The following is a 144,179-nucleotide window of genomic DNA, read 5'->3' on the forward strand; positions in this document are numbered from 1 at the left end:
CTGTTGTTGCTGCTGGAAGTCGATCATCATCCCAGAGGGGAAGTCGGAAGACCACTTGTACTACTTCCAGTAACAATTGACTGTCCAACAGTCCTTTGCGAGGAAGATGAAATGTCACAGCAGTCATCATGTTGCAAAGCGGATAACTCAGGCCTTGACAACTATGTTGGTGTTAAACGTGCATCCGGTATCCGCCGTTAGTTCACAGGGACTTAGAGAATTGCTTGAGGTAGTGTGTCCCCGGTACCAAATCCCATCTAGGTTCCACTTCCCTCGGCAGGCGATACCGAGAATGTACAGTATCGTGTTAATATCCCGCACCGGACATACAGTAATATTATATTGAAATGTTGGCACATCAGATATAGAATCAGCTAATTGCTATATATATATATATACACTTGGATTTTTAATTTAAGAAGCTGGAAGTGCTCCTGCAATCAAAAACCAAACCATGTTGCAAAGTATTTGTTGAAAAGAAACAACAAAAGAAATAGATTGCTTTTTGGAGCACTCTTTTAAACAAAAAATTATTAATGTATATGAATATGATATGATTATGGTAATTTAAAACGTAACCTTTAATATTCTTCCCTACAATAAATGGGCTAAATTAAGTGGCAAGACCTATATGTGTATGCCACTCAATAAGTGCACATATTCTATTGTACCCCCTATGAATTATAGATATCAATACATTTAAATAGAACAATAAATTGTAAGTGGTGAAAATATTAGTAAACTTAAAGTGATGCCAAAAAATATATATATAAATATTAATCAATTTTAGTATTAATGAATCGTAGCCAGTGATGAATAATTAGTACAGTAATTAATGAAGCATTTTGAATCAGCGCTTCAGTATGTGCCTTAAGTCATCATATTTGACTCGATCTAAGCTTACTACTAAATACATTTGTAACAAAGCCTTCATCAAAAAAATGTGTCAATATTTTGACTGGTATCCACATGAAAAGATTCTCTTGTGTTAATTCTCAGCAGGCTCTAATCACATGTATCAATTTTGTTTTATCTTACTGCCCTGTGTCCACATATGACAATACTTATGAAAACACACTATTCCAATCAGTCAATTATCACTGATAGATACAGATGTGTCCACATACATCTTTGCTATATCCCACCATGTATGGCACAGTTTTGCATACCATAGACTCAGACATTAAGCCATGCCTTGTGATTATTCTTAATTTGATTCTTTAATATGTTACTTTATACATATTCTATTATGGCAAACAAAAATATGAGAAACAGATTAGCCGTGTTTTGCATGTTGTGCCAGATTTAGCAAAATAGCAAAGATGTAAGTGAACACATCTGTACTTTCCTGTAAGTTTTTTTATTGGCTGATATTTAAGAGTCTCTACTTGTGCCCACAATATGTGCCAAAATTCACATTCTCTGTCGTATTTAGTAATTTGCCTTCCGCAAGAGATTAAATAAAAATAAATAACTAGACACTTTGGCTGCAGACTGATTGCTTCTTGATATTTTTAGTAAGCGCTATATCTGCAAAACATTATACAGAGGACACAACAAACTGCCTTAAGCGATGACTTGCAGAAACATTATACCTCTTAACACCTTGGCAGCGGTATAATTATTGATTAGAACATATCAACAACTTATTAGCTAAATACGCTGTATATCCACACAGTACAGCTCAAAAGCGCACACATTAGCTGCAATATGATAATTCTGCAAAACATGTAAGTAGGTTGTCATTTATCTTGCAACCCATCCAAACTCATGAATTTGATATCATTAGATTACATTTCTTAATATCCTCAAATAATGGATATAAACATTTTTTGAAATCCATGATTAGTCCATACTTGCCTACCTGACCCTCTCCATGAGGGAGAAAATGCTCTGTTCCTGGACTTTCCTGGTAATGTATGATTGCCATCACCTGTGCTGAGCTAGTTAATTGATAAGAAAGGTGTTTCACCACAGGTGATGGCAATCATACATTACCAGGAAAGTCCAGGAGCAGAGCATTTTCTCCCTCATGGAGAGGGTCAGGTAGGCAAGTATGGATTAGTCACACTCACATTGTTGAATAGGGATAGCTGTATTACCCTGACAGCAGGCCTCCTGCTTTGTGCTCATAGGGACCTTTAATTATGCACAGCAGTGGTTCAATCACAAATAAACATAGTGTTTTCCCAGAGCACTCTTATTGTTCAGCCTCTCACTAAGCCCTTTCTGGCAAATTTGAAGCCTACAGTATAACCACCTTTACTTTTCAATAATCTGTTCAGAAGAGGTGTTTGTAGAACGGTGTTTTATTATTCAGTAAAGGGATCACAGATATGATGCGTTGATTTGATGTACAATACGATATGATGATATGTGATAATGAGGTAAAACTGTTAATGAAACAAGAATATGCAATTATGATATGCATGTGAAAAGCAAAATGGATATACACAAGTACATATAACATGGGCTGTGCAAACATGTGATTACATGTGCAAGTATAAACTACAGTGCAGCTAACATTACTCACTGGCTAAACAGGTTGAGATGAGACATTTAATATACAAACTCACCATCGAATGCTATATGAGAGTTGGACCCATGTAAAGCATGACTGTCTGGGACCATGAGGGAAGTAGAAAGGCTGATCCCAGCTTCTTCATCCCAGAATGCATTGCAAGACTGGCTACAAGAGGCTATGAGGGTCAAATTAATTGATGGGACTGACCACCAGATGGGGCAATAATACAACTTTCTGTAGTAAAAGTAATCAGATCTACACAAAGCAAATGCTGAAGGCATGACACTCCCCGTCTGGTATCACTGGTACCATATTTTAAACTCTAAACAGATAACAATAAGAATAGTTCAGTCACTGGTCTGAGGAACAACTTAGTCTCTCCTCGCTTACAGATCTTGACCTCAACCTTACGAACCTTCCTATCCTTGCTTGGGAACGTCTTGGTGACAAGACTTAAAGGCCATTCGTTGCGTTGTGACTGGCAATCTCTGACGAGCACAATGTCACCTGGTTTTAAGTTGGGTTTGGCAACTTGCCACTTGCTCCTTGACTGCAGGGTAGAAAGGTATTGTCTTTTCCATCTGTCCCAAAAGGTGTTTGCAAGGCTTTGAACTTGTCTCCATTGACGTTTGAACAGGTCTTTGGTATTGAATTCTCCAGGAGGAGCATAGGTAATCCCGGTCTTCTGTGTAAGAAGAGTGGCCGGAGTAAGTAGAAGTGGGTCTTCTGGGTCATTAGACACTGAAGTCAATGGTCTTCCGTTGACAATAGCTGAGACTTCAGCCATGAAGGTTGTTAAACTCTCGTAAGTCTTGCAGTTCCCACTTGCAAGAATATGGAATCAAGGATTCTGCGTATCATGCCGATCATCCTTTCCCAGGCACCTCCCATATGAGAAGAATGAGGCGGGTTGAAGGTCCATGTACAACCTTGCTCACTGAGATATCTCTCTATGCTTTTAGTGTCAATGTTCGAATTAATTTGTAATTCTTTGGCTGCTCCAATGAAGTTGGTACCTCTGTCGGACCGGATGTGTTTTACTGGGCCACGGATAGCAATGAAGCGTCTAAAGGCATTGATGAAGCTTGAAGTGTCCATTGATTCTATAACTTCGATGTGAACAGCTCTGATGCTCATACAAGTGAATACAACCGCCCAGCGCTTGCTGTTCGCATTCGCACCTCTAGTATGTCATGTGATGACAGTCCATGGACCAAATACATCAAGACCAACATTGGAGAAAGGAGGGTCTGTACTAAGTCTGTCTGTTGGAAGATTAGCCATCTTCTGAATTTGGGAAGTACCACGAAGTCTACGGCAAATGATACATTTGAAGATTGTGCTGCTTACACACCTTTTCGCTCCAATAATCCAGAACCAAGGTGATCGTAGAGCTCCTTCGGTAAACAATCGTCCTTGGTGTTTGACTTCGTTGTGATAGTGTTGCACAATTAAAGAAGCTATGTGGTGACTCCCAGGAATGATTAAAGGATTTTTCTCATTTGTCTCCAAGTTTGCTTCTTGAAGACAGCCTCCTACTCTCAATAAATGATTTTCATCAAGAAAAGGGTCTAGCTTTTTTAAGGTGCTGTCTTTGGGAATAGGATTTCCACTGTTAATGCAGTCGATCTCTCCGGAAAAGATTTGGTGCTGCACAACACGGATGATAAGGTTCTTGGATCGTTGTGTTTCTTCTGGTGCGTAAACATTTTGACAGTGGTGCCAACCTTTACATCCATTCACACTTACAGATGCGTTGCGTTTAAATAAATAGACTATGTGAGTTAAGCAGGTAATGGCTCTGACAAGTGATTTCCAAGTTGAAAATCTTTGGAATCTGTGAGGCTGAAGTTGACAATCTGAAGTTACGGTATGGATTGTAGTTATTTGTGGACGAATTTCAACATCTGAGTCTGCGTCTACTAGCTTGAATATGCTACTTTCAGGATTGTTCGAATCTGCCTTGTACAGGAATTCAGGTCCTCTGAGCCATGTAGTGTCTTTGAGGATACTGGCTGGGACAGCTCTTGTAGCGTGATCTGCTGGATTGTGAGCAGTAGATACATAGTGCCACTGTTTTGGATTGGTGGATCTTCTGATTCTTAGCACACGATTGCTGACATAAACATGGAACCGTCTGGTCTCGTTGCATATGTAGCCTAATACTACCTTACTGTCTGTGTAGAAATCTGCTTCAGAGAGTCCAATTGGTAACTCAGATGAAATGAGCTCAGCTAATTCTACAGCTAGTACTGCAGCACAAAGTTCAAGTCTGGGCACTGTGTGTTCTGGACGTGGAGCTAACTTTGCTTTGCCCATGACAAATCCAATATGACATTGTCCCTTGATGTCCATGGTCTTAAGATATGCAACTGCAGCAATTGCTTGGGTTGAGGCATCAGAGAATACACATAGTCTCTGGTTTTGTACTGCTGTAGAAGGCACGGGGGCATATGGACGTGTAATGCGGAGGTTGGTTAAGGTAGATAGAGAATCTTTCCACTCTTGCCACAAGTTTCTTTTCTGGGGAGGCAGTGGGGCATCCCAGTCAATTGACTCACAGGTTAGGTCTCTGAGCAAAGCTTTACCTTGGATAGTGACAGGAGCTGCAAATCCTAAGGGGTCGTACAAGCTGTTTAGAGTAGAGAGAACACCTCTGCGAGTGAAGGGTCTTTCTTCGCTGTTTACTTGGAAGGTAAAGGTGTCAGATTTTAAGTCCCACAAGAGTCCAAGGCTACGTTGAGCTGGTGGGGAATCGGTTCCTAAATCCAAGTCTCTTAAATCGCTGGTATGATCTTGGGAAGGGAAGGCTTCCATCACTACTTTGCTGTTGGAAGCTATTTTGTGAAGCCTCAGGTTTGAACAAGCAAGCATTTCCTGAGCTCTTTTGAGGAGGCTGATTGCTGTCTCGGCTGTTGGCATAGATTTTAGGCAGTCATCCACGTAGAAGTCTTTATCTACAAGTTGTCTAACATCAGAACCATACTCTAGCTCACCCTCTTGAGCTGAACGTCTGAGTCCATAGATGGCAACTGCAGGTGAAGGGCTGTTACCAAAGATGTGTACCTTCATGCGATACTCCGTGATGTCTTTTGAGGGGTCATTGTCTCTGAACCAGAAGAATCTTAGGAAATTCCTGTCTTTTTCTCTCACAAGAAAGCAATGAAACATTTGTTGAATGTCAGCTGTGAAGGCAATAGAGTCTTTTCGGAAACGGATGAGTACTCCTAGGAGTTTGTTGTTAAGGTCTGGTCCTGTCAGGAGTACGTCATTTAAAGAAACACCTTCAAACTGGGCACTGGAATCGAACACCATTCTTATCTGACCTGGTTTCTTCGGGTGATATACTCCGAACATTGGCAGGTACCAGCATTCTTCTGTGTCTTTAAGAATGGGAGCTATCTCGGCGTGACCATTCTCAAATATTTTAGCCATAAAGGAGAAGAAATGATCTTTCATCTCTGGTTTCCTGTGAAAGTTGTGTTTAAGTGAAGAGAAGCGTTTGAGTACTTGTTCTCTGTCATTAGGAAGGCGTTGTCTGGGTGTTCTAAAGGGTAGAGGAGCAACCCAGCTGTTTTCATCATCCTTGACTAGTCCTTTCTCCATTATTTCCAAGAATAGTTTGTCCTCTATGGACATTGCCACCTGGTCATCCTTCTTTGTTCTCTGGAAGACTGCGTGTCCCAGATGATCTTGATAGTTGTCACAGATATGGTTGTCACTAGTTGAGTCTATGAAGGTACAGTGTGGTAATTCCTTTATGAGGAAATGGTTATGACATGGCTGGAATAGAGAAGGGCGTCCATTTTCTAAAGTACAGGTAAGCATGCTGTTGACAGAATCTGGTTTATGCACATCTCCAAGACATACTTCTCCTATTATTACCCATCCCAGATCCAGTCTTTGAGCGTAAGGTGCGTTATGTGGACCATTAATCTGACTTCTGGCTTTGTGGACTTGTAGGATATCCCTCCCAATGAGTAGATTTATTTGGGCATGTGGATCCAGTTCTGGTATCAGATGTGCTATGCGTTTCAAATGTGTATGGTGTTTAGCTACATCTGGTGTAGGAATCTCACTCCTATTGTCTGGAATCTCGTCACACTCTGTGATAGTTGGTAAAGAGAGACATGTCTTCCCATCCAAGGACTCAATTTGATAGCCAGTTGCTCTCCTTCCTGTTGTCTCAAAACTCCCTGCGCAGGATCTTAAGGAGTAAGGAGTGCTGGGTCCTTTAACATTAAAGGTCTCAAAGAAGATTGATCTGGCTAGAGACCTGTTACTTTGGTCATCTAGGATTGCATAAAGTTTAACGGCTTTGTCTGGATGGCCTTTGGGGTAAACTTTGACTAAACATATTTTGGAGCAGGATCTACCGCTAATGGCATCTTTGCAGACTTCGGTACATTGTGAAGTTATTTCTGGTGTGACTGCAACAGTGTCTTTTTGTTCTACACTGTGCTCCCCGCCATGCTCTGTATCGGTGTAACTGTGTTGCAAAGCCCATGGGGGAGGACCAGGGTGTAGAGCGGTATTGTGGTCTGTGCTGTGGCATTCTGTGCAGTTAGCACTAACCTTGCAGTCCTTGGCGAGGTGTGATGTGGAGGAACAGCACTTGTAGCAGATCCTATTCTCCTTTAAGAAGGCTTTGCGGTTCTCCAGGGACTTTTCTCTGAAGGTTCTGCATTTCAGGAGAGGATGCGGTTTGTGATGCAGAGGACATTGCTTGGCTGGATCTTTGTCTGTGGTCTCTTGGCGATTAAAGCTGGTAGACCTGCGGAAAGAATCTGAATAATGCACATTAGTCTTGTGAACTGCAACTGATGTTTTGCGGGGGTTAGGTACCATAGGTGCAGTATTTGTCAAGGTAAAGGCAAAACTAGGATCATTCCTGGTCATAGCTTGCTGGTGTACAAAGTCCACGAAAACTGAGAATGGTGGAAATTGCACTTTGTTCTGCCGCTTATATTTGGAGCCATGGTTGATCCATTGTTCCTGCAGATTATACGGTAGTTTCTGCACTATAGGGTTAACGCCTCTGGCTGTGTCAAGGAAGGCAAGTCCTGGTAAATCTCCCTCACATTTAGCTACTTGAAGTTCTTTTAGTAAGTCACTTAGTTCTCTGAGTCTCTGATAGCCTTTGTTGGGTAACCTGGGGAAATCGTCTATTCTTTTGAACAGAGCACTCTCTATTATCTCTGGTGAGCCATAGCACTCATTAAGTCTATCCCAGATCATCCTAAGTCCATTCTCAGGGTGGTTAATGTTAATCACTCTTATCCTTCTAGCATGTTCTGCAGATTCATTCCCAAGCCATTTAATTAAGAGGTCTATCTCTTCACTATGTGAAAGGTCTATTCCTCTGATAGCATTTTGAAAAGAGGACTGCCAGGCTCTGAAGTTCTCAGGGCGATCATTGAACTTTGAAATACTAATCGTGACTAATTCACGGCGGGTGAGAAATTTAGCAAAGTCTAATGTGTCCTGATTGGCTCTTGGAGATGTCGGTACATTAACACGGTAGGTATATGGTGTGTAGTCATACCTGTTAGTGTTGTCTGGTTCCCGACGGTTGGTATCACACCGCTTCTGTGTGAAGTAGGCTGTGTCTTTCTTGGAGTTTGCAGATTCAGACATCTGAGGTGGGGAAGAGTTGTCCCTCATAGGTTCACAGTGTCTAGGATTCTCTTGCTTGCAAATGTGTGGTCTGTTGTCCACTGGTGGTGGCGCTGTAGAGTGTACTTGATTTGTTTGCATGAGGTCTGAATGCGTACCTTGTAAAGATGGAGGGTTGCTACTCCTTTTTGAGACTTGACGTACGTATTCTGATGTGCGTTGCAGTGAATCCTGAGATCCATTCTCTGTGTCAAGTACATTGGTTCTTCTTATATCAGGGAGTTCTGCAGTCTCCAAGATTTCTGCTTCAGCTATGGCAGCCGCTGCCTCCTTCTCTGCAGTGAGCTTCTCGCCGATTGCTTCTAAGCGTTTGCTCTCGATTTTTAATTGCATCTCCTGCTCGGCAAAGTTAGCCCTTACTTTTGCGGCTTCCGCTTTTGCACGTGCCATGATGGCTGCATTACTGACAGACAAGGATTTGGAGGAACCAGAGACTTGGGACCTTGTTTTGTATGAGGATATCGTTTTCTGTGACATGGTGATCTGGTAGAGATGTTTGATTGTGTAGAGACTGCTGTAATGCTGTCTGCAAGTAACTGTTCAGACTGTGTCGCAGATCTCTGAGGAGTCAGTATCTTTGAACTGTTATGAAGCTGCTTGACTGTGAAGAGACTGTTGTGTTGCCTTATAAGCGTGGCTGCACTGACTTGTACAGGTTTCTGTGTAGTCAAATGGCGGTACTCCTATTGCTGAGCAGCCATAGTTGGTAGACTGTATAGAAACTGTGTGGCTGTCATATGCAGATAGCTGTGGCTGGCAGTGTAACGGCTCTGTAAATCAGTATATGTCCCCACTGCTGACAGGCAATGATTTACTGACGGAGTCAGTGTAAGAGAGTCCATCTGCTTGTAGCATTCAATGTTTTACTGTTCAGCCTCTCACTAAGCCCTTTCTGGCAAATTTGAAGCCTACAGTATAACCACCTTTACTTTTCAATAATCTGTTCAGAAGAGGTGTTTGTAGAACGGTGTTTTATTATTCAGTAAAGGGATCACAGATATGATGCGTTGATTTGATGTACAATACGATATGATGATATGTGATAATGAGGTAAAACTGTTAATGAAACAAGAATATGCAATTATGATATGCATGTGAAAAGCAAAATGGATATACACAAGTACATATAACATGGGCTGTGCAAACATGTGATTACATGTGCAAGTATAAACTACAGTGCAGCTAACATTACTCACTGGCTAAACAGGTTGAGATGAGACATTTAATATACAAACTCACCATCGAATGCTATATGAGAGTTGGACCCATGTAAAGCATGACTGTCTGGGACCATGAGGGAAGTAGAAAGGCTGATCCCAGCTTCTTCATCCCAGAATGCATTGCAAGACTGGCTACAAGAGGCTATGAGGGTCAAATTAATTGATGGGACTGGCCACCAGATGGGGCAATAATACAACTTTCTGTAGTAAAAGTAATCAGATCTACACAAAGCAAATGCTGAAGGCACAGGGCCGGCTCTAGGCATGTTCGAATAGAGCGGCCGCACAGGGCGCCACCCTTAATGGGCGCCGCGCGCTGGCGCCGCCATATTCGATGCTGGAGCCGGCCCTGTGTGTGCAGCATTGGCCCGTGTGCACTGTGCGCTATGCGCGCTGCGCGGCGCCGGTGTCTGACGTCAGACGCCGGCGCCATAGTGCACACAAGTGGCCACCCGGACCCAGGCTCACTCTGACTCGCCGGCCGGCCGCCCGCCCGCCCGCCAGCACTCCCGCCCGCTCGCCAGCACACTCGGACAGGCGGACAGCAGCAGTACTCCTCCCCAGCAGCGCCGCAGGTATTGGGGGGATCCGCACTGTGGGGGCATTTCTGGCTATGGGGGGGGCATTTCTGGCACTGTGGGGGGCATTGCATATCTGGCTCTGTGGGGGCATATCTGGTTCTGTGGCCTGGGGGCATATCTGGCACTGTGGGTGGCATATCTGGCACTGTGGGGGGCATTTCTGGCACTGTGCGGGCATATCTGGCACTGTGGGGGCATATCTGGCTCTGTGGGTGGCATATCTGGCACTGTGGGGGGCATTTCTGGCACTGTGGGGGCATATCTGGCACTGTGGGGGCATATCTGGCACTGTGGGGGCATATCTGGCTCTGTGGGGGCATATCTGGCACTGTGGGTGGCATATCTGGCACTGTGGGTGGCATATCTGGCACTGTGGGTGGCATATCTGGCACTGTGGGTGGCATATCTGGCACTGTGGGTGGCATATCTGGCACTGTGGGGGGCATATCTGGCACTGTGGGGGCATATCTGGCACTGTGGGGGCATATCTGGCACTGTGGGTGGCATATCTGGCACTGTGGGTGGCATATCTGGCACTGTGGGTGGCATATCTGGCACTGTGGGTGGCATATCTGGCACTGTGGGGGGCATATCTGGCACTGTGGGGGCATATCTGGCTCTGTGGGGGGCATATCTGGCACTGTGGGGGGCATATCTGGCACTGTGGGGGCATATCTGGCACTGTGGGGGCATATCTGGCACTGTGGGTGGCATATCTGGCACTGTGGGTGGCATATCTGGCACTGTGGGTGGCATATCTGGCACTGTGGGTGGCATATCTGGCACTGTGGGTGGCATATCTGGCACTGTGGGGGGCATATCTGGCACTGTGGGGGCATATCTGGCACTGTGGGGGCATTTATCTGGCACTGTGGGGGCATTTATCTGGCACTGTGGGGGCATTTATCTGGCACTGTGGGGGCATTTATCTGGCACTGTGGGGGCATTTATCTGGCACTGTGGGGGCATTTATCTGGCACTGTGGGGGCATTTATCAGGCACTGTGGGGGCATTTATGTATCAGGCACTGTGGGGGCATTTATGTATCAGGCACTGTGGGGGCATTTATGTATCTGGCACCGTGGGGGCAATTATGTATCTGGCACCGTGGGGGCATTTATGTATCTGGCACCGTGGGGGCATTTCTTGCACTGTGGGGGCATTTCTTGCACTGTGGGGGCATATCTTGCACTGTGAGGGCATTAATGTATCTGGCACTGTGGGGGCATATCTGCGCTGTGGGGGCATTTATCCATCTGGAACTGTGTGGCCATTTATGTAGCTGGCACTGATGGGGGGCATGTCACGTGTAGCTGCCACTGCTGGGGGGCATGTCATGTGTAGCTGGCACTGCTGGGGGGCATATCATGTAGTGTTCCCGCTAGGCGTCTGTGGCTGGGCAGTGTGTCTCAGTGCTCTACCTGGCGCAATGTGTCTAACGTGCTCTTATAGGAGGTTCTACCTGGTGCAATGTGTATTAGCTGCACTACTGTGTGGTGTAATGTGAATTGCCACTATAATGTGGCTACGCACCTTCCCCACGAAGTAACTCCCCTAAATTTTTGCTGCGCGCCTTCGGCGCGCACTGTCCATGCTTTAGCGTGTGGAAATGGGTACAACAAGCATTACAATATGTACATCATTTTGCCCACCTAACTTAAAAATGTGCCCTCCCTGTGATCAGCAACCTGCCCTAAAAAGTGAACACTATCATGTGTAGCTGGCACTGCTGGGAGTCATGTCACGTGTAGCTGGCACTGCCGGAGGGCATGTCATGTGTAGCTGGCACTGCTGGGGGGCGAGACCACGCCCACTTTTTCAGGAGGCCACACCCACTTTTTCAGGAGCGCGCGCCTTCGGCGCGCGCATGGGGGAGGGGGGGGGGCACTTTTAAATTTTCTCGCTCAGGGTGCTAGTAGGCCTGGAGCCGGCCCTGTGAAGGCATGACACTTATCAACATTCAAACCAACACTACTTCTTATTTTGGGGCACCCCTATTATTAGTGTGATAGCAGACGGCTCACAGTGAACTAAATATATTATGTCACTGTGTAGTAGGCTGCCATTTCACTGGATGATTAATTAATTTATCAGTCTGGACCATATGCAGAGTGCATATATGATAACCTGATGAGTCTGTGTCGTACCAATGTGTCCGTGAAGAATAGTACAGTCCGTATTGTACTGCCCCTCATCTGCTGCCCATCATCATCATCATCATCAATGAGCGGATGAAGGGTGAGAGTAAGGGTGATTGCCGGGCTGATGGAAAGAGAGATTCAGCGTCACTTGATCAGCCTGCGTCTGGTGTTAGATGGATCCTGTTACCAATGGCATTGCAGGATCCAAATGCGCCAGCAGGAGACAGGTGAATGCTAGGAAAGAAGCCCCAATTGGAGCTGCTAATTATCTGGTGTGGATAATACAACACAATAAATAGGACAGCATATAAGAGCCTAAATTTAAACTGCCCAATAAATACATGTAGTGCAGCACAATAACAGCGTGTGTGATAAGTCCAGATTGGAGCTGCTCATATCAGAAACACATGTCCTGTAACCACAGATAATAATGCTTCGTTCACTGCATATGGATGTCACGGACAAGTATATCAGAGATACAACACGTGTTACCAGACTGTAGATGTTTGCTATGAATATTGGGAACGCAAACCGCTCGGCTGTCAATAACGGTACATTCCGTGTATAGTACGCGGCTTCCTCCTGCAGTGAGGTGCCGTGAGTCATCGGCTATGATTCCCAGACTGGACGTACATTTCACCACGTCGGCTTGATCACCAGTCGGCCAGGACATGTGTTTCTGATATGAGCAGCTCCAATCTGGACTTATCACACACGCTGTTTAATTTATTGTGCTGCACTACATGTATTTATTGGGCAGTTTTAATTGAGGCTCTTATTGTTATGATTCCAGCACTCCTGACCAGAGGAGATCTTATAACAATGACCAGAGCGCTGGAATGGAATGCTGGTAACGGGAGCAGGAAAGACTAGTTGCCCCTGGCGCCCTAACTCTATTGTCTCACCCGTGCTATCGGAGATCCCTTGCGAGACTATGGTTTCTTGAGCCCATGGCAGCCACGTTTGAAGGGCGGATTATGTCTGCCCAACTCCGGTGCCCCCCGGTCTTAATGAGAGACAAAGGGAAATCCGAGGCAGGATGATAACAAGAGGACCTCTGACTGACAACAGGCCAGGGGCAACAAGCTAACTAGCAAAGACCTGAAGTATGTGCGGAAAAACCGCCAGGGAATAGGACAACCAAAAATCCACTTGTCCAATACTCCTACCCAGCACCGCCGGATACCAGAGTGGACCTGTGGAAGCGGAACCCTCCGCAAAATGCTCCAAAACACAAATAATTAATGGTAAGCGGCCAAGCCGCAACACATGGCAACGCCGCGACTCACGAACACCACTGGATGTTACACGGTGATCAGTCAGGACTCCAGGAACAAGATGACAACTTCCGAGTACAGGATTACTGAAGACAGGAACGACCGGATACAGCAAGACTGGAAACAGACTCTCAGCAAACAAGGACAGCATGCAGGAAGCTATTACCGGCGTCTGTGAGAAGCCCTGGGAGTGCATATAAACAGGAGTCCTCCAATCAGCTGATGACAGGGCTGATTACATAAATGCCGTGCAGCTGCCTTGCTGCACGGCCAGGAAACAGGTGCACAATCATTTAAACTGGACCCAGCAACGGGGAACGCGGTCCGCCAGTGGCATCCCCGTTTGCTAGGGTCCGTGCGGCTCAGTGCGCCCGGCGTCCAGCGTTGCCAGGGAGCCGGCGGCTGTATGCGTACGGCGTCCCTGGTTGCTAGGCGCCAGGCCGCACCGACGAGCAGACCCCGGCGCCTAACAGTACCCCCCCCCTTGAGGAGGGGTCAAGGAACCCCTAAAGCCAGGCTTCCGAGGAAATTCCCGAAAAAATGCCCTCTTGAGCCTCGGGGCATGAAGATCCTTATCCAGGACCCAAGACCTTTCCTCTGGACCATAGCCTCTCCAGTGAACCAGAAAATAAAGCTTGCCCCGGGACAATTTGGAATCGAGAACCTTCTCCACCAGGAACTCCTGTTGTCCCTGTACATCCACTGGAGATCTTCCCTGAGAGATCTTCCGAGGAAATCTACTGGAAGAAACGTATGGTTTCAACAGGGAGCAATGAAACGGATTTCCAATCCGGAGAGATCTTGGTAAACGTAACCGGAAAGCAACTGGGTTGACTTTTTTAATAATATGAAATGGTCCAATAAATTTGGGTCCCAATCTAGCCGAGGATTGTCGAAGTCTAATGTTACGAGTCGACAACCATACCCTATCTCCCACCTTAAAAGTGCAAGGACGTCGGAGCCTGTCAGAAATTTTTTTCTCTCGAAAGGCTGCTTTTCTGAGAGCAAGGTGCACTTTTTTCCAAATGGCTCTGAGATGGGAGGTTAAGGTTAGCGAGGAAACTGAGGAATGTTGAAAAAAAGAATTAGCTCTGGGGTGAAAACCAAAAACTGAAAAGAATGGAGACACATTAGTGGAGGAATGACAAGAATTATTGTAAGCAAACTCCGCCAATGGAAGAAACTCGGACCAATCATTCTGGAGTTTGGCTGAGTACAAACGCAAATACTGTTTCAATGATTGGTTAACTCGCTCGGTTTGCCCGTTGGATTGGGGGTGGTAACCGGATGTTAATGACAATTTCATCTTTAATGAAGCACAAAAACACTTCCAGAATTGTGCAATGAATTGTGGACCCCGATCAGAAACAATATCAGTGGGCAACCCATGAAGTCTGAAAACATGGCGGAGAAACAAAACTGCCAATCCTTGGGCAGATGGCAGTCGGGAAAGAGCAATGAAATGAGCCATCTTGCTAAAACGGTCCACTACCACCCATATGACTCGGAATCCGGCTGAAAGGGGAAGGTCTACCACAAAATCCATGGAAATATGAGACCATGGCCTGAGGGGAACATTCAAGGGCATAAGTTGCCCGATAGGCAAGGAACGGGGAACCTTATGCTGTGCACAAACCTGACATGAAAAAACAAACTCCTTAACGTCTTTAGAAAGACCAGGCCACCATACTGAGCGGGAGACTAACTCCAAAGTCTTAGAGATCCCCGGATGCCCGGAAACTTTGTTATCATGGAACTCAGTCAAAACAGTAGCTCTCAAAAACTCAGGGACGTAAAGACGACCAGCAGGAGTATTTCCAGGAGCTTGGTGTTGAAGCTGTTTTAACTGGGTAAATAAATCTTGTGTGAGGCCTGCCCAAATGACTGAAGATGGAAGTATGGGAGTAACAGGACTGTTATTGTGAACTGGAAGGAAACTGCGTGACAGGGCATCCGCCTTGGTATTCTTGGAACCTGGCCTGAAAGTGATAATAAATTTGAAACAAGTAAAGAATAAAGCCCAACGAGCCTGCCAGGCATTCAGCCGCTTAGCTGATTCGATGTATTGCAGGTTTTTATGGTCAGTCAATACTGTAATAGTATGTGTTGCTCCCTCCAGCCAATGCCTCCACTCCTCGAAAGCCCATTTTATTGCCAGTAACTCCCGGTTACCAACGTCATAGTTGGATTCAGCGGAGGAGAATTTCCTGGACATAAAGGCACAAGGATGTAGTTCCAGAGACTCCGGATCCTTTTGAGATAGGATAGCCCCCACTCCAACCTCCGAGGCATCAACCTCCACAATGAAGGGCAATTCTGGATTGGGATGTCTGAGGACTGGAGCCGAGACAAAAGCTTGAGAAAAAAGGGGTGAGGGAATGTGATCAAAGGCGCCCAAAATTTAGGAGGAAAGTTTGGAAATAATGTTAGTCATAAAAAATAAAAGAGTTTTGACATGAAATAAATGAAGAAATGGTGGATACAACAATACTTATGGGTTCTTCTAGATGTTCTCAATCAGCTGTCCGTTTGTGATTTAAATCCTCAGACAATCCTCAATTGATATGTGAAAACAAAAAAGTAAGAAAAAAACCAATGTGTAGTACAATTGTTGTAAAGAATGTCTTAATAAGGGTGTCCAGAAAATGAAACCCTGGTGAATGAGGGGCTTGATAGTAGAAAGGATAGATTCTCGCCACCAATATTCTCAGGGTTCAAGACGTACCGAAACTCACATAATATATTGTAGGAATAAACATATAAAGGTATCTTTGTTTGATTTTAGGTACAGCGTACCTCACTCACATGTCCAGTAGGTGTTCTCCACATATAAAGGTATCTTTAGCGGTCTTTAATAATGGTCCAAAGCGGTAAATTTATAAAAGAAAAAGTTTTTTATTTGACATGAGTCAAAAAGAGTAAAAAAATACAGGTAATTTACAATTTGACCTTATCCGTCGGGCAAAAAAAATGGGGGTAACGGGAGATAAGATTGAAAAAATCTCCAAATGCTAGAAGGTAGTCCGGAATCCCCTCTGTAAGCAGAAACCCCCAAAGAGATACCTTTAAGATGGTCAAAAACCTGTTTAAAAGTGTGAATCCACGCTCAGCATGCACCAAAAGCTTGTTTCAGGGCCCGAAAGGACAACTCAGCTTCACGCGACCAGTTGGTAGGATCCGCTCCTTTCTTTGTCAGAGCCACAATGGGAGCAACCAGGTCGGAAAAAGAATGAATAAACCTCCTATAATAATTCGCAAACCCTAAAAAGCGCTGAATTGCTTTTAAATTGGTGGGTTGCGCCCAACTAAGAATGGCCTGGAGCTTCTTAGGTTCTATGAAAAATCCCCGAGGGGAAATAATGTACCTTAAGAAAGATACTTCCGTGACTTGAAACTCACATTTCTCCAGCTTGGCATATAGATGATTCTCACGTAACTTTTGAAGAACCTGACGCACCTGGGTAACATGTTGTTCAATTGAGTCAGAATAAATCAGGATGTCGTCTAAGTAAACGACCACGAATTTCCCTAGGAAGTCACGGAGCACATCGTTAATGAGGTCCTGGAAAACTGCTGGAGCGTTAGACAAGCCGAACGGCATCACCAGGTACTCGTAGTGACCCGACTGAGTACTGAAGGCCGTCTTCCACTCATCTCCAGACTTGATTCGGATAAGATTATACGCTCCTCTTAGGTCAATTTTAGAAAAAATCACAGCCGAACGCAACTGATCAAAGAGGACAGAAATCAGCGGCAGAGGATAAGTATTTTTAACTGAGATTTTATTCAGGGCTCTAAAGTCAATGCAATGTCTAAGCGAGCCATCCTTTTTCTCCACAAAGAAGAAGCCTGCACTTAAAGGGGATTTTGATGGCCTAATAAATCCTTTCCCTAGGCTCTCCTTAACATAATCATTCATGGCCGCAGTTTCTGGCACGGATAAAGCATATAACCTTCCCTTTGGCAATGCGGCACCAGGAATTAGCTCAACAGCACAATCATAAGGCCGATGTGGAGGCAGAATGTCTGCATTGCCCTTGGAGAACACATCAGCAAACTCTTGGTATTCCACGGGAATGAGTTCAGGAATGGCAGCTGCTATTCTGACTGGAAACGTAATACATTCCTTATCACAGAAGGTACCCCATTGTGAAATCTCCCCCATCCGCCAATCAATGGTGGGATTATGAAAGGACAGCCAAGGGTGACCCAGAACCACTGGAACTGCTGGGCAATGGGTAAGGAAGAACTCGATTTTTTCAGAATGAAGAGCTCCTACCGTAAGTAGTACAGGGGGTGTACAGAGGGTAATAACCCCATTGGACAGTGGACTCCCATCTAAGCCATGCATGGTGACACACCTACCCAAAGATAACTGAGGAATGCCTAAGGCCTTAGCCCAAGTTAAATCCATAAAGTTTCCTGCAGCTCCACTGTCAACAAAAGCCGACACCGAAGAACTGAGGCTGCCAAAGGAAACTTTAGCTGGGACTAAAAGGGAGTTATTCGAGGAGATAAGCTGCAGACCTAGGTGAACCCCCTCACAATTCACCTGGTCGAGGCGTTTTCCCGACTTGTTCGGACAATTACGAGCAAAATGTCCCTTACCCCCACAGTACAAACAAAGACCAGAGTTTTGCCTTCTGGCTCTTTCTTCAGGAGACAGCCGGGAGAGACCCATCTGCATGGGCTCCTCTATGTCCTCAGGAATGGAATATACACATGGAGTTGACCTGACAGAAGCTCCTTTTTCAGCCCTCCGCTCTCTGAGACGACGATCAATCTTAATAGAAAGCTCCATGAGTTTATCGAGAGTCTCAGGAGCGGGATACTGAAGGAGACTGTCTTTTATAGACTCTGATAAGCCGAGGCGAAACTGACTGCGCAGGGCTGGATCATTCCAGCCACAGTCGTTCGACCAACGGCGAAACTCTGTACAATAAACCTCTGCAGGATTCCTACCCTGTCTGAGAGCGCGCAACTGACCTTCAGCGGATGCCTCTCTATCAGGGTCATCATACAATAGCCCTAAAGACCCAAAAAAGGCGTCTACTGACAACAAGGCCGGATCCTCTGCTTTCAAACCAAAAGCCCAGGTCTGAGGATCCCCCTGGAGCAAAGAAATAATAATCCCAACCCGCTGAGATTCAGTACCCGAGGAGATCGGTCTTAAATGAAAATAAAGTTTACAGGATTCTTTAAAATTAAAAAACTCTTTCCTATCACCAGAAAAACGGTCAGGCAAATGCATCTTTGGTTCAGGGACTACCCTCGGGGAAGTTCGCAAAAGATCTTCCTGCGGCTTCACCCGAAGGGAAAGATCCTGAACCATCTGAGTAAGTTCTTGAATCTGGCTGACTAAGAGCTGACCAGGATTTGGCCCTAAACCTGTTGAATTCATGAGGCCGATAAACTCTTACAAAACTGAATGAGAAAAAAAATTAAACCCCGTTTAATTTTAAGTTTTGGTGTGGCCGGTAATAATGTTATGATTCCAGCACTCCTGACCCAGAGGAGATCTTATAACAATGACCAGAGCGCTGGAATGGAATGCTGGTAACAGGAGCAGGAAAGACTAGTTGCCTCTGGCGCCCTAACTCTATTGTCTCACCCAGAGTCGGCCCTAACCAATATGATGCCCTAGGCAAGATTTTGGCTGGTGCCCCCTAGCACCACCGCTAGTTCCGCCTCTGACCCTGCACCCCTTTCCCAGCACCATCACCCCCCACCCATAGCAGTCCTTTTTTTTGTTTTCCTACCCCCTGTAATTTAAATAAGAACAGTGTGCACATTTGGCCTTACACATATGCCGCACATTGGGGGTCATTCCGAGTTGTTCGCTCGGTAAATTTCTTCGCATCGCAGCGATTCTCCGCTTAGTGCGCATGCGCAATGTTCGCACTGCGACTGCGCAAAGTAAATTTGCTATGCAGTTAGGAATTTTACTCACGGTTTTTTCTTCGTTCTGGTGATCGTACTGTGATTGACAGGAAGTGGGTGTTTCTGGGCGGAAACTGGCCGTTTTATGGGTGTGTGTGAAAAAACGCTACAGTTTCTGGGAAAAACGCGGGAGTGGCTGGAGAAACGGAGGAGTGTATGGGCGAACGCTGGGTGTGTTTGTGACGTCAAACCAGGAACGACAAGCACTGAACTGATCGCAGATGCCGAGTAAGTCTCGAGTTACTCAGAAACTGCACAGAGATGTCTTATCGCAAAATTGCGAATCTTTCGTTCGCAATTTTAAGAAGCTAAGATTCACTCCCAGTAGGCGGCGGCTTAGCGTGTGCAAGCTGCTAAAAGCAGCTTGCGAGCGAACAACTCGGAATGACCCCCATTATTAGTGCCCTTATACACATTATGACACACATAGTGCCCCTTACACATATGTTACACATTATTAATGCCCTAATACACTTAATGACACATGTAGTTCCCAGCGTGAGTCAACTGGCAGCTCTGCTAACGTCGGGTGCCTATTTTTTATGAAAATGCATCTTATTTGCATTGCTATGTGGCTAGGATACACAAGCAGCTTCTGCTGATTAAAATGATATATGGCATGCCTATATACTGTGTGCGACTGTGGCTGTATCTGCGTACGAAATGCTACACACAGAATATAGGCATGCCGCATATCATTTTAATCAGCAGAAGCTGCTGATGCCCCTAGGCATACCAGATGCCCTAGGCAATTGCCTAGTTTGCCTATACCTAGGGCCGGCTCTGGTCTCACCTGTGCTATCGGAGATCCCTTGCGAGACTATGGTTTCTTGAGCCCATGGCAGCCACGTTTGAAAGGCGGATTATGTCTGCCCAACTCCGGTGCCCCCCGGTCTTAATGAGAGACAAAGGGAAATCCGAGGCAGGATGATAACAAGAGGACCTCTGACTGACAACAGGCCAGGGGCAACAAGCTAACTAGCAAAGACCTGAAGTATGTGCGGAAAAACCGCCAGGGAAAAGGACAACCAAAAATCCACTTGTCCAATACTCCTACCCAGCACCGCCGGATACCAGAGTGGACCTGTGGAAGCGGAACCCTCCGCAAAATGCTCCAAAACACAAATAATAAATGGTAAGCGGCCAAGCCACAACACACGGCAACGCCGCAACTCACGAACACCACTGGATGTTAAACGGTGATCAGTCAGGACTCCAGGAACAAGATGACAACTTACAAGTACAGGATTACTGAAGACAGGAACGACCGGATACAGCAAGACTGGAAACAGACTCTCAGCAAACAAGGACAGCATGCAGGAAGCTATTACCGGCGTCTGTGAGAAGCCCTGGGAGTGCATATAAACAGGAGTCCTCCAATCAGCTGCTGACAGGGCTGATTACATAAATACCGTGCAGCTGCCTTGCTGCACGGCCAGGAAACAGGTGCACAATCATTTAAGCTGGACCCAGCAACGGGGAACGCTGTCCGCCAGTGGCGTCCCCGTTGCTAGGGTCCGTGCGGCTCAGTGCGCCCGGCGTCCAGCGTTGCCAGGGAGCCGGCGGCTGTACGCGTACGGCGTCCCTGGTTGCTAGGCGCCGGGCCGCACCGACGAGCGGACCCCGGCGCCTAACACTTATATGCAGTCCTATTTATTGTGTTGTATTATCCACAACAGATAATTAGTAGCTCCAATTGGGGCTTTATTTAAACACGCTGCCTTATTTACTCTTCTTTCCTAGCATTCACCTGTCTCCTGCTGGCGCATTTGGATCCTGCAATGCCGTTGGTAACAGGATCCATCTAACACCAGACACAGGCTGATCAAGTGACGCTGAATCTTTCTTTCCATCAGCCCGGCAATCACCCTTACTCTCACCCTTCATCCGCTCATTGATGATGATGATGGGCAGCAGATGAGGGGCAGTGCAATACGGACTGTACTATTCTTCACGGACACATTGGTACGACACAGACTCATCAGGTTATCATATATGCACTCTGCATATGGTCCAGACTGCATAAATTAATTAATCATCCAGTGAAATGGCAGCCTACTACACAGTGACGTAATATATTTAGTTCACTGTGAGCCGTCTGCTATCACACTAATAATAGGGGTGCCCCAAAATAAGAAGTAGTGTTGGTTTGAATGTTGATAAGAGTGCTCTGGGAAAACACTATGTTTATTTGTGATTGAACCACTGCTGTGCATAATTAAAGGTGCCTATGTGCACAAGGCAGGAGTCCTGCTGTCAGGGTAATACAGCTAACCCTATTCAACAATGTGAGTGTGACTAATCATGGATTTCAAAAAAAATTTATATCCATTATTTGAGGATATTAAGAAATGTCATCTAATGATATCAAATTCATGAGTTTGAAAGGGTTGCAAGATAAATGACAACCTACTTACATGTTTTGCAGAATTATCATATTGCAGCTAATGTGTGCGCTTTTGAGCTGTACTGTGTGGATATACAGCGTATTTAGCTAATAAGTTGTTATATTCTAATCAATCATTATACCACTGCAAAGGTGTTAAGAGGTATAATGTTTGTGCAAGTCATCGCTTAAGGCAGTTTGTTGTGTCCTCTGTATAATGTTTTGCAGATATAGCGCTTACTAAAAATATCAAGAAGCAATCAGTCTGCAGCCAAAGTGTCTAGTTATTTATTTTTATTTAATCTCTTGCGGAAGGCAAATGACTAAATCCGACAGAGAATGTGAATATTGGCACATATTGTAGGCACAAGTAGAGACTCTTAAATATCAGCCAATATAAAAACTTACAAGAAAGTATCTATCAGTGATAATTGACTGATTGGAATAGTGTGTTTTCATAAGTATTGTCATATGTGGACACAGGGCAGTAAGATGAAACAAAATTGCTACATGTGATTAGAGCCTGCTGAGAATTAACACAAGAGAATCTTTTCATGTGGATAACAGTCAAAATATTGCCACATTTTTTGATGAAGGCTTTGTTACAAATGTATTTAGTAGTAAGCTTAGCTCGAGTCAAATATGATGACTTAAGGCACATACTGAAGTGCTGATTCAAAATGCTTCATTAATTACTGTACTAATTATTCATCACTGGCTACGATTCATTAATACTAAAATTGATTAATATTTATATATATTTTTTTGACATCACTTTAATTAAGTTTACTAATATTTTCACCACTTACAATTTATTGTTCTATTTAAATGTATTGATATCTATAATTCATAGGGGGTGCAATAGAATATGTGCACTTATTGAGTGGCATGCACATATAGGTCTTGCCACTTAAATTACCCCATTTATTGTAGGGAAGAATATTAAAGGTTACGTTTTAAATTACCATAATCATATCATATTCCTATACATTAATAATTTTTTGTTTAAAAGAGTGCTCCAAATAGCAATCTATTTCTTTTGTTGTTTCTATTCAACAAATACTTTGCTACATGATACCGAGAATGTACACAGACGTCAGAAAAAGAGTCACCAGTGTCCTAAAAAATACAGTTGTACCCACTGTCCACTTAACCACGGACATGTGGACAAGTGGAGCAGGGCAGACTAAGGACTATATGACTGTGACAGCCCACTGGGTAGATATATTGCCTCCCGCAGCAACAACAGCAGCAGCGGCACCAGTAGCAGCATCTCGCAAACGCGAACTAGTTCCTAGGCAGGCTACGCTTTGTATCACCGCTTTCCATAAGAGGCACACAGCTGACAACCTCTTACGGAGACTGAGGAACATCATCGCAGATTGGCCTTCCCCAATTGGACTCTCCTGGGGATTTGTGACATCGGACAACGCCACCAATATTGTGCGTGCATTACATGCGGGCAAATTCCAGCACGTCCCATGTTTTGCACATACAATGAATTTGATGGTGCAGAATTGTTAAAAAAACAACAGGGGCGTGCAGGAGATGCTGTCGGTGACCCGAAGAATTGCGGGCCACTTTCGGCATTCAGCCACCGTGTGCCGAAGACTGGAGCACCAGCAAACACTCCTGAACATGCCCTGCCATCAGCTGAAGTAAGAGGTGGTAACGAGGTGGAATTCAACCCTCTATATGCTTCAGAGGATGGAGGAGCAGCAAAAGGCCATTCAAGCCTATACATCTGCCTACGATATAGGCAAAGTAGGGGTAATGCACCTGACTCAAGCGCAGGGGAGAATGATTTTAACGTTGTACAAGGTACTCCAACCAGTGGCGTAAGTTTGATGCAGACGCCTGGAGGCAAGACAAATGTTGGTGCCCCCCTTAGAAAGATAGAGCTAGACACACACACAAACACACACACACACACACACACAAAGTAACATGCAGCCTATGTCTGAAACAGTACCCCCCTCCCCCCCGCCCACACACACACTCCCCTCCCCACACACACACACACACAGTAATGCCCAGCCTGTACTTTGGGGTCTGGGTGTCTGTGATGGGAGCCGTCAGGGTGTCTTCGATGGGCAGGGTCTGAGGAGGGACAGGCGGCAGCAGATCACACAGAGGAGACTTAGGAGCCAGAAACCACCAGCAGTGGCCCCATCCTCCATGCACAGTGGCAGCCATCGGCCAGCAGCAGGTGATTGTAGTACTTGCCGGGGGAAGGGGGCAGATGTGCACAGAAGAGTGAGACAGCTTGCACCACTAAGGAATGTCAGTGGCTCTATCTCTCCATGGCTACAAATGCCTGCTGGGACTCCAGTCCAACATCCCTGAGGAGTGGTGCCCCCTTGGGGGCAGGAGCCCGGCGGCAGCCGACTCCATTGCCTCCCAGAGTTACGCCTCTGACTCCAACCCTTTGAACTTGCCACACGTAAAGTCAGTTCAGACACTACCAGCCTAAGTCAGGTCATTCCCCTCATCAGGCTTTTGCAGAAGCAGCTGGAGAGATTGAAGAAGGAGCTAAAACAGAGCGATTCCGCTAGGCATGTGGGACTTGTGGATGGATCCCTTCATTCGCTTAACCAGGATTCACGGGTGGTCAATTTGTTGAAATCCGAGCACTACATTTTGGCCACCGTGCTCGATCCTAGGTTTAAAGCCTACGTTGTATCTCTCTTTCCGGCAGACACAAGTGTGCAGATGTTCAAAGACCTGCTGGCAGGGGCGGATTGGGAACAAAAAGCGGCCTTGGAAAAATTTGTACTAGCGGCCCCACATGGGCAGCACCAGAGGTGTAAGGTCTAGCCATGGGCCATGGCAGCAGCACCCTCCCCCCAAAAAACTTTCCAGATAGTGGGCATGTCCAGCATCAAGGGGAAAGTTAAAAAGAAATAACATTTAATATTATGAGCACATTATATGATACACCTTCAGAATTTAGGAAACTATATCATTCTTTAGAAATATATATTTTCTTGATTATTACACCAACCGTATCCCAATCACTATTCACTCAATCTTATATGTCAGCCAAGCAGGCAGACAGAGCATACACTAGATCATCTGCAATGACAGGCTAAGTGGAAAAGTAATTTTCATATATGCAAATTGTTTGGCATCTTATTCATTATGTCTATAAAAAGGACCACATGTCCTCAAACAAAACAAGCCCCCATTGGGTGCGTCGGCCCACCGGGAATCTTCCTGTGAACCCTATGACCAATCCACCTCTGCCTGCTGGTGAGACACTTGTCAAGTCAAGCGAAACGTGACCCGCCAACAGCTCCTCCTTCTTTTTCTACCACCACTGGAGCTGCCAGGAAAAGGATAAAATTTCCAAAACCACCCGCTGGCGGTGATGCAGGGCAGTCAGGAGCAAGTGCTGACATCTGGTCCGGTGTGAAGGACCTGCCAACGATTACTGACATGTCGTCTACTGTCACTGCATATGATTCTGTCACCATTGAAAGAATGGTGGAGGATTATATGAGTGACAGCATCCAAGTAGGCATGTCAGACAGTCCATACGTAACCTGGCAGGAAAAAGAGGCAATTTGGAGGCCCTTGCACAAACTGGCTTTATTTTACCTAAGTTGCCCCCCCTCCAGCGTGTACTCCGAAAGAGTGTTTAGTGCAGCCAGTAACCTTGTCAGCGATAGTCGTAGGAGGTTACTTCCAGAAAATGTGGAGAAGATGATGTCATCAAAATGAATTATAATAAATTCCTCAGTGGAGACATTTACCAGCAAATCCCTCCAGATAGTACACAGGGACCTGTGATGGTGGATTCCAGTGGGGATGAATTAATACTCTGTGAGGAGGGGGATGTACACAGTGAAAGGGGTGAGGAATCAGATGATGAGGAGGAGGTGGACATCCTGCTTCTGTAGAGCCAGTTTGTGCAAGAAGAGATTGATTGCTTCTTTTTGGATGGGGGCCCAAACCAACCAATCATTTCAGCCACAGTCGTGTGGCAGACCCTGTCGCTGAAATGATGGGTTTGTTAAAATGTGCGTGTCCTGTTTATACAACATAAAGGTGGGTGGGAGGGCCCAAGGACAATTCCATCTTGCACCTCTTTTTTTATTATTTATCTTTGCATCATGTGCTGTTTGGGGACTATTTTTTTAAGTGCCATCCTGTCTGACACTGCAGTGCCACTCCTAGATGGGCCAGGTGTTTGTGGTGCCCACTTGGGTCGCTTAGCTTAGTCATCCAGCGACCTCGGTGCAAATGTTAGGACTAAAAATAATATTGTGAGGTGTGAGGTGTTCAGAATAGACTGGAAATGAGTGGACATTGAGGTTATTGAGGTTAATAATACTATAGGATCAAAATGACCCCCAAATTCTATGATTTAAGCTGTTTTTTAGGGTTTTTTGAAAAAAAAAACCTCCCGAATCCAAAACGCACCCGAATCCGACAAAAATTCTTAAGGGAGGTTTTGCCAAAACGCGTCCGAATCCAAAACATGAGCACGGAACCGAATCCAAAACACAAAACCCGAAAAGTGCCCGCTGCACATCTCTAATATGTGTGTGTGTGTGTGTGTGTGTGTGTGTGTGTGTGTGTGTGTGTGTGTGTGTGTGTGTGTGTGTGTAAATATTTATGTTCTTCTTTGTCATTCAGTAGCAGTTGTGGAACCATTTCTCTGCCCTATCATGTAATCTTCTCATCCTCAATTTATCCCCTTGAAAAGTTTGAAACAGCCTGGGAAAGTGATTATGGATGGTCGCTTACCAGACAATGTATTGCTAATGCTGGGCATACGGGCAGATAAAATAAATTATATTTTTAAATACAAAGAATGCCCCAACAAAGAGTAAATTTTTCTGTCTTACTGAACCAGATAAAATGTCTGTCACACCGAGGGGCATTTTACTAGCCACTGCCGATATCGGGGACATACACTGTCAGATGGATTTGGAATTTTGAATGAAAACTTTTAGCATACTGCACCAATGCCGCCAAAAGAAACCGGTGCAGGCACAAGCGAAGAATAGGGCATATACACATGGATGGAACGGATTGATTGGCCCACTCTTTCCTTCAAATGAACATTCCTAGGTGGCAGCTGGGCAGTGAACATGCAGATGCACAGTACTGGTGGGAGTGTCATAGGTGATAATATGCCAACAAATCTTTTGCACCCGGCATGGAGTGAGCATATGCCCACATACTATTGGTAATATGTACAAGAAGGGGTGAATGGTGCTCGTGTGTCTGGATACTTTGTGTGGGCTGCAACCTGTGAATGAAGCACCTCCAAAAATACTTCACGTAGACAATAATGGTAATGGGTTTTCACAGGTGCGCCTGATATCTATGGTGTCTGTAAAGGGGTATATAGTGGTTTAATTCCTAAAACAATATATAATTTGATGTCCTTAACAGAATAAATGATATGGTAATGATAACGAAATATGCAATAAACAGTATTGAAATAAAAACCTGTTTTTATTTTGTGAAGAATAATAAATGTTAGGAATAAAAATCTTCCCCCCTCCCCAACCCCCCCCCCCCTTTTTTTCTTTATTTAATTCCTAACATTTATTATTCTTCACAAAATAAAAACAGAGTTTTTTATTTCAATACTGTTTATTGCATATTTCGTTATCATTACCATATCATTTATTCTGTTAAGGACATCAAATTATATATTGTTTTAGGAATTAAACCACTATATACCCCTTTACAGACACCATAGATATCAGGCGCACCTGTGAAAACCCATTACCATACTATTGGTAATGACTGCAGCTGCAGACAGTAAAACAGTGGGTTCTCACATTAGCATGAGCTAGTAGTAAGACTGCTGAGACCACAGTTAGCTTATTGACACTTAAAATGTTGACAAGCAGTGTGGGTACAGCAGTATGTTGAACCCGACAAACCAGCATACTATTGCCGAGTTGTAAGTCATGCTTTTCCATCATGCTTAAAGTTGTAAATCCAGCGACAATGCTTTACAGTGCATGAATACAGAGCCGGCCATAGGTATAGGCAAACTAGGCAATTGCCTAGGGCATTTGATATGCCTAGGGGCATCAGCAGTTTCTGCTGATTAAAATGATATGCAACATGCCTATATTCTGTGTGTACCATTTCATATGCAGATACAGCCACAGTCTCACACAGTATATAGGCATGCTGCATATCATTTTAATCAGCAGAAGCTGCTTGTGTATCCTAGCCACATAGCAATGCAAATAAGATGCATTTTCATTTTTTTAAAAATGTGCCCGACGTTAGCATTGAGGCAAGATTTATGAGGACACATCTGTATCCAAGCAGAGGCAGAGGTCACAGTGTTAGTTGCCATGTGAGTCCTGTGTGCATGTGAGTGGGTTGGTTGTGTAGTAGTGTTCGGAATATGTGTAAGGAGCATTATGTGTGTCATGTAAAAATGCATTAATAATGTGCAACATATGTGTAAGGGGCACTATGTGTGTCATTATGTGTATAACAGCATTAATAATGTGCGGCATATGTGTAAGGGGCACTATACTATGTGTGTCATTATGCGTATAAGGGCATTACTAATGTGCTATATATGTGTAACAGGGTAGTACTGTATGTGTGTCATTATGTGTATAGGGGCACTAATAATGTGCAGCAAATGTGTAGGGGGCACTATGTGTGTCATTATGTGTATAAGGACATTCATAATGTGTGGCATATGTGTAAGGGACATTATGTGTAAAAGGGCATTAATAAAGGTTGTCATAATGTGTAAGGTGCATTATGTTTATAAGGACATTAATAATGTGTCTCATATGTGTAAGGGGCATTACTGTGTGGAATTATGTGTATAAATGCATTACTAATGTGTGGCATTATGTGTATAAGGTGCTCTACTGTGTGGCGTTGCATATAGAAAGGGCACTACTGTGTTGTCTAATGTGAATAAAGAGCAATAAGGTGTGGTGTAATATGAATAAGGAGCAATTCAGTGTGATGTAATGTGAATAAGGGGCTCTACTGTGAAGAGTAACGTTTAAGGTAAAGTGGTACTACTGTGGGATGTAATATGAATTATGGACACTATCGCATGATCAAATGTGAATAAAGTTGCAGTACTGTGTGGCGTAATTGGAATTGGGGTTACTATTGTGTGTCCATGCCCCTTGCCAGCAAAAACTCACCCCTTTTTGGGCTGTGCGCCAAATGTGCGAACTGTTCCTATTTAAAATATAGGGGGTACAAACACCAAAATAAGGACTGCTATGGGTGAGGGGTGATGGTGCTGGGAAAGAGGTGCAAGATCAGAGGCGAAACCAACAGTTGTGCTAGGGGGCACCAGCCAAAATCTTGCCTAGGGCATCATATTGGTTAGGGCCGGCTCTGCATGAATACAATGCCAGCATGTTAGGTTCCACATACTGCTATTCCCCTTCTGCTTATCAACCTAATAATACAGTAAGTTGATGCTTGTGCACAGGTGGTCATGGTCTGTGAAAAATGGTAGAAACTGTTCAAGGGTTAAATAATCATATGTAACTTCTCATGGTTAATGAAGATAAATATTTATTCTATGAAATAGACTTTCTGAAAATTTTTTAATGTTTGCAAATACAGTTTTTATTTATATTGTAGACAATTTGGTACAAGATAATTCACATCTGGTGTCTTCACAAATTAGATTAGTCGGGGAGGTGGTTTTTGTAGACATTATATTTATCCCACCATGCCATACTTTTCACACTTCTTTGTTGGATCCTCATTGGGCATCAGCTCGTACTCACAGGTCTTCTTGTTAAAAACGAAGTTACACGTCTCCGGGTCATAGCTGACAGGTGTGCCATAACTAAATAAAATAAACAATATTTCCATAAGGAACACCACAAAGCAATGACAATTCATAAAGAAATATAAAATGTTACTCCTGTAGGAAGTGTGTGTGTGTGTGTGTGTGTGTGTGTGTGTGTGTGTGTGTGTGTGTATATATATATATATATATATATATATATATAATGTTACGTAATGCGCTATTATTAAACAATAAGGTAAAATAACCATGGAGCCAATTTCTTGTTAAATACAGCTCTCTTTGGGCAACTTCTACAAAAGAAAAGACCCTTTGCCGATATGGGCCTACAAAGGTAAATATAAAGAAATATCTTTGCGAAGCGCTCGTATTTGGTAAATAATCCAAACTTTTTTATGGATATGAACTGAGGATGATTTTGTCAGTACCTAACACATACACCCAAATATTAAAAACACATTTTTTTATTAAAATACAAATTACATATTCAAAAATACGTTTTCAGAATTATATCTGACAGAAAAATGTTGATCACTAGAAAACTCATATTTGTTCAGTTTTTATTAATACAATAAAAAGTATTATAATATCTACTATAATAAAATATTTTGTTTCACCCAACACATTTGATTTTCACATTTGGATTCCAGAGCACACAGACGTGTAGGATTGTTGCTGGTATAAATCAGAAATCTGACAACAGCTAGGAGCTACTGTATTTGATTCTAATTAGAGATGAGCGGGTTCGGTTCGTTGAGATCCGAACCCCCATCTCCCCCCCCCCCCGAACGTCACGTGTTTTACACGGGTCCGAGGCAGTTCTCCGAGATACAAACCCCCCCGAACTTCACCTCTTTTACACGGTTCCGAGGCAGCCTTGGATCTTCCCGCTTTGCTCGGTTAACCCGAACAAGGCCGAACGTCATCATCCAGCTGTCGGATTCTCACGAGATTCGTATTCCATATAAAGAACCTTCGCGTCAACCTAATTTTCACTCGTGCATTGGAGATTAAGCAGAGAGGACATGGCTACATTCTCTGCCTGAAAAGCTCAATATCTGTGCTCAGTGTGCTGCAAATATCTGTGCTCAGTGTGCTGCATTGTGGTGACCACCAGTATATTATAGTAGTACAGTACAGTAGGCCATTGCTGTATCTTGCAGCTCCGTGTCAGACTCAGTTCTAGTATCCTGATAGTCTTGAGGAAGTCCCGAGCTGTGACGGGACGAAACGCGTTGACGTCATCTCCCTGTCTGTATCCACACACTTACGGAAGCATCCACACAAGTGCTGTCTCCAGCGGCTTTACCTGAGACGCTGGCCAGTGCTCCCTCTGTCCGCTCGCCAGAACTGAGAGTGTGCTATCTCTAGAGGTTACACTGCAAGCAGAAATTTGGAGCAATACATATTTACCCGCCCGCCAGGACTGAAATTAACAACTATACATACCGGCGGTAGGCGCTTTGACTGTAAGCTGCAAAGGACGTGTATCTCTCTGGTTGCTTGCATCGTATTACTGGATATTCCCGCAGGTTCGGGTAAGAATACAGCAGCATTCCTCTGCACTGGGACGCCAGTAGCAGGAGGATTTGAGAGACTTGTGATATAATCTGTCAGCATTTGTTACAGTCTTGACACATTTTGATGTAACAGATTGGATGGGTCTGTTTAGTGTCATATGAATTACAATGTTGCTACTAATGTTATAAATACACTGTTGCTGCTAATTCTTTACAGTGCCAGAGGATACTATTTGCTTCCTATTAGAGTGTGTGGAACATACTGATTTTTGATTTTTAAAGTTTTATGTGTATTTGTTTGTCATTAATTGGAGTAAAAGATTATATTTAAATTAAAGCAGACTCTTTGTTTACTGATTGCAGTAATGAGTAAAGGCAGACACTAATTACATTATATAATTTTACACTATAATTGAAGCGCACCATTGTTCTCTTTTTTTCTTTGTTTTAAATTCTTCTGAGGATTTAGCTAATCTTTTAATGTGTGCAGCTGATGTCTAATTGAATAGAATTGGTTAAATTGCGCCGGGAGTTGTGGTGTGAAAAACACCTTTTTTGTTTAGTATCCTGATCAGTGCTCAATATCTGCTGCATTGTTGTGTGACCAGTATATACTATATAGTAGTACAGTGCAGCATTTTGGTGACCACTAGTATATAGTAGTACAGTACAGTAGGCCATTTCTGTATCTTGCAGCTCTGTGTCACTTCAAGTATCCATATCTGTGCTGCATTGTTGTGAGCAGTATATAGTAGTACAGTGCAGCCTTTTTTTGACCACCAGTATATAGTAGTACAGTACAGTAGGCCATTGCTGTATCTTGCAGCTCCGTATCACTTCAAGTATCCATATCTGTGCTGCATTGTTGTGAGCAGTATATAGTTGTACAGTGCATCATTTTGGTGACCACTAGTATATAGTAGTACAGTACAGTAGGCCATTGCTGTATCTTGCAGCTGTGTGTCACTTCAAGTATCCATATCTGTGCTGCATTGCTGTGAGCAGTATATAGTAGTACAGTGCAGCATTTTGGTGACCACCATTATATAGTAGTACAGTACAGTAGGCCATTGCTGTATCTTGCAGCTCTGTGACACTTCAAGTATCCATATCTGTTCTGCATTGTTGTGAGCAGTATATAGTAGTACAGTGCAGCATTTTGGTGACCACCAGTATAGTAGTACAGTACAGTAGGCCATTGCTGTATCTTGCAGCTCCGTGTCACTTCAAGTATCCATATCTGTGCTGCATTGTTGTGAGCAGTATATAGTAGTACAGTGCAGCATTTTGGTGACCACCAGTATATAGTAGCACAGTACAGTAGGCCATTGCTGTATCTTGCAGCTCCGTGTCACTTCAAGTATCCATATCTGTGCTGCATTGTTGTGAGCAGTATATAGTAGTACAGTGCAGCATTTTGGTGACCACCAGTATATAGTAGTACAGTAGGCCATTGCTGTATCTTGCAGCTCTGTGTCACTTCAAGTATACATATCTGTGCTGCATTGTTGTGAGCAGTATATAGTAGTACAGTGCAGCATTTTGGTGACCACCAGTATATAGTAGTACAGTACAGTAGGCCATTGCTGTATCTTGCAGCTCTGTGTCACTTCAAGTATACATATCTGTGCTGCATTGTTGTGAGCAGTATATAGTTGTACAGTGCAGCATTTTGGTGACCACCAGTATATAGTAGTACAGTACAGTAGGCCATTGCTGTATCTTGCTGCTCTTTGTCACTTCTAGTGGTAAATTTACTAAGATGGGAGTTCTATTTAAGATGGGATGTTGCCCATAGCAACCAATCAGTTTCAGGTATTATCTTCTAGATGGTGCTAGATAAATGAGAAGTAGAAGCTGATTGGTTGCTATGGGCAACATCCCATCTGAAATAGAACTCCCATCTTAGTAAATTTACCCCCTAGTATCCATATCAGTGCTTAATATCTGTGCTCAGTGTCAGTGCTGCATTGTGGTGACCAGTATACTACAGTACAATAGTCCAGTGCTGTTCTCGCTACTCAGTGTCAGTTCTCTGTAGTATCATCAGTGCTCAGTATAATCAGTGCTCAGTAAAATCAGTGCTCAGTATAATCAGTGATCAGTATAATCAGTTCTCAGTATAATCAGTGCGCTGTTAGACGTGCGCCCATTTTCCGCCATTAGTGCATTGGGATTTAGACAATTGATGAAGTTATTGTGTCCCCTGTACAAAATCCTATCTAGATTCCACTTCACTAAGCAGGCGATAGCGAGATTTTACCAATTAATATCAGTGATTTATAATTAATTATTAATTACAGTGATCTTGCCAAATGATTCCAGTGATTTTGTCATTTTCTTCCAGTGATTTGGACCAATAATACCATTGATTAGAACGAATAATTCCTGTGATATTGAGGTGTTTGAGTCGCTTAGCTTAGCCGTCCAGCGACCACAGTGCACCTCTTTTTCTCTTTTCTTTGCATCATGTGCTGTTTGGGGCCAATTTTTTTAAGTGCCATCCTGTCTGCCACTGCAGTGCCACTACTAGATGGGCCAGGTGTTTGTGCCGCCCTCTTGGGTCGCTTAGCTTAGTCATCCAGTGACCTCAGTGCAAATTTTAGGACTAAAAATAATATTGTGAGGTGTGAGGTGTACAGAATAGACTGGAAATGAGTGGAAATTATGGTTATTGAGGTTAATATTACTATAGGATCAAAATGACCACCAAATTCTATGATTTAAGCTGTTTTTGAGGGGTTTTTGAAAAAAAAACAACCGAATCCAAAACACACCGGAATCCGACAAAAATTTTTAAGGGAGGTTTTGTCAAAACGCGTCCGAATCCAAAACACGACCACGGGACCGAATCCAAAACCAAAACACGAAACCTGAAAAATTTCCAGTGCACATCTCTAATATATATATATATATATATATATATATACCTTTACCCCCTCGGCGGGACTCTTAGCACTTGAAAGAAAATAGACCACACCACGTCTTTCAGGTCAACGTTTCAAAGTTCACTGAACTTTTTCGTCAGGACAATACAGCACATTACAAACCACTCACCTATAAACCTCTGTCCTCCCACTCCACGGCACGCGCCGCCTACCGTCTCCCGCTCCGTAAAAACTGACGTCATCGCAAGGAGGCCGGCATCGGCAACCTCGTCAGCGGAGGGTGGGACCAGAGCACCACATACTATAACATTATACACATTTTATTACAAGTAACAATGTTATCAAAACACGAGTGCAAAAAATAGTTGAAAAACCAATACCATACAGATAAGACAAATGTACTTTATACTATCCAGTGTTCCCACAAAGCAGGTCACCATTACTTAATACTTAATTATTCCAGAGACACAAAGTCTATTAATGATGAAAGTATTCAAATTCCTATGTCCTTAATCCAACATCTGAAGCAGCATCAACATAATGATATATTGCACTTATTTATAAGAAACAAGATAATCCCGATTGCTCGTTTAATCCCCTCGGAGAAAGGGTATCTAGTGTAAAAATCCACTTCGCTTCTGCCTTACGCAGTAGTAGACCACTATCACCGCCTCTCTCCAGAGGTGGGATATGGTCAATAATACGATGTCTCAGCACCGCAATTGAGTGTTTGGCATTCAAAAAAATGACGGGCCACAGGCTGATCACTATGGCCCGACTTCAATGCTGATCTAATCGCGTGTCTGTGCCCCGCCATGCGTTCCTTCATCATACATTCCGTCTTGCCGACGTAATGAAGTCCGCAGGGACAGCTCAATGCATAAACTACATACTTTGTTGAACAAGACACTTTATGTCTAATTTTTTATTTTTTTCACAAGTGGGGGTAACAGAATGTGTCACCTACCAACATATGACTACATGTAATACATCCTAGACACCGAAAGCATCCAGGTTTCTGAGTTGATAGAAACATTTTCTGTTGCTGTACTGAACTGTCAGCTATAACAGGGGCTTTTATGTTAGTTTTAACCACATAATCTCTTATATTTTTCCCCGGTTTGTAAGCTGGCATCAGTTGTACTTTAGACAGTCCACTCAATGCTTTATCTGTTTGTATAATGGGGCAGAATGTTCTACTTATCCGATTTATTTCATTACTTTGCGTACTGAACCTATTTACCCAAATTGGTTTATCTTGTTTTTTGGTCACAATATTTTTAGACTTTAAAGTGCTAGTGCATGGAATTTTCCTTACCTTTTGATTAAGGTCTTTAAAATCATTTAATTTATATCCTCTCACCAGGAATTTATTAATAACCACATCTAATGCTGCTGCTAGTTTGGATTCATCATTCACTATGCGCCTTATGCGCAACATCTGAGAATACGGCAATCCCCTCCGAAGAGAAATAAGGTGATGGCTGGACGCAACTAACAAGTTGGTACGATCTGTATCCTTCATAAACAGATCAGTGCAGATTTTACCATTCAAAATTTCTATATGTACATCCAAGTAGTTCACACTTAACGAATCAATTAGAAACGTAAATTTGACAGGAGAGGATGATTGGTTATGCAAATTAAGTAATAATTCTAAATCCTCTCTAGTACCTGTCCACAGTAAAAGAAGGTCATCTATATAATGTTGGTACAAAAGTACCTTAGATCTAACATCCTCATTTTTAAAGAACAACTTTTCCTCCACTGTGAACATGTAACTATTGGCAAAAGCCGGAGACACATTAGTCCCCATGGAACAACCCTGCAATTGTACATAGTACTCACTATTAAACAAGAAATAATTTCGTTGCATAAATTGTTGTAGTAAATGCAAAAAGAAATCAACGTTAGGACCCTCATACAGCGCATTGCCCTCAATCAGTGACCTGACCGAAGCCAGACCATCCGAGTGAGGTATACAAGTATGGAGACTACTAACGTCGATGACTGCCAATAAACAATTATCAGGTACACTCTCAATCTCAGATAATTTATTTAACAATGCCGTTGTGTTTTTAAGGTAGGTTGATTTGGCTTGGACACATGGCTGCAAAAAGTGATCACAAAAAATAGAGGCGTTCTGATACATAGAGCCTCTAGCTGATATTATTGGTCTCGCAGGAGGTTGCCGGTTATTTTTATGGATCTTGGGTAGTGAATATAATAATGGCACAACAGGGTGCATTGTTGACAAAGCATCAAATAGAGATTATGAAATAATATTAGAATCTAGTGCTTGTTTCAACACTCCATCCAATTCCATTTTAAATTCCCCCGTCGGATCCGAAGACAATTTACGATAAGTGTCACAGTCCCTGAGTTGCCGATTTAACTCACAAAATACATCTATCAAAACCTTCTGTAGGACGTTAGATTCTCAGGTGCAGGCAGTAACCAAACAGAATAAAGTCTTTAAATCCAATTTGACAACAGATGAATGGGAGGCTCTGCAATGTTTAAGCAAGTATGAAGATGTTGTGTTCCGCTCTGCTGATAAGGGCGGAGCAATTGTAGTGCAAAATACAAGTGACTACATCAATGAGTTAAATCGGCAACTCAGGGACTGTGACACTTCTCGAAAATTGTCTTCGGATCCGACGGGGGAATTTAAAATGGAATTGGATGGAGTGTTGAAACAAGCACTAGATTCTAATATTATTTCACAATCTATATTTGATGCTTTGTCAACAATGCACCCTGTTGTGCCATTATTGTATTCACTACCCAAGATCCATAAAAATAACCGGCAACCTCCTGCGAGACCAATAATATCAGCTAGAGGCTCTATGTATCAGAACGCCTCTATTTTTTGTGATCACTTTTTGCAGCCATGTGTCCAAGCCAAATCAACCTACCTTAAAGACACAACGGCATTGTTAAATAAGTTATCTGAGATTGAGAGTGTACCTGATAATTGTTTATTGGCAGTCATCGACGTTAGTAGTCTCCATACTTGTATACCTCACTCGGATGGTCTGGCTTCGGTCAGGTCACTGATTGAGGGCAATGCGCTGTATGAGGGTCCTAACGTTGATTTCTTTTTGCATTTACTACAACTTATTATGCAACGAAATTATTTCTTGTTTAATAGTGAGTACTATGTACAATTGCAGGGTTGTTCCATGGGGAGTAATGTGTTCCCGGCTTTTGTTAATAGTTACATGTTCACAGTGGAGGAAAAGTTGTTCTTTAAAAATGAGGATGTTAGATCTAAGGTAATTTTGTTCCAACATTATATAGATTTAGAATTATTACTTAATTTGCATAACCAATCATCCTCTCCTGTCAAATTTACGTTTCTAATTGATTTGTTAAGTGTGAACTACTTGGATGTTCATATAGAAATTTTGAATGGTAAAATCTGCACTGATCTGTTTATGAAGGATACAGATCGTACCAACTTGTTAGTTGCATCCAGCCATCACCTTATTTCTCTTCGGAGGGGATTGCCGTATTCTCAGATGTTGCGCATAAGGCGCATAGTGAATGATGAATCCAAACTAGCAGCAGCATTAGATGTGGTTATTAATAAATTCCGGGTGAGAGGATATAAATTAAATGATTTTAAAGACCTTAAGCAAAAGGTAAGGAAAATTCCATGCACTATCACTTTAAAGTCTAAAAATATTGTGACCAAAAAACAAGATAAACTAATTTGGATAAATAGGTTCAATACGCAAAGTAATGAAATAAATCAGATAAGTAGAACATTCTGCCCCATTATACAAACAGATAAAGCGTTGAGTGGACTGTCTAAAGAACAACTGATGCCAGCTTACAAACCGGGGAAAAATATAAGAGATTATGTGGTTAAAACTAACATAAAAGCCCCTGTTATAGCTGACAGTTCAGTACAGTAACAGAAAATGTTTCTATCAACTCAGAAACCTGGATGCTTTCGGTGTCTAGGATGTATTACATGTAGTCATATGTTGGTAGGTGACACATTCTGTCACCCCCACTTGGGAAAAAAATACTAAATTAGACATAGAGTGTCTTGTTCAACAAAGTATGTAGTTTATGTATTGAGCTGTCCCTTCGGACTTCATTACGTCGGCAAGACGGAATGTATGATGAAGGAACGCATGGCGGGGCACAGACATGCGATTAGATCAGCATTGAAGTCGGGCCATAGTGATCAGCCTGTGGCCCGTCATTTTTTGAATTCCAAACACTCAATTGCGGTGCTGAGACACCGTATTATTGACCATATCCCACCTCTGGAGAGAGGCGGTGATAGTGGTCTACTACTGCGTAAGGCAGAAGCAAAGTGGATTTTTACACTAGATACCCTTTCTCCGAGGGGATTAAACGAGCAATCGGGATCATCTTGTTTCTTATAAATAAGTGCAATATATCATTATGTTGATGCTGCTTCAGATGTTGGATTAAGGACATAGCAATTTTAATAGTATATGAATACTTTCATCATTAGTAGACTTTGTGTCTCTTTGGAATAATTAAGTATTAAGTAATGGTGACCTGCTATGTGGAAACACTGGATAGTATAAAGTACATTTGTCTTATCTGTATGGTAATGGTTTTTCAACTATTTTTTGCACTCGTGTTTTGATAACATTGTTACTTGTAATAAAATGTGTATAATGTTATAGTATGTGGTGCTCTGGTCCCACCCTTCGCTGACGAGGTTGCCGATGCCGGCCTCCTTGCGATGACGTCAGTTTTTACGGAGCGGGAGACGGCGGGCGGCGCGTGCCGTGGAGTGGGAGGACAGAGGTTTATAGGTGAGTGGTTTGTAATGTGCTGTATTGTCCTGATGAAAAAGTTCAATGAACTTTGAAACGTTGACCTGAAAGACGTGGTGTGGTCTATTTTCTTTCAAGTGCTAAGAGTGCTGCCGAGGGGGTAAAGGTATTGTTTAACAATTGCATGACTTTTGTTACTTTAGGGCACCGGCCTTTACAGATTTGCCTTTTAATATGGGAAAGGAGTGCTGCTGACTGGAGTACTATATATATATATATATATATATATATATATATATATACAACAAGCCCAGCAGCGGCGGCACTCACGGGTCTACTCACAGTCAGTAAAGTGCATAAAGTGCATTTATTTCATCACTCAGTGTCCGACGTTTCGGGGCCACAACGCCCCTTTTTCGAGGTGATACAACAAAATAAGTGAACACAACATACCTTTTATAAAGAAGAAGAAGACCCGCAAACGGGACGAGCTCCCGGCCCCAGGCGTGGGACACCCCCCCGGCCTGGCCCTACAGTGCTGTGCGATGACGTACTTCCGCCCTGGAGTCGTGGAGACGTCGGCTTCCTGGAGACCAGGGTTGGTAGCGTCGCCTAGGCGACCAGCGCGTCCTGGCAACCAGGTGCATGACGGAACCCTCGCCCAGGGCTGGAATGATACGAAATGTGCAATAATTAAAACATAATGAATGTGTACAATAAAAACATTTGACATTGCTGTGCAAACTAAAACGCTTAAGACTATATCAATCATACATGTATATTGATTAAACTACCAGCAATGCGGCTCTGCTAACATTATATCATAAATAGAAGAACAATTGGAAACTTGTACTAAGTCAAGAACCTGCATACACGACCTAACTGAATGATAGCTAAATATTTTACTGGAATGTATTCCATAAAATTTTGTCATTAAGCCCAGCCGGTTTGATGGTGCCGAGGGTATAGATCCACCTGGCCTCCATCCTTAAGAGGAGGCTCCCCCGATTGCCCCCCCCCCCCCTCACCGATTTGGGAACATGATCGATGATTTGAAATCTTAAATCATTCAGATCATGTTTCTTCTCCGCATAGTGTCTGGCCACAGGTTGGTCAGACACCTTGCCTGATAGCACACTTTTAACAGCTGATCTATGTAGAGCTTGTCTCTCTCCGGCAGTTCGCACTGTTTTGCCTACATACTGCAAATGACAGGGACACGTGATAACGTATATAATGTGAGATGTTGTGCAGGTAAGGACATGTCTAATTTTAAAAGATCTACCTGTCACACTTGAAGTAAAAATCGGCCCTGTCTGTAAACTGTTGCACGTCTTACACCCTAGGCAACGATAGCAGCCCGGTGGTTTGGATAGAAAGTTGTTAACTGTAGAGACTTCAAACCCTGTGATATCAGTGTGTACCATTTAAACTTAAACGACCACTCACCTGTTTTACTAAAGGAAAGAGTATTAAAGATCATGTGGTACACACTGATATCACAGGGTTTGAAGTCTCTCCAGTTACCAACTTTCTATCCAAACCACCGGGCTGCTATCGTTGCCTAGGGTGTAAGACGTGCAACAGTTTACAGACAGGGCCGATTTTTACTTCAAGTGTGATAGGTAGATCTTTTAAAATTAGACATGTCCTTACCTGTACAACATCTCACATTATATACGTTATCACGTGTCCCTGTCATTTGCAGTATGTAGGCAAAACAGTGCGAACTGCCGGAGAGAGACAAGCTCTACATAGATCAGCTGTTAAAAGTGCGCTATCAGGCAAGGTGTCTGACCAACCTGTGGCCAGACACTATGCGGAGAAGAAACATGATCTGAATGATTTAAGATTTCAAATCATCGATCATGTTCCCAAATCGGTGAGGGGGGGGGGCAATCGGGGGAGCCTCCTCTTAAGGATGGAGGCCAGGTGGATCTATACCCTCGGCACCATCAAACCGGCTGGGCTTAATGACAAAATTTTATGGAATACATTCCAGTAAAATATTTAGCTATCATTCAGTTAGGTCGTGCATGCAGGTTCTTGACTTAGTACACATTTCCAATTGTTCTTCTATTTATGATATAATGTTAGCAGAGCCGCATTGCTGGTAGTTTAATCAATATACATGTATGATTGATATAGTCTTAAGCATTTTAGTTTGCACAGCAATGTTAAATGTTTTTATTGTACACATTTACTATGTTTTAATTATTGCACATTTCGTATCATTCCAGCCCTGGGCGAGGGTTCCGTCATGCACCTGGTTGCCAGGACGCGCTGGTCGCCTAGGCGACGCTACCAACCCTGGTCTCCAGGAAGCCGACGTCTCCATGTCTCCAGGGCGGAAGTACATCATCGCACAGCACTGTAGGGCCAGGCCGGGGGGGTGTCCCATGCCTGGGGCCGGGAGCTCGTCCCGTTCGCAGGTCTTCTTCTTCTTTATAAAAGGTATGTTGTGTTCACTTATTTTGTTGTATCACCTCGAAAAAGGGGCGTTGTGGCCCCGAAACGTCGGACACTGAGTGATGAAATAAATGCACTTTATGCACTTTTGAGTAGACCCGTGAGTGCCGCCGCTGCTGGGCTTGTTGTATATAGGATTTTTCCGGATGGCACCAGGCCAGTGAACTGTGATAGGAGAGAGTGCCGATTCATTCCTTCATGTATATATATATATATATATATATATATATATATATATGTATGTATATATATATATATATATATATATATATGTATATTATACTCTTTCTCTGTTCCATTACTTCCGCAGAGGTGAAATGCCATTTTACCTCTGAAAAAGTTGCTGGAGTACCACAATGAAATGTGTTGTGTGTACAGGTGCTTGTCAGTAGACCAACAATATAAAATTCAAAGTAAACGTGTACGTACAGTATATATGCTTATAGGGCAAAAGTGATCACAAATGAAAGTACAGGTTAGGTTGTAGTGTACTTGTATTTTCTATGTAACCTCCTTTAAAAGAGGGAAAAAATAAAATCAGTAGAATCAGAGTGTCCTTCTTGTTCTTCTTCATTTTACATTTCCATAGCAAACAGGGTAAAGGATATTTATATGTGGGTTCATGCAAGTGGAATTGGCAGTGTAGTTGGCTGAGTAATGGGTGGTGTATCCTTGAGCAGGGGTGTGATCTACAGTATAATGATTTCTCAGCTAGGAATATTGGAAGTTATGACAATTGTACTGAAATTTTAATTTTGAGATTGCTTGACAATATTGCATTAGTCCACTCTAATCCATCTGGGGTACACTGTGCCATTACCACTGGTTTAGAAACGAGTATGGGCTATGGAGCTTAGGAAGAAACCACTAAAGCTGACTCCTCCCCTCTCTAATACCGCCCATCTCCAGCAGTGCCTCAGTCTAGTTTTTTGTGCCTTGGCGTGAAGACACTCTTTTATTTGCTCCTAGTTTTCAGTTAGGTTTTATTTCTAATTAGTTTTTGAATTGGTGTTCAGTTCTTATCACAGGCAACAAACACAACAAGGGTGCGGATAGTGAGGTAGATGAGCTGTGAGCTCTGTTTCTCACCCTGTAATGCCTCTGAAGAGTCACTAACCATGCAAGTCCCTGGGTCTCCCTTCTCTGGGACACAGAAACTGAGGAGGCGCTGGGTCAGGTAGGAACAGTCTACTGAGGTAGCCCTGGCCCTGTACACACTTGCTAGCCCTGCCTACAAGCTTCTGCTCAGTGCAGCTCTGCATTTCTGGCTCAGGTCTGCTTGCGCTTCGCTGGGGAGGCTAGCACTGGTTGAGGAGACTTGCTATTTAAAGTGTTGTTTTTTTTTCTTCTACATGGCTGTCAGGACGACCTGACAAAATGTCCAAAAACAAAGCTGGCTCTGCAGAGTATTTTTTTGTGCATAGTATACCAAGAAATTACCAAAAGGCTGCACACAGCCAGGTGCTCTTTGCTCAGCCTGTACTGAGGCTGTGATTTCTCTGCCTGAACCCCAACAGACCAATCTGAGATGCCGCAGTGGGCCACAAATATGGCAGACACTATTGCTGAATTACTCCTATCTCGACCTACCAAAGCTTTAGCAGCTGCTTCTTCCTCTGATGTGGCTGAAGAGCCTCTTTGGGGTTGCAATATGGGTAGGTGTTTGTCTGACATGGCTACGTCTTTGAATAAGATTGTAGCATCCTTGGGTTCTACAGCTATTAAGCGTAGACCACCACCCTCCGAGGTTATATTTTCAACTGAGGACCAGTTTTCGGATTCCGCATCTCAGGAGGAAGTTGATCCAGACTGGGAGGATAGTTCTGAATGGTAAGACTATTTCTCTTCAGATTCTGGTGTCAAACGTTTTATTATTGCAGTTCATCAGACCTTACAATTAGAGGACGCTACAGTATCTGAGTCTGCTTCAGCTTCTCTTTTAAGAGAAAGAAGAAACAAGTATCTATTTTCCTGCCATTTGCTCATTTTGATGAGGAATTAAAGAAGGCCTAACTGAAGCCTGAAGCAAAAGTTCAGGTTCACAGAAAATTGAAAACTGAGATATTTATATCGTTTTAAGGAAGAGGATACAAGGTGACCTTGTTATGGATACAGGGAGTCAACATCATCCCCTATCTGGGCGATTTGTTACTAAATGCTCCATCCGAGGCTCTACTTCTAACACATCTACAACTCACACTAGACACCCTTCAATCGTTCAGTTGGTTGGTGAATTTCCGAAGTCCAGACTCATTCCATCAAAAAGGATGTTGTTTCTGGGTCTTCAATTCGACACATCATCTCAGAGAGTCTTTCTACATTGGGAGAAAGTACAGGATCTTCAGTCCAGAGTGCACAGTCTTCTGCTGCTACCAAGAGTGTTGGTACTCTGTTGCATGCTCAGGAAGATGGTGGCTTCCTTCAAGGCAGTCCCGTTTTCTCAGTTCCATGCCAGAACGCTACAGTCACAGATTCTGTGTTGCTGTTCCCAGAAGAATTTCAGATTGGACAAACAGTTATTCCGCCTGTCTGTTCAGATGCCATAAGCTGGGTTAGGAGAGGTAGGGGGTCGTCTGGATGCTATGGTGGGGCTCTTCCAGTGCTGATGCGGGCTGCTGGTAGCAGACAAGGTGTGAAAGCAGGCTTGCAGGGACCTGTGGAGTCCTCCCCTGGGGTTCTGTTCCAAAGCAGGTTGTGGGGAAATTGGTGGCTCCTTGCATCAATGACCACCATATTGGATTTCAGTCAGATGACTGTGTCAGCCAATCAGTGCTGACTCCAGCAGCCAATGGTATGCTTCCCACAGGTATAAACCTGGAAAGGCAGGTTACTGAGGTTACAAAATCAGATGTAGCAAAGACAATGGTGCTTAATGGATTACAGCTGCCTATGTGTGTTCTGACGGAACCCACCCACCAATAAAATAGACATAAATTGCAAAGAATTGTAAAACACCTTTGGTGCTACCACAAAACAAGTTCTGACTGCAAGTTTTAGAGTTCTTTCAGATTGAACACAATATCACCTGATAAATTCAAATGATCAAAGTCCAAAATGACAATACACAAAAGAAATAGTGTCCTCAATAGGCTGGTGTTAAATTTCAGTTCGACTTACTCTCCGACAGAAACAGTACAATTGCTTGCAGAAATTCCATGAAAAAAATGGACCTTAATAATTTGAACTTATCAGGTGATATTGTGTGACTCATTTGAGATACCCGCCATCGTAGACCGGACTTCACGAGCATTGAGGGGCAGAAGAGGCGCTGCGCTCTCCTCCCTTCTGGCACTGTGGGGGCATTTGTGTATCTGGCACTGTGGAGATATTTGTGTATCTGGCACTGTGGGGCAATGTATTTCTGACACTGGGGCAGTGTGTATCTGACACTAGGGCATTTGTTTATCTGGCACTGTGGAGCAATGTGTATCTGGCACTGTGGGGGCATTTGTGTAACTGGCACTTTGGGGTAATGTGTATCTGGCACTGTAGGGGCATTTGTGTATCTGGCACTGTGGGGACATTTGTGTATCTGGCACTCTGGGGAAATGTGTATCTGGCACTCTGGGGCAATGTGTATCTGGCACTCTGGGGGCATTTGTGTATCTGGCACTGTGGGGGCATTTGTGTATCTGGCACTGTGGGGGCATTTGTGTATCTGGCACAGTGGAGCAACGTGTATCTGGCACTATTGGGGACATATGTGTATCTGGCCCCCCCATATGTGTATCATGCCCCCATTTTCATTGGCCATGCCCCATGTGGCATTTGGCCACACACATTTTTTTGGCACACGCACACAGTACCTATAAGACATTTTTTCTACTTGCACCACTGGGTAACACACTCAAAATCTGGCCCGGGGTACCCCATTTTGCATATGGACATGGAAAATTGTTACCACAGATGCCAATCTGAGAGGCTGGGGCGCAGTGTTTCAGCATCACCATCTTCAGCGACTCTGGTTCCGATCAACAGTATAAGACTTCAGGCCATCTACAATGCTTTGTTTCAGGTTCAGGACCTGCTACAGGGTCAACAGTCTGTGTCCAGTCAGACAACGCAACAGCTGTGGCCTACATCAACAAGAAAGGAGGAACTCACAGTTGGAGAGCAATGTGAGAAGTATCTCACATCCTCAGATTGGCGGAGGCTTGGGTTCCAGCGATATCGGCAGTATTCATTCCCAGGTTGGACAACTGGGAAGCAGACAACCTCAGTTGCCACACAGTCCATCCCAGGGTATGGGAAATCAACCAGGAGGTGTTTCTGGATCTAGTCTCCATGTGGGGAACACCAAACATCAACCTTATGGCATCACCCAGTATGGTTCTCGCTCCAGAGACCCCAGTGCAGTGCTTGTGGATGCGATGACAGTGCCTTGATGGTTCCTTCTGGGCTGCATGTTTTCACCTTGATTCCATGACTTCTTTAATGTATTCGACAAGAGGTGCTTCCAATCATATTTATAGCTCTGGATTGGCCCCATTGACACTGGTATGCTCTGGCCGAGACTCCTTACAGTCTACCTCTTCAGCCAGACCTTCTTCAAGGTCTGTGTCATCACCCAGATTCATCTTGACTAGCTTTGTAGGCATGGGTCTTGAAACTAGCATCTTGCTGTCAAAGGGATTGTCCTCAGCTTTAGTCCGGACTATGCTTCAGGCTCGAAAACTGGTTACATCCAGAATTTATCACCGGGTCTGGCATTCATACATTGCCTTGTGTGAATGTTAAAGTTTCTCCCTGGAGGTTTTTCATCTCCCACGCCCTTTAGCCTTTCTTTATGTATTGTCAAAGGGACTCCTCCTTTCCTCTCTTAAAGGACAGGTTTCTGCTTTATCTGTTCTTTTTCATAAAAAGTTGGCTAACATTCCAGATGTTCACTGTTTCCTTCAGGGGTTTCTGTGCATACAACCTCCTTATGTACCTCCTGATCCTCCTTGGGACTTAATTTTGGTTCTCACAGCCCTTCAGGAGTCTCCTTTTGAGCCTTTGGAGTCTGTTGATTTGCATTTCCTTACCTTAAAAGTAGTTTTTCTCGTAGCAATTGCTTCCATCAGGAGGGTTTCCGAGTTGGCTGCTTTGTCATGTAAACCTCCTCTGATTATTTTCCATTCAGCTATGGTGGGTTTTACGGGCAAAACTTTTTTGCCTAAGGTCATGTCCACTTTCCATGTCAATCAGTACATCGTACTTCCGGCTTCGTCACCAGACTCTTCTCCTTTGGATTCATCGTTGCTGGCAAAATGGATGTTGTACGCGCCTTGAGGATTTATCTGTCCCGTACGGCTTCTCACCATCATACATAGAGTCTTTTGGTGCTTATAGATGCTCTTAACATGGGTTAGTCAACCTCTAAAAACACCATTGCTCGGTGGGTCACATTGGCTATTCGGTAGGCTTATGTGTATTCAAAGTGACCTGTTCTTGTTCTGCTGTGAGCTCATTCAACTCATGCTTTTGGTACTTCTTAGGCAGTTTGCCGTTGTGCCTTGGTGGAACAGCTGTGTAGGGCTGCCACCTGGTCATCTGTGCACTTTCACAAAGTTCTATCAATTTCATACCTTTGGTGTGAAAGAAGAACGTGTGGGACAGGAAATTTTACATGTGGATCTGCTGGACAAATCCCCCCTTCTTATCTGGCTTTGGAAAATCCCAGCAGTACTGATGCAGCATCCCCCAATGGATGATAGAGGAAATAGGATTGTTTACTCTCCCTAAAATCTCTTCCTCTGAATCCATCTGGGAAACACTGCAATCCCTCCCTTATTGTCTGGTTTTGTTGTCATAGGTTTACTACATGTGTGTGTATATATATATTTATTAGTGATGAGCGGGTACAGTTCCTCGGAAACCGAACCCCCCCGAACTTCACCCATTTTACACGGGTCTGAGGCATACTCGGATTCTCCTATATGGCTTGGTTAACCCTAGCGCGCCCGAACGTCATCATCCCGCTGTCGGATTCTCGCGAGATTCGGATTCTATATAAGCAGCCGCACGTTGCCGCCATTTTCACTCGTGCATTGGAAATGTTAGGGAGAGGACGTGGCTGGCGTCCTCTCCGTTTATTAATAATATTTGTGCTACTGCTTATTGCTTAATTGTGGGGACAGGGGAGCAGCTGTATTATATAGGAGGAGTACAGTGCAGAGTTTTGCTGACCAGTGACCACCAGTATACGTTGTCTGCCTGAAAAACACTCCATATCTGTGCTCAGTGTGCTGCATATATCTGTGCTCACACTGCTTAATTGTGGGGACTGGGGAGCAGCTGTATTATATAGGAGGAGTACAGTGCAGAGTTTTGCTGACCAGTGACCACCAGTATACGTTGTCTGCCTGAAAAACACTCCATATCTGTGCTCAGTGTGCTGCATATATCTGTGCTCACACTGCTTAATTGTGGGGACTGGGGAGCAGCTGTATTATTATATAGGAGGAGTACAGTGCAGAGTTTTGCTGACCAGTGACCACCAGTATACGTTGTCTGCCTGAAAAACACTCCATATCTGTGCTCAGTGTACTGCATATATCTGTGCTCACACTGCTTAATTGTGGGGACTGGGGAGCAGCTGTATTATATAGGAGGAGTACAGTGCAGAGTTTTGCTGACCAGTGACCACCAGTATACGTTGTCTGCCTGAAAAACACTCCATATCTGTGCTCAGTGTGCTGCATATATCTGTGCTCACACTGCTTAATTGTGGGGACTGGGGAGCAGCTGTATTATTATATAGGAGGAGTACAGTGCAGAGTTTTGCTGACCAGTGACCACCAGTATACGTTGTCTGCCTGAAAAACACTCCATATCTGTGCTCAGTGTACTGCATATATCTGTGCTCACACTGCTTAATTGTGGGGACTGGGGAGCAGCTGTATTATATAGGAGGAGTACAGTGCAGAGTTTTGCTGACCAGTGACCACCAGTATACGTTGTCTGCCTGAAAAACACTCCATATCTGTGCTCAGTGTGCTGCATATATCTGTGCTCACACTGCTTAATTGTGGGGACTCGGGAGCAGCTGTATTATTATATAGGAGGAGTACAGTGCAGAGTTTTGCTGACCAGTGACCACCAGTATACGTTGTCTGCCTGAAAAACACTCCATATCTGTGCTCAGTGTGCTGCATATATCTGTGCTCACACTGCTTAATTGTGGGGACTGGGGAGCATTTGTATTATATAGGAGGAGTACAGTGCAGAGTTTTGCTGACAGTGACCACCAGTATACGTTGTCTGCCTGAAAAACACTCCATATCTGTGCTCAGTGTGCTGCATATATCTGTGCTCACACTGCTTTATTGTGGGGACTGGGGACCACCAGTATATTATATAGGAGGAGTACAGTGCAGAGTTTTGCTGACAGTGACCACCAGTATATATAGCAGTACGGTACGGAAGGCCACTGCTCTACCTACCTCTGTGTCGTCAAGTATACTATCCATCCATACCTGTGGTGCATTTCAGTTGTGCGCAGTATATATAGTAGTAGGCCATTACTATTGATACTGGCATATAATTCCACACATTAAAAAATGGAGAACAAAAATTTGGAGGTTAAAATAGGGAAAGATCAAGATCCACTTCCACCTCGTGCTGAAGATGCTGCCACTAGTCATGGCCGAGACGATGAAATGCCATCAACGTCGTCTGCCAAGGCCGATTCCCAATGTCATAGTAGAGAGCATGTAAAATCCAAAAAACAAAAGTTCAGTAAAATGACCCAAAAATCAAAATTGAAAGCGTCTGATGAGAAGCGTAAACTTGCCAATATGCCATTTACGGCACGGAGTGGCAAGGAACGGCTGAGGCCCTGGCCTATGTTCATGGCTAGTGGTTCAGATTCACATGAGGATGGAAGCACTCGTCCTCTCGCTAGAAAACTGTAGTGCCACTCCTAGATGGGCCAGGTGTTTGTGTCGGCCACTTGGGTCGCTTAGCTTAGTCACACAGCAACCTTGGTGCACCTCTTTTTTTCTTTGCATCATGTGCTGTTTGGGGACAATTTTTTTGAAGTGCCATCCTGTCTGACACTGCAGTGCCACTCCTAGATGGGCCAGGTGTTTGTGTTGGCCACTTGTGTCGCTTAGCTTAGTCACACAGCGACCTTGGTGCGCCTCTTTTTTTCTTTGCATCATGTGCTGTTTGGGGACAATTTTTTTGAAGTGCCATCCTGTCTGACACTGCAGTGCCACTCCTAGATGGGCCAGGTGTTTGTGTCGGCCACTTGTGTCGCTTAGCTTAGTCACACAGCGACCTTGGTGCGCCTCTTTTTTTCTTTGCATCATGTGCTGTTTGGGGACAATATTTTTGAAGTGCCATCCTGCCTGACACTGCAGTGCCACTCCTAGATGGGCCAGGTGTTTATGTCGGCCACTTGTGTCGCTTAGCTTAGTCACACAGCGACCTTGGTGCGCCTCTTTTTTTCTTTGCATTATGTGCTGTTTGGGGACAATTTTTTTGAAGTGCCATCCTGCTTGACACTGCAGTGCCACTCCTAGATGGGCCAGGTGTTTGTGTCGGCCACTTGTGTCGCTTAGCTTAGCCATCCAGCGACCTCGGTGCAAATTTTAGGACTAAAAATAACATTGTGAGGTGTGAGGTGTTCAGAATAGATTGAAAATGAGTGTAAATTATGGTTATTGAGGTTAATAATACTATGGGATCAAATGACCCCCAAATTCTATGATTTAAGCTGTTTTTGAGTTTTTTTTGTAAAAAAACACCCGAATCCAAAACACACCCGAATCCGACAAAAAATTTTCAGGGAGGTTTTGCCAAAACGCGTCCGAATCCAAAACACGGCCGCGGACCCGAATCCAAAACCAAAACACAAAACCCGAAAAATTTCCGGTGCACATCACTAATATTTATATGTATGGAGATATGTTGGATGTATAGTTATACATTTTGCCTTTGGTTATATGGATTCTATAGTATAGTTCTATTCTTTCTGGATGACTTTGTGTGTTGTCTCTCCGTGCGGCTTGGCTAAATGTAGACTGAGAGACTGCTGCAGGTGGGAGGGTTAGAGGGGGAGGAGTCAGCTTTAGTTTTTTTTGTGCCTAAGCTCCATAACCTAGACTCTAACCCAGAGGTATTGACGCAGCATCCCCGTAATGGACTCCGAGGAAGAGATTTTACGGTGAGTAAAAAACCCTATTTTTGGAACTTTACATACAAAAGGGTAAACCGCTTAAATTGTTAATTACAAGGGCTACCTTGTTCATAACATGCGCTGCATAGAGTCCAAAATATTAATGCAAAAATTCTTAATATATAGATGGAGCAGCGCTCATCTGAGGTGGCTCCATCGCAAACGTGCACTCCCGGCGTGACTAAGTAATCCCTTCGCTTAGTCACTCAGGGAGTGCAGTGCACGGAGACGCTTCCCATTCTGAGTGTCTCTGTCCGGGCACGTGCACCCGCCTGGACGGAGACGCTCTCCATTCAAGTAAATGTGGCACGTCTCTGTCGCAAGCGTGCTCGGCCAGCCGGAGATGCTCTCAGCGTCAGGCGCCCTAGTCAGAGATGGAGCCACGACTAGCTTGGCTCCATCTGCAGTAAATAAGGGGTCTAAGTCAGCATGGATCGCTATTGAGACTGAAATAGTAATTGTCTGAAAACTGCACGTGAAGAGCCGCCCTGAAATGGTGAAAGATGCCCAGCAATGTGATCGCAAGTCTGCATATGCATACACAGAAACCGAGAACAATCAACAGTTTCAGTTGACCCATGACTACTCAGAAAAATGTGGCGCCATGTTTTAACTCACAAGTGATCGTTGCTGACATCAGATACATGCCTCAAAAATGGCCATGACACGCCTGCATTTTTCCAACCACTCCCCACAAACACCATGTTAACACCCACAAACAGTTACTTCCTGTCAATCAATTTGCAATCGCACTTTAATGATGCTATGCAGCGAAGTCTGCTGATAATAGCCTGATTCGCATTTTTGCAATTTAGTGATCCATGCTGAATGAAGCCCTAGGTACTCTATCCTACTTAGCAGCACTCTCGAATCGGGGAACAGGAAGAAGAGGAAATGGAAGATTACTGGGAAGTTGTCAGAAATGCAGTAGCACCTAGCTCGTTCTCCACCCTGATAAAAGAAAACTACTATAAGGTTTATTTTTTTGTTTCACATGCCGCTTCTGTCATTATCTAAGCCATGTTTGTAATTTGGGCATTTGAATATATAACATATTTTTTTTTAAATATGCAAAGTTTCATCTTACGCAGTGCAACAGCTTATTACTCCATTTAACTGGCAGCCACAATCCATACAATCTTCTGTCCTCCATGAGCTGTCAAGTTTATATAATTGTCCTTCATAGAAACACCCTGGAAACAAATAAAATGTATTAACAAAACTACAGAAACCGTTACGTACACAAAATTATGACCATTATAAAACATGTTTGAAAATTGATAGAGGACCCTATTCAGCATCAGTTGCAGTTTTACTAAATTAGCAAAACTGTGACTGCTTGCTATCCCATGCTAGGAGCCACCCAGCACATGAAAAAGCCACCCAGCATGCAACTGGCTTAAAAATCATAAAATCAGCTAAAATCACATAATTTTGGGGGATCGGTATGAGATCCCGCCGCCCGGAATTCCGAACATCAGAATCCTGACATCTGCATCCTGGTGGTGGAATGTTGGTAGGGGGGTGAGCGCAAAGAAGCTGCCACACTCGCCACAGGTTCTATTCTCCCTCTGTGGGTGTCGTGGACACCCATAGAGGGGGAATCACCTACCTGCCAGTATACCGGTGATGGTATAGTGGGCCTGCTGGGATCCCAGCATCAATATTGTGTCAGCCGGGATCCCGACTATTGGTATGCTGACCGCATACCAATTTGGGCCTGTTTTTGTTCCTACAGTATTATTAACCTCAATTACATTTATTTCCAGTCATTTTTGACCACCTCACAGCTCACAATATTGTTTTCATCCATTTTAGGCCAAAGGCTGCAGCAAGCTGGCTGGTTACTAACTGACAGAGCAGTGGCACCAACAGAAGGCAGTTTATAGCACATCTATGAAACATTGCCACACATAAGTGTTGAAATGTAAAGTGGTGCAAGATGGAATTGTCCTTGGACTCTCCCCCCCCTTATGTGGGATATTAAAAAGGACATTCACAGTTTAACAAACCAAACACTTCAGTGACAGGGACTGACACTTTTGTGGCTGAAGTGCTAAGTTTGTTTGGACAGGCACAAAACAATTTTTTGGAAGGACTACCTCTGATCACTAATGAGGAGGTTGATGATGAGGGTATTAATTACATTCTAATCTTGTAAAATAAATTTCATGAACTTGCCGCAAATTACGTAACATCTACTAACTTTGGCCTCACAAATGGAGCAGATGCTTTCACAAACATTGGCATGATGTGGTTTAAAATAATCCCACACAAACAACATCATCGACATGATCCTCAGTGTCAAATAGTAGTAGTACACACATATCCCCCTCATCCAGTTCCACTTCTGCATAAGAATCCTCAATTTCTATTACGCCCTCAATGCCATCTTTACTTGTACTGCTCCCAACATGTGCAGATGGTGCAGGAATGGTAGAAGAAGGTAAAAGAGGCTTCTCTATGAGGACAGTGTGAGAAATGTCAAACTCACACATAGCTAATGTGGTCACCCCTAAACGTTCCTCGGGAATGTGTGACTATTCTGAATGCACAGTTTGTTCTACTGCCTTAGTGGTTTTTATTCTTTTGACACCTCTTCTAGAACCACCACTCATAAATAAAGGCCAAGGTCTGAGCCTTTCTTTGGTGTGGATGTCATGTTGGAAATGTTAGGTTTCTCTACAGCTAACTTTCCTTTTGATGTTTTTTTTCTTTACCATTGTAAAATTATATTGCTTGTTTGATTTTACATGCCCTAACTTAAGCCCTCTATGCCCTTGGTCATTGGCATTAGTAGATGAAGTTGACAGATTTGTATTGTCATGACTGGTGGCAGCAGATGGAGCACTAGTTTGTGGTTCCTGCTCTCCTCTCAATTGATCATCCTCCATATCAACACCATTCTTATGTGAATGCATTGTGGAACGACCTACAGCGTCACAATACGTGTATGAATATTAAGCTGTGGTACGACCTGCAGAGTCACAATACTTGCATGAATATTATGCTGCAGTAGGGCCTACAGTGTCACAATACTTGTATGAAATTAGGGTACGACCTACAGCGTCACAATATGTGTATGAATATTAAGCTGTGGTACGTCCTGCAGTGTTACAATACTTGTATAAATGTTATGCTACAATATGGCCTACAGTGTCACAATACTTGTATGAAATGAGGGTACGACCTACAGCATCACAATATGTGTATGAATTTTAAGCTGTGGTATGACCTGCATAGTCACAATACTTGTACACATTTTACGCTGCAGTATGGCCTACAGTATCACAACACTTGTATAAAATTGGGGTACGGCCTGCAGTGTCACAATATTTGTATGAAACTGGGGTATGTCCTGCAGCATCACAGTACTTGTATGAATATTACACTGCAATATGACCTGCAATGTCACAATACTTGTATGAAATTAGGGTACAGTCTGCAGCGTCACAATACTTGTATGAATCTTACACATCGGTCTGGCCTACAGAGTCACAGTACTTGTATACAAAAAACAATATTATAGTACACTGTGGAACAGCACAAAAAATATCTATATTTTTTAAATTATATTTGTAGCTTTTTTTTTTACATTGGGGCAAAACACCTTTGCGTGGATAGACAGAGCACCACTTGAGGATACAGCATCCCCTTGATGGACAGACAGAGCACCCCTAGATGGCCAGAGCACCATTGACAAACACAGCAGCCCCTTGATGGATGGACAGAGCACCAATAAATGGACAGAGTACCCCTGGAGGACACAGCGGCCCCTTGATGGACAGAGCACCCATGGAGGACACAGAAGCCCCTTGAAGGATGGAAAGAGCACCCCAAGATGGATAGAGTACCCCTGGACAGACACAGCATCCCCTGGATGGACGGACAGAGCATCCTTGGATGGAAAAAGCACCCCTGGAGGACACAGTAGCCCCTTGATAGATGGACAGAGCACCCCTGGAGGACATGGCAGCCCCTTTATGGATGGACAGAGGACCCTTAGATGGACAGAGAAACCCTGAAGACCACACAGCAGCCCCTTGTTGGAGAAACAGAGCACCCCTAGATAGACAGAGCACCCCTGGAGGACACAGCAGCCCCTTGATGGACAGACAGAGCACCCCTAGATGGACAGAGCACCCCTGGACGGACACCACAGCCCCTTCATGGACAACACAGCACAATTGGATGGACATCACAGCACCCCTGGATGGACATGGCACGGACACAGCACCCTGGGCAGACACAGCAAGCTCTACAGCCAGAGTGAAAATGGTGCGAGCACCGGGGACCTTTATAGAATCTAAAACCCGTAAGTATCTGACAGCAGGTTGATGACATTTTGCCTCTTTTTGTGATTTCAGTCAGTAGGAAAAACCCGAGACAGACTCGGATCCCAGCTCGTACCGTAAAGTTTGGGCGGGTCTGGTTCTTGAAGGACCAGATCCGCTCATCTCTAGTTTCAACATACAGTATCCCAAAGTGGTGAAAGGAATTTAACAGAGGACTTTCCTGCACTATTGGTTTTTGTGCTAATTGCTCTAATCCATGGTACAATGGAACTAAACTCTATTATGATACATCTCTTTTTTTCTATAATTCTCATGTTCCTTACAGTTTTCTACCCCTAAAATAATCTTCATGAACATTTAAGTTGGTATTACAAGTTGGACAAAAGTTTGACAGTTGGCTAAATGTATGAAAGTTGGATGTGTGGCCATCTTTATGTATACTATTTATAGGCAGAGATTTATAAAAGTTTTGAGAGAGATAAAGTGAAGAGACATAAAGTACTATCCAATCATCTGTCATTTTACAGGCTGTTTTTGATTAATAGTAGCAGCTGTTTGGTTGGCATTTTTTCTCACTCCACTTTTCCTCTTTCCAATCTTTGATAAATCCCCCCCTCCCATTAGTCACAGCAGAAAAGAGAAAGAAATGAGTTTTTCTTTGGTGCACTAAGGGCCACTTGTTTAAAAGTTAAAACTTATGCTGAGCATACATTATACAGTTATCTGGGTGATCTACCCAATATCAGCGGCTCGCCCCAATAATTGTACTATGCATGCACGAGGCCGATCCCAAAATAATAATCAGTCTGACATGCCGAGTCATCCAACATGTCTGTCTGACGCAATATTTTTTAAGTTGCAGTTTGGCTGCATCAGGCAGTGTGTGCATTGCCATGGCTGACCTACATTTTCCCTGTTCCTTCACAGCAGAGTAACAGGAAAATGTGATCTCCCAAAGACAGGACAATAGATATTCACTGGGATTCACTTACCAGCGATGATCTCGCCTTGCTGAATTTGCACCACACCTGCCATCAGGATCTTGCTCAAAAGTGTTCACTACCCCATAGAGTAGCAAGCACTTTTGAGCTAATCGGGGTGCTAATCGAACACAATTTAATTCCCCCCATTTTGTGGCCAAATATTTAACAGTTTATGGCCATGATATCTGAAGTGTGTCAGATAAAATTTATGTTTGTGTGACAGGCATTTTATCTGACTGTATATTCCCAGCATTATACATTACTGATAAATGAATTAAGAAAAACACAAAAATAATGGTATCTTTACCTTGAAGCTATATCATCACTATTCTACTTCTATGTAGACAAAAGTGATTGAACACCCCCACACTTCCCTGCACAAAGGCAAAATGGTGTGCTTCTGCAGCAGCAGTTTGTTTTAGAAGGTATAAAATGAGTAAAATGGCACTAAATGGCTTGCTGGAAGGAGCTAACCACGTTTGAAAATGAGATCATCATAGGCTGTGCAATGTCATGTTTCCAGAGCAACACAGGACTGGCATACAGAAAATTTGGTAACCTGGATGAAGTGGCCAGCTCAGAGTACAGATCTTAACCCCACTGAGAATCTCTGGGACAAATTTGAGCAACAGTTGCATTCTAGACTGACTCAACCTTCTTCAGTGTCATAGTTGGTCACTGTACTTAAGGCAGAATGACAAAACATACCACCTGCTGTTCTCCAGGAACTTGTGGAAAAGGGTGTCTGCAGTAATCACTGCACGTGGTGGACCTACAGAGTAATGACTTCAACAAAATCTTGTTGATCTACAGTATTTGCTGTCAGTGTCCAATCACTTTTGTCTACATAGTGTACAGTATATATATATATATATATATATATATATATTAAATTTGTGTGTATGTATGTATATATATATATATATATATATATATATATGGGGGGGTTTTTTGTAAGGGGGTCACAGAACGCAGGACACTCAACAAGTAAGTTCCTGGTGAACCAGTGTCTTTTAATGGCAGCAGACACTGTAGTTTAACATAAACACACAAAGACCTAGACAGAAACAGTGAATAAACGTATAGATGAAAACAAATGTCAGCATCCAGAGTGCTAATGTCCAGTCTGCTATAATATCATGAAAGTGTGCATCTTCCTTTGTGTCGACCAAACCCATTCAGATTTTTTCAAACTTCCTAAGTAATTTGTCTGCATTTCTACCAATTTATACTGTTGAATGGTCAAGAACCAATGCATCACCCTGGGGTTGACCTCTTTGTTGAGGTGCATCCACCTTCAGGGTGTGTTATTCATGACCAGGATAAATTCTTTTCCCAGAAGATAATGCTTTTGGGCTTCTACTGCCCAGTTTATCACCAAACATTTAAGCTTGACTATGGCATACTTTACTTTACATGGCAGCAATTTCCTAATTACTGTAAGTAGAGGATCCGGTTCTCCTCACCCACAATGAACTGAGACAAAAAAGCTCCCAAACCAGTCATGGAAGTATCGATTTGCAAAACAAAGGGTTTCTGGAAATCAAGTCCCTGTAGGACTGTACTGGAACACAGAGCCATTTTCATATCTTCCCAGTTGAGCTTTCTTAAGATTTTCAGTTAATGGCAAAGCTCTGGATGCAAAATGTGGTATGAAATGGTGGTAATAACCTAACAACCCAAGGAAAGTCTTCATTTGTTTCTTGGTGGAGTGTCTATATGGAAGTCCTATGGCTGGATTAGCCTTAAACCCATGCTGTTTTAAGCTGTCTAGCACTTTTTGGACTTTGGACAAGTGGGTTTACCAATCTTCAGTATATATGACAATGTCATCCATATAGGATGGCATACCCCTGGTGTGGCCTTAGTAGGTGATCCATAATGCGCTAGAATGTCGCTGGTGCCCCGTGAATGCTGAAAAGTATTACTTCATATTGATATAGGCCATCAGGCATTGAGAAGGAAGTCTTCTCCTTGGTGGCCTTACTCAAGGGAATTTGCCAATACACCTTTGTGAGGCCTATGGTCGTAAGATACCAGCTACTCACAAAATTTTCCACTAGTTCGTCCATCCTGGTTAGCAGGTATGCGTTTAATGGGAAAACTTGGTTCAGACATCTAAAGTCGTTACAGAAACATTTTGCCATTGAAGGATTGGGGACTAAGACACTGGGACTTGACCAATCACTCCTGGATTCTTCAATGACCCCTAGCTGTAGCATCTCATTCACCTCTTGCCGGACTGCCTGCCTCCAAGCCTCAGGAATGCAATACGCTCACTGCTTTACAACAACCCCTTCAGGTGTATTTATGTCATGCTTTACCAAGGTAGTTTGCCCTGGCAGAGGAGAAAATACATCCTGGTTGTTGTGGACCAAGCGCCCTGCTTTTTTCCATTGTACCACTGTCACGGTATCTGCCAGACAAACTAGAAAGGTGTGAGGAATCAAAGTGCAAGAGGTTTTTAGCACGCATTTGGCCTCACCTGCATTGTGTACATCATTCTTGTGGACAGCTTCCTTTTTCTGGACACGGGTGAAGCTTCATTTGGTAGCGTATCCCAATCTGGAATAGGAGCATCTTCGTCCGACATGGGTTGCTTAGGAGTTTCCTCTCCTAAGATGACTGGTTGGTTTGACACCCCCGTTCCACTTCATGAGGTAGAGCCTTAGAGACTGCATGCTTATTCTGCCTCTGAGGTTCCTTCAAGAGCTCAGTGAATCCAGGGAAAGTGCATCCTAAAATAAGCAGGTAAGGGAATTTGGGACCAACTGCAACTACTACCTCATACGTGCACCCCTGAGACTCATGCACACACATGAAAAGTGTACCATGTATCCATGTACATAGAGTACCTTAACTAACCCTTGCACTTTTTCTACTGGCCCGCGTAGTAGAGCCTCTGAAATCAGGGTTAGCTCACCAGAATCTATTATAGCCGGTATTTCTCGACCACCCAGCAAAAGAGACTCCCACATCAATGGGGGGTCTGGAGTCCAGGGGTACCATAGTACAAAAGGCTGAGTACGCAGCAACCATGTTTGCCACACAACACTTCTTTGGCTGTGTTTTCTTTGGACAGGCCTACCTTATGTGACCTTGCTCTCCACAGTGGGTGAAGACTAGGTCACAGGCCAGTGGGGTGCCAACATAACGGGGATACACTTTCCCTGGTCTCTTTTCTGACATTTTTGCTATATTTCCTTATGCACTGGTCAACAACTACTGTCTTCACAACCTGTGCGGCAGTATGGTCCTCCAGCTGTATCCCACTCCACCCCTGTCTGGCAAGTTCTGCAACCTGCTTCCAAATAAGGACACCTGGTAGTAGGGTTCATTCTTGAAAGCACTGCGCTTTCCCAGCTGGAGTGAGTCCTGATCGGGCCAAAATGGTGTTTTTGACCAGATCATACTTCTCCGTATCAGTGAAGGATAAGTCAACTTATGCGTTTTGTGCTTCACCAATGAGATAGGGGGCAAGCTATAGCTACAGGGCATTTTTGGATGCCACCTTTTAATCCAGTTTGAAGATCCCATTTGAGGGAATCTGTGTCCTTTTATCAAGTGATAACACCATAGTATTCGAGACCTACTTGCTAAATGGGTAATCCCAAACATCTGACTTTAAGTCAAATTGTCTAAAATACCCTTGAAGAAGTCGTCTTGATGAAATGAGTAGGGTTCACCAATTTGCATACTTCGTGTCTCTGTATCTATGCCTCCCACCCAGAGCTCATACCTCTGCTAAGAGGGTTTATTCCAGGTCAGATCCAGCAAACAAAGACCGTTGGTACAGTCTACTTTGGATTGGTTTATGGAGACAAATTCTTCTAGGTTTCTAGCTTCAAACTGAATTCACAGTACTGTATACACTAGCGCACTTGGATATTGTTTGTAATATATATATATATAGAGAGAGAGAGATAGATAGATAGATAGATAGATAGATAGATAGATAGATAGATAGATATGTGATTTTTTGCATCTAAACAACGTCTCTGAGTGCCAACTGTTGTGGAGTGACTATGGTGATTGTCAGTGGGGCACCGAAGCAGCTGGATTTATTACCTTGAGTGCCGGCAGACTGTGTGTGTGTGTATATATATATATATATATATATATATATAAAGAGTTATTCTTTTTTTAAGTTTTTTGTTAATGTCAAAGCACATTGGGTTGTAAACAGAAAAAAAAGAGTAAGGGCCTAATTTAGAACTGATCGATTGCTAGCATTTTTTGCAGCGCTGCAATCAGGTCAGAACTGCGCATGCGTATGCACCGCAATGCACAGGCACGTCACACAGGTACAAAAGCGGATCGTTGCTGTGCGATGAGTTTTACGAAGAATCTATTCGCACAGCCAATCGCAAGGTGATTGACAGGAAGAAGGCATTTGTGGGTGTCAACTGACCATTTTCAGGGAGTGGTTGGAAAAACGCAGGCATGTCCAAGCGTTTGCAGGGCGGATGTCTGACGTCAATTCCGGTCCCGGACAGGCTGAAGTGATCACAGCGGCTGAGTAAATCCAAAAGACCTAGGGCCTGATTCAGATTTATACGCAATGCAGATGTTCATGCAACTGAGCGTTTATTGGTAGTCTGTGCAGCGCAGCAATTGCACTACATATGCACCAAGGTACTTTTGTGATGCCGCTCGCAACCAAGAATGAAAATTTAGTGCTATGGATTGTTGAAGGAGGGGGGCCCCAAATTGGTATCTTGCCTAGGGCCCCATGAGGCCTAAATCTGGCTCCACCTCAGTGCTGTGTGCCAGTAATGCTACTTACTACGCCAATTGTGCTGCAGTGTAAAGCAAAATATGACTTTTGAGTTAATCTGAATGTCAAATCATGATTGGCTAATGACTACACATAATATAAAAGTTAAAGTAAACTATTGTATTAGTCTAAACTGTATTGAACTTTGGAATGTAGAGGAAACCAGGTAGAGAAAGATCAGAAAAGATTCCCCAACAATTTGACATCCTGGTCATGAAGTCAAATCGATCAAATACTGATAATAAGAAAAAAAAATCAACAGATGATGGCAAATGTATACTACTATAAAAAGCATATGTGGCTGGCTCTAGCTTCCCAAACAAAAATTTATGGAAATTATAAATTAATTTCTTCCATCTCTATTATTATAATTATTGCAGCACTGACTTCTGAGCCAAGCACCGGGGCATGGTCGTGCTTGCTTGGAAAAAATCCTCGGTTGGAAGACAGGAGGGAAGAGAGGGGGATGCACCAGCTGGGGGGTAATTCTGAGTTGATCGCAGCAGGAACTTTGTTAGCAGTTGGGCAAAACCATGTGCACTGCAGGGGAGGCACATATAACATGTGCAGAGAGAGATAGATTTGGATGGGGTGTGTTCAAAGTGAATCTAAATTGCAGTGTAAAAATAAAGCAGCCGGTATTTACCCTGCACAGAAACAAAATAACCCACCCAAATCTATCTCTCCCTGCACATGTTACATCTGCCTCCCCTGCAGTGCACATGGTTTTGCCCAACTGCTACCAAAGTTTCTGCTGCGATCAACTCAGAATTACCCCCTGGGCCCTGCAAACAAGCCTGGGAACAGGTAATAAGTACCCCCCCCCCCCCCCCCTCAAGCCCGCCACCAACCCAGGACACCTACCCTACCCTACTGCGCAAATGTTATAACATATGTATGAGTTTAACACAGAATAAGCACATGAGTATATTGGACAATTAAGATTATGATGGCAATTATGGCATTTATTTTAATGTGTATTAAATGATTCTATTTATCATTGCATACACTTTTGGGTATAACTTAGCTCATTTATACTCATTTATTTGTACTCAGCGTATCATGACTTACCCAATCTTGCCTGTCTCCCTTTAGGTGAAATTGTCATGCAAGATGCATTGCACACAGTGAAAAAGACTCCAGCACCAAACACAACGGCCACAATATATTTCTGAAATACATATTATAACAAAATAGGACTTTTTTTTAATCTCATTTAAAACAAAAGATCATTTTATTGACTTCACATGTCACACCGGAGTTTTGGAAAATAATGTTTTGTACAACTACTGTATAAGAAATGTGATAACAATAAAAAAAATACTCAGGGCCATAAAAGTGTGCCAATGATTCAAGTTGGTGTTTTAAAATTTGGCATAGAAACATGCTGCTATATAAAGAACATTTTGTGGAGTTCCTGCTTTCACACTTAAAGGTCAATACAATTAGGTGCAATGGTTGCGATGTGCTATTGCTGCAGTGTTTCAATGCCTGCAACGGCAGCCAATCTCGCACAAAATTCCTCGTTGCCCTATGGCAGGGATGGGGAACCTTCGGCCTTCCAGCTGCTGTTGAACTACACATCCCAGCATGCCTTGCAACAGTTTTAGCATGGCCAAATAGCAAAACTGTAGCAAGGCATGCTGGTATGTGTAGTTCAACAACAGCTGGAGGACCGAAGGTTCCCCATCCCTGTCCTATGGGGTGGAGAACACATTTGTGCAGGTTCGGGCTGCCATAAAGTGTGGCCACTGCCACGATGGCTCACACCTGCGAGATCATCGTGGAATATTGGATCAAACCCTTAGAAGGAAATTTATCAAAGCTTGGAGAGAAATAAAGTGGAGAGAGACAAAGTACCAACCATTCAGTTCCTAACTGCCTGTGTTTGAAAAATGACAGTTAGGAGCTGATTGGTTGCTATTTTATCTATCTCCACTTTATCTCTCTTCAAGCTTTGATTCATCTCCCCCTTAGGGGTATATTTTCTCTGTATGTTTAAGCCTGATATTTTAAAAGCATTGTCCTTTAAAACTTTGGACTTAAAACTCAGAGAAGCCATTGCTTTTGCAAGCCGCCCTAGTTGCTGGCAGGCTGAGGAGCTGCTAATATCTTCCTATGATAATCTTGATCATAGTACAGTATATTAATCATACTGTATACAATACAAATAATAAGAGGGAACATTCTAGTGACCATTATACAATAAATGAAACATTTTAATGAACAAAATACAATACATGTAGCATTCGATTGACCAAAATGCAATACAGAGAGCATTATTATAACCTATACAAGGAGAACATCTTAGATCCCTATAAATACTGTAATACCAACAGAATTCTTACAGCATTTGGGTCACTTACAATTTCTATTTATATAGTTAGATGTTAATATTCTTATCAGACATAATGGTATTCATTTACGAAGCATAGCACAGATATTTAATACGTCATACAAAATATGATTAACAAATGTAGCTAGCAAAGTCCCAGGTTGATCCTTCTTGCTAAACATTGCTATAAATTTGATTGCTAACATTGAAATCTCATCAGATTCAGAATCCAGCACCCTATTTCATTTGCCCCTACATGTAGAAACTTATATTTATTTACACAAATACCTTACTGCATATTCCCCAAAATTTGGCAAAATAGTGGTCAACTTAAACTGTAAAATGTAAATAATAAATGGTCATTCCCAATCACTTTCTTTTGTTGAAAGTGTAATTAAAACAGCACATCTGACACCATCCTCATTTTAAAATCAGACCTAGGATCTACCGTATTCACTCTTCCTATTCTTTAAAAAAAAATCAGATGCCAGATATGATCACCCTCATTTGTAGTCAGACCCCAGATTTGACTGACCGCTACTCATTTTTAAAAAAAATTATATAACACAATCTGCCTCATCCCCTACCCTCAATCAGGGCGGTAGAGAGCAGGGCCGGGGCTCAGGTACTTTTCAGGGGGCATGGACAAATTGTGGGAGGAGTTACCACACCCCTTAGATAAAAATAGAAAAAAAAGTATATGCAGTACTGTTTGCTGATATGGGGCCCCATCCAGGGATATGTGATTGATTTCCCCACCCCTGCGCACTGACAGCCTCTAGGACCCCACTGCAGCCCAGCATACAGCAGCGTGTGACGGGCTGGGGAGAGAGGCTGCTGCTACTGACAGGTGAAAAGAGAGGAGGGGGCCCCTACAACAAGCCTGAGTAATTAGTTCCTGCTCCCCCCATCTCATTGTCCCTGCCCTCATTAACAAATCAGATCACCCCAATCATTGTAAGCATCAGCAATACAAGAATAGGCAAAAGCTGCAGGAAGCGTCTTAAGTTAAAAGACGCCTATTGCTGGCTTCAGTGATCTGTTGCTGCATCCAAGGATACAGCATTGGATCAGCTGCTTGACCATCAGATGTCTGAGTGGGATGCATTCGGCATCCCAGCGCTCGGGATGCCAGCATTCGTGTCACCAATGCCAGAATCCCTACACCACTCAGGAGACCGGTGCCAGAACACCAAAAGCCTACATACCGAAGGTGAGTATCTGGAGGAGGGTTAGAGCTACTGCCCGGGGGGGAAGTTATGGTTAGGCACTGGAGGAGGGGGGTTAGGCACTGGGGGAGTTTAGCTGCTCTGGTGTCTGGATATTCAGTGTCAGGATGCCGCTTTTATTCATGTGACTGCCGGATTCCTAACCGTGGGGATATCCTACCCAACACGTCTGAGTAACCCTCAGGATAGCAGTGTAGTCGAAACAGCAGGATATACTTACTTGTAAACAGGGGAACACATACAGTAATCATTGGTGATCCCTTAATACTAACTGTTCAAGAATGGAGCTATTCTCTAGTGTGTGTGTGTTCTCTGAGGCTGCTATAATTAGTATATAACTTCTGTTTAAAGGTAATAATATTTATAGCGAGTGGTACCACTTTTTCATTTATTTTATGCTAATTTAATAATTTTTTGTTATATATTTACATTGTTCACCTGTAATTGTATCTTTCTCTGGATCACACACATTCAGAAATTTACATTGCAACATTTATGAGTGCTGCGTCAATCCTTGCATTTTTTAGTCTTTTAATGTTGGCTGGTATCCCACAAAAATAGCTACAGTACTTAGAGACAAGAACTTCGGACTATATCAATTTACAATACTTTTATATATTAGTTAGTGACAGGAATATTCTGTTTGTTAAATATTTTTGCCCTTTGATTGGGAACCTTGTCTGAACCCTTTATGTACTTTTTCCTGAGCTACTGGTGAAGATCTGTGAGCGTTCCTTGCAGGGCTGTTTCTAGGGCCGGGCGAGCCGTGCAATGGCACGGGGGGACGCAGCCAGTGTCTGCAGCAGTATTCTATTTGGTCTATTCCGCATAGAATACTGATGAAAATATCTCATCCAAAATGGCCACCTCCTTAGAGGAGACAGATGCTAGAGGTCTTACTGAAACAAACGGGAGGCAGCCCGTGGTGTGAAACCCCCTAACAATGAGCAAGAAGTTAAAAGGTACTATTACTATGGGGCAAATTAAGGTGTCGGGCATAACTGTGGGGCATAATAAGTTGTCATGGGCAGTACTGTTGGGGCATAATAAAGTGTCATGGGCATTACTGTGTAAGGCTAATTATGGTGCAGGAGCATTACTGTGTGGGGCATAATATGGTGCATGGGGCATTACTGTGTGCTGCATAATATGATGCACAAGGCATTACTGTGTCGGCAATGATATAGTGCAGGGGGCATTACTGTGTGCTGCGTAATATGGTGCACAGGGCATTACTGTGTGGGACATAAATATTTTGGATTTTTTTCTATCCTATGGTGGCCGAAGTCTGGGGGTTCTGAGTCAAAAACTAGCATGTAAGGTAGTGTTTTCCTGCAAGGCCACCCCTATTCTAGTGAGGCAATACCCATTTTAGTGAGGCCATGTCCCCTCTTTGGTGGAGCACGTGCCTTTGGTGTGCACAAAAATTGACATTTTAGAATGTCTATGGGGGGATGCATTTTTTTACTGTCTGGAAACGACCCTGGTTCCTTGCTGTCTAACTGAGCAATAGTCTGCAGTCATTTATTTAACACAGAAGTACAGTATTATGTAAGGCATTTCATACAGTATGCTCGCAGTAGAATAAACCATGAGCCTGTCGCAGAATGCTCTATTCAGCATTCTGGCAGCGAAATGTTATATTTGAGTTGCTGGACAGAATTTTTAGTGGGTGTTTTGTTTGAGGTGGTGTTCAGGTTGTGGATTTAGGGCTGTGTCCTATTAGCTGCGGTGAGTTATCTCAGCTAATGAAATCCCCCAGGGATATTAGCCCCGTAGCCCAGCACTTACAGTATTTGGGATTTTCATTTGCGTGCCTCGTGAATGTGAAGCAGAATTTCTGGTAACCAACCCCAGAAGACTTGTTATTGGACATTGACACATGGGTCCATGAAGTTATCACGGTTCCCATGCGCTATCACCCAATAAATGCTGTAATTTTATAGCCCAATAATATTATTGGGCTAAAAAGCCCGTTATTATCATGCGGTAAATCACCGCACCTAATAGGATACTGCTCTAAGTCTTATTTTGGTGTTAAATTATAGTTGCTACCTCTTTTTTCTTAGAAAATTCCCTCCCCCCAACCTTATTTTAAGAGTTTGCAGTTTGATAGGCTGGCAGTTCATGCCCATCTAAACATTTTAATTTATAGGGCGCTACAAGGGATCCACAGCACCCAATTATAGAGTACATAAACAAATATGCAAAACTAGAAAACATTGACTTGCAGTACAAGACAATATAGGGCAAGTACAGGGTATTTAAGCATAGCTACATCGGCAGACGGCACTGAAATAAGTATCAGGTTGGAAAAAACCGTGGGATTTGGTGCCGTCGAAGTGAGTATGGAGTAAAAGACAGTTCAAGTAAGAGAAAGAAAAGCACATGAGGGAAAAGGGCCCTGCTTGTGAGAGCTTACATTCTAAAGGGAAAGGGCAGACAAACTTGGGTGACACAGCTGAGGCAGACAATGAGCATGGGATAGAGGGTTAGGATGAGAGTTTGCTGGGTTTGGTAAAGAATTGAGTTTTGAGAGCACATTTGAAGTTTTGTAAAGAGGTGGAGAGTCTGAGGGGGACAGGTAGACAATTCGAGAGAAAGGGAGCTGCAGGTGCAAAATGTTGGAGGTAAGAGTGGGAGGAGGTAATCAGAAGGCAGGAGAGGCGATGTGCATTAGCAGAGTGAAGAGGATGGGTGGGAGTGTGAAGAGAGATAAGATCAGAGATGTTAAATGGGAGAGGAGTGGGTGAGAGCTTTGTAAATGAGTGTGAGAAGCTTGAGTTAGATTCATAAGTGGAAGGGGAGCCAGTGAAGGGCTTGTAAGATAGGGGAGTTGGACGTAGTACGTTTGGTGAGGAAGATGACTAGAGATGAGCGGGTTCGGTTTCTCTGAATCCGAACCCGCCCGAACTTCATGGTTTTTTTCACGGGTCCGAGCAGACTCGGATCCTCCCGCCTTGCTCGGTTAACCCGAGCGCGCCCGAACGTCATCATGACGCTGTCGGATTCTCGCGAGACTCGGATTCTATATAAGGAGCCGCGCGTCGCCGCCATTTTCACACGTGCATTGAGATTGATAGGGAGAGGACGTGGCTGGCGTCCTCTCCATTTAGATTATAAGAGAGAGAGATTTACTGGAGCTTAGGACTAGGAGGAGTACTGTAGAAGTGTAGAGAGTGCAGAGAGTTTACTAGTGAGTGACCACCAGACAGTGCAGTTTATTTAATATATCCGTTCTCTGCCTGAAAAAAGCGATACACACAGTGACTCAGTCACATACCATATCTGTGTGCACTGCTCAGGCTCAGCCCAGTGTGCTGCATCATCTATATATATTATATATCTGTCTGACTGCTCAGCTCACACAGCTTATAATTGTGGGGGAGACTGGGGAGCACTGCAGTGCCAGTTATAGGTTATAGCAGGAGCCAGGAGTACATAATATTATATAGTGAGTGACCACCAGACAGTGCAGTTTATTTAATATATCCGTTCTCTGCCTGAAAAAAGCGATACACACAGTGACTCAGTCACATACCATATCTGTGTGCACTGCTCAGGCTCAGCCCAGTGTGCTGCATCATCTATATATATTATATATCTGTCTGACTGCTCAGCTCACACAGCTTATAATTGTGGGGGAGACTGGGGAGCACTGCAGTGCCAGTTATAGGTTATAGCAGGAGCCAGGAGTACATAATATTATATTAAAATTAAACAGTGCACACTTTTGCTGCAGGAGTGCCACTGCCAGTGTGACTGACCAGTGACCTGACCACACTGACCACCAGTATAGTTAGTAGTATACTTATATTGTGATTGCCTGAAAAAGTTAAACACTCGTCGTGTGACTTCACTTGTGTGTTGTTGTTTTTTTTATTCTATAAAAATAAAACTCATTCTGCTGACAGACAGTGTCCAGCAGGTCCGTCATTATATAATATATAATATATACCTGTCCGGCTGCAGTAGTGATATATATATATTTTTTATATCATTTATCATCCAGTCGCAGCAGACACAGTACGGTAGTTCACGGCTGTGGCTACCTCTGTGTCTGCACTCGGCAGGCAGTCCGTCCATAATTGTATACCACCTAACCGTGGTTTTTTTTTCTTCTTTATACATACATACTACTACGACATCTCTTTATCAACCAGTCTATATTAGCAGCAGACACAGTACAGTACGGTAGTTCACGGCTGTGGCTACCTCTGTGTCTGCACTCGGCAGGCAGTCCGTCCATAATTGTATACCACCTAACCGTGGTTTTTTTTTCTTTCTTCTTTATACATACATAGTTACATAGACATCTCTTTATCAACCAGTCTATATTAGCAGCAGACACAGTACAGTACGGTAGTTCACGGCTGTGGCTACCTCTGTGTCTGCACTCGGCAGGCAGTCCGTCCATAATTGTATACCACCTAACCGTGGTTTTTTTTTCTTTCTTCTTTATACATACATAGTTACATAGACATCTCTTTATCAACCAGTCTATATTAGCAGCAGACACAGTACAGTACGGTAGTTCACGGCTGTGGCTACCTCTGTGTCTGCACTCGGCAGGCAGTCCGTCCATAATTGTATACCACCTAACCGTGGTTTTTTTTTCTTTCTTCTTTATACATACATAGTTACATAGACATCTCTTTATCAACCAGTCTATATTAGCAGCAGACACAGTACAGTACGGTAGTTCACGGCTGTGGCTACCTCTGTGTCTGCACTCGGCAGGCAGTCCGTCCATAATTGTATACCACCTAACCGTGGTTTTTTTTTCTTTCTTCTTTATACATACATAGTTACATAGACATCTCTTTATCAACCAGTCTATATTAGCAGCAGACACAGTACAGTACGGTAGTTCACGGCTGTGGCTACCTCTGTGTCTGCACTCGGCAGGCAGTCCGTCCATAATTGTATACCACCTAACCGTGGTTTTTTTTTCTTTCTTCTTTATACATACATACTACTACGACATCTCTTTATCAACCAGTCTATATTATTAGCAGCAGACACAGTACAGTACGGTAGTTCACGGCTGTGGCTACCTCTGTGTCTGCACTCGGCAGGCAGTCCATCCATAATTGTATACCACCTAACCGTGGTTTTTTTTTCTTTCTTCTTTATACATACATAGTTACATAGACATCTCTTTATCAACCAGTCTATATTAGCAGCAGACACAGTACAGTACGGTAGTTCACGGCTGTGGCTACCTCTGTGTCTGCACTCGGCAGGCAGTCCATAATTGTATACTAGTATCCATCTCCATTGTTTACCTGAGGTGCCTTTTAGTTGTGCCTATTAAAATATGGAGAACAAAAATGTTGAGGTTCCAAAATTAGGGAAAGATCAAGATCCACTTCCACCTCGTGCTGAAGCTGCTGCCACTAGTCATGGCCGAGACGATGAAATGCCAGCAACGTCGTCTGCCAAGGCCGATGCCCAATGTCATAGTACAGAGCATGTCAAATCCAAAACACCAAATATCAGAAAAAAAAGGACTCCAAAACCTAAAATAAAATTGTCGGAGGAGAAGCGTAAACTTGCCAATATGCCATTTACGACACGGAGTGGCAAGGAACGGCTGAGGCCCTGGCCTATGTTCATGGCTAGTGGTTCAGCTTCACATGAGGATGGAAGCACTCAGCCTCTCGCTAGAAAAATGAAAAGACTCAAGCTGGCAAAAGCAGCACAGCAAAGAACTGTGCATTCTTCAAAATCCCAAATCCACAAGGAGAGTCCAATTGTGTCGGTTGCGATGCCTGACCTTCCCAACACTGGACGTGAAGAGCATGCACCTTCCACCATTTGCACGCCCCCTGCAAGTGCTGGAAGGAGCACCCGCAGTCCAGTTCCTGATAGTCAGATTGAAGATGTCAGTGTTGAAGTACACCAGGATGAGGAGGATATGGGTGTTGCTGGCGCTGGGGAGGAAATTGACCAGGAGGATTCTGATGGTGAGGTGGTTTGTTTAAGTCAGGCACCCGGGGAGACACCTGTTGTCCGTGGGAGGAATATGGCCGTTGACATGCCAGGTGAAAATACCAAAAAAATCAGCTCTTCGGTGTGGAGGTATTTCAACAGAAATGCGGACAACAGGTGTCAAGCCGTGTGTTCCCTTTGTCAAGCTGTAATAAGTAGGGGTAAGGACGTTAACCACCTCGGAACATCCTCCCTTATACGTCACCTGCAGCGCATTCATAATAAGTCAGTGACAAGTTCAAAAACTTTGGGTGACAGCGGAAGCAGTCCACTGACCAGTAAATCCCTTCCTCTTGTAACCAAGCTCACGCAAACCACCCCACCAACTCCCTCAGTGTCAATTTCCTCCTTCCCCAGGAATGCCAATAGTCCTGCAGGCCATGTCACTGGCAATTCTGACGATTCCTCTCCTGCCTGGGATTCCTCCGATGCATCCATGCGTGTAACGCCTACTGCTGCTGGCGCTGCTGTTGTTGCTGCTGGGAGTCGATGGTCATCCCAGAGGGGAAGTCGTAAGCCCACTTGTACTACTTCCAGTAAGCAATTGACTGTTCAACAGTCCTTTGCGAGGAAGATGAAATATCACAGCAGTCATCCTGCTGCAAAGCGGATAACTGAGGCCTTGACAACTATGTTGGTGTTAGACGTGCGTCCGGTATCCGCCGTTAGTTCACAGGGAACTAGACAATTTATTGAGGCAGTGTGCCCCCGTTACCAAATACCATCTAGGTTCCACTTCTCTAGGCAGGCGATACCGAGAATGTACACGGACGTCAGAAAAAGACTCACCAGTGTCCTAAAAAATGCAGTTGTACCCAATGTCCACTTAACCACGGACATGTGGACAAGTGGAGCAGGGCAGGGTCAGGACTATATGACTGTGACAGCCCACTGGGTAGATGTATGGACTCCCGCCGCAAGAACAGCAGCGGCGGCACCAGTAGCAGCATCTCGCAAACGCCAACTCTTTCCTAGGCAGGCTACGCTTTGTATCACCGCTTTCCAGAATACGCACACAGCTGAAAACCTCTTACGGCAACTGAGGAAGATCATCGCGGAATGGCTTACCCCAATTGGACTCTCCTGTGGATTTGTGGCATCGGACAACGCCAGCAATATTGTGTGTGCATTAAATATGGGCAAATTCCAGCACGTCCCATGTTTTGCACATACCTTGAATTTGGTGGTGCAGAATTTTTTAAAAAACGACAGGGGCGTGCAAGAGATGCTGTCGGTAGCCAGAAGAATTGCGGGACACTTTCGGCGTACAGGCACCACGTACAGAAGACTGGAGCACCACCAAAAACTACTGAACCTGCCCTGCCATCATCTGAAGCAAGAAGTGGTAACGAGGTGGAATTCAACCCTCTATATGCTTCAGAGGTTGGAGGAGCAGCAAAAGGCCATTCAAGCCTATACAATTGAGCACGATATAGTAGGTGGAATGCACCTGTCTCAAGCGCAGTGGAGAATGATTTCAACGTTGTGCAAGGTTCTGATGCCCTTTGAACTTGCCACACGTGAAGTCAGTTCAGACACTGCCAGCCTGAGTCAGGTCATTCCCCTCATCAGGCTTTTGCAGAAGAAGCTGGAGACATTGAAGGAGGAGCTAACACGGAGCGATTCCGCTAGGCATGTGGGACTTGTGGATGGAGCCCTTAATTCGCTTAACAAGGATTCACGGGTGGTCAATCTGTTGAAATCAGAGCACTACATTTTGGCCACCGTGCTCGATCCTAGATTTAAAGCCTACCTTGGATCTCTCTTTCCGGCAGACACAAGTCTGCTGGGGTTGAAAGACCTGCTGGTGACAAAATTGTCAAGTCAAGCGGAACGCGACCTGTCAACATCTCCTCCTTCACATTCTCCCGCAACTGGGGGTGCGAGGAAAAGGCTCAGAATTCCGAGCCCACCCGCTGGCGGTGATGCAGGGCAGTCTGGAGCGACTGCTGATGCTGACATCTGGTCCGGACTGAAGGACCTGACAACGATTACAGACATGTCGTCTACTGTCACTGCATATGATTCTCTCAACATTGATAGAATGGTGGAGGATTATATGAGTGACCGCATCCAAGTAGGCACGTCACACAGTCCGTACTTATACTGGCAGGAAAAAGAGGCAATTTGGAGGCCCTTGCACAAACTGGCTTTATTCTACCTAAGTTGCCCTCCCACAAGTGTGTACTCCGAAAGAGTGTTTAGTGCCGCCGCTCACCTTGTCAGCAATCGGCGTACGAGGTTACATCCAGAAAATGTGGAGAAGATGATGTTCATTAAAATGAATTATAATCAATTCCTCCGCGGAGACATTGACCAGCAGCAATTGCCTCCACAAAGTACACAGGGAGCTGAGATGGTGGATTCCAGTGGGGACGAATTGATAATCTGTGAGGAGGGGGATGTACACGGTGATATATCGGAGGGTGATGATGAGGTGGACATCTTGCCTCTGTAGAGCCAGTTTGTGCAAGGAGAGATTAATTGCTTCTTTTTTGGGGGGGGTCCAAACCAACCCGTCATATCAGTCACAGTCGTGTGGCAGACCCTGTCACTGAAATGATGGGTTGGTTAAAGTGTGCATGTCCTGTTTTGTTTATACAACATAAGGGTGGGTGGGAGGGCCCAAGGACAATTCCATCTTGCACCTCTTTTTTCTTTTCTTTTTCTTTGCATCATGTGCTGATTGGGGAGGGTTTTTTGGAAGGGACATCCTGCGTGACACTGCAGTGCCACTCCTAAATGGGCCCGGTGTTTGTGTCGGCCACTAGGGTCGCTAATCTTACTCACACAGTCAGCTACCTCATTGCGCCTCTTTTTTTCTTTGCGTCATGTGCTGTTTGGGGAGGGTTTTTTGGAAGGGACATCCTGCGTGACACTGCAGTGCCACTCCTAGATGGGGAGGAGGAATTACCAAGGTAATAGTTCAGCGCTTATGAGGCTGAGGTGCTTTTCGTTTGGAGCTGCTGTTAAATAAGGGGTAGTTGGCCCCTATGAGTAACAAAAAAGAACAATATATACAGCGCTAGAAAAACTGGATAAGGAAATAACAATATGTATTTTATTGTATGAGAAGTGTTGCAACACTTAATTTAAAAACATCATAGATGTACATAAAAAAGAAATTTTATAGATCTATATAAAATTATATATGCATATATATATATCCTATAAATATGGGCAAGCACAGCACAGCAATTCGTCTGGTATATTACCATGCAAGAAGAGGAGCAATCAATTGGTATATGTGTACTCCAAGGAACTCGTGCCACAGTCCTGGGGGCAATTTGCAATGCTGACAGATGAGAGTCCACAAGTTTCTTAGGACCGACCTTTGCTTGGTTTCCGAGCAGCAACTCAGTCCAGTTTGAAGCTTGGTCTCCTGTATTGTTAGTGGATAGCTGTCAAATCCCCGTTTTGGCTTGAGCGGACTTCTAGGCTTGTTCCTGATGCAGAGTAGTGGAGTTAGTGATGCCCTCCTTCTCTTAACCAACGCGTTTCGCTGTACCAACAGCTTTCTCAAGGTATGTGTGCTTGCTGTAAAAGTGCCCTTTTTAAATGCTGTGCTAATTGCCCATTGTTAGCAGCTGAGAGCGATTTCAACATCTAATATTTAAAAAATTATAATGCCATATCCAGTTTGTTATATTAATAGGTGTAGGAGACAGATGTATATGTCAACATAAATCACTTTTATTGTATATTTCTTATCATGCAATAATGAATATAGAAGGATTGTTTCCTGTTTACAAATCTAAAACCATGGTCACAGGGTTACTTCCTGTGTTTGGAACGCAATCGGGCCAATCGTTGGTGATTTTTTGTGGGAGCTTCCTGATCATGTGACCTATCTATTTAGAAATATAGTTAGTCACATGATCGGCCTGTATCTCCATACATATGTATTTCTTCGTCCCGTACGCCCGGTCACGTGCGCCCGGTCACATGCGCCCGGTCACGTGCACCTGGTCATATGTACCCGGTCACGTGATCTTGCGCTATGACGCGCGCGTGTACTCGGAAGTTTGTCATTCCATTAGTTTGATGCCGAGTGTGGTCACGTGACCGGAACTTTCAGAGCGTGTCATTGCCCTTAGTTATATATGTTAGTCTGCATTCTTTTGTGAAAAACTGTTGCATTATGTAGGCGTCTTTCTTATTATAAGTTCTGCATAAAGATGATTATCAAACAATAAATATCAATTTAGATTTTGCGATCTCTACATCAGTATATTATTTACCAAAATATATCACATGACCCCATTTTGTCCAATAGGCACTATGACAATTGGACAGTATGGATCTTAGACCATCTAGATTTCATATATACATATTTTACTCCATATTTTCTCATTTTCGAACGTTTAGTTCAACATGTTGTAATTCTATGTATATACACCCAAGAGGCTTGGTGGGAGTATCTAGCTTGATCTTTTCAATTATTTCACTCCCCACTGCCATCTTGAGGACACATAACATAATTACAATTTCGACCATAATGATAAATATATATGTGTATATATGAATACACACACACGCACATATATACATATCCAGCCATCAATTTGCAATACCAGATTCCTATCATCGTATAGATGCCCTACTCTAGTTTATACTATAATATCACATTCAATTCTAATGCTTCATTGAGGCCACTTGGATACAAACAATTTAATTGGAATGTCCAAAAGATCTCTTGTCGACATAATCTGGTGAATCTATCACCTCCTCGATTGGTTGGTGTTATATGTTCTAGTCCTACAAGTCTTAGAGAGCTAGGATCCTTTTTGTGATGATATAGGAAGTGTCTTGATACACTATGTTTTGTAAGTCCATTCATAATATTTCTACGATGTTCCATAAATCTGGATTTCAAAGCCCTAGTAGTTCTACCCACATATTTTAAATTGCACCCACATTCCAATAAATATACGACCCATGTTGTATTGCAATTTATGAAACTAGAAATATTTATATATTTTTCCTTTGATATTGTGTTAACCATTTTGGTTTTATTATGTACATGTGAACAGGTGGTACACCTATTGGCCCCACATTTATAGAATCCATTAGGTTTTGTAGTTAACCATCCTTTTTCTAATTTTTCTATGTTGGCAGATGGACTTTTTAGTAGGCTAGGAGCCAATATCGTTTTTAGGGACTTATTTTTTCTGAAAATGAATTCTGGTCGTGAGGGCAGGATATTCCCCAAAATGGGATCATTTTGGAGCATATGATAATTTTGTTTTATTATCTTTTTGACATTGTTTGATTTACTATTGAATTTAGATATAAAGGCTATTTCTCTTTTGCTCGGCTGAGTTTTTTCTTTTGGACAGAGAAGAGTGTTTCTCTCTATCTTCTCTACTTCAGAGATGGCTTTATCTAAAATATATTGTGGATAGTCTCGATCTGTAAACGACTCTATTAATTTTGTAGCTTGAGTTTTAAATGATTGTGTTGAAGAACAATTCCTTTTGACTCTTAGTAATTGTCCTTTTGGAATATTCTTTTTCCAGGATGGGTGGTGGGCACTCCTATAATTTAGATATGAATTATGGCAAACATCTTTTAGATAATTAGAGGTATATATATGATTATCGATTATTTCTAGAGTGATATCCAAGAAATTAATATTTGAAGTGCTGAAATTAGAAGTGAAGGTTAAATTAAATGTGTTGGTGTTGAGAGACTTAACAAAATCTGTGAATGTGTCAAAATCCCCATCCCAAATGAAAAATAAATCGTCGATGTACCGCCCATAGAGGACGAGATGCCCACCGCGATGGGGACGAGATTCGCGCCGAGTTACGCCAACCTATATATGGGTCAACTTGAAGAGGACCTTGTCTGGGGAGGCGGGCTCGGCGGGCATCTCGTCCTCTATGGGCGGTACATCGACGATTTATTTTTCATTTGGGATGGGGATTTTGACACATTCACAGATTTTGTTAAGTCTCTCAACACCAACACATTTAATTTAACCTTCACTTCTAATTTCAGCACTTCAAAAATTAATTTCTTGGATATCACTCTAGAAATAATCGATAATCATATATATACCTCTAATTATCTAAAAGATGTTTGCCATAATTCATATCTAAATTATAGGAGTGCCCACCACCCATCCTGGAAAAAGAATATTCCAAAAGGACAATTACTAAGAGTCAAAAGGAATTGTTCTTCAACACAATCATTTAAAACTCAAGCTACAAAATGAATAGAGTCGTTTACAGATCGAGACTATCCACAATATATTTTAGATAAAGCCATCTCTGAAGTAGAGAAGATAGAGAGAAACACTCTTCTCTGTCCAAAAGAAAAAACTCAGCCGAGCAAAAGAGAAATAGCCTTTATATCTAAATTCAATAGTAAATCAAACAATGTCAAAAAGATAATAAAACAAAATTATCATATGCTCCAAAATGATCCCATTTTGGGGAATATCCTGCCCTCACGACCAGAATTCATTTTCAGAAAAAATAAGTCCCTAAAAACGATATTGGCTCCTAGCCTACTAAAAAGTCCATCTGCCAACATAGAAAAATTAGAAAAAGGATGGTTAACTACAAAACCTAATGGATTCTATAAATGTGGGGCCAATAGGTGTACCACCTGTTCACATGTACATAATAAAACCAAAATGGTTAACACAATATCAAAGGAAAAATATATAAATATTTCTAGTTTCATAAATTGCAATACAACATGGGTCGTATATTTATTGGAATGTGGGTGCAATTTAAAATATGTGGGTAGAACTACTAGGGCTTTGAAATCCAGATTTATGGAACATCGTAGAAATATTATGAATGGACTTACAAAACATAGTGTATCAAGACACTTCCTATATCATCACAAAAAGGATCCTAGCTCTCTAAGACTTGTAGGACTAGAACATATAACACCAACCAATCGAGGAGGTGATAGATTCACCAGATTATGTCGACAAGAGATCTTTTGGACATTCCAATTAAATTGTTTGTATCCAAGTGGCCTCAATGAAGCATTAGAATTGAATGTGATATTATAGTATAAACTAGAGTAGGGCATCTATACGATGATAGGAATCTGGTATTGCAAATTGATGGCTGGATATGTATATATGTGCGTGTGTGTGTATTCATATATACACATATATATTTATCATTATGGTCGAAATTGTAATTATGTTATGTGTCCTCAAGATGGCAGTGGGGAGTGAAATAATTGAAAAGATCAAGCTAGATACTCCCACCAAGCCTCTTGGGTGTATATACATAGAATTACAACATGTTGAACTAAACGTTCGAAAATGAGAAAATATGGAGTAAAATATGTATATATGAAATCTAGATGGTCTAAGATCCATACTGTCCAATTGTCATAGTGCCTATTGGACAAAATGGGGTCATGTGATATATTTTGGTAAATAATATACTGATGTAGAGATCGCAAAATCTAAATTGATATTTATTGTTTGATAATCATCTTTATGCAGAACTTATAATAAGAAAGACGCCTACATAATGCAACAGTTTTTCACAAAAGAATGCAGACTAACATATATAACTAAGGGCAATGACACGCTCTGAAAGTTCCGGTCACGTGACCACACTCGGCATCAAACTAATGGAATGACAAACTTCCGAGTACACGCGCGCGTCATAGCGCAAGATCACGTGACCGGGTACATATGACCAGGTGCACGTGACCGGGCGCATGTGACCGGGCGCACGTGACCGGGCGTACGGGACGAAGAAATACATATGTATGGAGATACAGGCCGATCATGTGACTAACTATATTTCTAAATAGATAGGTCACATGATCAGGAAGCTCCCACAAAAAATCACCAACGATTGGCCCGATTGCGTTCCAAACACAGGAAGTAACCCTGTGACCATGGTTTTAGATTTGTAAACAGGAAACAATCCTTCTATATTCATTATTGCATGATAAGAAATATACAATAAAAGTGATTTATGTTGACATATACATCTGTCTCCTACACCTATTAATATAACAAACTGGATATGGCATTATAATTTTTTAAATATTAGATGTTGAAATCGCTCTCAGCTGCTAACAATGGGCAATTAGCACAGCATTTAAAAAGGGCACTTTTACAGCAAGCACACATACCTTGAGAAAGCTGTTGGTACAGCGAAACGCGTTGGTTAAGAGAAGGAGGGCATCACTAACTCCACTACTCTGCATCAGGAACAAGCCTAGAAGTCCGCACAAGCCAAAACGGGGATTTGACAGCTATCCACTAACAATACAGGAGACCAAGCTTCAAACTGGACTGAGTTGCTGCTCGGAAACCAAGCAAAGGTCGGTCCTAAGAAACTTGTGGACTCTCATCTGTCAGCATTGCAAATTGCCCCCAGGACTGTGGCACGAGTTCCTTGGAGTACACATATACCAATTGATTGCTCCTCTTCTTGCATGGTAATATACCAGACGAATTGCTGTGCTGTGCTTGCCCATATTTATAGGATATATATATATGCATATATAATTTTATATAGATCTATAAAATTTCTTTTTTATGTACATCTATGATGTTTTTAAATTAAGTGTTGCAACACTTCTCATACAATAAAATACATATTGTTATTTCCTTATCCAGTTTTTCTAGCGCTGTATATATTGTTCTTTTTTGTTACTCATAGGGGTCAACTACCCCTTATTTAACAGCAGCTCCAAACGAAAAGCACCTCAGCCTCATAAGCGCTGAACTATTACCTTGGTAATTCCTCCTCCGCAGATACACATAGTTTTGTTTGGCTGCTGAGATGAGTTGCTTTTCTGCTTTTAATGATAGACATAGTCGGAGACAAATGTATATGTCAAAATGGGATAAAGATAAAAGTACTGTGAATAGTGACAGTGAAGATTCATTAAAGAAGGATTTCCTAAGATTAGAGGATCTACTGAAGGCTGAGAGTAAACATTGGCTTGATAGCGTAAACCTCCAAAAATATATAGATAATAAATTAATTCCTAGAGGTTTGCGCTTATTCAAGCCCTCAATCTTCCAGGAGATCCCAGAGTTCCAAGATGAATGGGAAAATATCCTAGATAAATGCTCTGTACATTTGATGGAATTAGTCATCAAATATAGAAATAAGAAAGTAGAAACACTAATAACAGAGATAGATTCTCTAAAGAAGAAACTTGATAATCATAAAACAACTACAGAGTATTTAGAAAAGGATCGTGCAATTTCTGAAAGGGTAATCAAATTTGAATTGTCCATAACTGAAATGAAATGTAAGAAATTCAAGCGAGACATAGATGATTATAAAAATGGTGAATATCGATCATATAGAGACAAATGTAAATCTGTATCAAATGATTTTAAATATAGGGGAAAAGATGCAACAAGATTTGCCAAATACGATAGAGAGAACCAGCCTAGAATGGATCCCCACAACCAGGATCAGGAAGAAATTCCCACAACAAGAGTCTCCCATTATACTCAACCAAATAGAAGAGATTCACAAAGAGGAGCGAGGCCCAAAGAAGCCCAATATAAAGGAAAAAATACTCCCCATGATCCCTCTTTTTTAGAACAACGAACACATTGGCACAGGGACGAGATGAGGGAGAAAAAACAATACATACACACACCAAAAAGACCCAGAGATTCAAGTGTAGAGGACGACGGGGAGGGAAAAAAGAGAAACTTAAGAGATTAAATAATAAGAAATTACAGAACAATATGAAAAGTATATATAATCTATCATCTAAACAATTAACAAACAGTGAAATGTCACTTTTATGTAAAGGATTAAAATTTTCCCCCACAGAGCCTCCTAATATTTTTGATCTATATGTTGAACTCAACAGATTTATTAGAACACTTTGTAGAAAAAGGTTCTTCGCAAAAAAGGCCAACCTAAGGTATGGTTCCAATGAAATGCCGATCGTACTAGATTCTGCAGACGATCCTATTCTTGAAATACTAGAAGAACTAGCTTGTGATAAAGAAATACCTACTCCCATCAAAAAGATATATGATATTGATGGCAATAAGTGCAAAATAAAGTCTGATTTTTTTCCCCATCAGTTTCAAAAGTAGTCAAATAGAAACCTTTTATAGAACTACCTTGGAAGAATTCAAAACATTGTGTTCTTCAGACCAAAAAAGTAAACAAAATTTAAATAAATGGGAAAAAAGAGCTCTCAAAAATCTTATGAAGGATACGTCAATTATTATTAAGGAAGCAGATAAGGGGGGTGGGCTCGTGATCCAGGACAGAGAGGAATACATCAGAGAAGCTCACTGGCAGCTTCATGATGTAGACTTCTATGAAATCCTGGACTGCGACCCCACCCCCTTATATCACAAAGAACTTTATGGTCTTCTACAGGGGGCTCTCCAAGATAGAGTGATATCCAAGGAAGAGTTTAAATTTCTTTTTCCACCGCATCCCACTACTCCCATTTACTATCACTTACCAAAAATTCACAAATCCCTCACTGCACCCCCAGGCCGTCCAATTATTTCAGGTATTTACTCTCTCACTTCGGCACTTTCAGCTTATGTAGACAGTCACCTTCAACCACGTGTCTCTCAGTTAAAGTCTCACATAAGAGATACCATGCATTTTTTAGAACTTATTCAAAATATTGTCTGGAAACCATCATATGCTTTTGCTACTTTAGATGTTTCCAGCTTATACACCAATATACCTCACAAATTAGGTGTACAGGTTATCAACCAAATACTAACCGCAGATGGAGAACTTTCTGAGACCCACAGACAGTTTATTGTTGATTCTATCACATTTATTCTTTCTCACAATTATTTTCTTTTTTCGAACACGTTTTATCGTCAAACGATGGGAACCGCGATGGGGACGAGATTCGCGCCGAGTTACGCCAACCTATATATGGGTCAACTTGAAGAGGACCTTGTCTGGGGAGGTGGGCTCGGCGGGCATCTCGTCCTCTATGGGCGGTACATCGACGATTTATTTTTCATTTGGGATGGGGATTTTGACACATTCACAGATTTTGTTAAGTCTCTCAACACCAACACATTTAATTTAACCTTCACTTCTAATTTCAGCACTTCAAAAATTAATTTCTTGGATATCACTCTAGAAATAATCGATAATCATATATATACCTCTAATTATCTAAAAGATGTTTGCCATAATTCATATCTAAATTATAGGAGTGCCCACCACCCATCCTGGAAAAAGAATATTCCAAAAGGACAATTACTAAGAGTCAAAAGGAATTGTTCTTCAACACAATCATTTAAAACTCAAGCTACAAAATTAATAGAGTCGTTTACAGATCGAGACTATCCACAATATATTTTAGATAAAGCCATCTCTGAAGTAGAGAAGATAGAGAGAAACACTCTTCTCTGTCCAAAAGAAAAAACTCAGCCGAGCAAAAGAGAAATAGCCTTTATATCTAAATTCAATAGTAAATCAAACAATGTCAAAAAGATAATAAAACAAAATTATCATATGCTCCAAAATGATCCCATTTTGGGGAATATCCTGCCCTCACGACCAGAATTCATTTTCAGAAAAAATAAGTCCCTAAAAACGATATTGGCTCCTAGCCTACTAAAAAGTCCATCTGCCAACATAGAAAAATTAGAAAAAGGATGGTTAACTACAAAACCTAATGGATTCTATAAATGTGGGGCCAATAGGTGTACCACCTGTTCACATGTACATAATAAAACCAAAATGGTTAACACAATATCAAAGGAAAAATATATAAATATTTCTAGTTTCATAAATTGCAATACAACATGGGTCGTATATTTATTGGAATGTGGGTGCAATTTAAAATATGTGGGTAGAACTACTAGGGCTTTGAAATCCAGATTTATGGAACATCGTAGAAATATTATGAATGGACTTACAAAACATAGTGTATCAAGACACTTCCTATATCATCACAAAAAGGATCATAGTTCTCTAAGACTTGTAGGACTAGAACATATAACACCAACCAATCGAGGAGGTGATAGATTCACCAGATTATGTCGACAAGAGATCTTTTGGACATTCCAATTAAATTGTTTGTATCCAAGTGGCCTCAATGAAGCATTAGAATTGAATGTGATATTATAGTATAAACTAGAGTAGGGCATCTATACGATGATAGGAATCTGGTATTGCAAATTGATGGCTGGATATGTATATATGTGCGTGTGTGTGTATTCATATATACACATATATATTTATCTTTATGGTCGAAATTGTAATTATGTTATGTGTCCTCAAGATGGCAGTGGGGAGTGAAATAATTGAAAAGATCAAGCTAGATACTCCCACCAAGCCTCTTGGGTGTATATACATAGAATTACAACATGTTGAACTAAACGTTCGAAAATGAGAAAATATGGAGTAAAATATTTTGTTAGAAACGTTTTCAAACCAGCGCTCCAACACAGCAGTGCTGCAATCTCCGCTGAAGTGGTCACCCCCACTTCCAAAGGAACTTTTAGACAATGTGCAAAATGCAGATATGCGCACCCTGGGGTATTGTGGGATAAGTATATATTTTGTGGAGAACGTTCGATGTTGAGATGTTCAAATCCTTCCCTTCCCTGACTTTTGGCTTTCTAAGTGAGACAGTCACCAACACCTGTTGGTGACTGTCTCACTTAGAAAGCCAGAAGTCAGTTGACAGAGGGAAAAAGGAGGAATTCTGTTCTTACTCTAAAAGGGAAGGATTTGAACATCTCAACATCGAACGTTCTCCACAAAATATATACTTATCCCACAATACCCCAGGGTGCGCATATCTGCATTTTGCACATTGTCTATGGAGTAAAATATGTATATATGAAATCTAGATGGTCTAAGATCCATACTGTCCAATTGTCATAGTGCCTATTGGACAAAATGGGGTCATGTGATATATTTTGGTAAATAATATACTGATGTAGAGATCGCAAAATCTAAATTGATATTTATTGTTTGATAATCATCTTTATGCAGAACTTATAATAAGAAAGACGCCTACATAATGCAACAGTTTTTCACAAAAGAATGCAGACTAACATATATAACTAAGGGCAATGACACGCTCTGAAAGTTCCGGTCACGTGACCACACTCGGCATCAAACTAATGGAATGACAAACTTCCGAGTACACGCGCGCGTCATAGCGCAAGATCACGTGACCGGGTACATATGACCAGGTGCACGTGACCGGGCGCATGTGACCGGGCGCACGTGACCGGGCGTACGGGACGAAGAAATACATATGTATGGAGATACAGGCCGATCATGTGACTAACTATATTTCTAAATAGATAGGTCACATGATCAGGAAGCTCCCACAAAAAATCACCAACGATTGGCCCGATTGCGTTCCAAACACAGGAAGTAACCCTGTGACCATGGTTTTAGATTTGTAAACAGGAAACAATCCTTCTATATTCATTATTGCATGATAAGAAATATACAATAAAAGTGATTTATGTTGACATATACATCTGTCTCCTACACCTATTAATATAACAAACTGGATATGGCATTATAATTTTTTAAATATTAGATGTTGAAATCGCTCTCAGCTGCTAACAATGGGCAATTAGCACAGCATTTAAAAAGGGCACTTTTACAGCAAGCACACATACCTTGAGAAAGCTGTTGGTACAGCGAAACGCGTTGGTTAAGAGAAGGAGGGCATCACTAACTCCACTACTCTGCATCAGGAACAAGCCTAGAAGTCCGCACAAGCCAAAACGGGGATTTGACAGCTATCCACTAACAATACAGGAGACCAAGCTTCAAACTGGACTGAGTTGCTGCTCGGAAACCAAGCAAAGGTCGGTCCTAAGAAACTTGTGGACTCTCATCTGTCAGCATTGCAAATTGCCCCCAGGACTGTGGCACGAGTTCCTTGGAGTACACATATACCAATTGATTGCTCCTCTTCTTGCATGGTAATATACCAGACGAATTGCTGTGCTGTGCTTGCCCATATTTATAGGATATATATATATGCACATATAATTTTATATAGATCTATAAAATTTCTTTTTTATGTACATCTATGATGTTTTTAAATTAAGTGTTGCAACACTTCTCATACAATAAAATACATATTGTTATTTCCTTATCCAGTTTTTCTAGCGCTGTATATATTGTTCTTTTTTGCCACTCCTAGATGGGCCCGGTGTTTGTGTCGGCCACTAGGGTCGCTAATCTTACTCACACAGCTACCTCATTGCGCCTCTTTTTTTCTTTGCGTCATGTGCTGTTTGGGGAGGGTTTTTTGGAAGGGACATCCTGCGTGACACTGCAGTGCCACTCCTAGATGGGCCCGGTGTTTGTGTCGGCCACTAGGGTCGCTAATCTTACTCACACAGCTACCTCATTGCGCCTCTTTTTTTCTTTGCGTCATGTGCTGTTTGGGGAGGGTTTTTTGGAAGGGCCATCCTGCGTGACACTGCAGTGCCACTCCTAGATGGGCCCGGTGTTTGTGTCGGCCACTAGGGTCGCTAATCTTACTCACACAGCTACCTCATTGCGCCTCTTTTTTTCTTTGCGTCATGTGCTGTTTGGGGAGGGTTTTTTGGAAGGGACATCCTGCGTGACACTGCAGTGCCACTCCTAGATGGGCCCGGTGTTTGTGTCGGCCACTAGGGTCGCTTATCTTACTCACACAGCGACCTCGGTGCAAATTTTAGGACTAAAAATAATATTGTGAGGTGTGAGGTATTCAGAATAGACTGAAAATGAGTGTAAATTATGGTTTTTGAGGTTAATAATACTTTGGGATCAAAATGACCCCCAAATTCTATGATTTAAGCTGTTTTTTAGTGTTTTTTGAAAAAAACACCCGAATCCAAAACACACCAGAATCCGACAAAAAAAATTCGGTGAGGTTTTGCCAAAACGCGTTCGAACCCAAAACACGGCCGCGGAACCGAACCCAAAACCAAAACACAAAACCCGAAAAATTTCAGGCGCTCATCTCTAAAGATGACCCAGACAGCAGTATTAAGGATAGACTGGAGTGTAGAGAGGCATCTGTCAGGGATGCTAGATAGGAGAAGATTACAGCAGTCCATTCTGGAGATGACCAGTGAGTGGATAAGGGTCATAGTGGCATCCTGGGTAAGGAAGGGTCTGATCCTGGAAATATTTTTGAGATGAAAGTGACAGATTTGTGAGAGGTTCTGAATGTGTGGTTTGAAGGAGAAGTCAAAGATCACTCCAAGCCAGCGCATTTGGGGGCTAGAGTAGACAGTAGTGCCATCAATAGATAATGAGATTGTGGGAGGTGAGGTTGAGCAGGTGGGTGAGAAGATGATCAGCTCAGTCTTAGACATGTTAAGTTTAAGAAAGCGCTGGTACATCCAAGCAGAGATAGCAAAGAGACAGTTGTAGAGACGAGTGAGAAGAGTGGGGGAGAGGTCAGGGGAGGAAAGGTAGATTTGAGAATCATCAGAATAGAGATGATATTGTAAGTCAGAAGAGTTAATGAGCTCACCTAAAGTGGATGTATATAGAGAGAAAAAGAGCAGACCAAGTCAGTGGAAGTGGGGAGGGGTGGAGTCGTGAGAGGAGACAGAGAAGGGCCAGTCAGAGAGGTAGGAGGATAGCTAGTAGAGGGCAGTATCACACAGAGTGAAGGATTTGCAAAAGGAGAGGATGGTCCACAGTGTCAAAAGCAGCAGAGAGGTCAAGGAGAGTAGTGGCCCTTGGATTTAGCAGAAAGAAGGTAATTGCAGACTTTCATTAGGACAGTTTCAGTGAAGTGGAGAGGACAGAAGCCAGACTGGAATTGGTCAAGCAGTGAGTCGGAGGAAAGAAAGGCAGTAAAGCAGTTGTAGACAATACGCTCAAGGAGTTTGGAGGCAAAAGGGAGTACAGAGATAGGTCAGTAGTTGGAGAGAGTGTGTGACTCAAACGTAGGTTTTTTTTAAGAATAGGGGAGATGAGTGCATGCTTGGAGGCAGAGGGGTCAGTGTCTGGTGAGCGGGAGAGATTGAGTAGGTGGGCAAGGTGGGAATAGGCAGAAAGAGAGAGGAATCAGAGGAGACGGGAGGGGATAGGGTCATGTGGAGGGTGGAGGAACAGATGAGGACCATGACTTCTTCAACAGATACATGGGAGAAAGACCGGGACATCAATCAGTCATCAAGTGCCACACGGCGCAAGTGAGCAGCGGCCGGAGAAAGCAGCAAGTCGGAGCGGGGGAACCAGCCGGAGGAGGACGGACAACACCACTATAACAAGGTTGGTAGTATAGGGAAAGTCAGGTAATCGGGACTCTCTCCATACAAGCCTCCCTGAACGACAAATACGGAACCCCTTCGTTTTAATGCCTGGAGACCGCAGCAACCATACAAAAGGGCTGTATACATTTTATAACTCCCGTGTTTCAGGTATTGCATGATCCTTTATTGTTACAAGTTCATTATCACAAACGGTTACATTCATTCTCCACACATACCATTTGATACATAATTTCAAGCGCTTTGTCACATTATTTATAAATCTACCTTTATATACAGAGCAGCTAAAATACAGGAATCCCAGACACAGCGCAGTTATTTTTTTTATAACTTACATGGGAGAAAGATGTCAAAGATGGTAAGAGGAATGGGGAGGGGTGGTAAGTGAAAGGAGGTGGCTGGTTGCTGATGGTTTGGTGGGATGTGATGTCCTGACATTTAAACTCAGTTTTGAATGTGAAGTAAGTGAAAAAGTCAAGAGCAGAGAGTAAGGAGGGGAGATGAGGTGGGGATGGGCAGAGGAGGGAATTGAGAGTGGCAAAGAGGCGCAGAGGGTTCAAAGACTGAGAGACTGAGGTTCTTGAAGTACACCTGTTTATCAAGGGAAAGGGCAGCCCTGAAGGATGAGAGCATAAGTTTGAATTGGAGGAAGTCTGCATTAAGCATGATTTCCTCCACTGTTGCTTGACAGTAAATATGCATTTTTGCATACAGTATATCTGGTGCATTTGGTGTGCCAGGATGAGGTGTTGATCTGCAAGGGTGAATAGTGGTAGGTGGAGCGACAGAGCCAAGAGCAGAAGTAAGAGATGCATTGTATAGGGAAGTTGCTTGTTCAGGGCATGGAAGAGACAGAATAGGAGAGATAGAGAAGTGGTGTCGATAGCCTCAATGTTGCACTTAATGATGGTAGCTTTAGGAGATAAAGTTAGAGTAGTAGAGAGTCTGGGAAATAGGTTAAAGGAAAGCGGGTGGTGGTCAGAGAGGGGACATGGGGAGTTAAAGAAATATCACAATGATGAGTGAAGACCAGATCCAGTGAGCTCCCATTTACATGGGAGGGTGACAAGGTCCACTGGGAGAAAACAAGCAAAGATGTGAGGTTAAGGAGTTTAAAGACAGTGGATTTTGTGCAGATATTGATTGAGATTTTAAAATTGTCTAAAGATTGTTACAACTTATGGATGGGTATTGAATGCTTGCCCATACTTGGAATAGGTAAAGACCAAGAGATTCACCATGGACACCCACAAGGAGGTATGGGCTTAGCTGCACTAGACAGGTAAGTTGTGGCCCTCTGCCTAGGTTCCCTTGTACAGGTGCTGGCAAGCTAAGGAGTGTAGCTGGAAGTACCTAGTCAGGCGTACAAAACGTAGACAACAAGCCGGGTCAGAACCAAGCAGACGGCAAAGTACAAGCGAGAAGACAGAATCAGGTCATAAGGAAAGTTGGTCAAGGAATCACCAACGCAGTACCAAAGGATCAGGCGCAGATGGATCACAAGGAATAACCAAGGTAAGGAACATGTAGACAACAGCACAAGGACCAGGTATGCTGGAGCAAAGTTTGAGCCTATACTCTGGCACAGGAACAGTCTCCTGGACATCCTTTTATAGGATGAGACTTGTATTTGTCGCCCAGTGTCACTTTCCATCTAGGTGTGCCTGGCCCTTTAAATCAGTGTTTGTGCTGCGCACACCCGGACACACAGGTGAGAGAGGCACGGGAAGCCCTGCAGCAGCTGCCGGCCAGCTGATCACACCAACGGGCGCCAAAGACTACCTACCTGCTGCTTCAATGGAGTCCCTGAGAACTAGTGCCGCCAGACCCGGCGAATGAGTGTCAGGATCCGGTGCGCTGTGATAAACATCATGGAGGTAATGTCAGAAGAGAGTCAATGAGGAAGCCAGGAAGCAAAGTTGTTGAGTAATTTGGAGGGAATGCCATGGGGAAATGACAGCTACTCAAAGATGAACAGGTTAGAAGCATAGACGTAAAATGTAGAGAATATAAGGTACCTTAAGTTGTTGGTGATAGGCTAACAATTTGCCCCATCTGAACCCTGTATTATTGGCAGTGGGCTTAAAGTTGGCCCCCATCTAAGCCCTTAGATGTTACCGATGGGTTGGCAGTTGACCCACATCTAAGCTTTAAATTATTAACTATGGGCTAGCTGTTTGTCCCATCTAAGCCTGTTTTTTGTGTTGTAGTTGCAAAAGGCTTTACTGAGTTCTCACTGTTCTTTTTTTGCCACCATACTTTATAGCTATTCCTAATTAAAGTTGATCCCCTTTTCACCACCATAAGGTCTACTGTAACTTTGTTTTCAATAAGTGAGGATTCTGACAAATGCAGGGTTGACAAGGCTGGCATCAGCCATTACAGCAATTAAGGTACAGTCAGCAATCTCTCCAGGTGGATATCCAGCCACAATTCCTTACAACATTCTCCTCTTCTCCTGTTGGGACCTGCATTGTTTACTATGGGCCTAATTCAAGGTTGATTTCAAAACAACATTTTCCTCTAATAGGCAAAACCATGTACAGTGCAGGTGTGGCAGATATAACATGTGTGGAGAGAGTTAGATTTGGGTGGGGTGTGTTCAAACTGAAATCTAAATTGCAGTGTAAAAATAAATCAGGCAGTATTTACATACCCTACAACTGTACTTTTTTATGTCTGTATCTGCCAAAAAAGGCTTTGTACTGATTTTTGACTCTCCAAATTTCCATTGAAAGTATAGGAAAAGGGGCACAGCCATTTACCCGTGGCCACGCCACATTTCCTAATTTGAACCGTTTTTTATGTGTAAAATGTTGGAGGGTATGTATTTACCCTGCACAGAAACAAAATAACCCACCCAAATCAAACTCTCTCTGCACATGTCATATCTGCCCCACCTGCACTGCACATGGTTTTGCCAATTAGAGAAAAATGTTGTTTTGCAATCAGCCTTGAATTAGACCCTATGACCATTTCATAGAAACAGGCATTAATGAATTACAGTGTATACAGAAAGGAACCTCCACTGTCAACACTTCTTATTCTGGCAGATTCAACTCGCAGCACTGTGACAAACTGTGAATCTTCCAAGACTGGGAGTGGCAGGACAGAGAGGTGAGGTTACTTAGTGGGTGTAATTCACCCATGTATGCAGTGATGTCTACCTATTGGAAGTAGTGACAGTGAGAGTAAAATGGTAGGTTAATGAACATTTTATTGCTTTCTCCTAAATATATACTTTCATGAATCAGCATAGGATGAAACCAGGAATATCATTTTGTTTGGTTTATCCAGATATCCTTTTGGGCAGAATTTTTAAATGTTCTAGTATGTGTTAGGGTCTCCTGCCCTGTGCTGCCACGTCGTCATGGCAACCGGGAGACAAGTGCTAGCGGAGTAACCTGAGCGCAGCTGATACTCCGGTTCGGGTCTTTTGCAGTGCAGTGGTTACAGGCATGGGATCCGGTGCTGGTTTTTGTGCTCACAGTCTGTGAGGTCTGAGGGGGGCGTGGACAGCACCTGCTTTATAAGGCCTCTTCTCAGGTTAAGCAAATGCTGCTGAATCTTTGTTGGTTAGTCAGTTCCTGAAAGTTAGCCAGTACTGTGTAGCTTTGTATTTTGTTGTTGCTTACTGCAAATAGGCCTGGGCATTTGGTACTACACTCTGCCAATCCAGACCTAGCAGTAAGACTGGAGTCAGTCGTTTAGCCTGCTGAGGTTCTTTTGCTATTCTGTGAACCCAGCAGGTTTGTGGCTGTACTTTCAGACCTGCCTGCATAATCCTCTCTCACTGTGCAGGGCGTCCATGTGTCAGTTTAGTGGCAGTAAGCTGAACCTGGGCCCTGCAAGTGAGAATTAGGATTGTGGAGACTCTCCTTGTGTCTATTATTCCATCTCTGACCAAGGAGTTTACTGCCACACCCGTTGGTAACCCTTTAGGATTTTGCTGTTGCCCTTAGCAACAGCATTTCGGGTTCTCTACGTATTAAAACACAACATCTTGCTTTTTCCATCTGAGCATTTCTAATACTAGGGAGACACCCAGTTTCTTAGCCTCTGGGCTTCTCTGTTCACTCTGTGTTGGTTTTGTTACCCTATCACCTTCTGTGTACGTTATGTCATATTTCCCAGTCTGTCTGTGAGTTCATTTGTTTTGCATCCCTCTCTGTTCAGACACCAGTACATTCCTGCAGGCACTGGTGTGTATAACAGTTCAAACACCAGTACATTCCTCCAGGCACTGGTGTGCATAACATATTCAGCAGCCCAATACTCCTGTTGAAATTTTGTGGGAATATGGAGCATACCCCTCAAAATACGTTGCAACAGGTGGTCGATCAGGTGCAGGTCCTGACTCGTCAATTTAATGATTTGTCCATTAAAATGCACACCTCCCAGGCCGCTGGCTGAGCTCCCGCAGCAGCAGCACCTTCAGGGGTTAAGGAGCCGAAAGTAAATCTTCCGGATCGTTTTTCTGGAGATCGCTCGCAGTTCTTTTGTTTCAAGGAGAGCTGCAAGTTATATTTCCAGCTTAGGCCTCAGTCTTCTGGGTCAGAGATTCAGCGGGTGGGCATAGTGATTTCCTTGCTACAAGGAGACCCACAGGTCTGGGCATATGGGTTGCAGCCTGACTGTCCGTCGCTTAAAAGTGTTGATGCTTTTTTTATGGCACTGGGCATGTTGTATGATGACCCTGACAAGACGGCCTCAGCCGAGGCTCAGATTTCGATCCTTAAGCAAGGGCGAAGGCCAGTTGAGGTTTACTGTACGGAGTTTCGGAGGTTGGCCCATGATACCCAGTGGAATGACCCAGCCCTGAGACACCAGTACCGAAGAGGTCTTTCTAACCAGATAAAAGACCAACTGGTACAATATCCCTTGCCTGATAGCTTGGATCAGCTCATGCAGTTATCCATCCGGGTGGATAGACGGCTGAGAGAGCGTAGGCTTGAAAGGGAGACCGAGGTTTCCTTCTTTCCCAAGGGAACCTCAGACTCTGAGGAATTTTCCGAGGAGCCTATGCAGATTGGGGCTACCCGCCTCTCCTCGCGTGAGAAGACGCGGAGGAGACAGCAGGGGTTGTGTTTGTACTGTGGGAATAAGGGTCATGTGGTAGTATCATGCCCAGAAAAGCCGGAAAACTTCAGGGCCTGAGGGTGATGGGAAATATCCTGTCAGGCCAGAAGTCAGAATTTCCCAAGAAGACTTTTATCATTCCGGTGACCTTGAAGATCCTCGGTCAAACTGTCAAGACTGAGGCCTTTGTGGACAGTGGGGCCGACGGGGTTTTTATGGACCGCCAATTCGCCCTGAAACACTCTGTTTCCTTAGTACCCTTGGCGTCGGAAATTGAGATTTGTGGGTTAAACGGGGAACCATTATCCCAGGGTAAAATTACCTCTTGCACTAGCCAGATTTCTTTGTTTATTGGAGCCACACATTCTGAAAAATTGTCCTTTTATGTGACTGTCTGTACTTTTGCCCCATTGGTGTTGGGGTTACCCTGGTTAAGGGCCCACAATCCTCAATTTGACTGGGTCTCTGGGGAGATTCTTAGTTGGGGTACTGATTGTTTCAGGAGTTGCTTGAGCCTTCCAGTCAGGCTCTCGCAGCTAAGTTTGCCAGGATTGCCAGGGTGTTATGCAGATTTTGCGGACGTGTTCTCCAAAAAAGTTGCAGAGGTACTACCTCCCCATCGCCCCTATGACTGTGCCATTGATTTGTTGCCGAATGCTAAGCTTCCCAAGAGCAGGTTGTACTCCCTGTCACGTCCTGAGACTCAGGCTATAGCAGAGTACATTCAGGAGAACTTGGCTAAAGGATTTATCAGACCTTCACAGTCTCCAGTTGGGTCAGGGTTCTTCTTCGTGGGTAAAAAGGACGGTTCATTGCGACCCTGCATCGACTTCAGGGAATTGAACCGTATCACGATTAAAAACTCATACCCACTGCCTCTCATTTCGGTCTTGTTTGACCAGCTTCGTACTGCCACCATTTTTTCTAAGATTGACCTACGCGGTGCGTACAATCTAATCCGAATAAGAGAGGGGAATGAATGGAAGACTGCCTTTAATACCCACTCAGGGCATTATGAATATTTGGTGATGCCTTTTGGGCTCTGTAATGCCCCGGCAGTCTTCCAGGATTTCATGAACGATGTGCTCAGGGAATATTTGGATAGATTCTTAGTTGTATACTTAGATGACATCCTAATCTTCTCCCATTCCCTGGAGGAACATCGGAAGCATGTACGCTTAGTCCTCCAGAAACTCAGAGACCACCGGCTTGGGGCGAAGCTGGAGAAGTGCGAATTTGAAGTTCAGCAAATCGCATTTCTAGGATATATTATCTCCCCAGAAGGTTTCCAAATGGAGGGTTCCAAGGTACAGGCAGTCCTGGATTGGGTGCAGCCCACTAGTTTGAAGGCGCTTCAGCGTTTCCTGGGCTTTGCAAATTTTTATAGACGATTTATCGCTGGATTTTCGTCTATAGTGGCGCCCTTGGTGGCACTCACTAAGAAAGGGGCGGATGTTGCTCACTGGTCTCGTGAGGCCAAAGCGGCTTTTGCCCGTCTCAAAAGGGCATTTGTCTCGGCCAAGGTGCTGCGACACCCAGATCCAGAGCGTCCTTTTGTGGTGGAGGTGGATGCCTCTGAGATGGGTATTGGGGCAGTGCTCTCTCAGATGGGAGTGTCTGATAATCGCCTTCATCCCTGTGCTTACTTTTCCCGTAAATTTTCGCCTGCCGAGATGAATTATGACGTGGGTAACCGGGAATTGTTGGCTATTAAGGATGCACTCGAGGAGTGGAGACACTGGCTTGAGGGGGCTAAGTTTGTGGTCTCAATTCTCACCGACCATAAGAATTTGGCATATTTAGAGTCAGCGAAGCGTCTCAATGCCAGGCAGGCACGATGGGCTTTGTTTTTTGCTCGCTTTAATTTTTTGATAACATATCGCCCTGGGTCAAAAAACATCAAGGCTGATGCGCTCTCGCGGAGTTTTGCTCCAATCCAGGAGACCACCGAGGAGCCGTTGCCCATTGTGTCCCCATCATGTATTAAAGTGGGCATTACCCAGGACCTCTTGTCATTAGTCCTTAGAGCACAGGAGCAGGCTCCTCCAGACCTTCCGGTAGGTCTTTTGTTTGTGCCTCCTAGGTTAAGACACCGAGTGTTCCTGGAATTCCATGCCAAGAAGTCGGCAGGTCACCCGGGTATTGCCAGAACTCGGGAGTTGCTATCTAGGGCAGTGTGGTGGCCCTCGGTGGCTAAGGATGTGGATCAGTGGGTTCGGGCATGTGACATCTGTGCCCGAAATAAGACTCCTAGAGGGGTTCCTGTTGTCCCATTACATCCACTCTCTATTCCATCTAAGCCATGGACCCACATTTCAATGGATTTTGTTGTGGACTTGCCCAAATCCTCTGGGATGACAGCCATCTGGGTTGTCGTTGACAGGTTTTCGAAGATGGCGCACTTCGTTCCACTGGTTGGGCTGCCATCGGCCAGACGCCTGTCTGAATTATTTATGCTGCATGTTGTGCGCCTCCACGGGTTGCCACTTGATGTGGTCTCTGACCGCGGATCCCAGTTTGTGGCCAAATTCTGGAGGGCATTTTGTTCCGATCTCCAGATTTCTGTCAGCTTGTCGTCAGGCTACCATCCGCAGTCTAATGGGCAGACTGAAAGGGTGAACCAGACCTTGGAGCAGTTCCTCAGGTGTTATGTCTCCAAGTGTCAGACTGACTGGGTTGCTCATCTGTCAATGGCGGAGTTTGCCTATAACAACGCGGCTCACTCTGCTACAGGGATCTCTCCCTTCCTTTGTGTGTATGGGCATCATCCTAAGGCCAATTCTTTTGACCCCCTGGACTCCACGCCTGGTGGTTCCTCTGTCTTTTCGGTCCTTAGAGGTATTTGGAGGAAAGTGAAGAAAGCCCTTGTGTCTGTGTCATTAGTGACCAAAAGGGTTTTTGATTAGCGGAAAAGACCCTGCAGCTTCAAATTAGGAGACTTCGTCTGGTTGTCTACCAAGAATTTGAAGTTGAAACAGCCATCTCATAAGTTAGGCCCCCGGTTCATCGGCCCTTATAAGATCACCAGGGTTATCAATCCGGTGGCATTTCAGTTAGATCTGCCCCGTTCTTTGGGTATCAATAAAACATTTCATTGTTCCCTTTTAAAACGGGCGATTAGTAATCCTTCTTCCAGAGGAAGACCTTCCCCTCTTCTGATACGTGGCCAGAGGGAGTTTGTTGTTGAAAGGATTCTTGACTCCAAGATGGTTCGGGGTCGGCTGTCATTTTTGGTGCACTGGAACGGGTATGGCCCGGAGGAGCGGTCGTGGGTGCGCAGTTGTGATCTTCATGCCCCCAGACTGATACGCTCTTTCTTCTCGCAGTTCCCCGATAAACCCGGTGGTAGGGGTTCTTTGACCCCTCGTCAGAGGGGGGGTACTGTTAGGGTCTCCTGCCCTGTGCTGCCACGTCGTCATGGCAACCGGGAGACAAGTGCTAGCGGAGTAACCTGAGCGCAGCTGATACTCCGGTTCGGGTCTTTTGCTGTGCAGTGGTTACAGGCATGGGATCCGGTGCTGGTTTTTGTGCTCACAGTCTGTGAGGTCTGAGGGGGGCGTGGACAGCACCTGCTTTATAAGGCCTCTTCTCAGGTTAAGCAGATGCTGCTGAATCTTTGTTGGTTAGTCAGTTCCTGAAAGTTAGCCAGTACTGTGTAGCTTTGTATTTTGTTGTTGCTTACTGCAAATAGGCCTGGGCATTTGGTACTACACTCTGCCAATCCAGACCTAGCAGTAAGACTGGAGTCAGTCGTTTAGCCTGCTGAGGTTCTTTTGCTATTCTGTGAACCCAGCAGATTTGTGGCTGTACTTTCAGACCTGCCTGCATAATCCTCTCTCACTGTGCAGGGCGTCCATGTGTCAGTTTAGTGGCAGTAAGCTGAACCTGGGCCCTGCAAGTGAGAATTAGGATTGTGGAGACTCTCCTTGTGTCTATTATTCCATCTCTGACCAAGGAGTTTACTGCCACACCCGTTGGTAACCCTTAAGGGTTTTGCTGTTGCCCTTAGCAACAGCATTTCGGGTTCTCTACGTATTAAAACACAACATCTTGCTTTTTCCATCTGAGCATTTCTAATACTAGGGAGACACCCAGTTTCTTAGCCTCTGGGCTTCTCTGTTCACTCTGTGTTGGTTTTGTTACCCTATCACCTTCTGTGTACGTTATGTCATATTTCCCAGTCTGTCTGTGAGTTCATTTGTTTTGCATCCCTCTCTGTTCAGACACCAGTACATTCCTGCAGGCACTGGTGTGTATAACAGTTCAAACACCAGTACATTCCTGCAGGCACTGGTGTGCATAACAGTATGTGGCCATTTTAAAGGGAAATGCTCAATAGTACATATAGGGGTAAATTTACTAAGATGGAAGTTCTATTTAAGATGGGATGTTGCCTATAGCAACAAAACAGATTCTAGGTATTATCTTTTAAAAGTTGCTAGATAAATGAGAAGTAGAATCTGATTGGTTGCTCTGGGCAACATCCCATCATATATAGAACTCCCATCTTAGTAAATTTACTCATAATCTGCCCCAGCAATGTCAAAGACTACATGTATTATCTGAATCATGTACTTACAGTACATGTAATGTAAATTGTAAGGCTGTGGATGTTTCTTTGTTACTCTTCCCATTTAGGGGAACATGTACTAAGCAGTGATAAAAGTGGAGAGGTGAGCCAGTGGAGAAGTTGCGCATGGCAACCAATCAGCATTGACGTAACATTTATAATTTGCATATTACAAAAGTATACAGAGCAGCTGATTGGTTGCCATGGGAAGCTTCTCCACTGGCTCACTTCTCCACTTTTATCACTGCTTAGTACATGTCCCCCTTAGTAAGCTATTTTGGAGGCAAGATGAGCAGTTTGCTTTCAAGCATCTACTGAATTATGCTGCTTAGACTATGTACACACTAGGCAATACATATATTGGCTTGTCGCTTAAACAGGCGGTGTTTGTGTACACCCAGTATGTCTGTGAACGACGTTGATATATCTAATGATACAGTATAATGGTACATCTGATTGTGTGCACGGCTCTCCGCCAACCACCCGCATATACTTGCTGCGGGGGCCGACGTCACAGCTGGACGAGTAAATTTAAATGTCCACTCAGCTGGATGAGAGTACTGATACATCAAGTGGGCAAAGAGTAAGTGTGTATACTTACCTGGATAGGCCACTCAGCGCAACAACTGGTCCACCGACATATCTGTGTGTACCTAGCCTTAGTCTTCTTATTATGATGTGTTGAGGGTAATCATTACTTCTTTATGGTGTTCTAAGACAAGTAGGCAGGGGCATAGGAAGCCACACCGGGCCTCGGTAAAGGTGCAGGGGTGTGGCTTAATAAAGTGGGCATGACTGCGCTCTTTAATCTAAAAAATATTTTAATAGTAAAATATTTGCAGGGTCAAGGGGGGTGCCGTTTTAACACGTTGGAGGGGAGGGGGGGGGGAACACGGTAGAGGGTACCCGCTTCCTACCTTACATGTTTTGGAAGCAGGTCACTCCTTCCCAGCCAGCGCCATTTTCCCAGTGATATTTGGGAAGATGATGCTGGCCACTAGAGAGCAAATCTTTGCTTCCTATATGCAGCGCCATCTTCCCAAAGATCACCCGGAAGAAAGCGCCACTACTGGCCACAGTGCGGAACTGTATGCTCGGGGGGGAGGGGTGAAGGTTAGCAGACCCGGGACATTTTACCCACCCACCCCCTGTCGGCCCCACTGCAAGTAAAAAATATTAATGGTTATTTCTGTTGTAGCTAGAAAGCGTACAATACAAATGTGGATTGAGGATCAATCTCCAACAATTTGTTTTCTAGATGAAAGAAATGTCTTATGTGTTCCAAATGGACTGTATGCACACATTACAGCATAAAGAGAAACTGACCTGACCTAGGCTATCTTTCATGTTTTCCTTGGAAATAGTTCCTGCTATGAGACTAGGTAACGGGTAGATGACGCTTCTGTATCTCTTCATGAACCCTGAATTCTGATAAACGGAGTATGTTTCATTCTGCATAAATACTTTATATGTGGCATAATATAAATACATTTGGATTATATACAGGTGACCACCCCATGAACTTTATTTAATTTTTAATTATCTTGTTTATTTATTATCAATGTTGTGGTTTTATGATAATGTGTGTACAGTACATTTCTATCCATTGTCCATTGTAAAACACATTCAAAAGTTATCTGAAGTTTCTTTATTGCTGTAATGTAACCATTTCTTAAGTATAGTTCTAAAATAAAAATAGATAACACCTGTAGCTTTATTGACGACAGTGTGCTTTACACTGACCATTTTACATTTTTAACTCCAACCCACAGGGAAGCACTGTAAATAACGTTCCTGGTCTTTAGGCTTGGCAGGTTATTATTTAGCTTAGTGTTTGCTGTAGTCATTTGATCATTAAACAAGTCAAGCTGGGTACACACTAGACAATATTTTGAGAGAACAACAAATCGTTCAAATAGTTAAGTGTGCACACATTATCTGCAAGCTCCCACAGCCGTTAACCAGGTCTTCTGGTAAGCCCTATATGTAGGGCCGACAGAAGATATCGATAAAGAGATCTGCCGGCACTGACAAGTGTGTTTGCACTTGCCAATGCCAGCTCCCTGCCGGGTCCCGTCATGGGTTATGTTGCTGTTTACAAACATCATATATTGATGTAGTAGCCTCTATCCTACTTACACACCGGGACAGGACTCAGGAGGACTCTGTGTCTCTCTCTAGATCCAACTGCTATCATTGGATAACAGGTTACACAAGACCCAGACACCCAGGTGGGGAGGAGGAAAAGCTGGGATCCCTGAGTCACTTACAGCTCTCGTCCCCCTCCTATCTCTCCACTGGTAGGGAAGCTCTATTGGTAGCTCATGAAACCTGATAATTCTATGTCTGCCTGCACTGCATACTGTACTGCTCACATTCTTGCTGCCTGGTTCTACTGCTGCACAAGTGGGAGTGCTAGTGAAGTCGGTGTGCTCCGGCCGTGGAGGGGGTGGTGGCTGACAGAGGGGGACCTGTGGTACAGTATCCCCCAAGCCCCCACCTTAATCTGGCTATGCAGCAGATGTGATACAGATGTGATACATTTCTACACTTGTGTTTAATCCCCACTTTTTAAATAAATCTAATGAAGGAATATGTCTGATCTACGCACAGTGCAGAACACGTTTTAGATATTCATTATTGTTTTAATTGTGTTTATGTAAGTCCACATCTGTGTACCTTTTCAAAAGTAATATGTGGCCCATTTTAGAGACTCAAGAATTAATGCCAATGAAATATTCTCTCTGGAGCGAGAAAACCTCCATTACTACATACAGTACTGTACATCTGCATTCTGCCTAGGTTTTCTATTTTCTTTGTGTTAAAACCTGTATGCGTGCCTTCCCTACTTACTGCCTACATAAATAAAATATAATAATAATATTGACATTATTAATAATAATAATAATAATATTACAGTACATAAACTATACATATAGTGATATGTTTATGTGCTATATTAATATTATACAGTAATTATATTTTGCTGCTTATTTTACTTCAGAAATTCAGGCTTTTTGGCTACATTATGTGATTTACTACATAGGTTATTATCACATAATTCATTAATATATGTAATAATTGAATTATTTTGTGTGATAATGATTGTTAAAGGTGTTATGTTGCTGGTTTATGTAACAAACCATACTATAATGCTATATGAAAACATCTAATACAATCAACTGACATGTGTTTAATAATTCTAATATGTTAATACTAATAACAAGCAGAATGAACTTACCATCGTGAAATGTTCTCTGCAGAGACTGAGGATAATGACCCCGGAATGTGCTATTTAAGCTCTGTGGAGCCCACGATTGGTCAATATTGAGCAAAACAATTTCGCTAGAAATGCAAAGTAAATGTTGACCCCTGCATCCTACCTGGCAAGACCATTTATTGCTATAATTACTGTTAACTCCTTCATGACACCAATCTATGTAATTTCCGTATCAAAGACACTTCAATATTATGTACCTGATAAGTTAGTATATGTATAATATACTGTATGCTGTCATTTCAAAACAGCAAGGGATTGAGGCAAAAAGCAGATCTTTAATTACACTTTTTGGTGCCCTGAGCCAGAGAGAGAATTGGCACCCCCCAACCCCCCAATTTTTTTCAACATGGACACAAGGCGTATGCCTCGTGGGGAAGGGGCATGACAAGTGTCGAAGTCAGAATATATTACAGTACACACATTATGTACAAACACCACATAGATGGCCTCCGTTTGCGTACGTATTCGGCCGTGCGTGCACATATTCGCAATTTGCTTTTGGTCGTTTCCACGGTTTTGCGCATTAGAGCGTGGTATGAGTAATTACAGTTGAATTTGTACTCGCATGGAAAAGCCACAAAGACATATCATATATCTAATCCATATATTGCATAAATCCCCCACTGTCTGCTTCCTCTTCTAAATATCATGAAGATCGGTCACACATAAATTAAACTCCCAGAGACTCAAATACAATGGCCTTATTTACAGAAAGCTTTGAAATTCTATGAAGAAGGCAAACACCTTTGTTTACGCTTATTATTCTAGGGTAGCCTAGTTTCTATCGAAAACAATAAGTACTGGATTGTTATTGTCTTACCTGAAGACAAGACCAACAAAAAGACAATACCCAGGAACCTAGGCTGAGGAAGAAACTCAATTAGCAATAGCTAACAAAAATACAAACCAGACATTTAGAAATCTGAGGTAATAACATTCATAGTCTAAACTCTTCAAGATGTATATATTTGTATATATATAATTCCTAACAAATTGTAATAGCAGGAGTATGTGTGTGTGTGTGTGTGTGTGTGTGTGTGTGTGTGTGTGTGTGTGTGTGTGTGTGTGTGTGTGTATATATATATATATATATATATGAGTATATGAATATATGTAGATATATGTATATCTTGAGGATGGAAATAGATAATCATGTCATGTGTGGGATCATATTGTTCAGAGTCACGTAAACATTAATCTGGAAAGAATATAAGAATAAGAATATTATCATATATTACCACATTAAGTTATTAACATATATATTGGTAGATGCTCAATTAGCTTAGTGATATAATTCAGGTGCTCGAAAGGGAGGGGTATTTCTAAGCAAGAAAAAAAGGCATTTGTTTCCCCCAGCACCCTGAATGATAACCGTTACCAGATATAAATTCCACATGATAATAGAATTCAGAGATCTTCGTTACACATATTTGCACAAACGTGTGAATAAGCCCCAAAGCCGCATCAAGGCGTCTCTGCATATTTGGGGTCCCTAGCGCTATATCTAGGTGCAGGGTGTGGCACCCCAAAACACCAGCATAAGCCAGAAAGCCCAGCGTAGCATACCAGTGAAAAAACTATCACAGTCACCCATCCAATCTCTTGCAGCCACACACTATATAGATCTGCTCTGCCGCAATGCTGATAATTTTTTCACAAAGTACAAGGTAAGCTTAAAATAGTTAGAATTCTCTATCTTAAAATTATCTACCTTTCAATGCAAGCACAGATAGGTCAATAAGGGGCTACCTGGTGCAATGTGCATAATGGGCTACCTTGTGCAATGTGTATAAGAGGCTCTACCTGGCGCAATGTGTATAAGGGGCTACCTGCGCAATGTGTATTTTGCAATGGAACTCTCCATTTTAGCCATATCCAGACAGTTCCACCCATATGGTTTTGAATCTGGATTTCTTTGATAAAAAAACAACTAAAATCTTGTATTTTTAACCTGTTTTTGTTTCTACAGAATTATTAACATCAATAACATTCATTTCCAGTTAATTGCAACTACCTCACAGTTCAAATATTGTCACCAATGTTGGTCAAAGGTTGCAGTGAGCTGGCTGGCTAAACTAAATGACAGATCAGCAGCACAAACACATGGCAGCTTAAAAGAACATAACACATCTTAGAACATAGTTGTACTACAGTGGCAGACAGGATGCAGTTTAATAAACTTTAAAACCATATAGAATGTTTTTTTTTTTCATTAATCAAGATATAATAGCTTAAACTTAAAATCCTAGTAGAAATTATAATGTATTACCAGTACATTTCTTCAAAGCCACTAGTTTAGACATACAGTACCTCCCAACTGTCCCGCTTTTCGCAGGACTGGCCCATTTTTTTGGGACTGCCCCGCTGTCCCACCCTCGGGCTGAAGTGTCCTGCGGTGGGGGGGGGGGGGGGGGGGCAGTTGTAAGGCTCCTGCACTCGCTGGTCTGCTTAGCAGATCAGCGGAGAATAGATGCTGTGTGCATGTGCACAGCATCTATTCAGTGCACACAGAGGTAGAGAGGGCATGTCAGCAGCTCACAGAGCGCTGGGCATGCCCCCTCAGTGACAAAAATGGCGGGCTCTTCTGTGAAGCCACGCCCCCTTTCTCGCAGGCCATGTCCCATTTTCGGGTGGACACGCGCAGGTGTCCCTCTTCGGAGATTAGTAAAGTTGGGCGGTATGGTCTAGATGCTGCTTGTACTGTAGCAAGAACATACAGTAGTTACATTTTAAAAAATAATGCATTAGATCACCTCTAAATCAATAATCAGCCCTGGACCTCTGAGACTTGCCTGGTATTGGAAAATAGGATTTTCCGGGCTGACGCTATTGCAGGGAGACACACAGTACAGCCTTCCCCTGCATAATGGCAACTATACCCAGGGACGTGCAGTGAGCTAAATGGCTCAGGAGGCACTGGCTAACCCCAGAGCCAGATTTTCATGCAATATATGAGCCAAAGGGTACATCTGGGTATTATACACAGGTGCAGCATTATAAACTCCTGGAAATCTGGTGAGTTTTGATTAGAGATGTGTGGAAAGGATACACAGGTGAGGCACTGCCTCACCTGCCATAGACTTTTTACTCCAGAGTTTGGGCTATAAAAATTATTAGAATAATGCAAAGAAGGTTTAAACGTAAGCATGAAAGGAAAGGCTCTGCCTCACCTGCCTCACCGCACGTCACTGCTATACCCAAACTGGTCAGCCCAGTGCTGGACTTCCTCAGAATGTGGGGACCGCAGAAATAAAATGGGGTGCCTCCTCCTGTGGAACAATCAGCCCTAGTCTATTCACAGCGCCCACGGTGGTTGTAGAGGTAGGGGTAACGGTATTGAAAGAGTTAATATTATTGTTTACAGGGATTCTATAGGTCCCAGCATGTCACGCTCGGCGTAAGTTGGGGTTCCGACACCCGCGTTTTGGCTGAAGGGACAGTTACCTGTGAGGAGAGTAAATGAGGCAGCTGAATGTAATTCCTCCTCATGAGGTGGAAGCCAAACTAAGTGTTAACTTTGGCCAGAGGGCGTAAAGAAAAAGGAGGACTTCATAGGAAGATAACTGTAGTTTTAATGAATAATCAGGCTGTACACGAATATTAGAGAAATTGAAGAAACTGGAAGAATTAGAGTCTATTCTTAAATGACTTGAAGAGTGAAGCTGCAGAACTCCGGTAAAGAAGAACTGAAGACTGTGTTTTATGATTAAAAGATGAGGCTGAAGTACTTGGACTTTGAAGAAATGAAGACGTGGTTTGTGATTGAAAGACGAGGCTGAAGAACTTGGACTTTGAAGAAATGAAGACTGTGGTTTGTGATTGAAAGAATTAGAGGCTGAAGAACTTGCACTTTGAAGAAATGAACACTGTGGTTTGTGATTGAAAGACGAGGCTGACGTACTTGGACTTTGAAGAAATGAAGACTGTGGTTTGTGATTGAAAGACAAGGCTGAAGAACTTGGACTTTGAAGAAATGAAGACTGTGGTTTGTGATTGATAGATGAGGCTGAAGAAGTTGGACTTTAAAGAAATGAAGACTGTGGTTTGTGATTGAAAGACGAGGCTGAAGAACTTGGACTTTGAAGAAATTAATACGTCTGCGGGAACCGCCGTTAGCACCTGGAGCTCCTCTACGACCTAGGACCCCGTGAGCGCTTCTACGAGTGGCAAAGGACTTAGACAGCTGGACTGCAGCAGCGTTTAGGTAACCGATGGATGAGAGCAACCAAGACCAGGGAACTAGAAGTAACCTGGGAGCACAGAGCTGGAGAACCTTTCACAAGGAGGTAACATGAATCACTGGCACTCTCCCTCTGAGCCAGCCCCCTTTTGTAAGGGAAGAACACACAGGATTGGCTGGACACAGATTGGGAACTTCATTAGTAATACTCTGGTCTCCAACATGGCTGCCCCCAGCACAGGAGACATACTTAGCTGTTAGCACACAGCTTTAGCCAGCTTCTGTCTCTGACACACTATACTGTGTCACTATCAGAGAACCTTACCGCAGCGATCCCCGCCGCAGTGTACGGCTCTCCAGACCCTCGGCCCCCGGCCCTTGGCAGCTGCATATACGTCCAGGAGGACCCGCCACCAGCAGCTCCCTGCTGCCGCAGCCGCACCAACCAGCGGGTTGGTAACCCACGGGAGCACCCGCCGGAGGTAAGGCTCCGGAGCCTGACACAGCAAGCATGAGCACTCTCCGAATTTTCCATAGATCCAGTCTTAGTATATACAGTAGGCCTAAATTGTTCAGCCTATACATTTAATGGCATGCTTTATACCAGAGGTGGGGAACCTCCGGCCTGCGGGCCGTATAAGGCCCGCAGTGCCACTTGATCCGGCCCGGCCAGGCTCATCTAACCGAGGAAGATGCCGGGTGCCCGCTTTTTCCCCTCGCAGCAGCCGGAGGCAGGAGCTCACTCCTGAGCTCTGGCTTCCGGCTCTGACAGTGTGCATGTGCGGCTGTGCAGAACTATGGGAGAGATGTCATGACATCTCTCCCATAGTTCTGAGGAGCGGGCGGCCAGGCGGACGCAACGGTCTGGAAGCAGTAGCAGGGCTGGTGAGTATTGTGCTTTTTTTTCCTTTTAATGTGTGTGTGTGTAAGTGGCGCTACTAGGGGGCACATCTAATGGGACATATTTAATGGGGCATAACAACTGACTGGGGGCATATCTACTGGGGTATAACAACTGACTGGGGCATAACTACTGACTGGGGGCATAACTACTGGGGGCATATCTACTGGGGCATAACTACTGGAGGCCTATCTACTGGGGGCAGGCTAATTTTTAAGTTGATAATTTTTCTATGGCCCCCGAAGGATTTTATAAATATCCAAATGGCCCTTGGTAGAAAAAAGGTTCCCCGCCCCTGCTTTATACAGTACACCAACTTGCCAGACCTTATATGGAAACAAACTAGTATGCAATGTTCCACTCAGGGTTGAAAAAAACAAACATAAAAAACTAAAACTAAACAAAAACCAGAGGTTATAGTAGACTTACCTAGATAACCCTCCTTTCTCTGAAGTCCACAGTGTCCACAGGATCTACCTTGGGATATAAGGTAGCGACAGCAGAATGGGCACCAAACAGTTAAGCTTTTCAGACTCCCAGGATGGAATGGGCCAGCACCCTATATCCCCGCCTTCTGGCTCAGGCAATTCAGTTGGTTCCAAAGCTCAAGGCAGGAAAAGTTTAAACAAGAGGGAGACAAACATACACACACTTCCATACCAAAGGACAGGAAGAGGTTAGTAAGTGTACAGATCCTCAAATCAGGTGCATCATGGTGTCATCCCTGAGGACACTGTGGACTTCAGAGAAAGAGGGGTATCTAGGTAAGTCTACCATAACCTCTGCTTTCTCTATCAGTGTCCACAGTGATCGACAGCATCTACCTTGGTATGTTACAAAGCAGCCACTTAGGGAGGGGATGCTCCTGATTGAACAGGAGAATCCTTCGCCCAAACGCAGCATCCTGAGAGGCAATGTGTCAAAGCATAATATCTGATGAATGTGTTAATGGAGTACCATGTGGCTACCTTACAGATTTGTTCAGCTGGGGCACCACAGTGAGCTGCCCATGAAGGACACATCTTACGAGTAGAGTGGGCAGAGACATTATCCAGAATCAGGAGATCAGCTTGGGAGTATGCTTCTGAGATATATCTGTCCTTCTGATGGCACTGGTACGATCCACGTAGATGAACGAACTATATCCAATGATGCATCTCCCACAGAGAGGTCTGGTTCCTGAAAAGATGGAACTATTATTTCTTCATTAAGATGGAACTTAGAGACCACCTTATGAAGGTATCCAGATATAGTTTGAAGAACTGCCCTATCTAGGTGTAGGGTTGCCACCTCATTCCTTTAATTCTGGACACATATTAATTACACAGGTTCTGTGGATGGCTGACTTCAAGACTCCATTTTGCCTGGTTTTAATAATCAGCTACATAACCTGTGTAATATGTGTCAGGAATTAAAGGGATGAGATGGCAACCCTATCTGGATGATATACCAGAAAATAAGGGTGTCACAACAGTGCCCCTAAATCTGATACTCTTCTAGCTGAAGCAGTTGCCAGAAGAAAAAGCACTTTAGCTGTCAACCATTTGAGATCCACCCGATTCAGTGGTTCAAATGGGGCTACTTTAAGTGCCCTGAGAACTAATTCTAAGTCCAGTCCCAGGGAACTGTAGGGTGAACAAAAGGAGGTTGAATGTGAAGCATTCCCTGGAAAAAAGTGTGAACATCCTGTACATTTGCAATTTTCTTTTGAAACCATACAGATAATGTTGACACTTGAACCGTCAAGGAAGCTATGCGGAGACCCCTTTTCATCCCTGCTTGAAGGAAAGATAGAATTTTAGAAACTCTGAAAGACTTCGGGTCAAAACCTTTGGCAGCGCACCACTGGAAAAATACATGCCAAATCCTGTAATAGATGCGAGCAGAGGATGGCTTTCTTGCTTTAAGCATTGTGTGAATTACAGTATCTCTCGTGAAAAATCTTTTGCTTTTAGGATGAATGTTTCAAGAGCCACACCATCAAAGACAGTCAATCCAGATGTTTGTAGAGACAGGGACTCTGAATCAGCAGATCTGGACATTGAGGTAGTAGAAACGGAGCATTCACAGACAGCCTCTGCAGATCTGTGTACCAGTTTCTTCTGGGCCACACTGGAGCTAATAATATCATGGCACCCCCTTCCTGTTTGAATTTTCAAATTACTCTGGGTACCAGAGAGATTGTTGGAAACACGTAAGCCATGTGAAAATTCCATCTCACTGACAGAGCATCCACGAAGATTGCTTTTGGATCCTTTGTTCTTGACCCATATGTGGCAACTTTGTTTTTCCAATGGGAGGCAATGAGAACCACCTACAGCAGTCCCCACCTGTTTATCAGAGTCTGGAAGACTTCTGTGTGTAAGGTCCATTCGCTTGCATCAATATCAAGCCTTCTGAGAAAGTCTGCTTCCCAATTTAGGACTCCTAGTATGAAAACTGCTGACATGGCTTGATGATGAAGTTCCACCCACCATAATTTGCGGCATACAGCCTTCTTTGCCATTTGACTTTGAGTACCTCCTTGGTGATTGAGGTATGCTATACATATATTTCATACGTGCACGTGGGGGGGGGGGGGTCCGAGTACCTAGAACCCCCCACCGGCAACCGATCTATCGCACAGCTGACTGGTGGTTTTATTATTTTTTTATACAGTCCGGAGCTCAGGCAGTGTTATGGCGCAGCTGCAGCAGCTGCCTCCGTCCTTACATACACAGTGGAAGGCAGGAAGCTGGCTGCATGTAGAGGGCACTGAAGCGGCTCCTCTCAGGAAGTTAAGATCTCGGCATGGGGATTTGAGGTAAAGAGCATGCAGTGGCACATCTCCCGGAGGCAAAGGAAGGATTTGCCTCCAGACGCCAGCTGTCAAGAGGGCGAAGAGGAACACGGCTGGTGGGAGGGTCAATGCACGCTGGGACCACTTCTGGATTACTGACAGGGATATAAGCCACCATCCAGTCAGGTGCGGATCTAGACTGGTCTTTTAGGGGGGGTTGGTGAATTAATGATTAATGCTGACTCCTCCTCTTTGCATCCCTGGCACCTCCTCTTCTTGGTCTCAACGCCTCTACTTTACTTTTTTTGAAAATATTTTTTTTTGGTTGGTACATGGATTATTCCAATTTACATATGTTTATGTACAGTATTCACTGTGTGTGTACATATGCAATGCAAAGTGTACTAAATGCATACATGCAAAGTTACAGATGTCAGGGTCAGGTTACCACTGATCAGATTGCAGCGGCTCAGCACAGCACCACCGGTTCGTCCGTGGACAAAAACATCTGTAAGGCGACCACACATGAGATAAATATGACATTATATATGTCCTATGAATAAAGTTTAATTGGGCCCAAAATATAAAATAACTATATAAAGGGGCTGAAAATATTAAAGAAATACTAAAAGAGGGAACATGATAATAATGAAATCTATAGAGAGGGACAACATATTATTTTTATTGTAGGACACAAATACAATATTTCTTTTCACAGAGGAGGGTCCACAAATTTCATTTTTTTCCCTGGTACCATCATAGAATTTGTCGGCAGATAAGAACCACTTGGCCCATCTAGTCTGCCCCTTATTTTTTTTTTTTATATTATTTTTTATCACTAACCTTATTTGATCCTTATTTCTTTGTAAGGATATCCTTATGTCTATCCCATGCATGTTTAAATTGCTCTACTGTCTTAGCCTCTACCACCTCTGATGGGAGGCTATTCCACTTGTCCACTACCCTTTCTGTGAAAGAATTTTTCCGCAAATTTCCCCTGAACCTCCCCCCCTCCAGTCTCAGTGCACGTCCTCGTGTCCTATTGCTTCTCTTCATTTGGAGAATGTTTCCCTCCTGGACTTTGTTAAAACCCTTCATATATTTGAAAGTTTCTATCATGTCCCCCCTTTCCCTTCTCTGCTCCAAACTATACATATTGAGATTTCTTAGTCTTTCTGGGTATGTTTTGTGATGTAGGCCATGCACCATTTTAGTTGCCCTCCTTTGTACAGTTTCTAATGTATTAATATCCTTTTGAAGATATGGCCTCCAGAACTGAATACAGTATTCTAGATGAGGCCGTACCAATGACCTATACAGTGGCATTATTACTTCTTTCTTTCTGCTGCTGATTCCTCTCCCAATGCAGCCAAGCATCTGACTAGCCTTCCTCATTGCCTTGTTACATTGCTTACCTGCTTTTAAGTCATCTTAAATAGTGACTCCTAGATCCCTTTCCTCCTCAGTAGTTTCCAGTATAGTGCCATTAATACTGTATTTAGCTTTAGGATTTTTGAGACCCAAGTGCATGATTTTGCATTTTTTGGCATTAAACTGTAATTGCCAGACTCTTGACCATTCCTCTAGTCTACCTAGATCCTCAATCATTTGTTTTACCCCACCTGGTGTGTCTACCCTGTTGAATACCTTTGTGTAATCTGCAAAAAGGCATACTTACCCTTTAATGCCATTTGCAATGTCACCAATAAAGATATTAAAAAGTACTGGTCCAAGTACAGATCCCTGGGGTACTCCACTGGTAACATTTCCCTCCTGTGAATGCACTCCATTTACCACAACTCTCTGTTTTCTATCCTTCAACCAAGATCTTATCCATTCAATAATCCTAATATCCAATCCCAAACTTTCAAGTTTATTTAGCAGTCTGCGATGTGGAACTGTGTCAAAAGCCTTACTAAAGTCTAGATAAGCTATATCCATGGCTCCACCTTTATCCATCACTTTAGTCACACAATCAAAAAAGTCAATAAGATTTGTTTGACATGATCTCCCCCCAGTGAATCCATGCTGTTTGGGATCCAGTAAATTGCAGGATTTGAGATAATCTACAACTCTTTCTTTTAAGAGTGTTTCCATCAATTTCCCTACTACTGATGTAAGACTCACTGGTCTGTAGTTGTTTGCCTCTTCCTTGCTTCCACTTTTGTGCAGTGGGACTACGTTTGCTCTTTTCCAGTCCCCTGGAATTTCTCCTGTAGCTAATGACTGGTTGAATAATTCTGTCAATGGTGCTACCAGCACCTCTTTAAGTTCTTTTAGTATCCTTGGATGTATCCCATCTGGCCCCATAGATTTGTCCACTTTCAGCTTTGAGAGTTCTGTTAGGACCTTCTCCTCTGTAAATGTACTTGTTTCATTTTCCTGAATATCCCTGCAACTTAACTGTGGTCCCTTCCACTCTCTTTCAGTAGTAAATACTGAGCAAAAATAATCATTAAGATGATCTGCTATTAAATTGTCTCCTTCAAAAAGACTCCCAGTGTCCGTCTTTAGTTTTATAATTCCACCTTTTGTTTTTCTCTTTTCGCTTATATACCTAAAAAAAAGTTTTGCCTCCTTTACTCACTGACTGGGCCATTTTCTCCTCAGCTTGTGCCTTTGCACATCTGATTACCTTCTTTGTCTCCTTCTGTCTAACAAGATATATCTTTGTCTTCATTATTTTGTGTCTGCTTATATTTCCTAAAAGCCATCTTTTTTGCTCTCACAATATTTGCTACTTCTTTTGCAAACCACACTGGCTTCCTTTTCCTTGTGTTTTTCCTAACAGTTTTGATACAAAGGTCTGTTGCCTTCAATATTGCACATTTGAATGTTTCCCACCTCTCCTGCACTGTTTCCAAGTTCCTCCACTCTGCCAAAGAATCACTTACACATTTTCCCATCCCTACAAAATCAGCCTTCCTAAAATCCAACACCTTTGTTTTTGTATGGGACGAGTCAGTCTCTGTCTTAATGCTGAACCATACTGCTTGATGATCACTGGATCCCAGGTTTACTTTTCACCCACTTTTACGTCCGATAATCTATCTCCATTTGTAAGTATTAAGTCTAATATTGCTTCTTTCTGAGTGGGCTCCCTGAAGGGAATTTAAAATGTTCCTACTTCTAGTGGAACTAGCAACAGACACCTCCCAGTTTACATCAGGAAGATTAAAGTCTCCCATGATTATTACCTCTCCTTTTAATGCCATTTTAGTTATGTCCTGCAATAGGTTCTTGTCAAGTTCCTTTTCCTGACCTGGTGGCCTGTATATCACGCCAATACGAATAATCAACTTTTCCCCTGTTTCTATGGTCACCCAAAGGGCCTCAGTTTTTTCTTCAATACTTTGTATTAATGTAGTATTTATGGCATTTTTTACATACATTGCTACCCCTCCTCCGATTTTTCCAATTCTGTCCTTCCTAAATAAAGTTTATCCCGGGATATAGCTATGTCCCAGTCATGATTTTCATTGTACCATGACTCTGTAATTGCCACAATGTCTAGATCATCCCTTGTCATTATTGCAATTAGTTCTGGGATTTTATTTCCTAAGCTCCTAGCATTTGCACACATAGCTTTTAGAGTTTTGTTTGTGCTTTTTCTGTTCCTAGCTATGTTCTTCTCTCTGCCTATTTTTATTTGGTTTTGATCTGAATTATCTTCTGTTGCTGTGGATATGCTTCCTATTCCCTTTGCCTGCAGAAACAATACCTCTGTGTTGGGGGAGCAGATTTCTTTATTCCTATTTGGTTCACTGCCCCCTTTGTTAGTTTAAATAGTTCTTGATGAAGCATCCAAACTGTTCAGTTAGTATTCTCGTTCCCCTTGAAGATGGGTGCAGGCCGTCACTTTTGTATAAGCTCCTATCTTGCCAGATGGTGTGACTATGACCTATAAATCCAAATCTCTCCTCATTGCACCATGTCCTTAGCCAAACATTGAAGTTTCTGATGCAATGAGTTCTGTCTTCCCCTCTGTGTACTGGCAATACTTCTGAAAAAGATACAGTGGTTGCCACCTGCTTCAGAGCAGTCCCTAACTTCCTAAATTCATCTTTTACAGCCATGAGTTCAGCATTTGCCAGGCCATTTGTCCCTAGGTGGACAATGACATCCACCTCCCCCTCTTTTCTTGCTGCCTTCACAATTCTTAGCATGCGCTCTTTATCCCTTGGAGCTGTGGCTCCAGGTAAGCACCTTACTTGTTTCTCTACTTCATTTGCATTTCCCGACAAGAATAGGGCTAAAGCCACTTATCATTGGTAATGGTACCCTTAAGTTGCATGGGCCGAAATGGATGAAAATATGTACACATGACCCCCCTCCCCCCCCCTAAACAGTCTGAGACTGATGTTAAGTAATACATTATAAGTTCTTCTAAAATAAAGTTGATATAAGTTTTAAATTAATTATGAGAATTTAGAGACTTCAAGAATTAAACATATGCATTTTTTTGTGTTTTTATTAGATAGGTATTTTGGGCAGACATACTACAAAAGAGATTAAATAGAATTGGAGTAGATCTTTTTCAGGCTCTTACAGCTGCTGAGAAGTGTGTTGCTCTAAGGAGAATTCACCACTCTCCCACATTTCTAAACACCGCAAAGATCAAGCAAACCCATATCATCAAGCGCTGAAAAGGAAAATCAAACATTCCCTTATATGTGTAGATACAGTATTCTTACAGGGGATGGTTCCTCATCTATTTTGGTCACCAATCTTGATTCTTTCCACTCGTATATCATATGGTATAGAAAAAATACATAACAACAATACAATGGTATAGTATGTCGGTCACAGTTTACAATTCACCCATGTGTGTGGGATAAATTGGAGAAGTTGTACTTGATACACCTCCAGCGTCATCTAAACTGAATTACTGATGTATCAAAGAAGAAATGTGATCTTAATCTCCCTTGTGTTCCGTACCAGAACTCACAATGTGCTCAGGTCTAGTATTACACAGTTTTTGCCATGGTTTTCACTCTGATGAGCGTACTCCAACTCACAATAGATTTGTATGTTCAAACATATCAAGGTTTCTTTTAGTGATTCTATATGTTTTGGCATACCCCAGCTCACAATTTGGATGGTGTTTTCAATCACATCAGTATCCACAAAGCCAAACGATGTGTAAAAAATTGTGTTAGTTTATTCCATAAAAATCAGGTAATTCAAGTTTAACATTTTAAAATTCCAAAAGTTCATAAATAAACAAGGAGCAAATATTTACACAATCTCACCAAAGGAGAGGATCACTGGTAGACGACACCTGATCGGTCAGAGTCCAGATAATCCTTCTTATTCAAGGTCCCAATGATCCAAAAATCCAGAGGTAGACCGTGTATTACAAAAGGTAGATGCCCCTCTCTGCCTCTAATGCGTTTCGATCTTAAATAGATAGAGACCTTGAAAAAGATCTACTTAAGATCGAAACGGAATTATCCTTTTGCATATTGGTAAATGCACTTCATGTTTCTATGCATCCAGGGAGTTAAATATTGAATTTATGTTTTTTGAGCACTCTTTCTTGTTGTGTTTTACAACCTACATATTGCCTTTCATTATTATTTACTTCTTATTTATATGTACATTTTAAAAATTAATATACTTGTGGTTACAGGTTGTGTAAGGAGTTGTTTTAAAGTTTATCTTCAGTATATTTGTAAAAGATGTTGGGAGGAAATTGGCACATCACTGGCATCTCAGCACATTACTTAAGTAGCTACCGCTAAAAGCGAGATTCAATTGTTTATCGCTCCCGATCTCGCATCTAAAGTTTTGATTTTGACTGATTTTTAAGAAGGGATTTTGTGTTCACTTTAGGAAATCCCTTCCAAAATCGAACCTCAAATCCCCATTGAAATAAAATGGGAAATCGAGCAGAACTTCCTCATTGCTTCCTATTGACCCAAATGTATCACATGCACCCTAATTAAAGGGGAAACTCTCCCTTTACTCTGTTTAATACATGATCACTTAACTGAAGAATACAAATTTGTGGTATTTCATTTTAATACAAAAAAATGACAGCTGAAATAGTTGGTATTTAATCTATCTTCCTGTCTACCTTACGTTTTCTGTGCTCGCATAGTCAGTTGTTGGTAACAAAACCTTTGCCTGCTCGCTGTTTATTGCATAATCTGGGTGGAGTGGTTGATTGAATGTGCGATTATGCAGTAGACAGTAGCAGAGCACAATTTTGAACACTTTTGCGAGATGATATAATAATATGCCTCCTGATTTATCAACCTTGTTTTTAATTGCCCAAAGGTGCATTCTGTCATGGATCGGGTGGCTATGTGTGCTTTGTTATACTTATTCTCAGGAGGAGTTTGCTGATCTGACAGTGGAGTCAGAAGCCAGAAGCAACAGCCATAGTCAAAATTGCCTGTTTGGGCGGAAGGGGGGGGGGATTGCAACAATATAGTAAGTACTATTAGCCACTTCATTAACACATACAGGTAACTTACCCAACAACCATCCCTCTGGCTTTCGACTCACCTCAAATTTTGAAAACAGGGTTAATTTCTTAGGATGTAGCCATCCAGAATAGCCAGTTACAACACTCATGATTTGCATCACAGACCACCTGCACAGTCATGGAATAGGTATGATGCCTATTAGTATAAATGTGCAGTATTCAACTCTTGAATCTGATGATGTTGCTGTGATTGTTTGACATTGTAGGAATTTGCACAGCGTAATATAACCTTGGACAGACATTATTGCTAAAGCCACACTGCCCCACATGCTTTTGGGAACTTTTAAAGTCACCACATTCAATTTCCAAACAATAGAATGGTGTTTAGAAACACAAATCGAATGTCTTTAATTATTCTATTCATTGGGGGATTTGAAGTTCGATTTAGAGATCAAGTTGAAATCAATTTGCATTGATTTGCAATCGAAGTTGAGTAAATGAGGGGATCCTATGTTTGACTATGGGAAAACATTAATGTTTTGTATAAATTTGATTTATGAGTGGGATTTCAGTTGAATTTGGTTTGAGGTTCTATTTTAGATATGATTTTGCCTTTAGTAAATCCCTAAAGTCAAAATCAAATCGAATGGAAATCGAATGTCAAATCCCTCAAAACTGAAAATTGAATATTAGTAAATACACCCCTAGGTTTAGGCGTCCCTCTGCACAAGACTGGGGGGAGACTCAGAAGATGCACTAAGGATAATCAGGCATATAAGATTTTTTTACATTTGTTTTAAAAATCTCACACATAGAGCCTGATTCAGAGGTAGACGCAGTTGCAGCCATGACTGTCCCTTTGTGCACAGCACAACTGCAACTTTGTGCTAATGGGTTTCCTACTAAGATGCCCGCTGACTGCATCACAAATCAGTTGAGTAAAAATACTCTATGCACCATCAATCACACATCAGACGCTTCACTGAAAATTGCATCAGCCCCATAAAGTCACAGAATGTTTGTAGGAACATGGTTACCTGGGTCAGTACAAATGTGTGTTTAGGTGCAGGCGCTGACATGGCACGCAACAATACAGGGGTTGGTATTGGGAGACTGGCATTTGGGATCCTGGTGGTCACCAGACCGATCCTGGTCTCCAGAATGCATGGGGGGGGGGGGGGGCAAGTGCCACGAAGCCCCTTGCGGGTTCACTGCACTCACTACGCAGCAGGCTCACTGCACTCACTACGCAGCAGGCTCACTGCACTTGCCACAGGTTCTATTGCCACTTTATGGGTGTCGTGAACAGCAGGCTGTCCAGAGCGAGCGATTCCAGCATCCGGTATAGTGACCATCACATAACTACATCCCCAATTTAGATGTAAGAAAACTCATATAGTGTAGGTGCTCAATAATTAAAATAGAGGAATAGATTTAAAAAAAATGTTATGTCCCTTTTATGTCGTTTGGTGAAAGAGAACGGAACATTTTCTTCATCTATTTATTTCTCTATTTTTACTATTGAGTACCTATATGACTTTTCTCACATCTGTATTGTTGCATGTTTTGTTGGCGAGTGTAATGTGAACACCCAGGAGTTCATTTGTGCTGGTAGCTCACATGCGCAGTATCTGGATGTCACAAATTGTATTGCTGAGCATGACATGCCCGCAACATGCCCGCATCTTTCTTTCCATCCCCCCATTATTTCCCAGGAATACCCCCAGGGATTTCCTCTTTCTCAGTGGCGGAACTAGCGGCGGTGCAGCAGGTGCAATGCACCAGAGTTTTCTGCTATGAAGAGGCCCAAAGCCGATGGCTTTAAAATAAGTCACAGTAACTCGTTAGTATGCCATAGCTCTGCCACTCCATCGGCAGTAAGAGTTTGCAGTCTGGCCGGAGGAGGGGCAAGTGGGCCTACCCAGGGCCGGATAAAGCCTTGGGGGGGCCTGGGGCACTTAGGACAGGGGGGCGCTGGTGGAGGGGGGGAGGGTGTATATTAGGTTGTGCATACCTCTCAACGTGACCCATTTCAGGAGGGACAAAAATTATCTCTACCTGGACTTCCCTTTTAATATATGATTGGCATCACATGTGTTGAACTATTTCATTAATAGAAAAGGTATTTCAACAAAAAGGATTACAATTATAAATTGAGAGGGAAGTCCAGGTTGAGAGCATTTTGTCCCTCCTGGAATGGGTCATGTTGGGATGTATGGATTGTGTATATTAAATATAAACCAATGGTGTATATTAGATTTAAACTAATAGTTTAATCAGGCCTGGGTACTGTTTATATCTCCACCTAATAAAGGTACAACTATTTTATAATGTTTTCCTGCAGTGGAACAAAGACAACTTAAGCTTAAAATACACATAGAAAAATAAAATCTAGAATTTATCTTGAAAAAATGCAATAGCAGCAGCCTCTGTACTACTTATACACTGGGACAGGACTCAGGAGGATGCTCTGTGTGTCTCTCTCCCTAGATATGAAGGCTCTCATTAGATAACAGGTTACACAGGACCCTGACACCAGGTGGGAGGAGAAGCTGGGATCCCTGGGTCACTTACAGCTCTCTCCCCTCTGCTGTCTCTCCTCTGGTCAGGAAGCTCCGTCAGTATCTCTTGAAACCTGATACTCCTGCGTCTATGCCAGCAATGCATACTGTCCTGCTCACATTCTGGCAGCCTAGTTCTGCTGCTGCACAAGAGGGAGAGTTAGTAATGTCAGTATGCTCTGGCTGGGGAGCCCCTTGACAAAGGGGGGCCCAGGGTACAGTATGCCCTGCATCCTCCCCTTAATCTGGCTATGGGCCTACCCAAAGGATGCTATCCCGGAAACTTTACTGGATTTGGTGTATCTTTCTTGGTGTTCCGAAAACTGAGAACTCACACAGGACCAGCCTACACTCCTGTGCTGCATGGCGTCTGTGGTGATGCGGTTGTGGGCCCAGTGGCCGGCTTTCCTCCCCGTACGGTGACTGATCAGTCAGGGACAACAGTCGACCCCTAGCACCATCGCACAGCTACCTTTGTAGGTGACTTCCCATCCCAGCTATTGCGGATGCATAGATAGCAGGGGGAAGACAATAATAAAGGAAGAGGCAACCTTTTCTGTCTTTATTGATTTTCTGTTCTGTCAGTCAAGATACACTGGTGTACTTCTAACTTCATCAATAGATGTGAAATGTTCTTGTTATAAAACAAAACATTTAAAAAAAATAATCTTAACAGTGTGTCTCCCACAGCCACTAAATCCCAATAAAAATGACATTGGGGGTCATTCTGAGTTGATCGCTCACTAGCTAGTTTTTGCAGTGCTGCAAACAGATAATCGCCGCCTATAGGGGAGTGTTTTTTTGCTTTGCCAGTATGCGATCGCATGTGCAGCCGAGCACTACAAAAACGTTTTGTGCAGTTTCTGAGTAGCTCAGAACTTACTCAGCCACTGCGATCACTCCAGCCTGTCCGGTCCCGGAATTGACGTCAGAAACGCTCCCAGCGAAAGCATGGACACGCCTGCGTTTTTCCAACCACTCCCAGAAAGTGGTCAGTTGACACCCATAAATGCCCTCTTCCTGTCAATCTCCTTGCGATCAGCTGTGCGAATGGATTCTTCGTTAAGTCCATCATCCAGCAACGATCCGCTTTGTACCTGTACGTGCGAACAGGTAGGAATGACCCCCATTATGCACTGCTTGTCATTACCATAAATTGGCAAAGGACATACTGAACAGTATGACCACAAGTGATAAGAGTTTTCCATTTTCTGCTAGCCAATTACTAGCATTTTCTTATGGTGTCGCTTGTGAATCTGTGAGTAGTCACTTGTGATCACAGGGCCTAATTCAGACCTGATTGCAGCAGCAAATTTGTTAGCTAATAGACAAAACCATGGGGGTCATTCCGAGTTGATCGCTCTCTGCCGATTTTCACAGTGCAGCGATCAGGTAAAAAAGGCAAAACCGCATGCGTATGTACCACAATGTGCACGCGTGTCGTACGGGTACAAACAGCATCGTTGCTGTGCAATGCTTCTAGCGACTAATCCATTCGCACAGCTGATCGCAAGGAGATTGACAGGAAGAGGGCGTTTATGGGTGTCAACTGACCGTTTTCTGGGAGTGGTTGGGCAAATGCAAGCGTGTCCAGGCGTTTGCAGGGCGGTCATCTGACGTCAAATCTGGGTCCTCCGTGGCTAGAATCATCGCACAGGATAAGTAACTACAGGGCTGGTCTTGTTTTGCACAAAATGTGTTTCGCATGCGATCGCACACTTGCAAAGCAAAAATACACTCCCCCATGGGCGGCGACAATGCGTTTGCACGGCTGCTAAAAGTAGCTAGCGAGCGGTCAGCTCGGAATGATCCCCCTTGTGCACTGCAGGGGGAGGGCACATATAACATGTGCAGAGAGAGTTAGATCCGGGTGGGGTGTGGTCAAACTGAAATCTAAATTGCAGTGTAAAAGTAAAGCAGCCAGTATTTACCTTGCACAGAAACAAAATAACCCACCCAAATCTAAAGGGCCCTACACATATAAAGTTCCGCTGCAGAGCTGCCCTACGGCGGATACGGCCGACGGGCGACCCTGCGTCGGGGGGGGGGGGGTCAGTGATGGGGGAAGTGAAGTTTCTTCACTCCCCCCGTCACCTGGCTCCATTGAAGTGCAGGCAAATATGGACGTGATCGTCCGTATTGACCTGCATGCACAGCTGACGGGGCACCAGTGATGAACGAACGCGGGGCCGCGCATCATTCATCGCTGGTGACTCCAAACTCAAAGATATGAATGATATCTCGTTTAATAATAAACAAGATTGTTTATATCTTGGAGGAATATCGGCCAGTGTGTAGGGCCTATTACTCTCTTTGCACAAGTTATATCTGCCCCCCTGCAGTGCACATGGGGGGTAATTCAGAGTTGATCGCAGCAGCAAATGTGTTAGCAGTTGGACAAAACCATGGGGGTAATTCCAAGTTGATCGCAGCAGGAATTCTGGGGGTAATTCCAAGTTGATCGCAGCAGGAAAGTTTTTAGCAGTTGGGCAAAACCATGTGCACTGCAGGGGAGGCAGATATAACATGTGCAGAGAGAGTTAGATTTGGGTGGGGTGAGTTCAATCTGCAATCTAAATTGCAGTGTAATAATAAAGCAGCCAGTATTTACCCTGCACAGAAACAAAATAACCCACCCAAATCTAACTCTCTCTGCACATGTTATATCTGCCCCCCCTGCAGTGCACATGGTTTTGTCCAACTGCTAAAAAAATTCCTGCTGCGATCAACTTGGAATTACCCCCATGTGCACTGCAGGGGGGCAGGGCGGTGCAAGGTTTCTTAACACCCTAGGCAAATCCTTTGTGTAACCCCCCCACACCCTCACATACTCAGCCCCTCAGGTGAAAAAGTGCAGGTGAGGCATCTTGTTAGTTTCACAGCCACCGCCTGATAAATGTTAGTGCCACACCAATAGAATTTGATGGCAGATAATAACCACATGGCCTGTGTTTTTCTAAACACTCCCAGAAAACGGTCAGTTGACACCCACAAACGCCTTCTTCCTGTCAATCTCCTTGCGATCCACTATGCAAATGTATTCTTTGTTAAATCCATCGCTCAGCAACGATCCGCTTTGTACCCGTGCGACGCGCCTGCACATTGCGGTGCATACACATGCGCAGTAGTTACCTGATCGCTGCGCTGCGAAAAACGGCATGCACAGGACCACCGGCAGCCTGGCGGCTGTAATGGCCGTCAGGCACCTCGGCGGCTAATTGCCTAGTGTGTAGGGCCAATAACTCCTTTAGCATATATGTACCTTGTTTATTAAATAGTATTAACAAACAATGAAAACAGTGTCAAAGATTAAGGATGCAGATACTATACTATAATTTTGTTATTTTGAATTCAATGTTCTTTAAACTAGGCGTCACTACTTAAAATGAACTTAACAAATCATGTCTATTGTGAACTGATAAATGAAGGAGCCAAAAGGAGCCCAATCGCGGGGGGGGGGGGGAGGGGGAGGGGGGGAGTGGTCAAGATGCAAGCGCCCAATAGAGGGGGGGGGGAGCTGGTGACAAGAGGGAGCCAAATCGCGGAGAGGGGGGGGGGGGAGAGGAGCAGGTAATAAGATGCAGGAGCCCAATAGAGGAGGGGGCGGAGTGGGTGACAAGAGGGAGCCAAATCGCGGGTAGGGGGGAGGGGGGCAGAGAGGAGGGGGGGGGGAGTGGGTGACAAGAGGGAGCCAAATCGCGGGTGGGTGGGGGAGCAATTAACATTATGCGGCACACGGGAGCCCAATAACGGAAAGGGGAGTGGGTAACATACGGGAAGCCGGGAGCCCAATCGCGCACGGGGGGGGGGAAGCGGGTAACATGAAGCCGCGGCATGCGGGAGCTCATTAATGGAGAGTGGAGCGCTGCGGGACAGCGGGTAACATACAGGAAGCCAGAAGACCAATCGCGGGGGGGGTAACATGAAGCTGCATGCGGATGCGGAAGCCCAATAACGGAGAGGGGAGCGGATAACTTATGGGAGGCCAGGAGCAGACCGTGGAGCCCATTACATTCACTAACGTTATACACAGTTTCTGAGGTGGCTGGGCGGCGACGACATCCCTGGCTGCTCCTCGTCTCTTAAAGAAGAGGAGTTTGGCTGAGCTGAGGCAAGGGAATAATGAAGACAGAATCCTCTCATCGCCAGTGTGTGGTGCCACCCTCCAGTGGCCGCCGCCCATAGGCAGCTGCCTAAAGCTGCCTAGTGGTTGCGCCGGCCCTGCAGTGGGGGCAGATATAATATGTGCAGAGAGAGTTAGATTTGGGTGTGATGTGTTCAAACTGAAATCTAAATTGCACTGTAAAAATAAAGCAGGCAGTATTTACCCTGCACAGAAACAAAATACTGTAACCAACCCAACTCTAACTCTCTCCTCAAATGTTATATATGCCACACCTGCAGTGCACATGGGCGGTAATTCCAAGTTGATCGCAGCAGGAATTTTGTTAGCAATTGGGCAAAACCATGGCCCTCATTCCGAGTTGTTCGCTCGGTAATTTTCTTCGCATCGCAGCGATTTTCCGCTAATTGCGCATACGCAATGTTCGCACTGCGGCTGCGCCAAGTAAATTTGCTAAGAAGTTTGGTATTTTACTCACGGCATTACAAGGTTTTTTTCTTCGTTCTGGTGATCGGAGTGTGATTGACAGGAAGTGGGTGTTTCTGGGCGGAAACTGACCGTTTTATGGGAGTGTGTGAAAAAACGCTGCCGTTTCTGGGAAAAACGCGGGAGTGGCTGAAGAAACGGGGGAGTGTCTGGGCGAACGCTGGGTGTGTTTGTGACGTCAAACCAGGAACGAAACTGACTGAACTGATCGCACTGGAAGAGTAAGTCTCGAGCTTCTCAGAAACTGCACAGAGAAATGTTTTCGCAATATTGCAAATCTTTCGTTCGCAATTCTGCTAAGCTAAGATTCACTCCCAGTAGGTGGCGGCTTAGCGTGTGCAATGCTGCTTAAAAGCAGCTTGCGAGCGAACAACTCGGAATGAAGGCCCTTGTGCACTGCAGGGGAGGCAGATTTAACATGTGCAGAGAGAGTTAGCTTTGGGTGGGGTGTGTTCAATCTGCAATCTAATTTGCAGTGTAAAAATAAAGTAGCCAGGATTTACCCTGCACAGAAATAAAATAACACAGGTTACATCTGCCCCCCCCCCCCCCCCCCCCCCTGCAGTGCACATGGTTTTGCCCAACTGCTAACTAAAATCCTGTTGCGATCAACTTGGAATTACCCCTATGGTTTTGCCCAACTGCTAACAAATTTGCTGCTGCGATCACTTTGGAATTACCCCCAAGGTTTTGCCCATTAGCCAACAAATTTGCTGCTGCAATCAGATCTGAATTAGGCCCACAGTTATTTATTGATGTGCAGCTGTTGCATACTGTTTCTCAGAGAGTTTTCCTTTCCCACAGCCTCCCTTTTAGATAACAAATGATAAAAACAGGTAAAGATAGATATTATTTAATAATTAAATGGAACACAAGAACATCAAGGAGTTTTATTCAGTGAAATTTATTGTACATTCAAACTTGATGATTCTGAAATCTCGCTATAGTGATGGGGTGACGCTGTTCTCAGTTGGTTTGATTCATAACTTTAATACGGAACTGATGTTTGAAACATGTAAGTAATACTGTAGTAATCTATAATCTTCTGGCATTGTCATCTGTTACATGTTATTGGCAGCTTCATGAAGTGATAGCTGGCAAAAAATATAATTGTCTGATAGTGGGACCTGGACATATGGTAGCCATGAAATTAGGAGATCTAGCCAGCCCACATTGATCTATACTACAGCTTGACAGGTAACAGTCCTGTAAACCAAATAACAAGGGGATGGAAGAAAAGTGTCTGCTTCTAAACTTTTTAATTTAAAGGGAAAAAAACAGGCAGAGGTCAGTATAATGCTGTAGGAAAATGTAATAACCCAGTTTTGGAAGATTAAAGAACTACCACTAAATAGTCCTTGAAGAAGAAAGGATAATCCCGATCACGATGCATTCAAACCCTTTAGATCATAAACATGCTGGATAAATTGTCAGAAGCTGGAAAAAAGTACAAAAGCAATTATTATTAATCTACCAGTTAGTTATGAGGAAAAGGAGAATAAAATATATAAGGTGTAATACCATAAGACTCTTTAGTTTCCCTCTTTTTCCTTTTTGGCATTCAAACACGAATAGCTGAATGTGACAATAAGAAGAGAAGACAGGTCACGAAACATACTGTAATGTAGTTTAAATAAAAAAACAATTGATAGAAGTGATTGATTTTTGTTAACCCTTTCAAAATAATGTGGAAATCTAATGACATCTGATGTTGAATGGGCAGATACATGTATCAATCACTATTTGTCTATATCTATCTATCTATCTATCTATCTATCTATCTATCTATCTATCTTTATGTAAATATATACAGTAGATGGATGCATATATGTGTGTATGTATGGATGCATATATGTGTGTATGTATGGATGCATATATGTGTGTATGTATGGTTGTATATATGTATGAATGTACGTACGTATGCACGTACGGAGGCAGTGTATGGATGTATGTATGGAGACAGTTTATGGATTTATATATGTATGTATGAAGGTGTTGGATGTGTGTGACCGGCGGTCAGTTGTAATTCCTGCTGTTAGATGTCCGGCAGGGGGTAGCGAGCGGAATTAAGCCACTTGTGCACTTGCTGCGTTCACCACGCAGCAGTCTTGGTGGCTCACTGCACTTGCCACAGGTCCTATTCCTATGTCTATGGACACGCACGAGTGGGAAAAGTCTCTGTTGGTGGGCATGCCGACCGGCGGTATACTCACTGTTCGGGGTCCCGGCATATGTATGTACATACGTACTGTATGTATGTATGTATGTATGTATGTATGTATGTATGAGAGAGGCAGTGTATGGATGTATATCTGTATATATGTATGAGAGAGGCAGTGTATAGATGAATGTATGTATGTGAGAGGCATTGTATGGATATATGTATGTATGTATATATATATATATATATATATATATAAAAAAATATATATATATATATATATATATATATATATATTAGAGATGAGCGGGTTCAGTTCGTCAAGATCCGAACCCCCTTGAACTTCACGTGTTTCACACGGGTCCGAGGCAGCCTTGGATCTTCCCGCCTTGCTCAGTTAACCCAAATGAGGCCGAACGTCATCATCCCGCTGTCGGAATCTCGCGAGATTCGTATTCCATATAAAGAGCCGCGTGTCGCCGACATTTTCATTCGTGCATTGTAGATTGAGCGGAGAGGACATGGCTATGTTCTCTGCCTGAAAAGCTCAATATCTGTGCTCAGTGTGCTGCATTGTGGTGACCACCAGTATATTATAGTAGTACAGTACAGTAGGCCATTGCTGTATCTTGCAGCTCCGTGTCAGACTCAGTTCTAGTATCCTGATCAGTGCTCAATATCCGCTGCATTATTGTGTGACCAGTATAGTAGTACAGTGCTGCATTGTGGTGACCACCAGTATATAGTAGTACAGTACAGTAGGCCATTGCTGTATCTTGCAGCTCTGTGTCACTTTCAGTATCCGTATCTGTGCTGCATTGTTGTGACCAGTATATAGTAGTACAGTGCAGCATTTTGGTGACCACCAGTATATAGTAGTACAGAACAGTACAGTAGGCCATTGCTGTATCTTGCAGCTCTGTGTCACTTCTAGTATCCATATCTGTGCTGCATTGTTGTGGCCAGTATATAGTAGTACAGTGCAGCATTTGGTGACCACCAGTATATAGTAGTACAGTACAGTAGGCCATTGCTGTATCTTGCAGCTCTGTGTCACTTCTAGTATACATATATGTGCTGCATTGTTGTGACCAGTATATAGTAGTACAGTGCAGCATTTTGGTGACCACCAGTATATAGTAGTACAGTACAGTAGGCCATTGCTGTATCTTGCAGCTCCATGTAAGACTCAGTTCTAGAATCCTGATCAGTGCTCAATAGCTGCTGCATTGTTGTGACCAGTATATAGTAGTACAGTGCAGCATTGTGGTGACCACCAGTATATAGTAGTACAGTAAAGTAGGCCATTGCTATTGATATATTACTGGCATATAATTCCACACATTAAAAAATGGAGAACAAAAATGTGGAGGGTAAAATAGGGAAAGATCAAGATCCACTTCCACCTAGTGCTGAAGCTGTGCCACTAGTCATGGCAGAGATGATTCAATGCCATCAACGTCGTCTGCCAAGACCGATGCCCAATGTCATAGTAGAGAGCATGTAAAATCCAAAAAACAAAAGTTCAGTAAAATGACCCAAAAATCAAAATTAAAAACGTCTGAGGAGAAGTGTAAACTTGCCAATATGCCATTTACAACACGGAGTGGCAAGGAACGGCTAAGGTCCTGGCCTATGTTCATGGCTAGTGGTTCAGCTTCACATGAAGATGAAAACACTCATCCTCCCGCTAGAAAAATGAAAAGAGTTAAGCTGGCAAAAGCACAGCAAAGAACTGTGCATTCTTCTAAATCACAAATCCCCAAGGAGAGTCCAAGTGTGTCGGCGGTTGCGATGCCTGACCTTCCCAACACTGGACGGGAAGAGGTGGCTCCTTCCACCATTTGCACGCCCCCTGCAAGTGCTGGAAGCAGCACCCACAGTTCAGTTCCTGATATTCAAATTGAAGATGTCACTGTTGAAGTACACCAGGATGAGGATATGGGTGTTGCTGGCGCTGAGGAGGAAATTGACAAGGAGGATTCTGATGGTAAGGTGGTTTGTTTAAGTCAGGCACCCGGGGAGACACCTGTTGTCTGTGGGATGAATAAGGCCATTGATATGCCTGGTCAAAATACCCCAAAAAATCACCTCTTCGGTGTGGAATTATTTCAACAGAAATGCGGACAACTGGTGTCAAGCTGTGTGTTGCCTTTGTCAAGCTGTAATAAGTAGGGGTAAGGACGTTAACCAACTAGGAACATCCTCCCTTATACGTCACCTGCAGCGCATTCATCAGAAGTCATTGACAAGTTCAAAAACTTTGGGTGACAGCGGAAGCAGTCCGCTGACAACTAAATCCCTTCTTCCTCTTGTACCCAAGCTCTCAGTGCAAACCACACCACCAATTCCCTCAGTGTCAATTTCCTCCTTAGACAGGAAAGCCAATAATCTTGCAGGCCATGTCACTGGCAAGTCTGATGAATCCTCTCCTGATTGGGATTCCTCCAATGGATCCTTGAGTGTAAAGCCTACTGCTTCTGGCTCTGCTGTTGTTGCTGCTGGGAGTCGATCATCATCCCAGAGGGGAAGTCGGAAGACAACTTGTACTACTTCCAGTAAGCAATTGACCAGTCCTTTGCGAGGAAGATGAAATATCACAGCAGTCATCCTGTTGCAAAGCAGATAACTCAGGCCTTGGCAGCTGTGTTGGTGTTAGACGTGCGTCCGGTATCCGCCGTTAGTTCACAGGGACTTAGAGAATTTCTTGAGGTAGTGTGGTACCAAATCCCATCTAGGTTAAACTTCTCTAGGCAGGCGATACCGAGAATGTACACAGACGTCAGAAAAAGAGTCTCCAGTGTCCTAAAAAATGCAGTTGTACCCAATGTCCACTTAACCACGGACATGTGGATAAGTGGAGCAGAGCAGACTAAGGACTATATGACTGTGACAGCCCACTGGGTAGATGTATTTCCTCCCGCAGCAACAACAGCAGCGGCGGCACCAGTAGCAACAAACGCCAACTCGTTCCTAGGCAGGCTACGCTTTGTATCACCGCTTTCCATAAGAGGCACACAGCTGACAACCTCTTACGGAAACTGAGGAACATCATCGCAGATTGGCTTACCCCAATTGGACTCCCCTGGGGATTTGTGACATCGGACAACGCCACCAATATTTTGCGTGCATTACATGTGGGAAAATTCCAGCACGTCCCATGTTTAGCACATACAATGAATTTGGTGGTGCAGAGTTTTTAAAAAAACGACAAGGGCGTGCAAGAGATGCTGTCGGTGCCCCAAAGAATTGCGGTCCACTTTCGGCATTCAGCCACCGCATGCCGAAGACTGGAGCACCAGCAAACACTCCTGAACCTGCCCCGCCATCAGCTGAAGCAAGAGGTGGTAACGAGGTGGAATTCAACCCTCTATATGCTTCTGAGGATGGAGGAGCAGCAAAAGGCCATTCAGACCTATACATCTGCCTACGATATAGGCAAAGGAGGGAGAATGCACCTCACTCAAGCGCAGTGGAGAATGATTTAAACGTTGTACAAGGTTCTGCAACCCTTTGGACTTGCCACACGTGAAGTCAGTTCAGACACTGCCAGCCTGAGTCAGGTCATTCCCCTCATCAGGCTTTTGTAGAAGCAGCTGGAGAGATTGAAGGAGGAGCTAAAATGGAGCGATTCAGATAGGCATGTGGGACTTGTGGATGGATCCCTTCATTCGCTTAACCAGGATTCACGGGTGGTCAGTCTGTTGAAATCAGAGCACAACATTTTGGCCACCGTGCTCGATCCTAGGTTTAAAGCTTACGTTGTATCTCTCTTTCCGGCAGACACAAATCTGCATATGTTCAAAGACCTGCTGGTGAGACACTTGTCAAGTCAAGTGGAACGTGACCCGCCAACAGCTCCTCCTTCATTTACTTCCGCCACTGGAGCTGCCAGGAAAAGGATCAGATTTCCAAAACCACCCACTGGCGGTGATGCAGGGCAGTCAGGAGCGAAAACTGACATCTGGTCCAGACTGAAGGACCTGCCAACGATTACTGACATGTCGTCTGCTGTCACTGCATATGATTCTGTCACCATTGTAAGAATGGTGGAGGATTATATGAGTGACAGCATCCACGTAGGCACGTGAGACAGTCCGTACGTATACTGGCAGGAAAAAGAGGCAATTTGGAGGCCCTTTCACAAACTGGCTTTATTTTACCTAAGTTACCCCCCCTCCAGTGTGTACTCCAAAAGAGCCGGTCACCTTGTCAGCGATCGGCGTACGAGGTTACTTCCACAAAATGTGGAGAAGATGATGTTCATCAAAATGAATTATAATCAATTCCTCCGTGAAGACATTTACCAACATTTGCCTCCAGAAAGTACACAGGGACCTGTGATGGTGGATTCCAGTGGGGACGATTTAATACTCTGTGAGGAGGAGGATGTACACAGTGAAAGGGGTGAGGAATCGGAGGATGATGATGAGGTCGACATATTGTCTCTGTAGAGCCAGTTTGAACAAGGAGAGATTGATTGCTTCTTTTTTTGGTGGGGGCCCAAACCAGCCAGTCATTTCAGCCACAGTCGTGTGGCAGACCCTGTCACTGAAATGATGGGTTTGTTAAAGTGTGCATGTCCTGTTTATACAACCTAAGGGTGGGTGGGAGGTCCCAGGGACAATTCCATCTTGCACCTCTTTTTTTTATTTATTTATCTTTGCATCATGTGATGTTTGGGGCCAATTTTTTTAAGTGCCATCCTGTCTGACACTGCATTGCCACTCCTAGATGGACCAGGTGTTTGTGCCACCCACTTGGGTCGCTTAGCTTAGTCATCCAGTGACCTCGGTGCAAATTTTAGCACTAAAAATAATATTGTGAGGTGTGAGGTGTTCAGAATAGACTGGAAATGAGTGAAAATTATTGTTATTGAGGTTAATAATACTATAGGATCAAAATTACCCCCAAATTCTATGATTTAAGCTGTTTTTGAGGGGGTTTTGGAAAAAAAACACCCGAATCCGACAAAAAATTTTAAGGGAGGTTTTGCCAAAACGCGTCTGACTCCAAAACACGGCCGCGGAACCGAATCCAAAACCAAAACCCGAAAAATTTCCGGTGCACATCTCTAATAAATATATATATATATATATATATATATATATATGAGAGAGGCAGTGTATGTATGCATGTATGTATGTATGTATGTATGTATGTATGTATGTATGTATGTATGAGAGAGGCAGTATATGGATGTATGAGAAAGGCAGTGTATCGATGTATGTATGCATGAGAGAGGCGATGTATGTATGTGAGATAGAATAAACAGAAAGAGATAGGCAGCTGGGTAGGGTGCCAGGATCTGGGAAGGGGGTGACACAGGGAGTGTACCCATCAAATAATTAAGGATGTCTTTGAGAGATACATCCTTGTTGTACTCAATGCAGTCAGATGGCTGGGAAATGTATAAGACTCTGCCTAAGCACTTTCACCTTACTGACTGGGAAAGTGTGTAATTGATGGTGTTGGGGGCAGTAGGGAGAAGTTTTGCACTAGGGTGCCAAGAAACCTTGCACCGTCCCTGATCCCAGTGATAATAGATCTCTGTTATAGAACTATCCCTTCCCCTGTGCAGTATATAAAGCACAGTCAACATTTCTTTCCAAGAACCTTTGTCATGACCTATGAAGTACCTAAAAACAATCAAGTTAATACTGTATGTTGATATATGCAAAGTGTACAGTAATGTGTCTTACCTGAGAAGAGTTGGTGGTTGCACATTTTGTCAACAACATGAAATATCATAAAGATGCCACCATTAGTTTAGTACAATGTTTCTTAGTAGACATGGATTATGTAAACACATTAGAATGTGCTCTGTAATGAAGCTTGTAGTAACAACTTACCTAGTGCAACATCGCATTGATCCATCAGTAGAGCATGTACAGTCCATGCAATTCTTTGTCACCCAAGTTGTACCAAGTTCATGTAACTCTCCTTCACTAAGACAACCTGGAAATGGAAAAGTAAATATTAACAGTGTAACTGGTAGAAACAAATATTGTTGATATTTGTGACATGAGTTGGGGTCAAGGCCACCAACAAGGAAGTACAGCAAGTAGAGAGGTAAGAGGCCTGAGCTGATGAGGGGGCCCTCTGATGCTGATGAACCTTTGAATGAGAAGCACCACTGCCAGGATCATCAAATCTGGATAATACATATTATGATGGAGGCACAGAAATCACATACATGTCAAACTCACTTAGGGTTTCCATCTGATCAGCAGTGTGCTCAGAAAGGCAGAACAGTGTCTCTAATGTTCACTAAGTCTCCGACCCCAGGACCTGTTTCCTTCACTACTTTCCCTCCTCTCCTTCTCCCATGGCTTCCTATCTTGATGGGACTATTGTGAACCACACATGCACACAGCCCAGGATGCATGCAGCACAGTAAGACCTACTACCCACCTTTCACTGTCCTCTTGCACAACACATTTTTCCCCCCTCACCTTACACTTCTTCCCTCATGTCTTTCCATCCTCTTATTCTAGATGTTATAGGTAGAACAATGACTATTAGCTGCTAAGCAGAAGAGGTGTGGAAGACCAGAACCACAGCCATGTTCCACACCACATAAATGAACCTAAGGATGGCAGGTAAGCACAATTCTCCTTTGATACACCAAGCCACACCTCACACTACATTTTTGCATCCACAGGTCCTTGAGGTGGTCGATGGGGGGTCCCTGCATGATCTACTAGGCCCCATGATTACAGATGACATCTCTGGTTGGGATATGCAGTGGTGCAAAAAGGGGCTGAGCAGATAAGATCTAAAGTATAATTATACTGAAACATTATGGGCCTGATTCGTAGTTGTGTGCAATTACGATGTTCACACAGTTGAGTGATTATCAATGGACTGCGCATACATCACTGCCACAATGCACATGCATAGCCATTGAATTGTTATATATTAGCAGTAAAATTTATAAGGAGGCAGAGGTCACAATAAGGGCTTAAATAAGAGCATGTTAGGTCAAAATGATGTTAGGTCAAACAGAGATAGTAATGAGGAAGGCTGTAGTAATTATGATGGGGTGGAAAGGGAGGAGTTTAACAGTCGGTAAGGGTTATTCTAGAGAGACACTCGTACATATAGATAAGATACCATTAAAACAAATGGGCAGGGGAAATACTAAGCTAAAATGTATGCTTGCGAATGCAAGAAGCCTGTCAGGTAAAATGGTAGAATTGGAATGGCTTGCATCAAAGTATCAGTATGATATTATAGGTATTATGGAAACATGGTGGTACAACTTTCATGACTGGGCTGTGTATTTGGAGGGATATTCTCTTTTCAGGAGGGATAGGGCTACCAAAAGGGGAGGAGGGGTATGTCTTTATTAAACCATCTCTTTAACTAAACTTAATAGATGTAATTTACGAGGGGACTGGAGATAACGTGGAGTCGCTATGGGTTGAGAGCACTAGTGGGGGCACTGATGCAAAGAAACTAGTCATGGGCACGTGCTTTAAGCAACCGGATATCAGCATACATGAGGAGGAACAACTCTTACAGCAAATTGAAAAAGCTGCGGGAATGGGGGACATCCTAGTGTTAGAGGATTTTAACTATCCTGATATAAATTGGAGTAATGATTCATGTGTAAAAACTAGGAGCAGCAGATTCTTAAACACATTAAAGGATCAATACTTGACTCAATTAGTAGAGGATCCAACTAGAGGTAAAATTATTCTGGACCTAGTTATTACCATTAATTTGGATATTATATCAAACATTAATGTTGGGGAGACCGCGGGAAACAGTGATCACTATATGATCACATTCGATATCAGTTTCAAGAAACATACCTAAAAGGGATCATCCAAGACATTTAACTTTAAAAACGCTAACTTCAATATGCTAAGATGGGCACTAAATGACATTGACTGGGAAGTTTTGTTTCAAGGAAAAGACACAATGGAAATGTGGGATGCTTTAAAAGGGTTGCTTGATAGCAATATTCACAAATTCATTCCCATGAGCAGTAAACGCAGGAGTACTAAACACAAACCAATGTGGCTTAATAAGGAGGTCAAAGTAGCAATGGCTAAAAAGTGGTTTGCTTTCAAATCATTTAAATCCAATGGTGAGGAGGAGTCATTCCTGTATTATAAGTAATGCAACAAAAGATGCAAAAAAGTAATATGAGCAGCTAAAATTGTAAACAAAAAGCAAATCGCTATAGAGAGTAAAACCAACCTTAAACACTTTTTTAAGTGCATAAACATAAAAGCTTACAGAAGGAGAGCATAGGCCCATTAAAAAATTAACTGGGAGCTTTGATAAACGATGACAAAATAAAAGCGTAAATACTGAACAATTTATTTTCCCTAGTATTCACCAGGGAGGATCCGACGGTGAGAGTAGTGCCTAACGATAGTGAGGATAATGACTCTTTTAAGTGAGGAAGTAGTCCTGGAGAGACTATGCAAAAATAAGATTTTACTTACCGATAAATCTATTTCTCGAAGTCCGTAGTGGATGCTGGGGACTCCGTCAGGACCATGGGGACTAGCGGCTCCGCAGGAGACAGGGCACAAAAATAAAGCTTTAGGATCAGGTGGTGTGCACTGGTTCCTCCCCCTATGACCCTCCTCCAAGCCTCAGTTAGGATACTGTGCCCGGACGAGCGTACACAATAAGGAAGGATTTTGAATCCCGGGTAAGACTCATACCAGCCACACCAATCACACCGTACAACTTGTGATCTGAACCCAGTTAACAGTATGACAAACGTAGGAGCCTCTGAACAGACGGCTCACAACAATAACAACCCGATTTTTTTGTAACAATAACTATGTACAAGTATTGCAGACAATCCGCACTTGGGATGGGCGCCCAGCATCCACTACGGACTACGAGAAATAGATTTATCGGTAAGTAAAATCTTATTTTCTCTGACGTCCTAGTGGATGCTGGGGACTCCGTCAGGACCATGGGGATTATACCAAAGCTCCCAAACGGGCGGGAGAGTGCGGATGACTCTGCAGCACCGAATGAGAGAACTCCAGGTCTTCTTTAGCCAGGGTATCAAATTTGTAGAATTTTACAAACGTGTTCTCCCCCGACCACGTAGCTGCTCGGCAGAGTTGTAATGCCGAGACCCCTCGGGCAGCCGCCCAGGATGAGCCCACCTTCCTTGTGGAATGGGCCTTGACAGATTTAGGCTGTGGCAGGCCTGCCACAGAATGTGCAAGTTGAATTGTGCTACAAATCCAACGAGCAATCGTCTGCTTAGAAGCAGGAGCACCCAGCTTGTTGGGTGCATACAGTATAAACAGCGAGTCAGATTTTCTGACTCCAGCCGTCCTTGAAATATATATTTTCAATGCCCTGACAACGTCCAGCAACTTGGAATCCTCCAAATCGCTAGTAGCCGCAGGCACCACAATAGGCTGGTTCAGGTGAAACGCTGACACCACCTTAGGCAGAAACTGAGGACGCTTCCGCAGTTCTGCCCTGTCCGAATGGAAAATCAGATATGGGCTTTTATACGATAAAGCCGCCAATTCTGACACTCTCCTGGCTGAAGCCAGGGCCAGTAGCATGGTTACTTTCCATGTAAGATATTTCAAATCCACCGATTTGAGTGGCTCAAACCAATGGGATTTGAGAAAATCCAAAACTACATTAAGGTCCCACGGAGCCACTGGGGGCACAACCGGGGCTGTATATGTAGTACTCCTTTTACAAAAGTCTGGACTTCAGGAACTGAAGCCAATTCTTTCTGGAAGAAAATCGACAGGGCCGAAATTTGAACCTTAATGGACCCCAATTTGAGGCCCATAGACAATCCTGTTTGCAGGAAATGTAGGAATCGACCCAATTGAAATTCCTCCGTGGGGGCCTTCCTGGCCTCACACCACGCAACATATTTTCTCCAAATGCGGTGATAATGTTGTGCAGTCACCTCCTTCCTGGCTTTTACCAGTGTAGGAATGACCTCTTCCGGAATGCCTTTTTCCCTTAGAATTCGGCGTTCAACCGCCATGCCGTCAAACGCAGCCGCGGTAAGTCTTGGAATAGACACGGTCCCTGCTGAAGCAGGTCCCGTCTTAGAGGTAGAGGCCACGGATCTTCCGTGAGCATCTCCTGAAGTTCCGGGTACCAAGTTCTTCTTGGCCAATCCGGAGCCACGAGTATCGTTCTTACTCCCCTTTGCCGTATAATTCTCAGTACTTTTGGTATGAGAGGCAGAGGAGGAAACACATACACTGACTGGAACACCCACGGTGTTACCAGAGCGTCCACAGCTATTGCCTGAGGGTCTCTTGACCTGGCGCAATACCTGTCCAGTTTTTTGTTGAGGCGAGACGCCATCATATCCACCTTTGGTTTTTCCCAACGGTTCACAATCATGTGGAAGACTTCTGGATGAAGTCCCCACTCTCCCGGGTGTAGATCGTGTCTGCTGAGGAAGTCTGCTTCCCAGTTGTCCACTCCCGGAATGAACACTGCTGACAGTGCTATCACATGATCTTCCGCCCAGCGAAGAATCCTTGCAGCTTCTGCCATTGCTCTCCTGCTTCTTGTGCCGCCCTGTCTGTTTATGTGGGCGACTGCCGTGATGTTGTCCGACTGGATCAACACCGGCTGACCCTGAAGCAGGGGTTTTGCCAGGCTTAGAGCATTGTAAATCGCTCTTAGCTCCAGTATATTTATGTGAAGAGACATCTCCAGGCTTGACCATACTCCCTGGAAGTTTCTTCCCTGTGTGACCGCTCCCCAGCCTCTCAGACTGGCATCCGTGGTCACCAGGACCTAGTCCTGTATGCCGAATCTGCGGCCCTCTAACAGATGAGCACTCTGCAACCACCACAGAAGAGACACCCTTGTCCGTGGCGATAAGGTTATCCGCTGATGCATCTGCAGATGCGATCCGGACCATTTGTCCAGCAGATCCCACTGAAAAGTTCTTGCGTGAAATCTGCCGAATGGAATCGCTTCGTAAGAAGCCACCATTTTTCCCAGGACCCTTGTGCAATGATGCACTGACACTTTTCCTGGTTTTAGGAGGTTCCTGACTAGCTCGGATAACTCCCTGGCTTTCTTCTCCGGGAGAAACACCTTTTTCTGGACTGTGTCCAGAATCATCCCTAGGAACAGCAGACGTGTCGTCGGAAACAGCTGCGGTTTTGGAATATTTAGACTCCACCCGTGCTGTCGTAGAACTACTTAAGATAGTGCTACTCTGACCTCCAACTGTTCTCTGGACCTTGCCCTTATCAGGAGATCGTCCATTTTCTTTGAAGAAGAATCATCATTTCGGCCATTACCTTGGTAAGGACCCGGGGTGCCGTGGACAATCCAACCGGCAGCGTCTGAAACTGATAGTGACAGTTCTGTACCACGAACCTGAGGTACCCTTGGTGAGAAGGGCAAATTGGGACATGGAGGTAAGCATCTGTCCCGGGACACCATATAGTCCCCTTTTTCCTGGTTCGCTATCACTGCTCTGAGTGACTCCATCTTGATTTGAACCTTTTTATGTAAGTGTTCAAATATTTCAGATTTAGAATAGGTCTGACCGAGCCGTCTGGCTTCAGTACCACAATATAGTGTGGAATAATACCCCTTTCCTTGTTGTAGGAGGGGTACTTTGATTATCACCTGCTGGGAATACAGCTTGTGAATTGTTTCCACTACTGCCTCCCTGTCGGAGGGAGACGTTGGTAAAGCAGACTTCAGGAACCTGCGAGGGGGAGACGTCTCGAACTTCCAATCTGTACCCCTGGGATACTACTTGTAGGATCCAGGGGTCCACTTGCGAGTGAGCCCACTGCGTGCTGAAACTCTTGAGACGACCCCCCACCGCACCTGAGTCCGCTTGTACGGCCCCAGCGTCATGCTGAGGACTTGGCAGAAGCGATGGAGGGCTTCTGTTCCTGGGAATGGGCTGCCTGCTGCAGTCTTCTTCCCTTTCCTCTATCCCATGGCAGATATGACTGGCCTTTTGACCGCTTGCCCTTATGGGGACGAAAGGACTGAGGCTGAAAAGACGTTGTCTTTTTCTCCTTTATACGGCAATACTTCCATGTGCCGTTTGGAATCTGCATCACCTGACCACTGTCGTGTCCATAAACAACTTCTGGCAGATATGGACATCGCACTTACTCTTGATGCCAGAGTGAAAATATCCCTCTGTGCATCTCGCATATATAGAAATGCATCCTTTAATGCTCTATAGTCAGTAAAATACTGTCCCTGTCAAGGGTATCAATATTTTCAGTCAGGGAATCCGACCAAGCCACCCCAGCGCTGCACATCCAGGCTGAGGCGATCGCTGGTCGCAGTATAACACCAGTATGTGTGTATATACTTTTTAGGATATTTTCCAGCCTCCTATCAGCTGGCTCCTTGAGGGCGGCCCTATCTGGAGACGGTACCGCCACTTGTTTTGATAAGCGTGTGAGCGCCTTATCCACCCTAAGGGGTGTTTCCCAACGCGCCCTAACTTCTGGCGGGAAAGGGTATACCGCCAATAATTTTCTATCGGGGGAAACCCACGCATCATCACACACTTCATTTAATTTATCTGATTCAGGAAAAACTACAGGTAGTTTTTTCACACTCCACAAAATACCCTTTTTTGTGGTACTTGTAGTATCAGAAATATGTAACACCTCCTTCATTGCCCTTAACAAGTAACGTGTGGCCCTAAAAGAAAAATACATTTGTTTCTTCACCGTCGACACTGGAGTCAGTGTCCGTGTCTGTGTCTGTGTCGACCGACTGAGGTAAAAAGACGTTTTAACGCCCCTGACGGTGTTTGAGACGCCTGGACAGGTACTAATTGGTTTGCCGGCCGTCTCATGTCGTCAACCGACCTTGCAGCGTGTTGACATTATCACGTAATTCCTTAAATAAGCCATCCATTCCGGTGTCGACTCCCTAGAGAGTGACATCACCATTACAGGCAATTGCTCCGCCTCCTCACCAACATCGTCCTCATACATGTCGACACACACGTACCGACACATAGCACACACACAGGGAATGCTCTGATAGAGGACAGGACCCCACTAGCCCTTTGGAGAGACAGAGGGAGAGTTTGCCAGCACACACCAAAACGCTATAATTATACAGGGACAACCTTTATATAAGTGTTTTTCCCTTATAGCATCTTAATATATATAATCATATCGCCATATAAGTGCCCCCCCTCTCTGTTTTAACCCTGTTTCTGTAGTGCAGTGCAGGGGAGAGCCTGGGAGCCTTCCCACCAGCATTTCTGTGAGGGAAAATGGCGCTGTGTGCTGAGGAGAATAGGCCCCGCCCCCTTTTCGGCGGGCTTCTTCTCCCATTTTTCTGAGACCTGGCAGGGGTTAAATACATCCATATAGCCCCAGGGGCTATATGTGATGTATCTTTTAGCCAGTATAGGTATTTCATTGCTGCCCAGGGCGCCCCCCACAGCGCCCTGCACCCTCAGTGACCGCTGGTGTGAAGTGTGTGACAACAATGGCGCACAGCTGCAGTGCTGTGCGCTACCTCATGAAGACTGAAAAGTCTTCTGCCGCCGGTTTCTGGACCTCTTAACTTTTCGGCATCTGCAAGGGGGTCGGCGGCGCGGCTCCGGGACCGGACTCCATGGCTGGGCCTGTGTTCGATCCCTCTGGAGCTAATGGTGTCCAGTAGCCTAAGAAGCCAATCCATCCTGCACGCAGGTGAGTTCACTTCTTCTCCCCTAAGTCCCTCGTTGCAGTGAGCCTGTTGCCAGCAGGACTCACTGTAAAATAAAAAACCTAAAAACTTTTTCTAAGCAGCTCTTTAGGAGAGCCACCTAGATTGCACCCTGCTCGGACGGGCACAAAAACCTAACTGGGGCTTGGAGGAGGGTCATAGGGGGAGGAGCCAGTGCACACCACCTGATCCTAAAGCTTTATTTTTGTGCCCTGTCTCCTGCGGAGCCGCTAGTCCCCATGGTCCTGACGGAGTCCCCAGCATCCACTAGGACGTCAGAGAAATAAAGATGAATAAATCACCAGGCCCAGATGGCATTCATCCAAGGGTTATTATGGAGCTTAGGTCACTGCTAGAAAAACCCCTATACTTGATTTTATATAGTTCTATTAGATCAGGCATGGTACCAAAGGATTGGCACATAGCTGAGGTGGTGCCCTTATTTAAAAAGGGTACTAAAGATAATCCGGGTAACTATAGACCAGTTAGTTTAACCTCTATAGTGGGTAAAATATTGGAAGGAATTTTGAGGGATAGCATAGAGAATTATCTGCATACTACTAAAATGATTAGCAAAAGTCAGCATGTGTTTGTAAGAGGCAGATCATGTTAAACTAATTTAATTAGCTTCTACGAGGAAGTGAGCAAGAATCTTGACCAGGGAAAAGCAGTGGATGTGGTCTATTTAGATTTTGCAAAAGCCTTCGATACAGTGTCTCACGGGAGACTGATCATCAAATTAAGGGAACTTGGCCTAGGATATATTATTTGTACATGGATAAGTAATTGGTTGGATAACAGAGTACAACGAGTAGTGGTCAATGGGATGTTCCCTAGCTGGGCACCAGTAGTCAGTGGAATACCGCAAGGGTTCGTACTTGACCCGCTACTGTTCAATATCTTTATCAATGATCTAGGAATAGGCCTGGAAAGCACAGTGTCAACCTTTGCAGATGCTACTAAACTGTGTAAGGTAATTCATTCAGAAAGTGATGTGGATTCTCTACAAAATGACTTATTTTAACTTGAAACTTGGTCATCTAAATGGAGAATGAAGTTCAATATAGAGAAATTCAAAGTTATGCATTTTGGGATAAAAAACACATTTACATCCTACAATACACTCTAAATGAGGAAAATATAGGTGTAACTGTGGTGGAAAAAGATTTGGGGGTGCTCATGGATAATAAGCTTAACAACAGTACACAATATCAAAATGCAGCAAAGAAGGCAACTGAAGTGCTTGCGTGCATAAAACGGGGCATTGAGATGAGGGACAAGGATGTAATCCTGCCGCTGTACAAATCTTTGGTGCGTCCCCACCTGGAATATTGTGTTAAATTTTGGGCACCATATTATAAAAAAGATATAGGGAGCTAAAAAGAGTTCAAAGGCGAGCTACTAAATTGATTAAAGGGTTAGAGACACTGGAGTATGAGGAAAGGCTTACTAGGTTAAATATGTATACACTAGAAAAGAGGCGTCTAAGAGGAGACATTATTAATATCTTTAAATATGTAAAGGATCATTATACGGAGTTAGCATGGGATTTGTTTATTAAAAGAACTCTGAATAGGGCATGTGGGCACTCGCTGAGACTAGAGGAGAGAAAATTCTGTACACAATGTAGGAAAGGGTTTTTCACAGTAAAAGCAATAAAGATTTGGAACTCTGCTGGAACAGGTCATAATGGCGGACTCTGTAAATACATTTAAAAACGGATTGGACAAATTTCTAACTGGAGAAAGTATCCAGGGATATAGCTCTTAGCATAGTGACATTATATATCTGGCAGTGGTAAGAACCATAGTTGTCAATTGATACTAAACCATTAATTCAGCAGGTGCATTATAATATACACAGCTTAACACAGAATACAGGTTGAACCCGATGGGCATTTTGCCTCTTTTCAACCTCACTATGTAACTATGTAACTAATGTATGTAACTATGCCCTGGTGAAGGGTAAACAGTAAAGTCGTAGCTTATGCTATCATTGTACTTCCAGGTTCGGTCCCAGCTCCTTTAATGCGCACTTGGGCTGTGCATGTGCAAGTTAAAATAATGCAGAAATATAGGCTATAGGCAACAATGGCAAATGCCATCTTCAGATGAGGATATATATCAAGGCCAAGCTAAGCTTCTCAGAGCTTTCTAAATTAGGTATTTTTGCAGGCACTATAGAAATCCATACAAAATAAGCTTTCACAATCATTAAGTGAGGAACCATGGCAGATATATCAAAGCAGCATTCCATTGTTAAATTGGCAACATAGTAAGCAGAAATTGTCAGAAAACATCTGTTTTCTGAACATATGGTGTAAAAATGGTATAGTAAATAGACCAGGCTTCCAGTGTGGTGCACTTCATAGAGGCATGTGCTTACCTCTGGTAGACCAGTCTCACTGGGGAATTGAACATTTCCTCAACACAGAAATAGCACATTTGCTATAGACATATGGAACAATGAAATTTCCTCTAATATTGTATATATTTTTAACAGATCCAAGAGCCATAGTGGGGCATTGTGGAAGGTGCCATTGCTCATAGCTTGATGTTCTGGGGCTGGCATGGATGCTGCCTCTGCTCAGAATTCCATGGTGCTACTCCGCTCCAGTGATGGAGCACCAGCTGCAGTAGATAAAATGTACGTGGTGTAGCCTGCTCTACCTGACTCCCATCTTCCTCTTTTGGGCTGGCTGTTTACTGTAGGTGAGGATAGTACTTCATGTAGTCTCATCCCTGAAAGACTGAGAGAAGACAGAAGATGGACTCGGAGCATTGGGCTACATACTGTAGAGCACTGTTTGTGGTATTCCCTGTTTATAGAATGAATGTAACTGGGGGGGGGGGGGGAACGACGTGGGGACAAGGGCACTGCATATTACATGGGGCATTGCTTATAGAATAAATGTAATTATCTGCCCATCACCCCAGACTCCTGAGTCAGGGGGCGGGCAGGTAGTTAGCAAGCCAATGGAAGCTGGTTGCCACTCGAGCCCTGGGTGGGTGGGCTGATCTGCTGCGGCTTGGTTTGTTGGTATAGATGGTGTGTTTTCCCTCTTTTAGTTTTGTACTGAGCTGCAACCTCAGCTTAATAACCACCACTTCTCTCCTACAGTAAATACTGTAGTTTGAAAATGATTCTTTTCTTTTAAAACCTCCATCAGTTGTTATGCAAGTTTTTTAAATTCATGTTTATTTGAAAATGTTCTTATATATGACATAATTGTCTAAAGGGATGTCCTGCAGCCATTTTTATGATTGTTGCTTCTTAAAAGAAAAGAGTTATATGAATCACCTTCTTTCTGATACATACATGTGGTGATTTCAATTTAAACAATGGAGAGGAAATATCGAGAAAATTATCTGACTTGGTGTTAAATGTGCTGATGAAGGAGAGATGAAAGGGATTAGAATAAAGGTATGCAACAAATAATCTAGTTGATTCCTCATCTGCATTCCAAATGAAAAATAGATTGTCTATGTATCTGCCATAGAGGACCAGGCTTGGAGTAAACTCACCACCCCAAATGAGCTGTTCTTCAAGGAGACCCATATAGAAGTTGGCAAAGCTTGGCGCAAACCTGGTCCTTATGCCAGGTCCGTGTGTCAGAACGAAAAATTTGTGATTGAAAAATATGTACAGTAACTGTGTCACAGAATAAAGGAGATGCTGTTAAGAATATACTCATTCAGACCCCCTGAGGTCGCATCATCTAATTGAAGGAAATGCTTAACTGTTTGGATACCTAATATATGAGGACTCTAGTGTACAATAATTGTACATCACAGATGAGAAAAAAATAACCAGGTTGCCAGATTTGGGCATAAATTAATTGAAGGAAAACATTAGTGTCTTGGATGTGCAATCTGTAAGGATATAATCTACATGATGGGGCAGATGTATTAATCTGGAGAAGGCATAAGGAAGTGATAAACCAGTGATATGTGCAAGGCTATAAAGGCAGCAGCCAATCAGATTCTAACTGTTAATTTACATATTGGAGCTGATTGGCTGGTGCGTTTATCACCTTGCACATATCACTGGTTTATCACTTCCTTATGCCTTCTCCAGGTTAATACATCTGCCTCACAGTATCTATTATATGTTACAAGGAAATGCGTTCTGGATGCCAGCGGTCAGGTGCTTGATACTGGAATCTCGACACCATGCGTAATCCTGGCTCCAGAACACCGACCGCCGACATCCTGAGGGTAAGTATTGGAGTGAGAGTTAGGGTCTGGTGAGGGGGGGGGGGGTTAGGGTTGGTCACTAGAGGAAGGGTTAGCCATAGCCACCACCCCCTGTGTCTTTAACCCTATCTGCCACCCCCAGGGTCTTATCCCTATCGACCACCCCAAGCAGGTTAGGGTAAGGAGCAGGGGAGAGGAAAATTAATTACTCCGTCCCCTGTCGACATACTAAAAGTCTGGATGCCACGGTTGGTCTTGTGATCACCTGTATCATGACATCCGACTTTTTCTATCACACCTGCTGCAAATTTCAGTACAGGATGCAATTAAATTTATATTTGGCAGTCTTTTAAAACCATATCCCCTTGCTGCTCTTTAGCAATGACATTCTTTTAAGTTATAGTAACATTACATTACAGCTACATTTCAATAAAAGTTTTATCAAAGGTTTGTATTTTGATTTTGAGATCATTGCAAAATATAAACAATACTTCTTTAAGCTGTAAAAGTAAAATATTAGCAAACATGATGAGTTTATCACTTATTCAACATTGGTCTATCCAAAGCCTACTCATACTGTAAATGAGAGGCATTTGTTACTTACCCTTCCTTGTTTCACCCTCTTTTAACTCTTCAGGGTTCTTCCTAAAGCATGCTGCACTGCACACATCCACAAGAACACAAGCAGCAAACACAGCAACCAGGATGTACTTCTAAATGTTATCATTAAAAAATGACAGTTAAAAGTTATTATTGTTTACAAATATATTCTTCTGTAAATGACTTCAATCTTTTGAATTTTTCAGAAACATTTCGAAGTACAGTATATGCTCTGTTATAGCAATATCATTCAGTAGTAAAGTAAGGGGTCTATTCATGAAGCAATGAAAAGAGTGGAGAAAAGGACCAGTGGAGAAGTTGCCATTGGTGTTTCTATAATGGGTACAATATGTGCAGTGCACACGAGCCCCTGGGTCCACACTGGCACACACTGCACCCATTTTAAATACCTTTCCGGAGTCCTACACCACACATACTGCACCCATTTTAAATACCTTTCCAAAGTCCAGCTTTGGCCGATGCGATCGCGCCGGAAATAAACACCAAAATGGCAACCGCGCATGCGCGGTAGCCAAATTAGTCTCCAGATCATGGCAGGCGTCATGTTTCTGGAGACCTGCGCATGAGCAGTAGACTCTGACTCAATGCCAGAGTCTACAGCGCCATACAGAGGAGGGGGCCCACCCGGAGGTGCACACGGGCCCCCTCCACTGTTGAAACGCCCCTGGAAGTTGCTCATGGCAACCAATCAGCATTGACGGACGTCTTTATCAAGTACATTCTATAAAATGTAAAGGACATACTGATTGGTTGCCATGGGCAACTTCTCTACTGGTCTGTTTCTCTACTCTTTTCACTGCTTCATGAGAAGACCCTTAAAGTTTTACATTTAAGTACCCACACATTCTTCTATCAGCGTAATGAATATTTGTGTGCAGTTCACGTTTTCTGATAATGAGCTAATGAGTATTTGGAACATACCATCTTAAGCTGTTGTCTGAAATACTGTAGACTGTACTGAGCATTTCCCTGAGCTTTTTATATGTGACTGAATTATGGAATTAATACTAGTGCATCTAGGTTATTTTAAATGCTGTGCTTATTGCTAAGAAATAGAGGGGTCTATTTACGAATTCAATGGTTCCCAAACTGTGTGCTGTGGCACCCTAGGGTGCCGGAGGCTCTTGCAGAGGTGCCTTGGGTTCTGGTGGTCAAGGACCAAATCAAATTATTTATGTTCTAAGAGATTGGAAAAATCAGTGCTAGTGGCTGCCAGTCATAAAACATGTGGACAAACTGAAGCACAACTGTACACCAGCACATAACTGACCGTAAGGATGACCTGTACTGTATTTTATCAGGGAAAATTAAATAAAAAAATTTTTTTCTACAAATATATCAATAATAAACTTTTATCCTAGGGGTGCCATGAAAAAATTGCTGGTACTCTAGGGCAGCATGATTCAAGAAAGTTTGGGGACCACTATACTAAGCCTTGGATGGAGATAAAGTGAACAGAAATAATGTCCCAATCAATCAGCTCCTAACTGTCATTTCTTAAAAACAGCCTGTGACATGACAGTTATGAGCTGATTGGCTGGTACTTTATCTCCCTCCAAGGCTTAGTAAAAAGACCCCTTATTTTTATATGGGTCATTTCTGTAATTATGGGTATTTTGATGAATTTGTATGTGTTCATTTCCTGTGATTTCCCTTTAGTAAGTGCAGGAAATAAACTCCCACTCTCTTTGATTTAATCTTTTAGTAACAAAAATAAATAGATTATTGCACAGAAGGATGGCTAAAATGACAGCAAACAAAGATTAGGATTAACAAAATGAATTTCATGTATTTGCATTTGTGATCCATCACTCAGCATGTGGGTTAGTTTGTGATTTAGAACAAAGTACAGTTTGTGTATGATCCTCCTTGTGTGGAGTATCCATTGGGGTGCAAGAGGTGACTGCAGAATCAATGTTTCCTCATTTACAGCAGATAATATGGGGAGAATAAAAAATAAAATACATCTAGCATGATACCGTCTTAAAATATAACCATTTTACTTAATGAACCTCAAAAAATATATGGATGATAATTTAATATTAAACAAAGTAACTAAAATACAGTACAGGTCTTCATGGCAGAGGCATAATTAAGGGGCTGAGTGCCCCTGGCAAAGAAATGGAATAGCGCTGAATTTTAGCTGCATCACAGTGGCAGACGGCAGGGAAAATTTGTCAGGTGGACCATGCGGGACATATTGCGTGAGGAGAACACTGTATATACAGTATGTATGTGTATTACAGACTTCTGGGCCCTTTAATGTCCTCTGGTTATCAGTGTATTACAGTACATGAGTGGAAAAATAAAAAATAAAAAATAAAAAAATATATATATATACACACATACATATTTTTTGTTATTGTATATATATTTTTTTTAGATTTAGTTTCACTCATTTAGATATTTAGATTTATTTTCACTCATGCAAACCTGCAATCATATGTACAATAGTACATCAATCGGGCGGCACTCAGAGACTGCTCATCAAGTATAAATCCAAAAAACCCTGTGGGTGTGTTTATTTAGGTGACGTTTCGGGGACTTGTCCCCTTCTTCAGACAAAATATAGTGTAAATAATGACAATAAATACATGTAACAATTATGCAATCAAATCTTACATCCTCCTCATGTGCATTCATCAGAGTGTTCCCCAGGCCTGCCGGCAGCCTTCCCACAGCAAGCACTTCTGGTCGCGGCTCTCCCATCGCGCTGGAAGCACCGCCAGAAGTCAAGCTCTGGGGACCATCTGGGGGCAGGTGGGCTGGTCCAGTCCCACAGAGAGCTGGGAAGGCCGCACGCAGCGCAGCCTCTGGCTCTCTGATCAGGGCGTTGTTTGCATTGTAATGGGGGCGTGCTGCGAGTCCACATCCCCTGACTCACAGCACGCCCCTGTGCGTCATGTCTGCGCACACACTCGGGATGTCCATTACCATGATAATGAGGG

General features: G+C 43.3%; 2 protein-coding genes across 2 annotated transcripts in view; both read right to left on the bottom strand.

The window, feature by feature from the left end:
* Positions 1–29,312: 29,312 nt before the first annotated feature.
* Positions 29,313–99,123, bottom strand: LOC135058072 (beta-microseminoprotein-like). The gene is made up of 4 exons (XM_063963698.1): positions 99,057–99,123; positions 61,461–61,560; positions 51,422–51,527; positions 29,313–29,564 (listed from the first exon to the last, which is right to left on the bottom strand). The coding sequence occupies exons 1-4, from the start codon at positions 99,057–99,059 to the stop codon at positions 29,435–29,437; spliced, it is 339 nt and encodes a 112-aa protein (XP_063819768.1). The 5' UTR covers positions 99,060–99,123; the 3' UTR covers positions 29,313–29,434.
* Positions 99,124–121,446: 22,323 nt separating this feature from the next.
* Positions 121,447–144,179, bottom strand: part of LOC135056399 (beta-microseminoprotein-like) — a 24,662-nt gene continuing 1,929 nt past the window's right edge. The window contains exons 2-5 of the mRNA XM_063961491.1: positions 141,215–141,323; positions 128,572–128,677; positions 122,080–122,133; positions 121,447–121,995 (exon numbers count right to left, since the gene is read on the bottom strand). Of these exons, the coding sequence (XP_063817561.1) occupies positions 122,091–122,133; positions 128,572–128,677; positions 141,215–141,323 (258 nt within the window). The 3' untranslated portion in view covers positions 121,447–121,995; positions 122,080–122,090. The remainder of the gene's footprint in view (positions 121,996–122,079; positions 122,134–128,571; positions 128,678–141,214; positions 141,324–144,179) is intronic.

The sequence above is a fragment of the Pseudophryne corroboree genome, chromosome 3 (assembly GCF_028390025.1).
Source record: "Pseudophryne corroboree isolate aPseCor3 chromosome 3, aPseCor3.hap2, whole genome shotgun sequence".
NCBI classification, from domain to species: domain Eukaryota; kingdom Metazoa; phylum Chordata; class Amphibia; order Anura; family Myobatrachidae; genus Pseudophryne; species Pseudophryne corroboree.

Coding starts and splice junctions, on each gene's coding strand:
- LOC135058072 (XM_063963698.1), bottom strand. Junction 51,528..61,460: donor AGGGAGACAGGCAAGATTGG/GTAAGTCATGAT, acceptor ATTTGTTTCCAG/GGTGTTTCTATGAAGGACAA. Junction 29,565..51,421: donor GTAATAAGCTGTTGCACTGC/GTAAGATGAAAC, acceptor TATTTTATTTAG/TTATGGCACACCTGTCAGCT.